The sequence below is a fragment of the Phyllostomus hastatus genome, unplaced genomic scaffold (genome assembly GCF_019186645.2).
Source record: "Phyllostomus hastatus isolate PE091 unplaced genomic scaffold, TTU_PhHast_1.1 phas_contig_159, whole genome shotgun sequence".
NCBI classification, from domain to species: Eukaryota; Metazoa; Chordata; class Mammalia; order Chiroptera; family Phyllostomidae; genus Phyllostomus; species Phyllostomus hastatus.
This window is the reverse complement of record NW_025333640.1, coordinates 39,409,796-39,538,772: the sequence shown is the minus strand read 5'-3', so window position 1 is coordinate 39,538,772 and position 128,977 is coordinate 39,409,796. Positions and strand designations below refer to the sequence as shown.

The 128,977-nt window shown below is 59.4% G+C and overlaps 2 protein-coding genes across 6 annotated transcripts in view; both read right to left on the bottom strand.

Annotated features, from left to right (window-relative positions):
* Positions 1–22,301: 22,301 nt before the first annotated feature.
* Positions 22,302–102,545, bottom strand: TNIP3 (TNFAIP3 interacting protein 3). Of its 5 annotated transcripts, none has more exons than XM_045831297.1 (13): positions 99,644–102,545; positions 76,602–76,687; positions 53,703–53,823; positions 44,722–44,805; positions 41,436–41,516; positions 39,432–39,497; positions 38,109–38,240; positions 36,152–36,280; positions 32,014–32,133; positions 30,680–30,805; positions 29,452–29,502; positions 28,504–28,602; positions 22,302–23,120 (listed from the first exon to the last, which is right to left on the bottom strand). In XM_045831297.1, the coding sequence occupies exons 2-13, from the start codon at positions 76,631–76,633 to the stop codon at positions 22,926–22,928; spliced, it is 1,236 nt and encodes a 411-aa protein (XP_045687253.1). In that variant the 5' UTR covers positions 76,634–76,687; positions 99,644–102,545; the 3' UTR covers positions 22,302–22,925. The 5 variants fall into 5 exon arrangements, with proteins under 5 accessions (XP_045687253.1, XP_045687252.1, XP_045687254.1 ...); XM_045831296.1 differs by lacking the exon at positions 99,644–102,545 and adding an exon at positions 86,171–86,307; XM_045831298.1 differs by lacking the exons at positions 44,722–44,805; positions 99,644–102,545 and adding an exon at positions 86,171–86,307.
* Positions 102,546–115,642: 13,097 nt separating this feature from the next.
* The window catches only part of QRFPR (pyroglutamylated RFamide peptide receptor), a 17,650-nt gene continuing 4,315 nt past the window's right edge, over positions 115,643–128,977 (bottom strand). Inside the window, exons 2-8 of the mRNA XM_045830805.1 lie at positions 126,853–127,011; positions 124,661–124,722; positions 120,229–120,467; positions 118,460–118,557; positions 117,470–117,675; positions 115,988–116,268; positions 115,643–115,757 (exon numbers count right to left, since the gene is read on the bottom strand). Of these exons, the coding sequence (XP_045686761.1) occupies positions 115,643–115,757; positions 115,988–116,268; positions 117,470–117,675; positions 118,460–118,557; positions 120,229–120,467; positions 124,661–124,722; positions 126,853–127,011 (1,160 nt within the window). The remainder of the gene's footprint in view (positions 115,758–115,987; positions 116,269–117,469; positions 117,676–118,459; positions 118,558–120,228; positions 120,468–124,660; positions 124,723–126,852; positions 127,012–128,977) is intronic.

Sequence of the window (128,977 nt, the reverse complement as noted above, 5' to 3'; positions counted from 1 at the left end):
CACGCAGAGCTCTGACAGGTGGGGGGAGGAGGCCGGGCAGACGCGGGCGGGGGGGACAGGGCACTGCACAGGCGGAGAGAAGCGAGGGAGAGGCCAGGGACTCGTCCGGGTGCGCGGTGGGTCCCCGGAACTGGGCGGGGGCGGCGGGAGGAAGCCAGGGCAGGTGACCCCAGGCTCCACAGGCCCAAGAGCCAGAACCTTCTCAAACGTGGTGATCTGTGCTTGGGAACCTGTTAAGGATTTTAAACAAGAACAGATTTTAAGGTTTTCTTTTAAAATTCATCTTTATTATATGTTTCCACTATCATGTATCCCCCTTACATACCACTCCCACTGCTCCCCCCCCCACAATCACCCCTCTGTGGTTCGTGTCCATGAGTCCTTTTTCCTTTCTCCTCGATGCCTCCCCCCCCAACCTCCCCCCAAACCCAGGTGTCACAGTGTTTAAGTGTCACCAGAGAGGAGTTTGATGTCATCAGAAAGCCACGTCTGGGCTCACTGCAGACGACGAAGGGGAGAGAGAGAGCCGTGAGGACACAACTTCCGGAGGAGAAACCCGGGTGTGCACTGGGGCAGTGCCCTTGCGGGCGGGGGGCAGGGGGGCTGTGGCGGCCCTGAGGGAGTTCTGGGGGGAGCACCTGGTGGACGGACGTGGTGGGTAAGGGGGGCGAGAAGCCAGTGAGGCTGACCCCCAGGTTTCCGGCGGGGGCGAGAAGGCAGGTGACGGTGCCCTTGGCCAAGGGAAACAACACAGGAGAATTTTGGGGAGGGATGTAATGGGGTGTGCTTTGAATCTGTTGAATGGGAGGTGGGGGGTGGGGGGGTCTGAGCGCAGCGCTGTGCAGGCGGCAGGAAGGCGGAGAGCCCACTGCAGGCGCCCGTCGCGGTCATCCACACTCGGGCACCGCTCGGGGAGCCACGGGGGAGAACCAAGGATGCTACGGGGGAGGAGCGCCCACCCCTGCCCCGGGCTGGGTGCATGGAGCGAGAGCAGGCCGTGACAGAGGGCAATGGAGACCAGCGAGCGAGGAGGGGACTCAGGGGAGGGTTGGGCTGGTGATGCCAGGGCTGGGGGGGAGGGGTTGAGGGGGCCACCGGGGTACAAGGAGGCAGAGCCAGGGGACCACCAGGCTGGGAAGCCGCTGTTCCTCCACCAGTGTCTCTGCGCCCCTAACCTAAGCAGTTGTGGTCTACGGGGTGTGTGTGTGTGTGTGTGTGTGAGAGAAACCAGATAGTCACGGTGGAGAAGGTGGCGTTGTGGGGACACAGAGCAGAAGCGCGTTCACCCGGCCGCCTGGCCCTGAGGGGCAGGGGAGGCTTGTAAGAGAAGCATTTCTGCAGTGAGCGCTTCTGCCTTTCTTACCCGAGACGCCAGGTCTTCACTGTGCAATGCTGAGGCAAAATTGGGTGGGGAGGGGACAGCAGAGACGTCTGTGAGGGTCTTTCCTGGAGGTCAGCCCCCTCCTGGGCACGGTGGGGGCCACAGATTCTACCCGCCGGACCCCCCAAGGCTGGTGGGGCAGCCGGTGAACCAGGGTTGGGACGGCCCTTCACGTTTCAGTGGGAGGAAGGATCGGGACAGACATCGAGGTGCTGCGTTAGTCCGGCCCATCAAGGACAGGCTAGATCCGGGGGGAGGGGTCCCATCTGGGGGGCAGGGGTCCCGGAAGAACTCTGCAAAGGGAGCTTTTATGAAAGTTCCTAAAAATAGTCCTGAGCATCAGGATTTGCTTATATCAACACACCTGTCTTCCACTCCCCCCCCCCAAAAAAATACACCATTGGCAAAACCAACAGCAGGGAGTGTATGTGTTTATATGCATAGGTGGAAATACCTTCAGTGTGCGTGGAGAGCCTTGGGCAACCTGCCGCATCGGACAGGAATGCATTATTTGCCCAGGCAGACTTGCATCTAACTCCAGACCCTAATTATTTGCCGTGAGACAAATAGGGTAACCTCACCGAGCTGTGGTGCTTTTCGCTGCAGGGTGAAACTGGAAGAGGTTACAGCCGACATACAGGTGTTCTGTGAGGGTTAGGTGGTATACCACATTCAAGTGTTTGGCAGAGATCTGGCTATGTGTGTCTGCATTTACTTTCAAACGAGGAAATGCACAGCGAGGCAACCGGGGAAAGCAGAGAGGTGGTAAAAACCTATTACAGAATTAAGAGTGTGACCCGAGTCTGTCGAGGAGAAGTCGGGTGCACGTCTGGGTCTTGGGGCAGCAGCCCTGGCGTGTGGCCCTAGGTCCCGAGGGTCGGGGAGACCCGCTGGTCGGGGAGGCCCGCACGGCCATCACCGGCCCCCCGTTCACACGGGGGCGGTCACCTGCCTTGTTTACGGTGCTGACACAGGTACTATTAGCGCAAGAGCAATGGCAGGTGCAAGGGCCAGCCCCTGAGCACAGGTCTGGGTGGTGACACCCAGCTGTTCCCACTGGTGTTGTCATCCCCACTGCCACCACAGTCCCTGTCACTCCAGACGGTCTTTGATGAGGCAGTAAAACGTATTCCTTTTGCCCAGGCTGGCGTAGCTCAGTGGATTGAGCGCAGGCTGCAAACCAAAGCATCGCAGGTTCAATTCCCAGCAGGGCATGTGCCTGGCTTGCAGGCCACGGCCCTCAGCAACTGCACATTGATGTTTTTCTCTCTCTCTCTCTTTCTCCCTCCCTTCTCCCTCTGAAAATAAATAAAATCTTTAAAAAAAAAAAGTATTCCTTTTGTGAAATTCCAGCCCTTGGCTCTGCCCTCTCCCTGTTGAGAGCAGTGAAATGGGTTGGGGGGGGGGGGGGACACTGCGGCTCACTGGTCCCTTGCTGCTGGCCTCCGGAGGACCCGGCCTGTCCCCGACGCAGGCTGTCTCGGGACTGAGGTGCCCGCCGAACCAGCTGCGTTGGTCACCAGTGCGGCCTGACGTGGAGAACAGCTGACAGACAGACAGACTCCGGGTATTCCCGCTCGGTGACCCGACAGATATCTTTGTATTCCAAAAAAAGTGGGGACTGTCAGGTCAAGGTGAACCACTGGAAGTATTTATTCTCAATGGAACATCTGAGCTTGCCAGTAACACACATATTGTTTCGGGGCTTGTAGCTGCCACCACGAACCTGGAGCTTCTCAGTACTCAGTCCTTCCTGTTCAGACGGCGACCTTCGCAGGTAACACGGTGCTTCGGCGCCGTGCGCCAGGAGGTGTCGGCCCGGGGAAGGTCTGCCCGATGCGGTGAGCCTGCATTTTGCAAAGGACCGATCAGGTCGGAGGTTATAACCTCACGCTTGAGTGAGAGGCCCATTCCAAGTTCAAGGTCGACCAATGGACTTGAACGTACCAGACTCGATTTCCTGTTCCCCGGTTGCAAGGAGAAGGTTTACGGAGCCAGCACTGGGTCCCAACCAGCTAGGGCTGTTGGAAAAGCCGACGCTCAGAACGCTGCTGAGTTCTCCAGCGAAGACCGCGCGCGTGAACCCAGACACTCCGCGCTCACGCCGAACACGAGGGCAGCGCCGCTGGGGGCTGGGAACAGAGGGACAGGGGGACCCGGCTGCCCTCCCCTGCGGGGCCGGGCGCTGGGGAGACTGGCGGACCGGGACACGGGGACCACAATGCCGCTCCTCTCGCCGGGTGGTTTCTCGGGAGCAGAGATTGTTTCCAGAAAAGGTGCTGTTATTTGTGCTAACATAGAGCAGGGATAGCATGGCTGTTTTTACACGAATGGTTTTTAAACTTCCGTTTTAATTCCTAATATAATGCACGCTGGTGGGAGTCACCCACATGCGTAAAAGCTGCTGGGGATCCTCCCGGATCTCCAGACTGCGGAGGGGTGCCCAGGGGCCCCGTCGCACGGAGCAGGCCCGTCGCACGGAGCAGGCCCGTCGCTCGGAGTAGGCCCAGCCACGGAAACAGACTGTGCTGCCCCCCCCCCGGGGGCCTGGCCCCGCACGCCGCCCAGAGACCGCCCGCCTCCCCGTGAGGTAATGAAGCCTCCTCTCCCACGAGAGCCCGGGTTTGTTTTACTTCCAAGTGCACGCCTGCTCGCTCACTGCATCTGCCATGGATGTTTTCATTCCCTGCCTTATTACGCTTTGTCAGTCACGTGGCGGAGGAACCAGCGCACGTTGGATGCACCCAGAAAACACTGCCTGGGGGCCGCCCAGGCTCTGAGGAAGGAGCCTCAGCCCCAGCGCGGTGCGTGCCGCTCTCCTGCGGTCCGGGCCCGTGGGCACACCGCGTGGCTGCCGTGTGCAGCGCCGGGCTCCGGGCTCCGTGCCAACGGTGGCGCCGGCAGCCATGGTGCACGGAAGTAAACAGGCGAGGGCCACTCTGGGTGGCCGTAGTGTCCCCAAGGGCGGGAAGGCTCTCGGCCGTCACAGGGAGTCTGCGAGTGTGTGACTGACATGCCCCTCCGACTCGGGACCGTCTCAGAGCTGCTCTGTCTTCTGCGCCCTGCGGCTGGTTGGGGCGCGGCCACAAAGCACAGCCTTCCCCTCCAGCCTCTGGCTCCCCAGCCTGGCAATTTCGGGCCAGTGAGGTCATCCCGGCCCGAGGCCGCGTGACTCAGAGCAGCTCACTGCTCAGACGTCCTGAGGCCGCGCGGCATCGGTCTGAGTGGAAAGAGCACGGGCTCCTGAGTCAGGGCTCCTGCGGTGCTGGGCCCTGCGGTGCCGGGTCCTACGTCGCCACTGAACAGCTCGGGGACTCTGCGAACTGGGGAAGCTGCTCACTTCCTCTGAGGCTGTGTCTTCTCGCCTGTGAAATGGGGGTAATGAAAGTCCCCTGGTGGGCGAGGGTCCGAGTTAAACTGTTGGGACATGTGGAGTGCCCGGAGCGTCACACCCGTGCTCCTGCTGGTCAGACAGCCGCTGGTCAGCGGCCGACGGGAAATGAACGGGACCCTTCAGAACCTGCCCGTGAGGACGGCCGGACCACGTGATTTCACCGCGTGTGATGGTCGGACGGCCGGCTGTAGCCGACACTCCCCCCCTTTCACCAGTCCCGTCCGGTTCCCCCCGGACGCCCGGGGTAAAGCCATGAGCTTTCACATTTCCCGGGGGAGGAAACCGAGGTGTGGAGGGGGAGAGGCCAGGCTGGGCCCTGGGCCTCCCCGCGTCCAGCGGGCTCCCGGGCCTCCGCGCCTGGGACTCAGAACCGCTCCACCACGCGTGCTCACGGACCCCCTTTCCCTCGGTGGCGCTGCCGTACCGATGGCAGCTTCCTGCAGGAGGGGTTCCCTGCAGAACGTGTGCGGTCTGGTGGCTCCTGGCTGGGGCACGGACACACGCACCGTCACCACGGACGTGTGCTGACCCAGCCCCTGCGGACACACGCTGCTCAGGCCCCAGCCAGGGGCTCCCGGCCAGTTCAGTGGCTGCCCGGGCCTTTCCCGAAACCCACGCGACCCCGCCTGTGCAGGGCACAGCTGGGGTCCTTCCCTGAGGGCAGCTAACAAACCAGTGAGCCCGTGACCAGCCACGTGGCTAGGAGGGCTAAGGCGATTTCTAAAACCACAGCACGTGCTGCCCAGAAAAAGTAGGGATCAATTGTGTGTATCTTTGATTCAGCCAGTTCCTGTTGCAAGGAGCTCAATTACTATAAAAAAAAAAAGGCCTCCCTCTTAACCTTTCCGAGGTCCAGTCCCTGTTTCTCGGGCAGCGGCTCCTGCAGGCCGGTGCTGCGACCAGCCTCGGGTCCCCCCAGGAGTGGCACCAGCGGGTCTGGTCGGGAATCCCATTTCCCAGGTGCGCCCACTGAGGCCGCCGGAGCTCGACACGCTTCCTGCCGAGAAGCAGCTCGGAGCCGGCCAGTGGTTTCCTTCCCCCGCACCCCCACCACCAGCGCTGCCCCTGCCCGGCTGGGATGGAGTCCGAGCGCCCCTCGCAGGAGTGCAGAGCGCACTGAAGGATTCGGGAACGAGCGGGGTGCAGCCACACCACCTCCATCTTTCACGAGGTCCCACACGCACGAAAACTCCCCTTTGAGGAGCTGACCTTGTCTCCGACAGAACAACATCATTTTTAAATTGTGTCACGCTTCTCCGTGCGTGTTATCAGACTCGGATATATTAAATTCCTGGCGGGAACAGACCGGTTAACGCCCGCTTTGGCCGCATCCCTGCCCTAAGACCACGTCCGGGAGAAATGCGCGCCGATCCTCGCTGCTGCGCTGCGCCAGGTCCGGCTCCACCGCGGGCCTGGGCCCGGGCGCGCCCGCGCGTGCGCGGTGGCGGCGATTAGCGGGGCGGCCCTCGTCCCTGAGCGCGCCTCCTGGGTTCTCACCCTGCTCCGCCCAGGGAGAGAGCTGCGTTATTCCAGGCCGTTTAAGGGGAGTCCAGCCTTCGACTCCCGGCGACAGACTGGAACCGAGTCCCGGGGGGTGTGGGGGGAACCGGCTCAGTCGAAACCCGAGGGCATTCCCGTCGGGGAGCAACCCCAGATTTAAGGGCGGGGCGTTCTTCCGCAAGCAGGAGAGAATGGCACCGTGAAGACTCAAGGAGGCGGGGACTCAGAGGCCCCCAAAACCCCGAACTCCCAAGAGCTCGTCTGCATGTCTGTCACAGCGGAGGGAGACCGTCTGATCTTGGACGAGCGTTTCCCAGACCTCATCTCTGCGGGAAAGGGCGCGCTGGTCTACGAGGAACCTGTGGTTTGAGCTCAGCAGAGAGCCTCATTCAGGAACTGACGATAATCTCGTTCCCGACCGATTCTAGACCAGAAGTTGGGGGGTTTCTTCTGAGCGAGGTTGTTCCTAAGGGAAGAGGTCGCGCGCACAGAGCAGGGCCCCGGGCAGGGGGGAGGACGTCGGAAGTGCCGAGATGCCTGCCTTGCGCCACCTGAACTCCCGCAAGCCCCCTCCCGGCCTCCAGCGCCCTACCTCTGTGTCCCCGGCCAGTGCGGCCACACACGGGTGCGGGGACAGGGCCGAGGGGACAGAGGCGAGAGGCCACGGGGGGGGCAGTGGGTGGCAGGGAGAGGGAGGCGCAGCGGACGGGGACCGAGGTCAAGGACTCACAGCGGAGAGAGAAGGGGACATGCAGGCAGGTGGGCAGTGAGGTGGCTCCAGCCGCAGCCCCGCAGCCCAGCCCAGGGCTTGCAGGCCGAGGGTCGGAGAGGCGAGGAGGAAGGAGAGGCAAACGAGGAGACACAGGCGTATCCCAGGGGCCGAGAAGTCCCAGAGGAGAGGGGGGACTTGGCACCGACTCTGAAGGTGACGGCGTCCCGGAGCCAGTACTCACGCAGCAGGAAAACGGAAGGGAGTGGGGACGACGACAATGACATTGACATTGACAGGGGAGGGGCAGCAGAGTGGCCCGTGTCCCCACGTCACTACCAGTGAGGACAGGGCGCTCCCAAGAGGCGCGTGATCCTCACAGACAATTCCAGGGGAAGGCGGGAGGACGGGAAGCTGACCGGGGAGGATCTGGGGGTCCGAGGGACCCCCTGGTGACGCAGGGAGAGCACCTGGGGGGGGGTGTGGGCGCCGAGCAAGTGGGGTCTGAGCCCGCGTGCCTCCGAGCAGAGTCCCCCCAACGCTCCCCACACTGAAACACCGCCTCCAGGATTCCTCCCTTGATTTGTTTAAACTGCAGGCCTTCTGTCTTAACATAGCACATTTAAAATGGAAGTGGACAGCCTAAACAGTAATCTGTGTTTCATGTGCTGGAGTTTTCTTTTCTCATACACATTAAAATAAGTAAAATACTTGCTCTGGGCCCGCTGAGATACGATTGCACGCCGGTGCTGCTGTCCCCGGGCTGGAGGTGGGAGGCAGGGGGCTCCTGCCTGATCGGAGGGGGCAGAAGCCCCTGTGAGACCCTCAGGAGGCAGGAGAGCAGTGGACACCGAGGCCCAGCAGGGGGAGGGGACAAGGCGTGGGCTGCCCAGGCGTCCAGGCGTCCAGGCCTCCCTCAGCTCAGACGCAGCCGCCCAGGCCTGGGTCTCACCCGCAGAGAAAAAGGCGCAGCTGCACCGCGGCTCTCCCCACGCTGCTCCGAGCCTCAGCGCTCCCTCCGCAGGCCCTCCGACTTCCCCCGGCGCCTGGGGGCCCTGGCTGCTAGTTTAAAGAAGAGACCGGGGTACCCCGGCCCTTCCGATTGGACCCTGACAGACACACGGGGGGGCTTCCTGTTTGAAAAGGAACCCCGAGTTTTACATCGGCCCCATTCTTTCTGAAGAAAATCAGTGATCGAAACGACAGCCTTGCTCACTCTCAGTTCAGGACGCGCCTCCCGCCCCCCCGAAGGCTTTAAAGAAGCACAGTGTTTGTCAGAGGTTCCCGGGCCGGCGACACGCACTCGACACAGTTTCAGCTCAGAGAGACTCCAATACGAGAGCCACACACCACACGTGGTGTGGACGTCCCCCATCCCCCCAGAGGTGCGGGCGAGCTTCCCACGGTTGGCGCCTTTAGCCGGTGTGCCCGCCACACCGGGAACCCTGGGGCTGCGGTCGGTGTGAGTGTTGCACAGGTGCGCTAGCCGGAGACCGACGGAGAGTGGCCCGAGCACACCGTCTCAAACAAACGCAGGCAACACCCAGACCACTCCGTGTGCGTCCCAGCTGGGCACATGGGAGGGAAAGGTAAAACCACTCGTTGCCAGTGAGCACAGCGCTGGCGGGAACTCGCAAGAGCAGGGCTGTTTATTTCCTACGGGTCTGGGCAGAGGTCGCTACGTGGGCCTTGCCCCACCCCTGGGCCCCCCGGGGCCTGCGTGTGTGCGGAGAACCAGGACTCTTTCAGACCTGTGACCGTGACCGAACCTTCCTCGGTGCCCGAGGGCCTCTCAACAGTCACCGCGGTTCACAGGGCGAGTGGCCCGCTGTCGGCGTCGGCCCCAGGTTGGGGGGTGGGGGCTGGCTTTCCGGCTGCTGGGTGGGGCCGTGGGCTGGAGGCGGGCGTGGGGCCCAGCTGCATGAAAGCGGCCTGGTAGACCGCATTTCAGTATCTGAGGACCCCCAGTGGGGGATCTGAGCGCTGGGCAGGCATGGGGGTTGGGGGGGGCCTGCCTGTCACTGCACAGCCTTTTGCATTTTCTGAATTTCATATGGAGTTCGTGTACTTCCCATCCGAAGTGAAAATGAAACCAACGCACAGTGCTTCGTGTCTGCTGCGCCCTTACGGCCTCCGGGGCTGTCACACGGGCGAGGTCCCCCCCCAGGGGGATCTGGGGGGCATAGGGGGCAGGCAGGCCCTTCTGGTTTGTCCACGAACCGCCAAGGGCGGGAATGTCTGCCTCCCTCGGCCTCCAATCCACGGAAGCTCGGGGTGGAAACAAGGTTTCCCTCGTCCAGACTGTTCTCCCCACCACCTCGCGCTGCCTGTGTGAGCTCACGGAGCAGGCCGGGCAGGAGGACACGTCTGTGTTTCCGAGACGGAACTCCCAGGCCGGGCTCTGGGCTGTGGGCCCGCCCCGCAGGAACCTGCCCTGGTGGACACACGGTCTCTGAGCGGCGGGAGCCCCACGCAGCACACAAGCAATGCCCTGGACAGCGACAGTCCTTCCCCACGGTCTGGGCCAGGACCTCCCACACGCTGCCTGCAGTCTCACCCGGAGTGCCCCAGACCAGTATTCTCCCCCGATTCTGCAGGGGCCGAGGGCGAGAGGCCGAAGGGCTCTCGAGCCGACGTAATGGTTTGAAAGAAAGATCCAGCTACGGGTTCTCTGCGCCGCGCCTCGCCCAGAGCCCCTTCTCTCGGGCAGGCGCCGGGCTGCTCGCTGCAGTGGCGTGCGTGCAGGCGGCAACGGCGCGGCTGTCTCACCCGGAGAAGTGTGCGTCGTGGGTGCGGAGAGCCGCGGGTAGCGGGCAGAGACACGCAGGGAGAAAACCGCTGAACTGCTGACCCTGAGCACTCTTTCCCAGACGAGTCTGAGCGCAGCGCGGCAGAGGGGGGTGAAGAGGCGCGGAGGGGGTGCCCGCTCAGCCCCCCCCCCACGCGCCCGGCGAGTGGGCGGGCCTCCCGGAGAAAGCGGGGCGCAGCCGGGCGTCCTGACCCCGACGGGCAGCGCAGCCCAGCAGGCAGAGTGTGTGGACGGGCTCCTGACCCACCGGTGTCTGCCGCGTAAACTGTATCCATTCGAAAACCTCTTCTGGGGCTTCCCCGAGTGCCCTAGCCGAGGTGCCGGTCACCCAAGCCCCTGCGGGGAAGGGGAATGGCACTAACTGCACAGATTAGTTCATTCATTAAACCGGGTTGCACGAATGCACGGGAGGTGACAGGGGAGGAAAGGAAGCGAGAGCGCCCCCCCCCCCCCCCACCGCAGTTTTCCGGCATCTCATCTGGCTGAGGGCTGACTTTGCAGTATCATCTCATCTTATGGCGCTGGCTGCTTGGTACCTGACCGCGGTTAAAGAACACTCGGGCCATCAAGGTCTCGAGGGGACCGTCGAGGGCAGGGCGGGCACCAAACGTCCAGCCGCCGGTCTGGGGCAGCTCCCCAACCCTGCTGGCTGGAGACTTTGGACCTTCGGACGGGACTCGGGGTCCCACAAAGAGCAGAGATTGAAATTGCCCAGAAAACTCATCCATTGATTCTATCTGTTTTTCTTCAACGTTGTCGTCCCAGGAAAGGTCTGATCTCTAAAAACTGTCTCACCGCCCTAGCTAGATGGCGTGAGTCCTCGGAGTGTGCTCTCCGTGTCCCAAGACCCAGAACCCCTGAGCCAGGCTGGGGTGCTCACAGCCCCGGCAGTGACGGACAGGAGGCTGGCCAGCCACGCCGCGGAGTGAGAGAAGGAAACTGGGCAGGGGGCGGGACCGGTGGGTCCCCCGGTGATTCCCGAGATCCTGCCCACGGGTCGGGAGGGCTGCCTCCGGGGGCAGGGAGGCCTGAGCGTGCAGCCGCTGCAGCCGGTCCCGGGTGCCTGCTCCCGCCCCCCACACCGTGGGCTGCAGGAGCCCTCGGGAGAGACGCCCACCTGCTCCCGCTGCGGCCCGTGCGGCACTGGGCACTCGCTGGGACTGGGGCTCACGGCCGTGTGCTGGCTTCGTGCCGCTGGCCACGTGGGCAGTTACGGATGCTACCTACGGTGGACGTGAGTCTCTACACTGAGCTGAAAGATTCCCTCCAACTCGCGGATGGCTGGAGCTGCCCAGCACGAGGTGAAGTGACTTCCCAGTAGTTCAGCATCATCGATGACACATTCCTTCTCCACTGTGCACTCGAGTGTGTAAATACCCACATGGGCTCAGCTTACACTCACGGAATGGGGGGACTCCCCCAGTGCGGCTCCTTAAGTCTGATCCTCTGAAAGGCGGGGCCGACGCCCCGAGGGCTGGGTGTGGCTGCCCGTCCGTGCGGGCGAGCCCCCCTGGGGACTCACCGGGTAACAGAGCCACCCGCTGTTCCCTGGAGTGGCTCACGGGTGTGACCAGGTAACTGCCTGGCGTAGCTGCGATCGTTGTTGCCTTTCATAGTCAGTCACGTGGCAGAACACAAAACAAAACAAACTGCCTGGGCGATGATCACACTCCCTGGGCTCCCTCCCCGTGAGGCAGGTTCCGTCCCTTTTCCAAACTCGTCTGTGTTACACGCGTCTCGAACACCTCTGACCATGTCCCCACAGGGCGGTCGCCGTGCACCGGGCACTGTCGTAGGCGCTGCGGTTACTAGGCCGTGCACAGACCAGACACAGTCCCCGCACACCAGTTCACCAGCATGCAGGCGTGCACACGAGCAGGGCCGGCCAAGCACGATTTATAAAGTGCGGGATGCGACCGGAAGCCCCTGGAACGAGTGACCCCCTGGCCCACGTGTGCGGGTTGGTGAGACCCTGGAGTCAGAAGGTCGCAGCAGACACCAGGTGGGAACTTAGGGTGGGCTTGGCCACGGCCGTGGGCGAGAGGCTGGGGGACAGGCCCCACGCAGAGGCCCCGTGGTGGGGACAAGCCGAGGGACCCCGCACTGGACTGGGTGTCCGGAGTGAGAGACGGGGGTGGTGCAGATGGGAAGCTCTGGTCTCAGACTCGGGAAACTGCATGGACGCCCCGCCCCTCAGTGTGGCAAGGAGCAAACACCAGGGGGCAGAGTTGAGTCGAGGGAGGGCACCTGGCGCGTCCATCAGGGGACACGCCGTGGGAGGGCAGGCGAGCCGCCCAGACGTCCAGCCGGCGGCGGCGTGCGGGTCTGGAGCTGGAGGAGAAGCCCCGTGGCGCCTGCAGCTGTGGGCCGGACGGCCGTCCAGGGAGGGGGCAGGCGTAGAGCGGAAGAAGGCCAGGGGCAGAACTCGGGCCGACGTCCACATTCTCAGAGGCGGAGGGACGCCGGGAGCACGACGAAGTCACAGCCATCCCGGGAAGAGGCGCCGAAGGAAAGAGGAGCGAGTGCTGGGCGGCGCTGGGCGACGTGGGCAGGCCGACGAGGAGAGGCTTCCCAAGTCCGCCTCGGACCCGCAGCCAGGAGGGAGGCCGTTGCGTCCCTCGTGGGAACAGCCCCCCCCCACTGATGGGGGAGGGGAACCAGGTCACGGAGGCTCCGGGTCCGTGGGAGCCGCGGGCTGGGGCGCAGCGTGTGGAGAAATCCCTTTCCCAGCCGCTGGGCTGCTCAGGGGAGACAGCGTATCAGGTGGGAAAGAAGGGGCAGACTTCAGCCCGTCCGCCTGCTGACGGGGAGAAGCTAATGAGAAAGGGGAGGCGAGACGCCAGGGGCAGGGAACCCACGGGTGGGGGGGGTGGGCAGGAGGGCGAGAGAGGCTGTGAGGCCTTCACCAGGGACGGGCGGTCCCTGCAGGTCGCAGGAGGCGGGGACAGGACAGGTCAGTCCCGGGAGACGGTGTGATGACAGCTGTGCGGGCGCAGAGATGACCGCCTCAGGTCCCGGGCCTCTCTCGGCGGGAGGGGGAGGGGACCTGTCAGAGGGTCCCGTCGTGCCGTGGAAAGCACCCGAGACACACGAGACGCTTGGGAATAAAGGGCCGTGAACGGCGGCTCGGAAAGGCCGTTTCCGACCAGGCTGGGAGGACAGCCCCGCAGGGGAGGCGCGCGGCACCGGGAGCAGGGGAACAGGTGGGGCACAGGGCAGACGCCGGCCAGGCGAAGGGCACGTTTAGGGAAGGGTGCGGAGACGCCGCGCTCGGAGTGAAGTCTGAGCTGCGCGGAATCGCGGCGGCGAGCCCCGGGGTGCGCTGCAGGACAGCCACCCGTGGCAGCCCATGGGCTTGCGGTCGGGGCTGCTTTCCGTCGCCGGTGGGGAGTTAGGGCTTTAAAGTAGAGCGTCTGGGAGTCCGGTTGGAGAGCTACGACAGCCCACCAGACGGAAAGGCGTGGAGAGCACTGAATGCTAACAACGGAACACAGGGCGTTTGCTGGGTGCTGATGAGTGACCGCAGGGGTGACTGGGCGGACGGACAAGCGAGGGCGTGCGCGTGCGCGCCGGCGCTGGGATCCTTTGCGACTGGGTCACGTGGGGGATCTACTTCCCCTCCCCCTCCCCCGCCCCCCAACGCCACCGTGTGCGGTCCCTCCCACCGGTAACCCGGCCGGCAGCCGCGGGGCGCACCCAGTGGTCCAGCTGTAGGCCCGCAAAGTGGGCCGGGAGATGTTCCGAAGGACCAAGGTCGTAGAGGTCAAGTTCACAGGGTGTGCACCGCTTTCCTCAGTGTGTGGGCGATGTAGTATTAAATCGAACCCCGAGGTCTGAGACTTCATTTGACTAAAGGCTTCAGGGGAGAATATGAAATTGCTATTTTTAGTTCTTAAGAAACTAATGTATTTGCTCAGTCTTTCTGTGAAGTCGATTATGTAAGGAGGAAAGACTATTTACTCTCAAAGCTTTAAAAAATATTTTTCGACTGAAGGCTTTGAAAAAAATGTAAGAAAGTATTGTGACTATTTCCATTTAAATGTTTAAAACACTCCCCTCAGCTTTTACAGAGAAAAAAAAGGTTACTGCATTTTGAATGACATCATGGTGACTCAGACTGGCTCTGTGGAACACACACTCTTTGATATTTCCAATAAATACGCCCTCAAAGGGTTCGCCGAGGGGATGATTGATTTCTCTTTATCAACTGTTGAAAGCAGACGCTTGCGGGGACCCATGGGGGAGGCTTGTCACTAAGTCGGCGGTTCGCAGCCCCCGAGTTACCTTGTGTCATAACTTTGCTCCTTCAGAACTGCACTTGGCAAAGATAAGCTCATCATTGCTCCCGACGCCTGTTTAATTGTAACACATAATAGCTGTAAGGCATTAAGTTGCTACTTTAAACGTATTAGTCATAGACTCAGAGTAACAACAAAACATTGCATTAGGCCCTGCCTTCAGTATACTAAGGGCAAACCATGACAAATTTTAGCTAATAAAAAGAATTTGTATATTCCTGTCGGCAACCTCGACAGGCCCAGAATGGAATTTGCAACTTCGCTGTGCTGTTTGCATGAGCCCATGGGTAAAGTATGCACTTGAAGCCCAGTCGTGTGTGTGCGGGGCAGGGATGTGTGGACACACAAAGATACTGTTTCTCGGAGAACGCGGCAGACATGACTAACCGACATTCCCGGGCAGCCTCCGTGTGTGTGTGTGTGTGTGTGTGTGTGTGTGTGTGTGTCCATCCATGCTTGTGGTTTCATCTTTGTTAAGCACACTAGCTTTTATTTAGCCTCTGTGAATTGTGGATTTTAAGACACGTTTGATAACTAAGCTGCCTTCATGGGTTGTCATTTAGCCTGTCCAGTATATGGGGGGCGGGGGAAGTTTTAAAAAAAGAACTTGTCCCTGAACACCTCAGTTACCTTGACTCAGAGATGCAAAAGGTCTCGGAATACGGACTGTTTAATGGCATGCACTTTAAATGATGGTGTCATTTATATAAAAAGAAACAACTCAGTTGGGTTTTGTTTTTTTTGAAGTTTTTAACTATGTAACTTCCAGGGAGGAACGTTTTTTTTTTTAGAAACAGCCCCCAAACCAGCGTCTCCTTCTTTTGAAACAATAGCTCCATCTAGCGGAGATTTCTAGATTACTCCGTCTAGTAAGTTGACTAAGACACAACTCTTTGATTCCAAGTGTTAAAGCTTTTTCTTTTAACAGGCTCAGCGCTAAGAGACAATAACAAGGGTAACAGCATGTTTCCGTGTAGACCTAGAAGTGGAAACAAGTGCTGCCCTTGACGGATCAGAAGCGGCCTAGATATTTGAATCAACAAACCTGGTTCTTAGCGTGGGAGGAAGCGGAGCCACCCATCAGGAGGAAACATCATTCCAGGCGCAGGAAGGGAAGGGGCCTTTGAGCTGGGTCTCCAGATTGGCCGGAACCTTATACAAAGAAAACGTCTCACTCGGGCGCTTTCTAGAGGCACCCACGCCCAGCCTGAGGCTGCACCCCTGGGTGCTGGTGCCTCTGGGCTCTGCTGGACACAGAGCGGGAGGAAACGCAGAAAGACCGGCCGCAGTGCCGCGGGTCCGGTTGCGCAGCTTTCGCAGGCAGCGAAGGCGCCTGCGCAGGCCGTGGCTGGGTGCGCCCTCGAGGCACAGCCCCTGCTGTTCGCGGTGAGCCCCGAGGGCCACGTAGGCCCCGGGGAAGGTTGTCGGCCTGCATTCCGTCCTCCCGGGGGGCCCTTGGAAAGACAGGCGCCCTGCCCGGGGTCTGTCCAGAGGGACCGCCCCTCCGGAGGCTGCACGAGCACTGGGCGTGCGGGAGACGCGTGGGGCAGGGCGGGGATGTGGGGGTGGGGCGGAGAGGACGCAGCACGTGGTGTCCGCCCTTCCTTCTCAGCCGGCCTCTCCGCATCGGACAACACGACGAGTCTGTTGAGATGGACGTGGCCGAGCAAGAAAACACGGAAAGGTCAACGTTTCTGTGGTGACGGCCACCGGCTCACGGAGGGCGAGGCAGGGTCTTGGGTCCCGCACTTCGCCCAGACCGTCCGCAGCTGGGGCGCGCTCTGAGGTTCGCGCTAACTCGCCTCGGAGGCGCGCCGTGGGTTGGAAGCAAACACGGGGGCGGGGAGGCAGCCCGGGGGGCATCCCGGTGACGTCTGCAGGCGGGCCTGGGGACCTTAAATGCAAAGGACCTTAAATGCAAAGGACCGCCACCGCGCCTCAGCCAGCCGCAGCGCGCCGGAGCGGTGCTGAAGCCCCGCTGGATTCAGGGGCTCGCTTGGCCGCGAACAAACCGCCGGAATAACTGGGAACAGCAGTAGCCGTTGCTCCGAGGCCGGACACGTCTCTTCCGGAGACCCCGCCCGCACCCAGCGGTCCGGGACTGCGGCGGCGGGCACTCCAGTCGGCGACGCGTCCCCGGGGCCGGGAACGGGCATCCCTGACTTACACCGGCCTGTGAATGGGCGACCTCCGACCTGCACACTAATTTGGGGGAACCTCGGGCGATGGGGTCCTCTTTCAAACGGGCCGAGTTTAAGGCGATGCTGTGACTCTGAAAAGTAGCTCTCAGGGTCCGGAAATGAGGCCGCGCGGCCGCTGCCCAGCAAGAAACACCATGGGCCTGGTCGGGAGGCTGGGGGGCGGGGGGGGGGGGCAGGCGCCCTAAGGGGGGGGGGACTGCTGAGTCACTCTCAGCGCCTCTCATTAAGCGGGACTGCGGTGCAGAGTCCTGGCTGTGCCGGGGCGGCCAGCCCGGCTGGACGGCTGGACCGAGGCAGAGGCTTCTGCTGACCAGGGCGGTGCGGGGTCTCGCACAGACCGTCCACACAGTCCGCGTCCTCTGTCGCTTCTGCGCGGCGTGCTGCCCCAGAGAGGGGACCTGGGGGGCTCGCTAGGGGCGTCCCTCCCGAGGGGCCCCGGAAGGGGAGCCCGGCGGTGACAGGCACCTGGCTGAGGTGGCCGGGTCGCGGCCCCGCAGCACCTGCGGCGACGGCTCCGGCCCGCCGGGAAGAAGCGAGCGGCCCCTGCCGGTGACGGCGCGGGCGGGGCGCGCACACCCTGGATGTGCCCGCGGACACGCCGCGTGCCGAGCCCCCGGCGCAGGGCTGCCTGGCGGAGGCACCTCGCCCCGCGATGTCAGCGCTTTACCGTGGGCCGGCCTGCGCTCCGCGCGTGGGCGGAGCCGGGTACCGCACGTCCCGATGGAGGAAGCGGGAAGAGCCCACTCCCACCCTGGCCGCGTGGCTCACGTTCATTCAAGCCCTCAGCACGGGCTCAGCCCCCTCAGTTCTCTCACGGGTCCGTGAGCGCCCCCCCCCCCGCCCAGGGGGCGGCTGGGTGGTCACAGCTCGCTCCCTCCCTCCGCTCACCGTCGGTGAGCCGAGGGGGAGGTCGGGCTCCAAACGGGGCGGTCGCTCCGGCAGGACGGCCTCGCGGGGAAGTCCGGGGAAATCACTGCTCGTGGGTTTCTCCCCTTTAGACCAAGAGCTGCTTGAAGAGCGGGGGTGGGGCGGGACACGTAAAATCTCAGAGCGGGTCTGAGGCTTTCCTGAAACGCATCTACTGCTAATAACCACGGTTTTTGGAATCCCTACTATGTGCCAGGTGGTTTATATACAATTATTAATCTCCCCCAGACACTGTTAGAAGAGTAAGCCTTGAAATTCAGAGAGAGGGACTCTGTGGCTCAAAACACACACCACGGAAGGCCGAGGCTCAAGACGGCCCCAGCAGCCGTGGGGGCGCTGGGCTCGAACTCGCGCCTGCGCGATTCCGGATCCCCACGTCTCCCACCGCAGCAGGTCGCCGTGATTTTTTTCTTTTTCTTAAAGAAGAGAGAATCGTCTCAGTCTGTTTGGGGACGATCCTGTCTTTTTATTTTAAAGCCTTGCGGAGCCCAGCGGGACGGCGCCCCCGTGACAGCGGGGCCAGGGCCCCAGGCTCCGGGAGGCAGCGTGGTTGTCTCTGCAAAGAGACAGCCAGACCCTCCGCGGCCGCCGCCAAGTGTCGCGGGGACGTTTTTACAGCGTCCGTACAGGATGCAACTTTTTCTGGGTTCCCGGTGGAAAATGTTCCCAGCGTAAATTAGTCTACTTTTTCACGCGTTTTCCACATTTATGACACTCACTTGAACATGAGTTTATGTCGAACTCAGAAATTTTCACTTTCTCCTAAACCGTGTTAAGTGGCGCCACCTACTGACCACGCGTGATGTTGCAGCCTCATATCAGGAACAAATTCTTAAGATTTCAGAATAGGAGGAAACTGCCCTGTCACGTTTTCAGACTGCAGAAGGCGTATTCCCGGAGAGATGAGGCATGTCTGCAGTACGAGCAGTCACGGAATGTGCGTGGCACACCTTTCTGACATCTCAATTTTACTTAGTGTGCATGTATGCAAACAAGCATATACCTGCAAAATGGGCCTGAACTTTTTTTATCTATTTGAGGAAGACAAATACCGTGAGACTTCTCTTTATGTGAAGGGTCTAAGAACAATACAAATGAACAACCGAAACCAAAACGGACTCACAGACACACAGAGCAGACTGGGGGCTGTCAGAGGGGAGGCGGGTTGGGGGGGCGCTGGGGGAGAAGGGGGAAGGGAGGGAGAAGTAGGGACTGGAAGGGACGAAACAGTCACGGGGACAGACAGCACAGCACAGGGAACATGGTCGGCGACACTGGAAGGACTGTGGGTGGCGCCAGGTGGGTCCTGGAAATGCCGGGGGGACCAGTCCGTGCCGTGTGGGGTTGCCTAACCACCATGCTGCGCCCCTGAAACTCATACAAACCAACACTGAGTGCCAACTGTAATTCAAAGGAAAACTAAAACGGAAACAAAACTGGGGGGGACGCGAGCACTTCCCTAGCCCCGGAAACACCAAGGACTGGAAGAAACACTGGAATAACAATCTCCCACATGAGAAACCTTTGCGAGTTCTCAGCTGCCTGGGGACCACAAACACAGTTTCGAGCCTGGCGACCAGTCTCCTGTTGCTAAAAGGGTTTAAATTCAGTTCTGCCTGGAAGGGTGTTGGGTTGGAAGCCTGCCATTAACTGGATCGTGTCAAACGACCACCAAATCGCCCGCACTGGCTTTCTGACGCCCTCGGCCCCCCGGAATGCATCGACCCCCCCCCATGACGAGGGACACGCGAATGCAGGCCGACGTCTTCAGTGTGGCTTCGACGGAAGACTGCCCAGGAGTCTATTTATTGCTCGACTCGCAACTCTGACTCGTGCCCGACACGTGCCTTTGCTTGTCCTCCGTTCCCCGAGAAAGCCAGAGGACACAGGTGTGGCCTCAGGAAAGACAGACCACAGACCACTTCCAGATCGCAAACGATGGCTCGCCGCGCCATCTGAGTGCGGGGCTGCAGACGGGGCAGCTGAGCCCGGTGTGCGGACTCGTCGCCACAGCAAAGCCTCAGACCTGGTTCCACCCGGGCATGGCCCGGGCTGCCCTGTTGCTGAGGGGGCGCGACCTCGGCTTTGCCTCCAGGTGCCCGGCCCAGGAGCGGACTGCATTGTGCCCACGGCCAGTGTGGGAGAGGCAGGGGGGCCCAGGGCTGCTGCTGAATGCCGGAGCCGAGGCCCTTGCTCCCCAGCCCTGCTGTCTCGGAGAGGCCCTCTCCTCTTCGCCAAATGATGCCACCCTCACGTTGCCACGTGCACAGGCAACACCCACGCCCGGGGGCCAGGCGCTGAGCAAACGCTAATGGAAGGGGAGGAAACTCCCAGTCTAGGGAGACCTAATTTCATGTGAACCCTCCACTTCCTTGTATTGAAAAAAGCCATTTTAACTTTGTAAAATTTGTAAATAATTAGTCCCTGTGCGAGGATTAACCTTTAATGTTTTATGGGAAAGACGGATCTCTGTCATTTTATCAGAATCCTGGCGAACCAGCAATGATACTGAAATACAGGGCGCTTTTCCTTTGGGGGGAAATGGTTGCAGATTTTGCTGATTCTCGGGGGGAAAAAAGAGACTAAAACATGTTGCTAGAACACCTGACCGCTGTAACCGTTTGCCCGGTTTAAGCTGCCCGGTTCTGACTGGCTGATTCCCGCGGTTCGGGCAGGAAGCTGACCCCTCACCAGCTCGGGAAGACTGCAGGCCGAGTTGGAGGGGAGAGGCCGTGCCCCTCGCTGGCTCTGGCGCACGAGTCTCCGTCGACAACCAGACGAACGGGAAAGGCCTCCGTCACCTGTGCCTCGCCCACCGCTGCACACGCAGCACCTTCTTACCACACACGAGTAATCTGTTATAAACAGCGCAGACAAATAGTACAGCATCCAAAGTCGGTAACTGATCGAGAGGAGCGTTAGGGCGCGTTCAGAACGGACCAGTTGTGCAGAAAAGTGCTGATTCGCAGCACGCCGTGGCCCCACGGGGATTTTTACCTCGATTTCCCCCCGGGGGGCGCTCTGCATCTGAGTTAGCGTTTTGCTGTCGCAGACTCCCGAGGTTTATGATGCTGGAGCTGAACTTGGCTGGAAAGAGGCACTCACGTCCCCCCGATTGTCACAGAGCCCGCTGGGCAGAGTCCTTACACAAAGGAGTCCTGTGTCCTGTGACTTATTTATGAACGGCCCATTAACATGTAAATTATCAGCCACGGTTGAGCAAGCACTTCAGAAAGAGAAGTGAGGAACTTAGACGTGGGTTTTGGTGGTTTTCCTTCATGGGAACTTCTCCCGAGGTCACTTCCTTAAAATATTTTCTCAAGGGCCTTTGTCAGATTCAGGAGAGACTTCAAATGGAGGCTTGGGGGTTTCATTACGGTGTTTTTCCGCTTTAAAATATAATAAACTAGTCTGCACAGCAGCCCAAGGTGCACTTTTGTAAGGCCGGCGAGTACAACCTTTGAATTGAACTCATCTGATTATAATGGATCCCATTATACAGGTGGGGACGAAGGTAGGTTTACAGTTGTTCGTGTGGAAAACGATACTGTAATTAATACATAATAGTGCAGGAATAAACTCTGTGCTTCACATGCTCACAACTATAATTCTAAAGGACCCTGTCCTCCCCCCAAATACGGACTCAACCCAAACCACGGCTGCTTAGGCATTTTGGAAAATAAGTGGGCGTTTAAATAGTGGTGGTTACATGGAATTACTGAATCAGGAGGCCTCGGCTTTCAGACTCCTGTTCGGGACGGAGCTACATCGGAAAGAAAGTAGCGATCTGCGCACGCACGCAGCCCTTCGGACCGGCTGGGACCGCACCTGCACTCGGACATTCGGTATCCACCTTCCCTTCCCACGTGCGTGCGTGGCAGCCTTCTCTCAGCTCGGGGGTAACCTACAAATTCTCTACAAGGCAGTCTTTTCTGGTAACATTTCTCCTGAGGAGTACGCTCTTGGAATGCAACCTGCGGGAAACCCCAGCGACCCCCCAAACAGGGAGGGCCGGGCCTCCCGGGAAGCAGACTCACAGCACACACAGCACTTGTGGGGTGGGGCGGGGCGGGGCGGGGGGTGGGGGGCGGCTCTGAGCCCTCGCTCTGCCCTTTCCTCGCCCCCAGACTGCAAGGAAGTGCCCGCCCGCGGCTCTCTTCTAGAGGCGGAGTGGTGCTCTGGGCGAGGGGTCCTCTTCTCAGCCACTGGGGGTTCAGATTCAACCGGGTCCCACCTGCACCAGCCCCCCCTCCTGCGGCATGAGCCAGCGTGCATCTCGCCAGTTTTGGGCCGCTTGCTCATTAGGAACAGGGTGACTTCGGTAACAGAAACAGGATGGTTACATCGCTGTGGGCTGCGAGCCCCCCGGGAGGTGATTCTGGTGCACAGTCTCGGCTGTCTCTCTTCTGGGCCCACCTCGGGGGTGGGGGGTGGCAGACACGTAACCCACAGCTGGGCGTGGGCCTCACTATGGCTTTTTCACCAATCTGAGAAGATGGGATTTTTTTTTTTAAATCCCAAACTGTCTCAGGGCGACTGGCCCGTTCAATCCTGCTGCTGCTCTGACCCACTCACACTGCAGCGCTGCCCGAGAGTGGCCCGTCTCTTTCCCAGGCAGCAGCGAGAGCAGCTCTCGGGGCTCCCCGCAGAGAAGGCTGGTCCTCCCTGAAGTCTCACACCGGGAGCCGGAGACCGGGGCGCGGAGGATTCGACTTCCTAAGGCTCTTCCCCTTCCCTTCACCCGGCTCTTCAGGTGTTTGCAGCAACTGGGAATAAGAAGTCTGAGCTGGAACGAGGACGCAGCGCAGTTTCTGGATGTTGACGCCAGTCTGTCTCCAGGCCGCGTCCGGGTTGTTCCAGGCGCCTGGGGCTTCGGCCGACAGCCCTCGCTGTTTCAGGTGCTTCTCGTGGCCCTGCCCCCCACCGCGGGCCCCACACGCCTCACAGAGAGTCTCCGTGGGGTCCTGGCAGCGTCCCTAGTGACGGGCGAACTTCAGGCGTCACAATCCGCCCAACCCTCAGACACCTGCCCTGCCGCCGCGTAATTTCACCGCGAGAAAATTTGGGTACATTTGTTTCTCGTTTTAATCGGTTTGAGAAGTCAGGGATAATGCTCTTTATTAATAGCTACTCAAATCCACGGGGGTGGGGGGGGAGAAAACAAACAAAAAAGAACGCAGATGTCACGGCAAATCCCCAGACGCGGAGCCGCTTCTGTGCGAAGGTGCCGCCACCCGGGACCAGCAGGCGGGACTGTGCCTCCGTCGCCCGTTCCGCCTGACGACGAAGCAGGCGCCCGGCTGTGCGGGGAGCCGTTCCCAGCCTCTCCCTTTGCTCGTGGGGAACCGCCAATGCGGTTTCAGGGGGACACAGGCCTCCTCAGTCCTGCGCGCAGGCTCCCCGACCCCCAGGGACGCACGGGGCATCGAGTCGAGCCCGCCCCCATGAGGGACCTGAGCCCCCGTGAGGACCAGGGAGCAGGGGAGGACACACAACTGCGGCGACAGTGCCCCCCCCCGCCCCGGGGACAGGCACGTGAGTCAGACACGTCGCAGAAACCGCGGAGCCGCCCCCGTGAACCCACCAGCCCTGGGCTCCGGGGTCTCGGGGAGCCCCGTGTCCTCTGCCTGTCAATCTCGTCTCGAGGACACGGGCTGGCCGTGCGGTGGGTCGCAGGTTCCTGGCCCCGCAGACCCGGCCGGGGCCTCAGCTGTCACAAGCCTTTTCCATGCCGGGGGGAGCAGCGGCACACGAGGGTGGGGCGGACGACACGCGGCCGGGCAGAGGACGCGAGCCCCAGGGACCGGGCGGGCGGGGCCCTGGCCCGGCGCCCCCCGTGCCCCCGCACCCCTCTGCTCGCGCACACGGCTTGCTGGGCGACTTCCTTTTCGGAGGAGAAATCTACGAAAACAAACGACAGGGAAATGTGTCAGATTAAAAAGGAAAGACGCACCTCTCTTCTTGGGGCTTCAGGGGAAGCATACACCCCTGGGCTGGTGAGGGAGAGAAACACTTCGTTCACGGGCTGCCTGCGGGTGGGCCCCCGGGCCCCCGGGGCGGGAAGGGGGCCGTTCCCGTCCGAAGCCCTGACACACGCCTGCTGCATTGCGAGGCCCCGAGTGGCCCAGACCCAGTCACGCCGAAGACCCGTCCCATGCACTCCCCACGCAGGCTGGCTCTGGGGCGGCTCAGGCATTTGCTTAGGACAGCGAAGTCGTCTCAGTGACCATGAGGGGTGGCGCGGAACCCGCAGGAACAAAACTTGCCAAATAAACCGCTTTTAAAGCGGGGCACCGGGCGCGGGACCGCCAGAGCCCCAGCGGAGATCTCGGTGCTCCTGGCGCAGCGGCACCGAGACCGTGGGCGTGGGCGAGTCCGGGTGAAGAGTGCGGCACGGCCCTGCAGGCCCCGGTGAGAGGCCGCAAGCAGACGCTGCCGGAAGACACGCCCTCGCGGGGCCCCTCATGGAGACAGGAACAGGACCACGGAAACACGGAGAAACACGGTGTGCTCCTCGTCCGTGATGATGGCGTGGACCGTGTGAGTGTTTCCCCCACGGCCGCCCTGCGTGTGGTGTCTCAGAGACAGGCCGGCCGGACAGCTGAGGGCGGGAACGCCGTGAGAGGCTGTCCCAGGCAGGAGCGTGGCCATCAGGGCACAAAGGCACCTCGCGTGCTGGGGGCCTCGGGGGTCCCAGTGGAACCCCGTGAGGGAAGCGGTCTGACGCTCAGATCTAATCCACCAGCGACGCCGACGTCTAGGCCTCTTACGACGACGCTAAGAAAAATAAGCCCCTTCGTGGCTCCGACAGCGCTCCTGTGAAAAGGCGCACGGAGGCCAGGGCCACGGTCCCCGCGGCTTCGGTGCAGAGACGGTGGCCTCCGGGGTCATCAGGGCGGAGTGGAAACCCAGACAAAGGCAAAGACGGGGCCTCTGGCCCTGGAAGGGAGGGCAGGGCGGGCCCTCCGGCGCAGGAGGGGAGACCTTTCCCCGGGAGCTGCTGCTCCGCGCACAGGGGGGCAAGAGAACCGCCACGGGGAGTCTCGGGGCCTCCGGGCGCAGGTGAGCGGGCTTTGCCTTGCTGGTGGGCGTGAACCCCCCTCCCTCACGGGGCACCCGATCGTCCACTCAGGGTGACAGTCGCGCCCTGCGCTTTGTGGGCGCACGAGTGCGGGTGACGGCACGAGGCTGGCGTGACCTCAGCAGGACCCAGGGGTCTCGGTGGCAGAGGGAAGGGCTTGCCTCTGCCCAGGATCAGCGGCACCGCAAACTCCGCTGGTACGGGGTGGGTGGGGAGGGCCCTCCGCAGAGGGGCCAGAGGACTGAGGGGGCCCTGCCTGTCCCCTCCCCCGGCTAGCTGGCCTCCTCCAGTCGGGCGCCTCGGCCCCACCGGGAGGGAAGCCCAGGCGGGTGGACACCCCTCCCCCGGGGGAGGCCGTGGGGGAGACACGCCCGCCTCACCCCCCCACCCCCGCAGGCCGGGACTTCCACGGAAGAGAACCATGGGTCTCACTGAGACTGGCCTGGGCTCACTGTGGGCACCGTCCCTCCAAAACCGGTCTAGACGGGCCACGTGTAGTACACACACACACACACACGTATGTACAGGCATGTGCGTGTGCATGTGCATGCAGTTGTCAATTACAATGTTTAGCATTTGCTTTGGTATTTAATGAGAATGTTTAGTATTTGCTTATGAATCCGTATTTGAATGGGAGTATATTTACCCCCTGTATTTCCAGATATCCCTGTACATGTAAAATATACTTTCACACTGTATCTAATGTTCGCTCGGCAAAGTCACCAAGTCCACCAGTAAGCTGGCGTTTATACGGTCGTAAGGTGAAGGGCGCTTCTCCCGCAATTTTTTTCTAAAAATGTAGATTCAGGCATAAAATTCTCTGTCTTCTATCATACCCACGGATAAGATTATTCAGAAGGTAATGTATTTTTAAAAAGCAAAATATCCTTAGTATTTCATCATCTGAATTGAAAATCATACTATATATGGTCCCAAGTTCTTTGTTTCTTACGTTTTTAAGTAGCTTTCACTGCTTACAGGGGTCCCTTCCATCGCTCCCTCCGGCCAGGAGCTAAACGCACTCACACCGCGGATCCGGCCGTTCTCGCGCCAGAAAGTCACACGTGACGTGGAGATACAGAGACCGTTGTGAGCAGACGCAGTCTGCAGAGTGAGGATCCTGACTCTCGGGACGGGACTGCTGGAATCTATCTGGATAGGATGCACGCGAACTGTGTGGTATTTTACTTCCCGTGCGGCACGGACTGAGGACGGTCACTCGGCACGGTGCTGGCCGCGTGGACGTGGGGTCTGTCCACCCCGCTGGGCGCGTCTCCCGCCCGGCCCAGCCCTCTCTCCTGTCCCTCAGCACCGCGACCGTCATCTCCCGACCCTCCTAAACCCACCCTGCGGGGGGCCAGCAGGTCCTGCTCTGGGGGGGCGGGTGGGCACATATTCTTTTTTTTCCAGGACAGATGTGTTTGGGGTATCTGCTGAAGCATAAACACTTCTGTGAAACTCACTATAGCCCGTGAATAAAAAGAAAGCCACTTGCTATCAACAAATACTGGAAAGGAAAGAAGAGGAGAGGGGGAGAAAGAAAAGAAAAGAAAAGAAAAGAAAAGAAAAGAAAAGGAAAGGAAAGGAAAGGAAAGAAAGAAAGAAAGGAAAGGAAGAAGGAAGAAAGAAAGAAGGAAGGAAGAAAGAAAGAAAGAAAGAAAGAAAGAAAGAAAGAAAGAAAGAAAGAAAGAAAGAAAGGAAGGAAGGAAGGAAAAGAAGGAAGAAGGAAAGGAAGGAAGAAAGGAAGAAGGAAAGGAAGGAAGAAAGAAAGAAAGAAGGAAAGGAAAGAAAGAAGGAAAGGAAGGAAGGAAGGGAGGGAGGGAGGGAGGGAGGGAGAGAAGGAAAGAAGGAAAGAAGGAAAGAAAGAGAAGACAAGAGAAGAGAAGAGAAAGAAACCCCTCCCACTGGAGGCAACGGGAGACCAGGAAAAACGACCACGAGTTCACCGTTTGCTGGTGGACCGAGGCAGAAACCGGAGCCGAGCAGCGGGGACGTGGCAGGAGCAGGACAACCTGTCCCTTCGTACCTGCCTCTGCAGGACCAGTCCCTGACGCGCTCCGGCAGCCGGGAGATGAGGGGCAGCCTGTGCTTTTCCCCTGGGGTTTGCTCCAAGGTTCACGCCAGCCGAGAACAGCCCGACGCTGGACATCGGGGACCACGGGAGAGGACCGGCACGGCACGGACCAGGGGCGACAGGCCTGACTTCCAAGAGACGGCGTGGAGGCCAGTGTCTCGCACGGAGCCCCTCGGAGGAGAGCAGCCTCGGCCTCCCCTGCACATGAGGTTGCTCCATCTTTCTGCTCCCCCGTGCCCACCCCGCCCCCCCCCACTCCTCTGCCAGGCGGGGCGTGCAGACCGTGTCTTCTCTTGCCCAATCAGGACGGGGGGGGGGTGCTCTCTGACGCCAGCCAGCGGGGAGCATCTGCCGGCCGGCGAGACACGGGAAGTTGGCAGTGAGTGCCGCCTGACCCCACGCTCCCCGCCGGACGCCGCGGCTCCTCGGTGCACGCACGGAGAGCCCACAGAGGAAGTGAGGTCACCTCTGGTTTTTATCTCCTCCTCAAGGTTTCTAGACGTCTCAGGTAGCACGGAGGGTAAGGGGCCTGGCTTCCTGTTCCAGGAGGGCCGCCAAGGGAAGGTGGATACTCTGTCATTTCACAAACACTGTTGTTGCGTGCGCTTTACGCCAGCGCATGCTGGAAACGAGCGTGACAGATTCTTTTAAAGTTAACTCTGGGAGTTTCGGGGACACCGACTGTTATACTGAGGTTTTGTTTCTTTAAATAGTGCTCGAGAATGTCAGCCATGGTACACGGCTTGGGAGCTTCTTTCAAATGCAGGCCTCCGACCGGCGACAGTGTCCGGGGATCCGACGGCCCTAGCTTGTGTAACCGACGGGGAAAGCCTGGCGGGCTCTGAGGGCCGGTGAGTGCCGGCCTCCTTCACCTAAATGCAGGTTGAAAGGAAACTGTCACTTTCACTTCTGCATGAACTTGAAGGGCTGATTGGCTTCACAGCTAAACTCTCCCAAGAATGTTTTTCCAGTCTCCCAACCCCTAGGGACCAACTTCTAAGGAAGTTTCTGTCTCTGTGTATTTCCCACAATGTCGATCCACATCTACGCTCTGTAAAGAACGTTTAAGGAATCTCGGCGGCGTCTGGGGACGCCCAGAAGTGTTCCCGTGGGGACTGCGAGCGAGGGGGCTGGCGAAACAAGCAGGCCTGGGGCAGGAGAGCAGAGGGAGCCCAGGTCCTCAGCGGGCGCGGCGTCCAGTCCAGGGTCACGGACGGTGCTCCTTAAGCCCTGACCTCCCTGCGCCACCCACAGTCTCCCGTCCTTCCCTGGGAAAAGGGCGAGCCACATTCAAGTACAAAAGTGGGGGGCCGGGAGGGCCCGGCCCTCTGCAGGTGCTTTGCTGGGAAAATCCAGGGGCAACCTCAGGTTCTTTGCAGAATCGGAGGCACCGATATAAGCACAAAGGGGGAGGGGAGTGGTCTGACCGAATGAAAACACAGGGAAACACGCATTGTTCTCTCTTCCGGGGTGGGGGTTCTGTCTCTGCAGGCGGATCATTGGGAGGGTCGTCCAGGGGCAGGGGGGCGCGGGGGACACCACTGCTCAGAAGGAAGGAAGGCAGGCAGCTTGGGGCCGACTCGCTCAGGCTGACCGTCCAAGCCAACGCCACTCACAAATAACTGCCCGTGGTCCGTGCCGTCTGGCCTGGGTGGACACAGCTGTGGAGGGCAACCGAAACAGGTCGATTTTTCTGGGATCCTTTAAGAACACCCTTTCAGCTGCAAAGTGTCCAGCGCCGTTTTCCCAGATGCAGCGACGTCCACGGCAGGTCAGTGTGAGTTTGCTCAGGGAAAACAAGGCACCTCTCGGACGGCTTTTGCTCTATTCTCTTTGCTCTTCTCTACACACAACAAACGTCCTCCGGGCAGAGTCAGGTGCGTCGTCAGAAATGACCCGTATATGATGTCTTATGTGTGTTCAAGAAATTAGAGCGCAGTTTGATACCTTGCCATTAGCGGTGACTGCGGTGTGTCCTGTGACCCCAGCATCGCCGCGCGAGCGACAGTAAACGTGGGCCCCGCCGCTGTGCAGATACCGTAGAGACTCTATCGTGCCCCGGGCCCAGAGACGGACACGGTTTCACCGAAACAGGACACTCGTCGGCTGACGCACGAGTCCTTACTCACCGGGTGCCTCTCTGGATCCCGCTCAGCCCCCGGCCTGGCAGGTGCGCTGGGGTCCCGCAGGTGGACGCCGAAGCCACAGCGACAGGTGGGCAGATACACCTGAGGGGAAGAAGGCTCTCGTTCACCGGGAGTGGGTGCCCCACGGACTCGCGCGGACACTCGCCTGGCACAGCCACGTGGCGAGGTGTCAGCCTCAAGGTCGAACCCACCCTGGAAACACCCTAACTCAACGCAGGGGGCACGTCACCGCGGACCCTGGGCTGACTCGGGTGAGCTCACGGGCCAGACTGACCCCTGGCGAGACTAAAATCGTTTTCTGATCTTGGAGAAACGAGAAAGACCGGGAAGTTCTGCAGAGCTAACTTGGCGTTTCCGACCGCCCCCACGGAGGGTCCTCACTCGGGGGGAAGCTGACCCTAAACTGGAGTCGGCGTGCTGACACGGCAGCCGGAGGGAGACCCTCACGGCCTCACAAACGTCCCAAGAGATTGTAGGCGACCATCGCTAGGGTCCGGACAGAACCGATGGGACAGGAGGTGTCGGTGCCGGGGAAGGCACGCCGTTCTCTCCCAAGAGGCCACCGTATCCATTGTGGTTTTCCGCCCTGACTAGGGCAAACAACTGCGAGGGACCCCAAGGCAGCATATTTCCCGGGGGGACAGTGGGTCCAGCAGGGAATCTCCCCTCGTGGGACCGCACGCCAAGCTCATGCTTCCGGCCACACGCCCTGCGGAGCATGTGTTCCTCCGGAACCTTGGGGCTGACAGCCCCGGGCGCGTCTGCCCACTGCCACCGGGCGCCACGGGCAGCGAGACGGCGCCAGGCCGCCCGCCGCGCAGCTGGCACACGCCTCCAGTCGGGGCTTCGGGAAATGCTGCCCCGGGAACATGCACACACGGGACGCCCCGGCCGGCCAGAGGCTGGTGGCTTGGGGGAGGGGCCACGTACCTGTTTTAATTGCCTTTCTAGTGTTTCTTTCTCCATCTGACAAGCTTTTAACTACGGGCAAAACAAAGGCATTGGTTTATCAGAAAGAGTCCAGATGGTCAGTTCCACAGCTACTCGACCCCGCGCTCTCTCAGGGACCCGCTCAGGGGCTGGGGGGCGGGGGAGCCGCTGAGGGCAGGGATGCCAGGAAAACGGTGGCGCTCTGGGTTGCCCAGACACGCCCTGGCCCTCTCCTGGAATTCCCAAAGCAAGTCTGGGAGGCGGGTAGTTTTAAACTGAAATTCCTATTTGTTGGGGCTGAGTCTCAGTTTTAGGTCGCTATATTTAGATATATCTGCATATACATGTAGCACTAGGTGTAGACACAGATGAAGCTGTGGATATAGAAACGGCTTCTGTTAACTAACTCATCGAGTGTAACTGGAACTGGTCAGCCACGCACGCAGAGGCTCCCGCAATGGCGCACTGCACACACGCCACGGCGTGTCCCCGCACAGCTCCCTATCTGTCGGCGAGCACTGCCCGGTTCTGCAAACCAAATATTCTCTAGTCCGTTTCCTCGTCTTAAGCCAGGATTGTGGTGGCTACATTTTCCTCATTCACATCCACACCTACCCACCAGGGTAACTTCCTGAGGCTACTTGTAATACGTTCCATCGGACTTAATTTTAGTGTGCGTACATTTAATGTATTCTACCCCAAGAAGCCGGCTAACACTATCTGGCTCCTTCGAGGGTGCTCCAGTTAACTCTCATCTGGTTTCACTAGATCCATAAGTGTGGCACTTAGAAACAGGTATGTGTTTGGAAGGCAGGGACATTCCAACAGAGCCCTTCAAAGAAAATCACGAGAATTTAGCGAAACTTCCCTGGGAGTTTCGGACTTGGATTGGAGTGCTGGGAAGGTCTACTCCCATTCTATAAAACAAACATTGTGAGAAAAAGATCAAAGGAATTAACTTTATAAAAGACTCTGGGGCCCACCTGCTTGGGGAGCTCCTACCAGCACTTGAGGTACAGAGAAGTCTCCAGCTGTTTTCAATTCCTTACAAGACTGTTGAAAAATGGCCTCATGCCCCCAGGTGCTAACCTCTCCGAGACATCCAATGTCCACTAACCGCAGCCACAGAGTCTTGCATTTTCTCTCCAGTGAGAGAAACCGAAAGTACGAGGCGCACGTGCTGGCTAAGATTATCTTGTTTTGATAATAGACTTAGACTATTAAGTACCTTAGACTTCAGCTTGTGCAGCTGGGCCTGGCAGGCCCGGTTACTCTGCTGCAGCTCCTGCTTCTCCTGACCCAGTCTCTCCCGGTCCGCCCGCTCCCTGCGGAAGTCCTCTTCGTAGATCTGCACCTGGGAAGCATCAACTCGCGGTTACTGGTGGCCGCCTCCGCTCACACGCCCTCTGCCTGACCTCAGAAGAGGTGTTGCCTGGGCCTGTCCAACTGGTGGGGTCTCTGTCCTCTTTCTGTGGCCATTGCTTCGTGGCGGGGCCCCATCCCCACACGCAGAACTATGATTCTACCTTCACTTCATTCGGAAGGGCAGCTCTCAACGCTGCCCTTCGTGAGCATGACACTTGAATTCAGAAGCTAAGTCATAGCGCGGATATTTTGAAAGAGGTTATCCTCATCGGTATTTTGCTGCGTATCGCATTATGTGTGGTGGCCTCTTCCAGCACAGAGGGTCTCTATTTTAGCTCCGGTGACCCACCCCAGCCCGAGGCTCCGATGTACGACCCCCACCCCTTGGGGTTCTCCAAGCCAGGTTGCTGCCCCCAGCTGTTCAGTGATCTGCTGTTTCCAAACGTCAACTCTGCGTTGCACGCAAAATAGAACTGAAAGGCTCGTGCATGTGGAAAAGCAGAGAGCGTGACTGTTCAAAGGTTTTCATGGGGGCTGCCCTGGGAACTTTGGAGGGAAAGCATAAAAAAAAAAAAGAGACACAGTGATGCTTCAGTGGAACACCTCTCCTGAGATACCCCAGACAAGTCAGTAAATCAAAGGAAAAACAGGTTTAGTTACTGTCGGCTTCCACTGGCCCAGTGCTGACTACTGGCCTGTCAACCAGTGTGGGGACCCGTGAGCGTAAATGGGGCTAAGGAACTCTGGGACCGTGAGTTAAGTCACAACTCACGTCGGAACCTGGTGGCTAGAATTCTGCCTGTCAACACGAGTGCACGTGGCAGCGCCACCACCAACAGTGCAACACATTTGAACCAGCGGTTCACCAGCTTTAAGTCGGTAACAACACAACGAGATGTAGGAGGCAGAAGAAGAAATGATACATTTCGTACAGATGTAGGTGCAGAGATGCATATTTCATTTCTAAGGCTTTCTCCGCCAGAATTGCAAGGAAACTACACCCCGCCAAGCTGACATTTATGTTTTCTGCGTTTTTATTTTCTCCGGTAGGAAGCTGAGGTTCTCTCTCCGACACAGTTACACCAACGCTCTGTAAGCAGCGACGGAAGGGCCTGGGCACATTTTGAAAGACAAACCCCCCCCCGGACGCCCCGGGGCCCCCTGGCCCCCACGTGACCACGCCCACAGGCAGCTCACCTGCTGTTTGAGAACCTCCATTTCCGTCCTCATCTCCTCGAGGCCGCACCCCTTCTCAGACTCCCCCAAACAGTTGTCGGGGAAGGACGCACCCTCGATTTTCAAGGCGTCCTGAAGGGCCTGTGTGACGACATGAGCGTGTTGGTGATCTCAGAGTTACACGGCAGGGATTCCTCTATAGTGGTCGCATTGGGCCCAAATGCACCCACAAGGTAGAACCTTTCTCATGATGCTTTGGTGACTGGATGGCCTCCTTCTTTCTGATTTTCTCACATGTGTGTGTATTTTTTTCAGAATCCGTCTTTCCTCTGATGATGCTCATGCTATTCAACTCGCACTGTTATTCCGAAGGGCTTGGCCAATGGAGCCCCTCCACCCACCCAGCTACGAAACTGTGGCACAGCGGTAGCTTTTCTCCCGGTTCTCTCTTCCCCTGGCTTCTCTGCTTCAGCCAGATACCAGTGGGTCCTCTACCAGTAACGACCCGAGTTTAGGGAGCCCAGAGTTCCCCGGAGGGGAGGGGGCAGGCACGCCCCCGGCCCTGGGCTCTGTCTCCAGAGAGCCAGGTCAGAAGACGGGGGTCGGAGACCCCACTTTCCACGGAAGCAGATCCTGCAGGTCCCAGGTGACGTTTTGAGTTATCCCGCCATACAGCCACACCCCCAGCGGGAGAGAGGGGACTGCCCAGGAATGTGAGCCCGGGCGGATTCACCGCCCGTGACCCCGGTGGCATGGCCCCGCTGCCCAGCCCCCTCGGCACAGCACGCGCCGGCCGGCCACAGCCCCGTCACTGCCCACACAGACACCGCGACCTCGTGCAGGGAGGACAACCCGCTCTGCTTTCTCGGCATTCGGGACACCTTGGCGGCGTGTGCGCCCTGGGCAGGGAGGTTGGGATTTGCCAACGAGATCGCCAGGCTTACTCATGAGCACACTGTCAGGTCCTGTAAACGACACCGCCTCCACCCCGGGGCCCTTCAGTCCCTGGTGAGTTTGGGAGAACAGACGCCAGACCCTGGGACGGGAGGTACCTCATCCCGGGGCGGTCTCGGGGCTCACACACTGTGTGAGGACTCGCTTGTGACCGGGGGCCTCTACACAAACCAAGAGCTTTGCTCTCAGAGCCGCGAGAACTCGCGTCCTCTGGGCTGCTCCAGTGGCCTCAACGGTGTCGTTTTGATGGCACCGGGAGCAACTCCCTGCCCTGCGCCCCGTGCAGCGGGGTCGGGAAGGCGGGAGGAGAAAGGCCGTGCGTGTCCTTGGGTGAGTGCGGACGGACGCGGCACACTGACTGAGCGCCTCGGCCTGCAGATACTGCCCAGGCTGGCGTCCCCACCCTTTCTCAGGAGGCCGTGAGAGAAATCAGACTTTTCCGACTCCTCCAAGAAGAATGTAAAGAAACAACAAAGACTGTCTACTAACGTAGGTTTTTGTTCAAGTGTCTCGGTAAGCTACATAGTTCTAGGGACTGTCACGACAGTTGCAATGTTTTTAAGGATGTGCCGGGAAGTAGCAGAGAATCTAGGGCGGGCAGGCGGGCCACGTGAGCGGAGGCAACCCCACGCGCTGGTCCCTGCCCCGCACCTGGAACACGCTATCTCCGTGAGTCACGTTATACTTGAATTTCCTGGGCTACCTTTCACGTTAGTCAGCCTTCTAGAAATCTGGCCAATGAATCACAGACGAAAGGTGAGTCCCACGGAGCGGGGTTTTCCACCTTCCCTGAGCAGCCCGGTCCGGGGGCGCAGACCGGTCTCTGCCCGGCAGCGCGGGGATGCCCAGCAGACCCGCGCATCTCCCAGTAGGAGGGCCGCACGTGGAGGTTGCCCTCGGGTGGCCCCGGCCCACCCAACTCAGGTAACCCCTCTCGCTTCGGTTACACATCTGGCTTTCCTTCCAGAACCTGGCCGGAAACAAAGCCCTCGGCGCTTCCGTCAAAGCCAGCGAACTGAACTGCGTACGCACAGTTGTGCGCGCTTCTGAACGCCACGTGGTAATCGCCAAGCTGACCTGCCGCAAGGGTCTGCTGAGCCCGTGGGTCCCCCCCCCGCCAGCAGCCGGCGTGTGCCGGCAGAGTGGCCCCGAGTCCCACTCCCTGACGGACGGCGTGCACGACTGGCCCCCCACCTCAGCACTTGGAGTAGCTTCTGCTTATCAAAGGAGAAGAGAGGCTGCCGTGTGAATTAGATCACTAGCTCCTGCATTCCGTGCGACGCTACCACCTGTGCTGGCTGAGGACACACCTGTTCCGTACGTCATCGCTGTAGGCCTGGGGTTTCTAAGTGACCGTTTAAGGTGGAGACGGGTGGGGTGACACACTTTCTGGCTCAAAGCCCCCTTTTCCTGCTCCTCACTGCTCGGAAGTCAGAGTCGCGCCCGTTCACACGGGAGCCTCCTGCTGTCACGGACTCAGCCAGGACTCAGCAGCAAACAACCTCAGCGCCACTTACCGCACTGCCTTCTACCCCACTGCCTTCGGAGTCCGTTCCCCTGCAGACACATGTGTTAAAACTACAGCGCGTGACCACCCCCTTGGACGCTGAGTATACAAATACGAAGGTGGAAACATTTTTTCAACCTAAAGGTTCATGTTTTCCCTCCAATTGTAAGAAAAACTAACGTCTTCCTGGCCCCCTGAAAGTACCGTGTGCCCTGGCGCTGTGCCCGTTCTGCCCAGTACAGGAGTCGGCGGCCTTGCAAACCTGCGAACATCCACCCTCGGTCTCGGGCTCACAAGCAAGCCTGGGAGTCCAGAGACCCGGAAGGCGATACACATGGGATGTTCAACGTGAATTAGACAGCGGTGACTTCCACGGAAAAATCAAAGCAGGAAATGCTAGTGGTGCACCGTAACTTCAATGAGGGTAGTCAGCCAGAAGAATTCTCTTCGGGAACCTTTCTAGGAAGCCCTGAATTTCACTCAGATTAACTCTTCTCACTAAGATTTTACAGTTATAATCGCAGGACTTAGAAAACTAGTGTTTGGCTAACTCTTTGAAAGTTTTGGATGGCTGGAAGTAAAGACGCCCAGAAGAAAAGGGGGCACGTGGGCGTGGGCTGCAGACGGAGCCCCTGGCTGATCCCATTCTGCAGGCTGTCTGTGTGCCCGCACCTCCATTTACAGAAACGAACCAGAGCAAAGAAGAAAACGCATCACGCAATACGTCAGCAGTGGGAGGGGCTTCAAATGTGCTCTCAACGCCAGGCTTCCAGTCTGCCTGCGGGGGAGTCCCAGCAGAGGAGGAAGGGGGGACGAGTGCCTGTCCGCCCTAAGTTTGTGCCTCTGGCCACTGCTTCTCTCTGGGGGAGGACAGAGAAGTGCCCAGTTTATGAAGTCCCCCCCCCCACCGGCCTCCACCGGCCCTGCTCTCCCCTGGAGGGTACGGAGGCCTGCGGACAGATCAGACGCCGTGCTGCGTCTGCAAAGCACTCTGTCGGCGACACAGGCAGGCACCCGGCACTGGGGGGACCCTCGGACACCCGCTAACGACGACAGAGCGCACAGTCCACATTGCAGGCGTTTCCAAGGCCAAGTGCCTGCTCGCGTTCTGGAAGACAATCTCGCGTGTTTGGGTCAAGAAAGCGCTAGTTTGGGAGATGCGAGTTTCAACCTAACCACGTACTGTTGTGTCAGCTTCCTGTGGCCGGCGGACAGAATGGCCCTCGGGAAAGTCAACAGCGAAGGATCTCGCGCTGGCCTTGACCCTTTCCCAGAAAATCAAGCTGTTGCCCCACAACGCACACACCGCACACATGTCCTGTCTGGTCGGCATCACAGCCCTGCCCCGGGTGAGGGTTTTAAACAGCAGCCTGTTTCCTCGGGAAACCCCTGTGGTCGACCAAGAAATACGCTATTTGTCACAAACACCTGCTTGCTTTATGGAACTCTTCAAACTAAAAAAAAAGTTCTTACTCTCTTCTATGATCTCTCCTCCTTTCTTTTTCATGACAAGATTTTGCAGGGACGTGAATTCCCACAAGCCTCCTTAGGCAGGTCTGGCGGAACCGCACAGGCCGGAGAGACGTGCAGAACCACGCACCAGCCAGCCGGGCCCCGCGGCCGCAGGGCCACCCGCACCCTCAGCCAGGAGCGCACGGTTCATTCGGGGCCTCCCCGGCGCAGCCCGCCCGCCCGTACCTGGTTCAGGCGCCTGATTTCACACTCGTAATGTTCCTTCTTCCTGTTCACGGTGGCGTTCTTTTCCCTTAACAGCTTATTTTCTCTCTTCAATTCATGTAGCTCTTCGTCGGGGCTCTCTGTTTCCTTCTGGAGTAGAGAGCAAGAAAACAACACACACCAGTTCAGAGCACGCACTGCGGGGGGCGCGCTGCGGGGGGGCCGTAGGAAGGGGCCCCCCGGGCGTTCACGGAGCTCCATGTCTCTGGGGGAGGCCGGGGGTAGCCCGGGGGACCTCCTTCTCTCCTTCCTCTTCGACGCTCTGAAGTCGTGCGACCTCAGAAAAAGATGTGCACATCCCCAACCTCACTCTCAAGTGGGTCCGCAGAGTAACGCAGCGCCGTGTCCCCGTGCGAGGTGATGGGCAAGTGACTCAGTCAAGGTAATCAAAAATCCTACAGAGGGCAAAGGGCCGTGGCAGTGCAAAACGCTCTCTCTGAGCCCAGCCCCGCACCCTTCCGGATCAGACAGAGGACCAGACAGAGGACCAGACAGAGGACCAGACAGAGGACCCGATTGCTCCGAGTGCCGTGCTGGTGCGGCTGTCCCTTCTGGGCGGGGGGGAGAGGCCAGCCTCCCCATCGCCACCGCTGCCACCACGCCTCCAGGTGGCAGGCCCCTGCGAGGGCTCCGGGGCCGGAGATACATGGGGCGGCCTTGGTCCCTAGACACCGACGGGCTCCGGCACCGGACAACATCTGCCTCCCCAGTTTCACCTTCCGGAGGGGGAACTTTGCGTGCAGTAACTGGAGTCTTAACGAGACTGAGATGTTGACCCAGTGCGCCCCATATGCCAGGAGTTAGGTCCATCGGGGCGAGAAGATGGCTCCTGCATGTGCTAAGGCGTTCGTCTGCTGGCTCAGCAGCATCTCGGACGAAGCGGCCCCCACTGGACCGCGGCCCGGGCGTCGCGGCCGAGAGAGGGAGAGCTGCACCTGCCCCCCCTGGACTCCCTGTGACAAGGTGGCCTCAGCAAGGACAGAAACTTGGGCTGGCGCCACCCGGCCGACCCGAGAGCTGGCCGGAGGGTCGTGCAGGCCCTGGGAGAGGACCAGTGCCCAGACACGCCTGCTCGGAGACTCCGCCTGAGCACGTGTGCACTTCCCGTGTTTCTTCACATGGCCTACAAAAAGGGAGGCCGTGTCGGGCTTAGGGTGTCCCTCCCGTGTTTTCCCACGACACCCCTGAGGTCCAAGGACGGACGGCCACCTCGGCGGCCCCGTGCGGTCCTCGGCCGGCGCGGGCGAGCCTCGGCGCCCAGCGGAGGGGCTCACGCCGCGTCTTCCACGAGCCGCATCTCAGCAGCTCCCGTCACCCACCCTCTTGCACCTCAGCTTCCTCCCGTGAAAATGGCAGAAATAATATGTTCTTCTCGGTGGGCTGGGAATGTTACGTGAGACAAGGAGGGTGAGGTACTTTTAAAAATGTATTTTTCAGATTACAAACATAATACCTATTTGTAAAGCATGCTGTCAGATGAGACATAGCTGTGCCAGTGCAGTGCATTGTCGTGCTGTTGTTAAATGTGAGTTGGAGAAGAAGAAGAAGGAAGAAGGAGGAAGAGGAGGAAGAAGGAAGAAAGGGAAGGAAGAAAGAAAGGAAAAAAGGAAGGGAGGAAGAGATGGTAGGAAAGGAAAAGAAAGGAAAGGAAAGGAAAAGAAAGGAAAGGAAAAGAAAAGAAAAGAAAAGAAAAGAAAAAAGAAAAGAAAGGAGGGAGGAAGGAAGGAGGAAAGAAGGAAGGAAGGAAGGCTGAATTTTCTCCCAGGCTGGAATGCCCTAGAAGGGTATCACCAAATCCACGGCTCTGGGTCCAGCTGGCGGACCACAACCTGCGTGCTGTCCCACGGAGGAGGAAGTGTGGGCATCCGCTGCCCGGCCCCCTCCTTGGCCCCTCCCACTGGGCCCCAGCCGCACCCACCTGTGCTCTGTGCTGCAGCTCCTGGGCCAGGTCCCGGGGCCCGCCGCTGTCCCTCTGGCCCGGTGGCCGTTCCTTCTCCAGGGTGCTGAGGGGTCTCTCCGTGGCCTCCAGTTTCATTTTCAGCTCTGCTACCTGAGGTGGTCGGCACAGACAGCTGCAGCCCCCTGGACAGGCCCACCGCCCACTGCCCTAGCAGAGGAGTGCCCTCCAGGGTGGGGGGCAGGGAACAGATACTGCACAGCCTCGGGCCCGTCCTTCCACCCTCCCAACCACACCACCTCCCAGGGAACGAGGCTCTGGAGCTCAGACAGGGACACTTCTGGGCCTGGCGCCATCCTCCCAGCTCTCGGGGCCTGGTGGCAGTGAGGGGCAGCGGCGGGGGGAGGGGGGGGGTGTCCACGCCTGAGAAAAGCCCAGGTGGGCCTTCAGCTCACCTAACCCGCAGCTCGACCTGCGACTAAGGGCCACAGCGGTCCTCAGAGTGGGGACAGTCCCGTGAGAGAGCTTTAGGGCCGGTGGGTGCCCTCCACTCCTTACCCCAGGGCTCCACACGCCTGCGGGCGGTCAGAACCGCCGCTGAAACGCTTTCCAGGGACCCTGTCCTTTACCCCTGGGCGGCCAGACTCCGTGAGAGGAGGCAGCCGACCCGGCCTGGAGCCGGGGGGAGGGGCCTCCTGCCGTTTCCAAACCTCATGCTTCTGGGCACCGCGGGCCGGGAAGCGAGAGCAATGCCCTGCATTACTCACTTGTGGTCAGATTTCTCAACGGTGAATCAGTTGGGGGAATCCACTTTCCCTTTTCTCTCTGTTTGAGTGTGGAATGACCTTGAATTCTAAACTGATTTTGACTTATTCAAAGGCGTGTTCTCCCCAAGCCGGCTTTCTCACCAGAGCCAAGGCGGCTTGAGAGAGACCGTCCTTTAGAGAAAAGAGGGGACCCCCCCACTTCCTGTCACTCTGTCTCTGCTGTCACCGTGGGTGTTGCTCTCTGGGGAGGGTCGCTCTTGCCGCCTAGCCTAGTCCAGGGGCAAGAGAGAGTGAGCTTTGCTCAAAGCGGGATGGACTGGAAGCCGTGCCTCCCCTCACGTGGACCTGGTGTGTCCGTGGCTGCGGGTCACACAGCCGAGGCCTGGCAGGCACCACGTGGGCTCCGGTGCACGTGTGTGAGCCCTCCAGCGCCGGCTCTGGTGGGGGGCCTTCCGTGCCATTTCCACGTGTGACTCTCCAGGAGCCCCCACCGTGAAGGAGCCCTCCCAGGCTCCGCCCCCCACTCTGATTGGCTCCAGGCCGGCCGGGGTGGAGACAGGTGGACAGGTGCGCTCACCTTTCTCTCGTACAGCCCCCTCATGCTTCGGAACTGCTGGTCCCACTGCTGGTTCACGTCCAGGAGCTGCATGATCAAAACGTGGTAAGTCAGCCGAGGCCTTTTGCCCGTTCGGAACTTCGGACAAAACGAGGTCACTCTTTGAGGTTACTCATACTTCGGAAGCCCTGGGTGAAGACGGTGGTCCCAAAAAGCCGTCACCTTTGGTATGTCTTGGCTAGTCTGCGGAGTAGTTTATCAGCTACTTTAAGTTTGCTCAGTTATGTGAATTTTTATCTTCTTTGTTTAATCCAGCCGGAATCTGGTAAAAATGTGTCAGTATTGACGGTTTTCTCTAAGATTCATCAAAATGTAAAAGGTCTTTTTTCAAACGTTTCCATATTTTTATATGTGCTTAGTTGATTATAATGAAATATTTCTTCCAGCTTCTTAAAAGCAGAATTTATATTCACAAATTCCAAACCCCATTAACTAATTATCACTCACTCACAATAATCAACTCTTTAAAATCCATACATGATGTGTAATATGGACCAACAAATGGATAATATCAACTTTTTGAAAGCATAGAAAGAATAATTGTTTTGTCCTGAGACAATATTTAGAAATAATTTACAAGCAGCGTGAAAGCTTTGAAACTATGTACGAAAAGAAAAGAAACAACAGGTGACCTGCATTTTTTTTTTCTCATCAGGGGACTCTGCAACTTTCTGCATTGAGAGAAATTCCAACACCTACCAACAGACATCAAGAAGACAGTCGCAGTGACCAAAATGTAGCAAGACTGTCTCCCAATTACCAAACAAGACATCCCATCCAGAGTGGCAGTCCCTAGGTGAGGCTTAGGCCGGAAATAGCTATGGGGACTCATGATAAGACTGTCCAATATTACTACATAAATACGCCTGGCCGGCTGGCATTTTAGGGACCGACAACGCTGTGCTGTGGCGACATTCCTGTGCTATATTCAGTCATTTGCCAGAGGGGCACAGCGTTTCCTGTCCTGTCAAGGCGGAGGGAAGGCCCCAGGGGAGACGACAATAAGGAAGACCCAGGGAAGACAGCAACAGGGAAGGAGGCAATAGACAGGCCAGCCTAGGGGAGCAGGCACAGAACTGAGCGCGGGCAAGGCTCTGGACTCATTACACTTTCCACCCCTCCCTCTGCCAGGAAGAATACGGAGGCTCTAACGTTCATTAAACTCAGAAGAGAAAAGCTATGGGGGAGGGGAAGGAAAGACTGGGGGGAAAGGTACAGGGAATAAGAAGCATGAATGGTGGGTACCAAGTGGACGGGGGGAGGTTAAGAATGGAACTGGAAACGGAGAAGCCGAATCGTTTATATGCACGACCCATGGACACGAACTGAGGGTGGGGGGCTGCTGCTGGGAGGAAGTGCAGGGCGGTGGGGAACGAATGAGAGAGAAACAATGGGACAACAATGTCATAGCATAATCAATAAAATATATTTTTTTGCAAAGAAACCATCTAAAAAAATTTTTTTTAAACTCAGAAAAGCACAACTCGAAAGAAAAAAAAGGTAACCATCACATTCCCCAGGACATCTTAGAAACCAGGGTTTTTATGGTGATGCTCCCACCCCCATCAGCCAGACACCAGACTCACGACCTCAGGACTCCTGAGTCAACTGCACTCAAAGCCACTGACAGTCTGACTGACTCTCAGGGTGTGTCACGTTTGCAGGGCGTGCGGGGGACAGGTGATAGGCTCACCTGGTCCCTGCGGAGGAGAGCGCAAGAAGATTAAGATGACCTTTACAGGGTGTATGACTGTCTCCGGTGTGCGCACAAGCACTGAGAGCCCACGGAGGGGACGGCAGGGCACTGAGACACAGCATTCACCCCCAAAGCAACGAAGCCCAGGCCCGCGAGACCGGTGCTGCGGCCCAGCGACAGGAAGGAAAGGTTCTGGGTGACACCCCCCCTGCGCTAGTCTCAGCCTCGCTCCACAGCACATGCTGATTCAACTAACATTTCAGAATTACCTCTTTTCTCTGTTTCTCCAAGCACCTTATCTTGCGTTCCAGGGAGTTGGTCGAGTTCTTTCCTCTGGGTGAGTTTGCACGCTTGAAAACAAAAAGCAGAACAAAACAGACTGGAAAATAAGCAGGAAAAATACTGTGTCCCACGAACTCCATGCATCGGGCAAACTGTCACATTGTCATGTATAAAATAGTGACTTATTCTAGCCGTTACAATCCTCACTCCGTGGTCCTCCTTAGAGACCTGTTGATGAATAGCGTTATATTGCATCGTAGACTCTTTTATATAAATCAACTACCAAAACGATTCTCTAGGAAATCATACATGTATTGATGTAATAGGCAAGCAAGAAATTTGGATCTCACACATTTCTTTTGAAAATAAACATTCAGGGCATAACGCATCCAGAAACCCGGGGGGGTTCATGGGTGCGTGCCAGGCATCTGCGGAGTCACGTTTCTAAAAGACCGTCCTGCAGGCGTGTCGTGTCCGAGACCTGAGGGGTGGCCGCGGCCAAAGCCAGAGGCGTGACGGAGCCAGCAAGCAAGAAAGACCAGCACGTGCGGTGACAAGACAGAGAATTGCTTCTCAAGCCGCAGCAAGTCCGCCCCCCGACCCCGACCCCCGAGGGGCCATCAGACACTTAGATGGGGCGCGGGGGAGCGGGGTGCAGAATGACGGATCCTAATTGTAACTGTAACCAGACCTTTGAATAAAGCTGCTGGGCTACACATGCAGATTAGTCATAAGTCATAGACACAGTGAAAAAGTTAGCCACCTTTTCTTTCTTTCTTTCTTTCTTTTTTTTTTTGGTCAAGATGGGCATTCTCATTTAAAGAAAGCACACGGGCTCCAGAGACCACCTGCCTGCCGTCTGGCTGCCCAGACCACTGACAAAGCTGGCTGACGCGCGGTGTCCCAACCCGACAGCCTTGTCACCGCTCCCCTCTGGGCCACGTGCAGCGACCTGGGTGAGGAGGGTCGTCCCTCGGTCCGCTGCTGGGAGGCTCACTTGGTTGCAGGCTCAGTGGTTATCGTGGACCACAGAATTGCTTAAAGATACTCACAGACGATTAAGAAATGTGCCCAAAACATGTGTCTTGGCCAAGAAGTGCTCTTTTGCAATCATCATAAGATTCCCAGGGCTTTTTTCATCAGAAATGATTTATAAAGCTGTTCTCCTATTTTTTTCTCTATTTACCTACGTTTCCCTCAGCGTTTTAGCGTTTGGTGGTATTTTTTGTCTCTGTGGATGCTATTGTCCACTCCCTTGGCATCTTCCTACTCAGACCCACGTACAGTTGAAGGCACCTTTTCACAGCGACCTTCTAACGTGGGTCCACAGATTCGGAACGACTTTACTTGCTTCTGTCCTCAGGCTGCTTTGGCTGAGTGACATCAAAACCCAGACGGCAAATGTGTTAGGTCCCGTACCCAGGCTCTCTCCTTCTAGGAAGACTCTCAGGAGACGGGGCTCACTCTGGACCGGAGCACACTAAATATTAGGCGTCTCTGACCCAGAAGGTGCTGTGAGCTGGCCCACCCCGGGCCTCCCGTGAGACGGGCCCCCAGACCAGTGGTTCTCAAGGCAGGGATGCCCCAAGGTCACCGTGGGAGCTGGCCGACCCCAGGTGGCCCCAACACGAGCCAGAGCGTCTTCAAAGGGGGCCAGAGCATCTCCACTGTCCTTCTAATAGACTTTATTTTTCAGAGCAGTGTTAAGTGCGTAGCGAAATGGAGTGGAAGGCGCAGGGACGTCCCACATTCCTGCTGCCCCCACCCACGCGCGGCCCCCCCACCATGTACACCGCCCACCAGAGGGGTGCACTGGTCGTAACGGATGAGCCCACAAGGACTCATCATTGCGGCCCAGTCCGCAGTCTACATGAGGCCCCCTCCTGGTGCAGCAGCGCACCCCATGGGTCTGGACACGGAGAGTGACAGGTGTCCGTCATTATGGAGTCACCAGGGGTAGTTTCCCTGCCCTCACTTTCTGCTGTGCTCCGCCCGTGCGCCCCACCTCTACCTTTACTGAATCCCACAGGCCACCGTGATGCGGCGCACAGCTCTCGGCTCTCCCGTGACACACGGCGCTGGGAACCGGGACTGAGGGTCCTGCGGGAGCCCCCCGCTCTGTTTGTGCTGCAGGACAGAACAGGCTGGGTGAGCAGACTCCTGTCTGCCCGGCCTGCTGAGAGCTCAGACTAGGAGCCAGAGGGTGGCGTGCATTCCTTTTTTGCTTTTGCCGTATTTAATTTTCTCTGAAAAAATATGACCTGTCTTCATCCTTAATATTTATTTTATACATAAGAGTTATTGAAAAGCTAGATACAATTCTGGGAGGGAGAGGGAGGAGAGAGAGACCAGTAACAGGAATGGCTTGTAAACTGTAAATGTATCACCAGAGGTTTCTCTGGAGATTGATCAACATTTTCACCACGGGTCTTATATCTCAGGTATAGGTTAAAATGAAGCAAAATCTATTAAACACAAAGTCTTGTATTTGCTTTGAATTCTAGTTGCTAATGAAGGCCTCTGATGATCCAAGAAATACACAGATTTTTAGGCATTAGTCCTACCAAGGGCCCAGTCAAATACTAATTCTTCCCTGTGAAATGTAACCTGTGTTCCGAGTAGCTGGGTACTTCTGTCTCATTCGCCGTCATACCAAGACCAGCTTCTCAGGTGGTCAAGTTCTGACACCGCTGAATTAAGTGCCCACGTGAACAAAGGAGTCTCACTTGGTTTCCTATTACGACTCGGTTGTCTCTGTGAAAAACTTCAAGAAAGCCCATTTACGCATTCGCTCATGCCTGCATTCATTCATTCACTCACTCATCCAATTAGTGCCTGTTGTAGTAACGCGCAGTCAAACAGTGGCGGTGCTCCTAATTCCAAATACATCCTTACTACGGCGGCTGCGTTGCTATTCTTACTTCTGCCCACATTCACAGAACATCCTTTCTGAACGTTACCTAGAATTGACTTCCCCTAACTCGGGAGGACAGTACGAAACCCCTGGACCTGGAAGCGGGAAGGACAGGATCTCGTCCCTCCCGGGTGCAAGGAGGAACGCGACCCCGAGGTGTCCGAGGACGCGCCGGGTCCCCCGATGCCGTTTCGGTGGTGAACGACAAGGCCTGCACACCCAGGTCGTCTCTGCCACGTGCAGAAGGCGGACTCGCCGCCTCCGCTTGGATTCTCCCCGGCGGCGGCGTGAGCCATCAGAAACAGCGCCACCTCCGCCGCGGCCGGCCCCCCGCCCCGACAGTGCGCATGCGCTCTCACCTCGGCGGGCCCCGTGGACCCTTCCGCCGCTCCCAGCGCCGCCGCGCCCTGTGCATGGGCCATGGAAGCTCTTTCTCCCGGTGACTTGGAAAGCAGCAAGAAAAAAAAGAAAGAAGAAGAAAGAAAATGTCTCTTAGGGCATCTTTTCCAGAAACACCAAGCACACAAAGCTCCAGAAAGACCACAGAAACAACGAGCTCGCCGCAGAAGAGGATGGTGGCGCTCTCTTTGTGAACGGCGGGCCCCGTGCCTGGGAGCGGGAGTCGTGCAGAATAAGGTCCTCGGCCGCGCAGCCGGGATTTTAACGTGTCTCTGCTCCTCCGAACAGGGGTTTCCCAGGATGTGCCAAGCAGCCCGGCGTGACTCAGAGCTCGGCAGGCAGACCAGCCCGTGCGGTATGTAAATGGCCCGGCCGGCTTTCCGGGCAGGGCCGGCGTCCCCGGGGCGCAGGGGAAGTTCCTGCAGAGGGCCTGGGCTGGCCGTCTTCCTCTGCAGCGCCGCCGCGGCGGCCGCGTTGCGCTCAACTTCCCGGGGCAATTAGGTAACTGTTGGCTTTTCCACAACTCAGTTACTTGCTTCCCTAAAGGCACGGTTTTCTGGCCATGCCCCATAAATGTGAGCTGGGCTGCGTGGCACCTAATGAGTCACCCATCACCCTGTAAGTGCTACTAATTATATGGAACCAAACAGGAACACCATTCGCTGCAGGGGAGAGGGTTATCGCTGGCAGAACTTATCTCCGATGTGGGCAGAGAGTTTAAGCGGGGCTCTCAAGCGTAAGGCTGCCTTTTCCGTAGGCGAGGTCCAGGGTCTCTCCAGGACCCACTGGAAGGAAACCAATTCTGGCAGCAACGCTTTAGCCTTGATCAGTGGGCTCTGGTCTCATCCAGGGCGTTGGGTAATGAATGGGGCACTAGGTGGGTAGGACAGGTGCACTGGAGGGGTGGGTGTTGGGAGCTACGCATACGACCCGTAGTGGAGCCCAAGGCCTCGCTGGGGCTTGGAGAAGGGAGAGCAAAAGATAAGGCAGGAAGATGAAAGGAAGGGGGTGTTGCTGCAAGGAGAAGAGGAAGAATTTACAGTCAGTCCCCTAATTCCCCCTTTTCTGCAGACCGCCCATTGAGACAGCCGCGTATGCGCAGCATCAATCCTGAAACTCCTGAGATTCAGACTCTTTCGAAGGGGGTGGATGGGGTCCCAGAGCAGGCCCTTCCTTGTCTTTGTCGCATCTTCCCACTCTCCAGCTCTTCCTGAGCTCCAGCCACACTGAATTCCTTCCTTTTCCTAAACATGATTTTTTAAAGATTTTATTTCTTTATTTTTAGACAGAAGGGAAGGGAGGGAGAAGGAGAGGGAGGGAAACATCAATGTGTGGTTGTCTCTCGCACGCCCCCTACTGGGGATCGGGCTCACAACCCAGGCCTGTGCCCTTACTGGGAATTGAACCAGCAACCCCTTGGTTCACAGGCCAGCACTCAATCCACTGAGCCACGCCAGCCGGGGCAGAATCCCTTCCTTTTCTCGACAGGAGTCCTGTGTCCTCATGCATGCTGCTCTCTCCGCCTGCAACATCCCCCTCTTTGGCCCCCTCCGTCCTGGTGGCTGCTGACCTTGTGTGACCTTCTCTGACCAGCCAGGCAGAGCGCCCCACCTGGCACTCACGACAGCGTATTCCCAGGTCAGGGCATCCACCTCTGTGCCCACGGTGCAGGGCACAGAGCTGGTGGCCAACACATTTTGCTGAATGAATAAGCCTCTCCTCCAAGCAGCCGAACCACCGATTTTCTGCTGGTCCACAGAGCCGTGGGAACCGTGACCCCCGGGAAGCCCGAGTCGCGGGGGTGAGACGAAAGGAGCTCAACCCAGGAGCCTGGGCATTTTCCGGGAGAGGCGCCCTCCTCCCCTCCCCCGCCCACCCCCTCAGGCGGGCTGCAGACTCCGGCCGGCCTCCAGTCCAGCCTTGCCTCCTGCCATAGCGTACCGGCTTCGGTGCCTTTCAGAGAAACGGACACGTCCCTCCAGGTTTCCCAGGTGATTCGGGAGAGTCCTCACCTCTCAAGTGACTCCTCGAGACTCGAGAGGAAAGTAACTGACGAGGAGAAGCTCGGTAAAGCCTGACCTCAGGCAGGACGCTCAGCATCTCCGGACTGTCCCGGGTCTCTCCCCCGGACGCCGGCGACAACCTGGCGCCTCCCGGCTTCCGCTCTCACCCCCCTGCCCCCCGCCCATCTGCGGTCAGTCCAGAGCCACTGAGAGTCTGCAAAATGCGTCACTTCATGTCACTCCTGCGCTCGGACCATCCAGTGACTTCCACCTCCCTCGGAGTGAGAGCAGAGCTCCTTAGAGTGGCCCTCGAGGCCCCAGTCACAGCACGACACCCCCCCCCCCCACAGGAGGCCCTCCCGCCTCTGCCTCAGCACGGTCGCCTGTCCCTCTGCTGCACGGCCCAGCCACGCTGCCATGGTGCGGCCCTGTCCCACACGCTCCCCGTTCTCCCTGCCAACAGCTCTCTCTCCCCTTCAGATGCTCACGGGGCTCAGGCCCTCACCTTCGGAGGGTGATTGCCTAAACGGCCTCTCTGTAGGGGACCGCACCCGGCCTCCCTCTTGGAAAGTGCCCTCCATCCCCGCACGTCCTGCCTCTGCGGAGGTCTTCCCCACGGCGCTGCGTGTGACACACGGACTTTCCTCCTCGTTCCTTGACCCCCGCCGCCACCAGGGGAACTCCGCGGCAGCGATCTCCACCTGTTGGGTTCCCTCCATGTTTCTCGAGCCCAAAACAGCGTCTCAGCCGATACACATGGTTAGTGCTCTGCACCCAGGAAGCCCCGAACGGCCCCTGTTCTTGTGGCTGAGTCAGATGCCCCCCCAGGGGCTCACAGGAGATCGAACGGTCAGAAGACCCCAAGACCTTGTGGACTCGGCCTCTGTGTGCCTGAGGCACCAGTGACGTGCCTCTTACACGACGGAGTTCGAGGCGGGCACACACAGCAAGACCGCCCTGTCCGGACGTGTACCTGAGAGTCGTCGCAGCAGAAGCCTTCGGAACCTTACTGTGAATGGAGGGGGGCGGGGTGGACAAGTCCCAGATCAGTGGGGTCACCTGAACTCTGCAGGGGTGTTTTGGGAGACACAGCCTGGCCTCTCCACTAAACAGGAGCTAATCTGTTTAGATTGGATAGTGGACTCTACTCCTACAAGTAGCCCAAAAACAAGTAGCCAAACTGGTAGATGAGAGAAAGGCCGCCATGAGATGTCACCTCCCACCGGTGTGAGTGGCTGTCACCAGCAAATCCACAGACAGAGGTCGGTGAGGGTGTGGAGAAAGGGGACCCGCACGCACAGATGGCGGTCGCCGCCGCGGGAACGAGTGTGGAGTGCTCTCGACACACGAAAATGGGGCTGCCCCATGACCCAGCGACCCCACTCCTGGGACTCCATCCGAAGAAACCAAAAACAGTGGTGTGAAAGCACATGACCGCCCCTGTGTTCGCGGCAGCGCTATTTACAGTCGCCAGTTTACAGAAGCAGCCCGAGCGGCCACCAGTAGAGGAGTGGATGAACAACCAGATTCCGGGGCATCTGCACGACGGAATGCTACTCGGCCACAGGAAAGAAGGAAGCCTTACCCCTTGCTGCAGCATGGGTGGGCCTGGAGAACATTGTGCGAACTGAAGTAAGCCGGTCAGAGAAACACAAGTACCATAAGACCTCACTCACACGGGGCATCTGATGAGCCAACTGAGCGAACAAGGAAAATGGGGACAGGCTCACAGGTGGGGAGCAGATGACAGCTGGTGGGGGGGGGGTGGGGGGTGGAGGGACGGAGCAGAAAGGAAAAAGGACTCACAGACACGGACCACAGAGTGGGGATTGTGGGGGTGGGGGGCATACGGGGACTGAATGGTGATGGGAAAAGTACAACAAAAATTTTAAAAACTTAAAAAAAGAAATAGGAAGGAGAACATCAAAAACTACAGAGCCCGTTGAAATGACCTCATCCGGGCTGCATGCATGATGTGGGCCTCAGACTCCGCGAGGGCAGCGGCGGGTGGAGCGGGCGGGCTCCTCGCCCCCCCCCAAACTCCACGCGGCCGTTTTCCTGCCTGGGACCGAGACGTCCCCGTGGAAAGCAAACAGGCCGTCGCACAGCAACGCAGCGCAGAGAAAACACGCCACAGCGCCTGGCACCGAAACTTGATAATGGGACTCAAAGAGGAAGCCGGTAATTTCAGGAGGAAAACCGAGAAAACGCGGAGGCCTCAGCTAACCCTGCAGTGCGGCTGGCGATGATAACTGCAGTGCTGTGTTTCTTTAGCTCTTCGTGCCTACACGGAGCGTTCGCACTGTCGCGCACTTGACCTTCTTGTCGGATCCCACTTTACAGACGAGAAAACAAGATTTTGATCGTCCAAATTTCACTTTGGGTCAAGAAGCGCTCGTTCAACTTTCAAAAAAGGGAAATAAAAATATGGAAACTGGATTTTTTTTTTCCACCAGTGTGGTTGCAGAAAACATGTGTCATCTTACTGTAGCTGGCCAGGAATTTTTCCTCAGGAGGTTCGAGAGGGCCGCGAGTTCACGTCGCTCCCCGACCCCCGAGGTATTTTCTCAAGGCCTTTCCCCGCCAGAATGAGGCCCGGATCCAAGTTACGAGACGCCAGTTCGTGGTGCTGTTTCTTCGTTAAAATCAGAAAGACAGACTGGAGTCCAAGGGCAGGACAGCGCCCGGGAGCGGGTTGGTTCCGGGGAAGTTCTTAGGGTTTGGACACTTTCCCCGCCCGCTCCCTGCGCGTCCCTGTTTCCGAGCGTTACCGGGTCTGTCTGTCCACAGAGCACACCCCGAGCCCGCCAGCGCTGCCCTTTGCATTTGAAGACGTACATCACGGGTCGTAAACTCATGCCCACACATTAATTTTCTCGTAGCACCTTGGGACCCTGCCTCGGTTTAGCGTAACGTCCACTAGCCCTCCCTCTGCCATCTGGACGTTATTCGCGCTGCGGCAAGCACTTCTCCTTTGCCTACGAGACGGACGGGGGGTTGGCCAACCTCCTCAGGCATCCCAGACGGTGAGAACGGGCCGGCGGTTCCTCTGGGCATCCGTCCTGGCCCTCCGCTTCCTGGGAGCGGCCCGTCGGTCTCCCGCTTTGCGAGTTCTCAGCAAAGGCGCTCCAGCGAGACGGAAACCTGACGTGTGTCTGAGGCCCCTTCACCGAATCGTGTCTCCTTCATGAGGGCACGCCCTTCCCGTCTCACGAGGTCGGGCAGACATCCGTCTCCTGCCCCCGGAAAGGGGGTCTTCCTCCTGCTGTGCTTGCTGCACGCACACGTGCAGGGCACCTGGGCTGCCCCCCACCGTCCCTCAGTCAGTGGCTCACCCTCGTCTCACCCGGAAACAAAGTCCCTTCCTTTCCATTCCCGTTGACTTTAGGGGGAGAGATAAATCCCACTTTGTCGTCCCACTGATTGATGCATTCGATCGCTGAGTCTTGCATGTGCCCCGACTGGGGATCGAACCTGCAACCTTGGCATACTGGCACGATGCTCTGACCAATGGAGGTGCCTGGCCAGGGCCTGGAAAGAACTTCGGAGTTTCCCATTTTGTCAGGATCTCAGGGCGGATGCAAAGGTCGTCGTCCTGTGTTGGACACAGGACCACCTTCGGCTGAGTGCTGCTGTGTGAACAGCAGCTGGGCGTCTGTTTACGGAGTCAGCCGTGGGGAGGCCGTGCCAGACTCTGTCGGGATGAGAGAGGCTCACAGGGACCACTGCGGGACCACCCTAGTGACAGAGAGAGGTGGAGGTGCAGAGGCTCCAGCCACGGGCGGCTGGGAGCCCAGAGAGGGGCGCTGCCCCCACGACGGCGCCATTCCTGACCCCGGCGTGACCCCAGGGAGGCGAGGGTTTCCGCCGAGACCAGACAGCCTGTGGACACGCAGAGAACACGAAACTGCGCGGTCTGCAGGGTGACGGCGTGTCGGGGACACAGGTGCATTTGGGGGAGGGCCGAACAGGCGGGGGACAGCGTGACACTGGGAGGAAAACGCACGATGCTTTGCTTCCCGCCCCGAGACCGAGACCGGACTGCTCTGTGAGTGCGGACACCCTTTTCAGGTCTCCGGGAGCCTTGGCGTCCTCAGCCGGGAATGAGGACAACCGCAGCCATATTCGCGTTGTTGCTGTGCATACGAAACAAAATACAAACATTGACCCTCACCTGTCACGGCAGCTGCCCAGCACTATCAGGTCCTCCCCTAACGAGCCGTTCCCCACACAGCCGGGGGCTCGGTCACAGAGGACTGCACAGATCAGGCCAAGGCACTCGGGCGCGCGTGCAGGTAAAGGAACCTGCATCGAAGTTCCGCGCCCTGGCCTGTCAGCGGGCTCTGTGCATGACCGGCAACACTGGGCCTGGGTGGCCGGGCTGGCATCCCCCGGGGTCGCGGGGGCAGCGGGTCTTCTGGGTCTGCGTGCCCGCACGGTGGTAAGAACGCAGGAGAAGGGGCAAAGCCCACACATGACACGAAGGTGGATTGGGCCGGACCCTGGGCGTCCGGGCTGAAGGCGAGATGGCGTCCGTCTGTGGATCGCGCCCCTGGGGCAGGGGACCCTGAGGAACCCGGGATCTTGCCCGAGTCGGGATGACTCAGTGGGCGATGGCCCGCTGACCAGTGTGGGGAGGGGCGGAGGGAACGCACGCCGTTTCAGCAGGAAAGATGCCGGACTCCCTCCGGGAAATGCTCCGTGACATCGGTGGGCGTGTGAAAAGAACTCCGTGCTCAGCAGGGACGCGAGTCTGGAGCCGTCAGCGTGTGTCTGTCTTGCAGTTTAAGGCACCGAGGATGATGAGGCGCAGACCCTGGGCTGCACAGATGGAGCGCAGGTGGGCCGAGTGAGAGCAGCCGGGTGAGGAGGGAGGTCAGTGGGAAGGGCCTTGAGGGGCCCCTACCCCAGCTGTCGGGGGCAGGGCGTGGGAATGAGTGCGTTGTGTCCACTGCAGGTGAGGGTGCGAGTGGGGGGTCAGGTGAGGAGGGGCCACTGGACCCCTCGAGGCAGAGCGTGTGCGTGGCGCCGGGGCCCGGCCCCTGGCAGAGGTGTGCAGGCGTCACGACACCACCCGTGAAGTCGGCGGGCCTCGCAGGCGTCCCGAGCACGACCTTTCAGGCTGGGGGAGGTGACAGAGAGGAGGACACGGGAGCCCCGGCAGGGCTCAGCGGCCGGCACCCCGCCGCTCAGTCCGACGCAGCTCCTTTCCCTCTCCCTCCCGTCCCCCTCCCGGTCTCCGAGGGGCCGTGCCGCACCCGCCCCGATTTCTGCCAACGCCGGACACCCTCTCGCGCTCCGTAGGCGTCTCCGCCTCGCCCTCGACAGGGAGACGGGCAGCGGCAAGACGCTCACTCCCCCTGGCTCTCGCGTGTGTGTGCGGCCCAGGAGAACGAGCGAAGGTCGTCGAGGAAGTGAAAGGGGGACGGGATCCAAAGCAGCGACACAAGTCTCAGTGCAGCCCGCACACACAGAGGGAGTGGTGATCACCGAGAGGACGGGAGTGAGGGTGCAGACGAGGTTGTCCCCTCGTGCACAGGAGTCCGGGGACAAAAGGAGCGGTGAGCCGATGAGTCACCCACTGGGTGGAGGAGCCGGGAATGGGAGGGTCGGGGTTCCGGGGGTTGGGGGGGGACCCGCACTCTCACCTGTAAACGTCTGTCCGGCATCAGACCGGAGAGAGCACCCGTCCTCACGGCGGAAGGAAGCCCTCGCCGGGAGCGAGAGGCATGGGCGGGAGGGGGGGCCGGAGGGAGGGCGGGAGGGAGGGAAAGGGGAGGGGGCCTTCCTCGGCTCCAACCGTGAGCAGAGCCGCTCCCCGCTTTGGAGAGAAAGGGGACTTTCTCGGGAGCAAGGTGTGTTTCGAAGCGGGAGGAAGTGCACAGGTACAGAACACAATGCCCTCGGCTCGTTAACCGAGTGAAAGGAGGAGGTTCCGGTTAGCCCACCGTGTTACTAAGTGAAGGGCCATGTTAACAAGCACAGTGTGTGTGTGTGTGTGTGTGTGTGCATGCGAGAGCACGTGTGTGGAGGAGAACCGCAGAGAGGTCGGACGCCCGGCCCTCACGGGAGGCTCCGGGAGCGGTGGCCGGGGAAGACCCCAGGAGCACGTCTGTGTTTCGGGAGGCCCCAGGCTTGTCCCATTCCAAGGCCTCCTTTAAGGGAGAAAAATTTGCATTCGTGCATGCTGATTAGGTGCAAAAGCAAAACCCTGTTTCAGGGGGGTCGTTCGCTCCTCAGTAACCTGTTCGTGCAGGACTTCGACAGTGTTCTCTGTGCGCAGTGCGACTTTCTCACCAGGAGTGTGAATTGTTTCAGAAGCAGGAACTAAAGGAGAAGTCAGGCAGAATCTGTGACGTCACCCGCACTCTGGAATTTGCTGACATCAGACTTTTCCGAAGCGGCCGTCAGAGCCCGCTGTCCGAGGGCCGCGGGGCTGAAGCACTCCTGCCGCCCGTCGGGGCTTTCCTAGAAAGCCGAGCACGGAGCTGCCCGCGCCCCCGGCCGCCGGTCTGCAGTGAGCGCCCCAGACGCACGCCCTGACGCAAGAGGAAACTGAAGGTCCAGCAGCACGTTTGCTCGGGAGAGCTGGAAAGCAGGCCTGAGCCCCGGCGACTTGAGCGCCCCGTGGACGGGGGTTTGCACGGGCTCCTCCCTCCCCCAACACGAGGGGTCGCTGTGAGCGACACGCCCCCTCCCTGCCGGCCTCCCCTCCCCCCAGAGCCGCAGCCGGCGCCGCCCCCCAGGCTGGAAAGCACTCTGCGTGCGGAAGGGCTCCTGTGGCAACAGGACGTGACTGGGTGAAACAACCGTGTCATCACAGTCATCAAGGAAGTAAGTTACCGTAAGGGATCTGGGGACTGTCCCCGTCCAGCCTTCTCGGGGAACACCGGCGCACAGGTGTGCTGGGGCAGGGCAGAAAGGGGGCGTTCCCTTACCTTTGGAGAGCAGGAGCTCCTGGGACTCGGGGTGGCCCCCGGGGCGGCCCCCTCGGGGGCAGGAGAGGCGCCCCTCTCAATCAGGACACGGATCCTGTCGTCCAGCTCCACGCTGTCGCACCTGCCCGGGGACACGGCAAAGTCCTGTTTTACTTGGGTAATTAGACATCATTCACGGCTACGGTGACTGTGGGAAGGACACGGAGGAGCTGGTCGGCACGGGACCCCTCTAGAACCCCCCAACCCCTGACCCCATGTGTGCTCATTACTCCGGGCCCCAAGAGCATCCGAGAAGATACTGGGGTTTCATGTTCACTTATTTGCACACTTGCACAAAGTGGTGACGTAAGCCACCGGCAAGCATAGGGACTTTCAGTCTGACAACACGGGCCAGAACTGAGCACGGCAGCCAGCCAGGCATTTTTCGGGAGCCTTCTTACGCAGGCGCAGTGCCCCCACTGAAGTGTCAGCACTTCCTAGACCTCAGCCCCGAGCACACCCGGCTGAGGATGTTCCCAGCTCTCTGACCTACGTCCTGCGTTGGAGTCCAACCGACCCCAACCCCTGTGACCCCTGTGGGCCTGGTGTGTGAAAGGAGGAAGCTGTTACAGCGTGCGGCTGAGGGCAGGACTGGCGACAACCAATGCACATTGCTTAGCTGAGGACCATAACAACCACCGTTGTTATTCTGGGGTTTTGGCGTAGTTACCAAACATTCCACCAAATGGATTTGGGAAATGGGAACCCTTCATGTAGTGTACTGCTGAAAACAAACACACAAAAAATCAAAAAGCACAAAAACATTTCCGTTGTGTTCCAAAGGTAACCGGAAAGTACAGTGATACCTCGGGTAAAAACGGTCGTGCCTTCGACGTGGGTTTTATGACAGTCCTAGCGAGTCTTTTAAATTATTCTTCAGTATGAGGATTTAGTGGGTGAGAATAGTTATGCATTCATTCTGTTTTAAGTGGGTGAAATTCACTATATTTCATGAATGTTGATTGGCCTTAGACTTACTTTGCAGAAGGAAATGTTGACCAAGCTTATTTCTTTCTCATAAAGCTGGAAATCCTGACCCTTGAGAAGCAGCGTTAAGTGGGTAAACTCTACCTTTCCCTTTAGAGCACTAAGTAACTGCATGCAGTGCAGTTATAGCCGTCACCTCCCAATGTGGCCTGAGTTTTGGAGCCGAGGAAAACAAGACAACACTCTACGAAACTTGTGCACACACGTAGAACACCACCGCACCGCCCCCCGCCCCCCGGCCCCGGTTTTCCCCGCGCCTGCCACCCTCCACCCCCACCTCACCGTCTGCTTCCTGTTCTGCGCGGCGGACCCAGTGGGGGTCGTGGCACCAGGGGGCTGTGCTCTGGTCCCACACCTGAGTCACCCTTATTTTTTAGACGACATCCTTGAGCCTCCGTGAGGTTAACTACCTTTTCTGGAGGTCACCTGGCTTGCAAGGGGCAGTGCAAGGATGCCCTTGGGCCCTGACGACTTTGCACCCCGGACCCCGAGTGGTTTAGGGGGCTGTCAGTTCGGCGGGCCCGTGGAGGGCTGAGTCACCCAGATAACTGGGTTTAGCTTTCCCGTTTCAATGGGCATTTCTGCTTCAGGTCCACCCGGTGAGCCACCACTGGTGCCGACGGGCACAGTCGGAGGCTCGGACGGGCGCTGGGGACAGGCTGTGAGTACGAGGCTGTCACTCGTGGCCTGGCCTGCGTGGCTCCTCATTTTTCTGAGTGGTGAGTTCTTGAGCTGCATCCGTGGATGGGGTCAGGGGTCCGTGAATCACCCAAATCAATCAAATACACAATGATGTGTGCCATCTATGCTCCCTGGCTTTTCCTAAAGAAAGGGTGTTCAGTTTTTATCAAGTTCTTGACCTGCCCCCACAGCTAAAGTCACTAACTAAGGCTATTGTCACGAGTGGATTCTTTAAACCCACTTCTCATCACAGCTTACTTTGTCTAAGAGTACACTTCTTTTTTTTTTTTTTTTCCCCATGGACTATGATAATCCAGAAACGGCCCTTTGAACCCAACACTACTACTAGAATCTCACGTCTGGGGGCCCCCTTACTAAAGTGTGCATGGACAGAGAATCACAGGGGCAGCTCTGGTAGGCTAAGCATGCTCCGCGGTGAGGCCGGCAGCCACCTCGGGAGTCCGACAGACCCCCGCCACCGGGCCCTCGGCTGATTCGCTGCTCACTCTGACTCCCGCGGACATAACCCTCCTCTGCGACCATCCGTCCTTCCTGCCCTCCACTCGCCAGAACAGATCAGCACAGAGAGGCAACGGAGACGAGGTTAACATGAGGTGGATATTGCAAATGGGAGCGTTGGTTACGCCAACGTGACAAAAATTGTTCCCCTAAGTTGCATGCGATGTGCGTCCTGGTTTTCCTTAGACTTCCATCTGGAAATCAAGGTCTGCCCAGTGACCCCAGGGGTCCCGAGAGACCAGGAGGAGAGGGGGGTGGGGGGCAGGATGATCTGAGTCCCTCAGACTCTTATTACATGTTCAGGAGTCTCCCACGTAGAAGCCTCTGAAATATTACCCGACGAAGCAAAGGATTCAGCTTGTCCGGGAAGGTCATGGTTTAATAGCTCACCCAAGGATTATCGAAATGCTAGTATTTGATTGGAGCCTAGAGATTGCTAATCTGTAGATGCTTCTCTGGTTAAAAAAAAATTCTCAACGGTTATTGTCTGCCGCCTTGCGGGGTATCAACAACCTCTGTGTACGCTCTGACGCCCCATTCTGCCGTTCCTCAGTCAGTCGCCTGCAAGTGCCCAGCTCGGCAGGTGCCCTTCAAACCAGCCTTCTCATCTCTCTGGATGCCTCGCTGAAAAATGAGCTGAGTTAACGCTGTGGACACAGGTTCACTTCCTATTTGTCTGAAGGTCACATGCATCATACGCTGACCCCACAGGATGTCTGCACTTGAAGACCGTTGGGTTTTCCGCTGCTGGGAATGGCTCACGCTGCGAGAGCAGCCCAGCCCCCCAGACTCGGTTTTTGTGGTTACCTGCTCTGGCTGCCTCATTAGCGTTGGCAAGCTGTACACATTCCTGGAGAAGCAATTACGCTCGAAAGACAAAATGCAGAACCACAACGCTGGAAGCAACTGAAGATGATCCACTCCGTCTGCTGCGTTTGGAAGACAGAAATGAGGCCCAGAGGGGACTGTGAGAGGGCAGAGCCGGGGCGAGAACCTGGGACACTGGTGGTCTTCCACCTCTGCGGCCCGGCCCACCTCGGACGTCCACAGTTCCTCCCCACCGAGGCCAGGGTCCCACACACGGCTTTGATCTTACGCCCTGAGCCAAGACGCATTAGGGGAGAGTCTGGAGAACAAAGCACATGTTCAAGTAGAAGACCAGGAGAAAGCGATCGCAGGTTCCTTGAGAAGGGAACTGTTTCCAGACGTCCCCAGGCCAGGAACTGGAACCTGCGGTCACTGTGAGTGACAGTGTGCTCGAAAGGACTTCCACCGAGCAGGGACGGGCGGGCGTTACTTCTCATTGCTGTGGTTGGTGCTCTGAGCACGCTCCGGGCTATTCGGGGTAGAAGTGAAGTCCCCGGCGGAGAAATCACTCTGCATGCACGTGTTTTAGAGGAACAAGCCACGGTGTCTTGATTCTTTTAATAAACAGAAAATTTAATGGTGCAGCGGCCCAACACAGTAGGACAGGGAGTGCTGGCTCAGAGAGTTCGGGGGCCCTGGGCAAGAACGCATACTTTCAGAGTTTAACCCAAGGCTATGCGGTTTGATAACTTGTGTCTAAATTGGCCTTCGCATGTCTGGAACCAAAGCCCGGAGGAAGGGGGACACGTCTCATCCCTACGGACCTGCTGCTGCCCTCAGTTGCATCCGCAGCCGGACCTCTGCTGGTTCCCACTCGGCGTCTGTGACAGGGCAGGTCCCGGAACTGACACCCCGTGGTCCCACCAGACCTCCGTGACAGTGCCCGGGAGAACCCCAAGACCAGAGCAGCCCTGCGAGAGCAGCGAGAGAAGCTTCCGGGAGCCGCTCCCGGCCCAGCTGTCCCGCTGAGCCCGGCCAGCCTCCGCGTTGGAACCGCTCTGCAGGGCACAGCGCTCACTCTGGGTCCCAGAGGCAGAGCGACACATGGAGGGAGACAGGACACCACGTCCGTGAACACGCCTTGTGTGGGCAGAAGCTATTCTGAGACGTGCACACCTGGGCCTTCTGCCCAGCTAAACGTTAACCGGCCCACAGCCCCGCCTGCACTGTGGGGGGGAAACTGACCCCCACGCTGCACAGATGTTCCCATGCACATTTCCATAGCAACCTGCGTGCTCCTGTGCATGCGTCCCCCATGTGCCGAAAGCGGCGGGCACAGGGCTAGCTCGCTTGTCCTCGCCAACCCAGAGCCTCCCAGGTGGGGGGAGGCATTAAAGGCTGGACAAGAGCACAGAGTCGAGGACAAGCAGATCGGAGGGAACAGGGCAGCAGGCGGTGCTGGCACGGGGGAAGCATTAGTTAGGGAGTCAGGCGGAGGCGGCTCCTGTCCGCTCCCATGGGGACTCCGCTCTGGGGCACCTGCATCATTCTTCCCTCCTCCTCTCAGCACACCTGCCTCAGGGAAGAGGCGCTGGCAGGGGTGCACAGCCCAGCCGTGAGCATTGTCACCAGGGGACACACCTCTCTGCCACCAGCCACCGAGGCTCAGGCAGCAGCTGCAGGGTGAGGAGGTGTTTCAGAGCCGAGTCCTGTCCGGTGCCCGCAATCACACCCACAGTCAGGGCAACGTGCCCAGGAACTTAATAAGGCTAAAACCTCACCCCGAGGCAAGTATCGAGCACCGTTGTGCAGAGAGAGCGAACCAGCTCTCTTTGCATCCAGAGAAAAAGGACATCCTGTTGGATCTCACACGTGGGCTGGTCCTGCAAGTTCAAGGAGACGCTGGTAAAGAGAAACGAAGTCCTGCAGACACTGCTCCCCACCCCCGCCCCGCCCCTCATCGCAGAGTGGAAGGGACACCAGCGCACCTCTGACGGGACACAGGAGGAACCTGCAGGACAGCTTTATGGGCCAAGCGGGCGTTTTTGTTATTTTATTTTTAAGTCAAGGAAACCTCGACATGTACACTAATGTGTGTATCACCGACCCGGTCGATACTTTTGCACCATCACTCTCGGCGTCAGTATTCCCTTACTGATTTCCTGAGGGTCGTCTGGAGGAGAGTGAAGTTAGACTAGTGCCACGAGCACGGGGAATTATGTGTTTTGCTGTCACTGTTGATGGGTGGCAGAACACGCCTCCTGCAAATATGCCGCTTCCGCATAGGGACGATTTTGAGCTAAAGGCACTTGCAAAACAGCAGACACAAGAAAAGGGCTCTAAACCCCTGCCCTTTCTCCTCCCGAAAGATGAAACCCCCGTGCAAACGACGCCCCTTCAGTACGAGGAGAAACGGGACGTTCTCGTCATTCAGGGCGAGAAGTTACCACCGAGGGAACTCTGCGCGCCCAGCCCTCGTTACAAAAGTCTTTGTCTTCCGTCAGCCTCCCACACGTTTTACTTTCCCCACAAAAGCTCTCTTTGCTCAACCTAGTTTCGGCAGCTGGGGAGGTCTTCCCTTCCGTAGGAAGGTCCCCGTGTCCCAGGACACTTGAGTCCATATGCGTTTCTCCTGCGAGCCTCAGCCAGCCGCTGGGACGGGTGGAGAAAAGGATACACTCCTCAGAGAGAAGGCTGCAGTGTGGGGCATGCAGACCTGGTGAGCCGTGAATACACCGCCCGGGAAAAGAATTTCTCCCCCCGGTAGTGTTCTTGGACATAAGCATTTCAACAGGGACATTCGTGGTTATGTTCATAGATGAGTTTGTGTCAAGGAAGCGAAGAGGTAAGCCAGGCCTGGTATACTCCTGTGACAGAACCACAATCCCGCGGCACCTTCGGTAGCTTCCTTTAATTGACCAAATGAAAGCGACTAACCCTGCGTGTTTAATGGAAACTGTTTCTCAAGACCTGTAGCAATTGAGTGAGGTCGTTTCCCCGCTGGAAATACTGCAGGATGGCAGGACGCCTCTAGAGGGCGCTGTCCACCCAGTTCGGGCAGAAACCGCTCTGCCAAGTTGACGGTCTGGGCAAAGGTTTTCATTTTGAATTCGGAGTTCCGGGGAGAGACACAAAGGCGTGATGTACCCATGTGTATTCATTGTCGCTCGTTTTCTGTTTTCTTTACTTTAAAACTTTTAATAAAAGCTGCGTTTTCATGGGTTTTTTTTACTTTGTAATTATTTAACATTTCTGTGCATGCTAGACTCACACCGCACGGCTGTCTTTCTGCAGGGCGAGCTGAGTTTGCTCGAGAGTGCGACGGCTCATACTCATTCTCTTTCTGTGTGTGTGTGGGGGTGGGGGGGTCACATGGGTCTGACACGGATGAGCCTAGCAAATCTTTTTGTCCCAGAAATTAGGGAGCACTCAAAGAACTTGTTAAACTGGGACATGTTCAGCATCGAAACAAGTAGTGATAAAAGAAATGTACTCCACCTCATTAAACAAAACAAGAACTCATTCATGTGTACTTATCAAACATTTTGAAATAAATGAAAACAGGAACAGGAGACATCTTTTCTTCACACGGGAATGCCCAACAACAAATAAAGAAGAAATGATGGGTATGACACGTCACTGTCTTGCTGCCATCACTGTAATAATTTAAATAAGAAATGTCAATGGGTGCTCAAACTAGTGGCTGAAATTTGATGAGGAAGAGACATTTACATAATCTCCCCAATAGTTACTGAATACCAAAGGAAATGCTAAAGAACGACTTCACATTGGAGAATCTTGCCAGACACCACCTTAACGAAATGATACAACGAAAGTCGCCTGCAGTGAGAAAGATCCAAACTGGCCATCTAATAAGATGTGTATTGAGAAAACAGACCAAAAAAAACATAGCTTCGCACCTGCGGCACTTCTGCCAAAAACAAAACGCATCGTCTGAATCCAATTACGAGGAAACATTCTACAAAAGCAAGTTGAGAGACATTCTGCTGACTCTCCGGCCACGTGCGTCAGGCCCAGACCAGAGAGCTGCTCCGGACGGACAGAGGCCAGCACCACGGAGACGGAAGGCACGCTGTGCCCCTGAACGGGACCCTGTTCCTCCAGGATGGACGAAGGAGGACCCCGGGGGAGGGCCCTGAGTGGGTCTGAGGGTCAGGTGGTGGGTGACACGGTGCTCACATGCACCGGCCGGTTTTGATCTGAGGGGAACCAGGTACGCCACCCCCAGGCATGCCACACGGACATGAGAATTAAGAATCATCTCTGAGCTGAAGGCAATCAAGAATCGACAAATACAGGAAGAAGCCGTCCTCTGCCCTCCTCTGACACCCGTACAAGCGTGACATCCGTTTCCCTTTGAGGAAGGAAGTGGCATCCGCTCCGCCCCACCCCACGCCCCCCACCCGGTGCCAGGATGAGCGGAGAGACTCTCGCCACCGAGACGAGTCTGCTCACAGGACCCGCGCTAGGTGTCCCCTCCCCCGTCACCTTGCCCCCGTGCTTCCCGGCCACTTCTGGGCACTTGCCCACCTCTCGAGGCCCACGCCGTCTCTCTTTCGTGAGGGAGGGTGGATAACTGCTCCTCTGAGTTTCATTTCTTCTCTGTGAACTCCCGTGCACGTGAACATATTAATAACTGCGTATTCCCTTCCTCCGGTGAACCAGTCTTGGCCAGTTAAACTAGCAAGCCCCCGACACGGAACCCAAGCGAGTAAAAGAAAAGACTTTTCCCCCAGTAGATGGTTATCTTGTGGTTACACGGGAGAGTGCTTTTGGTCGTAGAAAGTGCACACTAACTACCTCAGCCGGGGCTGGCTTATTTCTGAATGGCTCAGGAAAAAAACATATCTTTGTATACTTCTCAGACATTTGGGGGAAGTTTGAAATTATTTTAAAATTTTAAAAGGACTTACATACACGTTAAGTCCTAAAAATAAAATCGGATCTAACACTTAAACTGCCCTATGCTCAATGCAGCCATTGTGTCATAAAAATGAAATCCGCACTTGATGGGGTTGCAGAAACGGAGGCGCGAGACCATAAATCTTCTCTGAGAGGCATGGGGTTCGGGCGGGTCCGAAGGAAGCGTGGATGACGAAGCGTTTCGTCCTGCTTCCCTAGAAGACCGTGGGGGAAGAGCGTTTGTGTGGATCAGATTACTCCGAGGGTCCGTTCCAGGCCGAGGATCCCAGAGAACAGGAGGAACTGTTCCCTGAATAAGATTTAAAGCCCACATGGGGGGAAAAGAAGTCCCACAAACTAAACAAAATCCCTGCACCTCGGTGCCTCACTTCTGCTCTGTGGCAGCTGGCCCTTCGCCTCCCGGTGGACTTCGTGGGGTGAACACGCGGCCCCTGTGGAAATTCTCAGGTTATGGAGCCTGCCTTCGGGAGTGCGGGTGACTGCCGGGAGTCATGTACAACGGAAGAAAATATAAAACCCAGAAAGACTTTTTTCCTCATTTAATTCAATGAATATTTCTTTAAAACATTTTTGTGGTTGGCCCACTGACTTTCAGAATCAACCAAGCCTGTGTCCTCATGATTTTGGATAAGATTCCAGAAGAAAGAAATGTGCATAAAATAGGATTTTTTTTCATTCATTACTTTTTTTTTTTACACAATGCAATGACCTTGGACATCAGAAAACATCGAAGGGATTCACAACGGATTGTATCACGGTGTTATTTTTATTTACCGAAGTTATGAGATAAAACCTGTATAGATATTGTCTGTTTCTGACCCTGGAGGATGGATCGTTTATCCCTCAGTGGAAAGGAAAACAACACCGACTGCTTTTGTTCCTTTTAAAATGCCAGCCATTAAAAAGGAAATTAGGCCCTAGCTGGCGTAGCTCAGTGGATTGAGCGCGGGCTGCGAACCAGGCATCGCAGTTTCGATTCCCAGTCAGGGCACATGCCTGGGTTGCAGGCCAGGTCCCTAGCAACTGCACATTGATGTTTCTCTCTCTCTCTCTTTCTCTCTCCCTTCCCTCTCTAAAAATAAATACATAAAATCTTTAAAAAAAATAAAATAAAATGCCAACCGTTGAATGCAGGTGGGAAGAAGCAAGGGTCCTGATTACGTGGGAAACTGGAAAAGCGGAAGTTATTTCCTGCAGAATTGTTTCTATTCTCCCCCCGTCTTCACGGGATTGACAAGAAAACAGCTCTGGAATTTGCATGCATGAAACTGTACAACGACCAGAAGAGGAATTCCTGAAGTCGAGTACATTAGAGTCTTGGCACCAGAAGCTGACCTCCCCTAGAATCGGCATTTCTGAGACCAAACCGAGAAAGAAGGATCTCCATCGGGCGGGGGGGGGGGGGGGGGAGCCTCCTGGAGTGGGGAGGGGCTGGCGGGTGGGTGAGGTGACGCTGCTCTTACCGGTGCTGGCAGGGCGACGGGCAACCGTGGCATCTACCGACCAGACGACACCCCCCGACGCTCAGCGGGCGCTGGCTGAGACCTGCACACTCCCGTCCCCCTGGCCGCAGAGAGGGCCGCGCCCTGCACGCTGCCTGTGCCTCGTCCCCTTCAGTCCCCGGGGGCCCTCTCGGGGCAGGAGCCGGGAAACAGGCTCACGGAGACGCAGCCACCTACCCCCCGTGGGCCTCCGCCATCGCCCTCCGTGGAGCGGGGGTCGGTCCAGTGCAGATTGCCAGAGGGGAAGAGTTAGAAGAGGTCAACCGGTGATTCCGGCAGCGGTAGATGTGAGTAACAAACAGCTCTTCACTCCATAAGGAGCGCGGTGCCAAAAAAACAGTAAGGAGAGCAAAGGCCGTGCACTCTGCCGGGTCCCCGGGAGCTAAAACCAGGCCTCGTGCAGGACGCCACGAGTGTGGTCGGCTGCCACGGAGACCGTGGTGCAGCTCAACTCAGCGCGCCGGTGAGCATGGGAAAACCACAGAATCGCCCAGACTTATTTTTAGAGAAATGGAGTTATAAAATACCCAGGGGAAAGTCATGCGTTTTGAAGAAGAAAAAAAAAGGTGAATAACTGCTTTAAAAGACATGCACTCAAATCAAATCTCGTGACATCACCCTGTTCTCCGGTGAAGTCCCTGACTTCCTTCCACGATTCTTCCTATTCGTTAAAATAACGTTAGTCGCCCCTCTGTCTCTTTCCTGGTAGCTGACTGACCTCGAGGACGATTCCTGAAGTCTCTCCCCACTCCCTTCAGAATTCCTGGAGGAACCCCGTTCTCTCTTGGCTTCTCTTCCCGGCGAGGCTTGGCACCTGCCCTACGCACACAAACCTCAACAACTGCTGAATCAGCCAGCAGGGATAACGAGTATTTTAATCCTCCAAAACAAAGATTTTTACAGTGACGTTTATAACAATACTGCTTTACAGAAGAAAACGCAGAATGAAGTCATAGTAGATTTATCCCATTTCCCTTGTAGACACGTTTGTATTTCTGTCAACTGGGATTAAGGGCGCACACCCAAAGTTGTGTATTTCGCTCTTTCTGATGAATGTGCCGTCAGAGCATTAAAAGCCTCCCTTCGGCGCAGAGAGCAGCCGTGCAGAGGAGAGGAGTCATTCAGAAGCATTCACGCGCAGGCACGAACAGCCCGGGCTCAAGCAGGAGGCTGCGTGAACTTCAACGAAACACTGCGTGTCTGAGTCCCCCGAAGACAGGCCGGAATGTGGGGGGGGTCCCGGGCAGCGTTAAAAAGGGGGGCTCACAAGGACAAGCAGCGGCTGTTCACAAGCAAGGCACTCGGTTTTCAGCTTCACTGTTAAAGATCTTGGGTCTTCCTTAGCCCCGAAGTCCAAGCTCAAGGGCACACAGGGCAGGTGCTAAGCCTCGCCGGGAAGATAAGCCAAGAGAACGGGGTTCCTCCAGGAATTCTGAAGGGACTGGGGAGAGACTTCAGGAATCGTCCTCGAGGTCAGCCAGCTACCACGAAAGACAAAGAGCGGCTGCTAACGTTATTTTAACGCATAGGAAGAGCCGTGCAAGAAAGTCAGGGACCTTGTCAGTGAGCACGGTGACGTCATGGTACTGAGTCACCACGTGGAAGCGACTGGCACTGTGGAAGGAGGTGTTTCTCCGGGACAACCCCGGCTCCGACGCACCTGTGCGCCCACAACACCCTCCCCACGGCTGCAGGCAACGGCAATCATAAATGACGAGTAAACATGAAAACGTTTTGTTATGTTTCTAACAACAGATCCCAGAAAAGAACGAAGGTGTGTGGACAATAGACCTAGTGCCAGGTGAGTGTAATGATGTGGTTTCTCTCGGAGGTCTGGTCTAGGGAAGATTGCATTTTGGCTTTCTTATGAATTTGCAGGAAAGAAAAAGGGAACCATGACAAGAACATTCAAAAAGCCCTTTTAAACCAAAAGGCCAAACCCAAAGGAGTGAACGGTAAAGAAAACACACCAGCTTATAGGAATAGGCTGACAAGTAACCTTCGCTGGAAGGAACTGTGTGTGCAGGAAACAGAACCCAAAACGCACCCCCCTGGTACGGCGGCTAACCCTTCCGCTAGGACAAGGCTTCCCAGGCTGGGTTTGAACCCACCCTCCCAGCGCCGCGGAGGTGGAAAGGCCAAACAAAGAGTGACCAGACTGTACCTAACACTCAGCAGGCGCTTCTCGAAGACCGAGCCTGTGTCAGAGGCCGCGGGCGTGGGTGCACGGTGTCAGCGAACGAGAGAGAAAACAGAGGTCCCTGCGCTGACACTCGGGGTTCATACGAACACCTGGGACTCCAGCCGGCCTCCCAGCAAACCAAGCGTGAACCTGCTGTCAAGTTCATTAACACACAGGGCTCAGGAGGGCCGGCGAGGGGCCCCCACCCTGACCGAGGAGACTGCCTGTCTCGGAGTAAGTGAACGTTGAGCGTGTTTGCGTGGAAAACCCGAGCAGGGGCAGAGGCCGCGCCCACACAGCCGTGGACTGCGACACGAGAACAGCCCCTCCCCTCGCACGTGACTCTGGTCTGCCCTGGGACCCCCGCGCTTTACCTGTCGTAAATGGCAGGGATGGCTCTGAGGTGCTTAAGTTTTAAAAATGAAGCATGACGGCGGGGCCAGCGGGGAGCCCCGGCGAGGGTGGGGAGCAGACACGGGCAGTCTGACCGGGAGAAGTGGGCCCGGGAAGAGAAAACCCGGAGAAAAGGCGGCCGGGACGCGCTGGTGGCCCGAGGCCGGGAAGGCCCGAGGAGAGTGTCTGCGCGTCTGTCTGCGCGGCATGGAATGGAAAGACGCATCAGGAGGGCGCCCTGTGACTGGGCAGCAACTTCCCTCTGAAAGGGGCGCAGCCGGCGGGGCTGTAACCAGAGCGTCTGGCCAGTCCCGTCGCTGGGGAGTGGGCGGAGGAGCAAGGACTCCCGCCCGCCCGCCTGCGGGTGGCGCCAGGACCGGAGGAGGGAGAGGTTCCCAGGAGCCACTGGTTAAAGACTTCAGCCCAGGACAGGCTGGGAGCAGGAGGTGACCGTGTGACTGAACCGGCTCTCACCTCCCAGGTGGCCCCGGACCTGGCCGTGCCCCATCGGCCGGACAGGAAAGTCCCACAGAAGAGATCGCGTCGGCCCCAACCACCGTGTCCCCGAGGGGACGCGTCCCTGGGACACCCTCAGATGAGGAAGGACGCTGAGGAAGCCTCACCTTGCGGAGGTGACCGCAGAGCAGGGACTTGTCCGGGCGGCCGCCTGAGCTGCCTGCCGGGGGCCGCCTGAGCGGACCCAGGACGCCGGGGGAGGCTGGGCGACGGCATTCTCCAGCCGCCGAGCCAGCAGCTGTCCCGTGGGCCAGACACACCCAGGAGCCCCTTTCGCAATGGCACAGGGGCACTGCAGGGGCCAGGGGAGCCCGGGCGACCGTGTCCTGTCTCAGAAACCATCACAGGCGAACTCTTACCTGCCAACACTTGGGTGGCCCGGGGCATTGCTGCTGTCACGACGTTGAGAGCTTGGGGCCACTTGGAACGGTCACACCTGCTAAAGGGGACTTCCTGGTGCTCTGGTCTCCCCCAACACGTGGCACCAGCCGCGCCCGAGGGGGCCCCAGAAGCGGGCCCTGGGCTTGAGTCCAAGATTTCTCAAAACCTTCGAGCAGGGCCGCCAGCCGTCTTTGTTTAGACCCGGTTTCTCAAAACTGTACTCGGGTGGAACGCGTCGGGCTGCGGGGTTTTCCGCCCGCCAGGGGGGCGCTGTTTCGTCTTCCCCCGGAGCTCTGGCTGGGGGCCTCGCGGGGGCCCCCTGGCGTCTCCGGCGCAGGGAGCCGTGGGCTCACCCGGGCCTGACACCCACTGCGTGGCCCGGGCACCGGCGGCGGGGCGGCCCTCTCCTGCGCAGACTCTGCTGTCTCTCCCGTTCCCTCAGAGAGCTCTGCCCTGCTCCTCGGCCAGCAGGTGTGTGCACCCCCGCCCAGCTGGCCCCTCCAAGGCCTGGGTCAGGCTCTCCAAAAACCGGGCCGGGGCACGAGGGATCTGAGGTGGGACTCGGCCCGGCAGGGACGTGTCGGGATGTGAGGCTGCGTCTTCGGATCAGCCAGGTGGGACCGAGAGCAAAGGCCACTTTTTGGTAAGAGGCTCCGGCTGTCAGCCACAGTGGAAATGCGTGCTGGGGTGTGGGAGCGGAAGGTCAAGGGGGAGTCCGGCGGCTGCAGGAGCGCTGTGGTTTGTGGACGGACCCAAAGCCGCATCAATGGGTGCTGCTGACCAGCCTGGGGGGGCGGGGGCAGAGAGGGAGTTTCGGGGTGTGGGGAAAGTCCAGAAAACGTGCTCATCAAACGTCCCACGAGAGGGAGCAACCGGGGGGCTGCTCTGTCCAGAGAGCTGGGAGGGACCGCAGGCGGGCTCACCGCGGGAACTGCAGGCCCGCCCCACACGGGGTCGCCCGCCAGCCCCGGGCAGCAGCGGCTCCAGGGGGCACAGCTGGCTGCTGGGCATTGTTCTGAGTCTCGTGTGTTTGAGATTAGTTTCTGAGCGTTACTTTGTACGCTTCAGAAAACAAAACACAAAAGCAAAAGAACACAAAACAAAACAAAAATAATAATAGGCTTTTTAAGAGGAAGCAATCATGGCTCTTCCCTGTGAGCTGAGGATTTTTGCCTCAGGTACATTGAGAGCCGCTGGGTGGTTTGCGGAACTTTTCCAGATGCTCCTATCCTGGCTTCGGGGGATGCATCTGTCCCCACGCCACTCCCCCCACCCTGTGTCCTCAGGGGAACCGCCCGGGACCAGCACCGGGAGGTCTGGGTTCTGCACGAGCCCCCGCCGCTAACCAGCTGTGATCTGCGCTAGCACTTAGCTCACTCTAGGCCCAGGGACGAGCGCCGCCGTGCGTCTGGGTGGTGGCCGAGCGCCGGACACCAGGCGCCGAGACCCTGCCACCCGGCCGTGCGCGCAAGGACCTCCTTTCCCCACGTGTACCTTGACCTTGAAGGCCGACCCTAGATCAGCTCAGTGTCGAAATCGCAGTTCACTGTAAATGCTCCCACTTCTTCTGAGAATTGATCTAAAAATCTACCTCCCCTGACGTGACGTATAAACTTATTATGTATTTATCAAAGCACTGGGCTATGTATTTTTTCCAGTCAATAGACTACATTATTGTTTTCTTTATTGGGTATTTTTATACCGCGGAAGTATGCCCGTGTTAGCAAGCAGACATCAGGGAAGATAAAAGAAAAAGCTAAGGATATTTTCGTTCTTTCCTTAATTCTCCCTTGCTGTGATAATTAGTATTAACACCAGTATTTCATAATTTTCTCTATGCTCATACAAATGTAAGTATAGATGTTATATATGTTTCTTTTCTTCCTTTTTTAAAAAATAAAAATATAGTATATATTGCTCTGCTGTTGTTTAATTTGTACTTCTCTAAACATTCTTCTAGGCTCAGACACACAGCTCTGGCCAATGATTTTTAATGGCCAAATAATATTTGAAAATTGTGGGTGGACTAAATTCATTTAATCATTTTCCTATGATGGAATATCAAGTTTTTTTCTAATTATTTTTTATTTTTAAGGTCACTCTAATCAATAATAATGTAGAAATATTTGTCTAGATGTATTCTCACATGCTGGCACTTTATTTACGGAGAACAGATGTACCAAAATTAGACTGTGAAGTCAAAAGATGTGACTGTCTCGACTCTCAATAATGCTTCTAGATTGTTTTCCAAGTAGGTGACAGCGATTCCCATCTCTAGTAGCCACGTGTAAGAATTCTTAATTTCCTACAACTCACGTCAGCTCTGGATGTATCAACATCACTGCTGACAATGAGCGTTCCATTGTTGCTCTAGTCTGAGGTTTCCTCGTCACCAGGGACGGTCCTGGTTCAATGGTTTGTCCTCGTCTTTCACTGCTGGCTCTGATCTTGACTGAGTTTCCCTATGGGTGTCTTTTCCCTCCCCCGCTGGGCTAGCTATTGGAGCAGGTATAGGCCTTGCAGCAAAAGCACAAAGCACGGCAGGTGGGGTCGGACGACAGGGCACAGCCTGCAGCCAAACTCCACTCACCTTGACGTGGCGAGGGGGTGTGGCCGTGGCCCGATTCACAGGTAAGTTCCACATGGTGACAATCGACTCAGTTCTTAAAGACACGCTACACATTACCCATGAAGGTCAGAGGCATTTCCTCACTGACTCCTTCTTAACGCGCTGACTTTAAAACACGCATTTACTTAGAGATGCTGAAATGTGAGACTCGGCGTACCCTGGGCTTTGTCTTGTGCTAAGCCCCCGAGAGCACAGAGCCGTCTAATTTTGTGTTGATGGGGGTTGCCCCTGGACGTTGTGACCCAAAATAGACATAAACAGAAGTGCTGACTCTGAAGGGCAGAGCACTCGGGCCGGCGGAGGTGGTCGGGGGCGGGGGACAGTGGGCACCCTGGAAACGCGCGTGTGTGGGGTGCGCGGGCCCCCCAAGTGTGGTCTGGGGTTTTCTGTTCTGTCTGGTCGTCCGCTGCGCCTCTGTCATGTGGCTGACTCCTAACCACTGGGGAGAACAGGGGAAGGGACCCCACGTGTTCAGAAATTATTCACCAGTGCAGAGAGAAACAGGCTCAAGATCGGTGGGGGGAAAAAAGCAATGATCGATGATGTACTGGAACGGAGAAGCAACTCAGACGTGGAAAGCCGGCAAGGACTTCTAGATCCCACAGAGAAGCCAGCCAGTCCGCGGAAAACCAAAGAAAATTCCGTTACAGCCTCATCTGCCCCAGTCTGGTAGGAGCCAGGATGCACCCACACATGGTTTATCATGGTTCAAAGTCAGAACATCGAGCAGCAGACCCTAGGTGGGTGCGCTGTTTCTGTAACTCTCACTCCACAAGACTCCGTGAATCCGGTGGCGTCGTGTGCTCAGACAGCGAAGGCGTCCGTCAGGGGAAACCTCCCAACGAGCCGGCGGATTTGGGGCCCAGCGGGCCACCCAGAGGGGTGGGCAGAGCGGGCCGGGGCCACAGCCTGACTGTGGAGTAACAGTAACAGGCTCTCCCCTGGGTCCCTTGGTCTTGGCAGAGCTTCTGAGCCCTCCCGGGGTCCCCCGAGCGGTGGGAGCGTCTGGTTATGCCCCAGGGGTATCTATGACCACGCCTATGTGTATGCTAATGAGGTGGCCTAGGGTGGGACCCTGGACAGCTGCAGGCTGCCGTGCCCAGCCCCTGTCCACGCCATCCCTTATCCTGTACATGGCTTCCATCCGGCTGTTCCTGAGTTCTGTCCTTCCCATCAATAATAAACGCACAATGTGGGTAAACTGTTTGGGGGTTCTGTTGAGTTACTCCAGCAAAAGAGCAAACCCACGGAGGGTTTATGAGGCCCTCGAATTTATAACTGGTCGGTCAGAGGTGCAGGTGGCCCCTGGTTCCGGGGGGCAGCCTCGTGGGACTGAGCCCCTCACCCGTGGGCTCTGTGCGGACTGCAGGCAGCTGGTGCAGACACTGTGCACTGAACGGCCAGGGAGCCAGCCTGCTGGTGCTGGAGGGTTGGTGTAGAAGAGCCACTCACGACGTGGCGTCGGAGGACAGACGTCACCGTGAGTGTAAGTGACGGTCACATGAGCCCACGCAGCACTGCGCCCGGAAGGAACAGAGAGCCTGGAGCGGACGGCCCTTGTGAACTCCACTCCGGAAGGTGACGGAAAGCCGCCGCCGCACACGGTGAGTCCTCACCCACAGCCGTCGCTGGGTCGGCCGCTGCAGGCCGAGCGGCGAACAACGGAACCCGCTTCTCCACAGGCCAACAGGGGTCAACGAGGGTTAAGTTCTGCCCTGCCCCTCGGGGGTCGGAGCCAAACCACAGCGATCGGAGAGGCGCTGCTCGCAGCACTGGAGCAGAGCCGCCGCCTCGCAGGCCGGACCGGCCTCCGCTCACCCTCCCCTGGTGGACACGGCGGAGAGCGGCCAGCCCCCCAGCCGAGGGGACAGGAGCGACTGGGAATCACCAAGGACGCCCTTGGCTCTTCCCTGTAGCCTGGAGCCGACTCCCGGCTGAGAGGCCTGTCTGGAAAAGACTTTGCACGCTGGATAACATAGCAAACAACTGTCAGTCTGACGAGTACCAGCACCCCACGTGTCAGGTTCGGTCTTCGTCACACTGACAGCCCAGAGGGTCTAAGTTCCGTTGCCATGATTCACACACCCCTTCCCGCTTGTGTTCCAAAATAAAGCGCAGCATGGTACGGAATACAGCGAAAACATAATCTAAAGGGAAATCACCCCAACGCGTTGAATTTTAAAACAATTTTTAGTTTAACGTGCTGGTATTTTCTGCAACGACCGAGAGCCCCGATCTGGTGCCGGGAAGAGAATGCCAGAAACCACGTGATGAGAACCAGGAACAGACCGGGTTTGCAGAGCAGACGTCCCCACAGGGAAGCAGTTCCTAGGTGTGGCCCAGAGAGAGCGGCCCTGCAGCCCAGGTGCCGTGGAAAGGGGGTTCCTGGGTAAACGCAGTAATCACGCCCCTACCCAACAGAGCGGTGCATTCAGACTATGACGTGTCGGCCAGAACGCTGCATCGATATAGAAATGAGCAAGCGAGATGAGGGGGGAAATGAGGACCACAAATGCATTTCCAACAAGTTCTGAACGTGGCCTGCCCCCGTTCCGGAGTGACCCTACCTTGCAACAGAAACAGACATGGCATTCGAAGCAGAAGCTACCAGACATGGAAGAAATCAATTTGCTGAGGGGATTAAATTTAAATGTTCGGTTTATACGAATACATAAAAGAGAAAGACCCAATCCCAAACCGAAATGAATTTCCCAAACCAGACCCCCTTCCTTTTCCCCCATTTCTTCGCCTACGGTATGCACGTGACCGCCGGTCCAAGCGGCAGGAAGGGAGGTGTGGGTTTCTTTCCACGCTGCCCTGGAAACCGAACTTTGCGAATGCAGCACCTGCCCTCACTTGCACGGGCTCCGAACCGTGGCCAGGTCCAGCCCCGGGTGTGGACTGCACGGCCGCGGAGGAGGGCTCCGGGTGTTTAGTCACCGCGTCGGAGGACCGGCCTTGCGCTGAGCCTCGGAAGCCTTCCGCAGAGCCAGGCTGGGTGCCGCCTGCAGGCCCCGCGGCAGTGCTGCCTCTGCCGGGACCGCCATCAAAGACATTGCCATGGAGACGGAGGCTCCCGGTCTGGGCTCCAGATCCGTAAGATTTCATCCCGGGAGGCAGGGCCAGCCGGCCCTTGAGTATTCTCTCCAACGGCATCTCTCCTAACACTGTCCGGCACATAGTAGGAGCTTTGTACGTGATTGCTGCAAGGGTCCTGCAGATGCCTTCTGGGGTGCTCTGTGCAGGACGGGCCTCAGAAGACAGGAAGTCCGTGCGTCCGTCTCCGGGGCCTTGTCCTCGGGGAGGGGCCTTTTCCCAAGGTGGGTGATAGATAGAGCCTGGCTGGAAACCCCAGTTTCCCCAAGGCCCCCGTCGTAAACCTCTGAGTGCGCCCCTCCGTAAGCGTTAACGTTATCCGACACGGAGCACGCAGGCACAGGGAGGAGTCGCTCGCTCCTTATTTCAGGAAGAGAACAGACTTCATCAGATTGTTGCAGAAACCAAGACGACTTGGATGTGTCTTAGTTTGAAGAACTGTAATTTCTGGAAAACTGACAAATGTGTCTCATGAACTTTAATATGGAAACTAATTGAAAGCCTGGCTAAAGGTTAATACGATGCGTGAGGGGAAAACTGGGATCTCCACTATGCTGGAAATCATTACGAGTCCTTACTCATCACTTCAAAATCCGTTTTTCTCCCGCCCGACAGGCCAGTACGAGTGGACGGAAATCCTCCTGTTTCTACGGAAGCGAACACCACCGTGAGCTGCTCTGCGGCGTGGACAGCAACCTCCGTAAGCGCCCTTCTTTCTGCCTTTCCGGCAGAGCTTAATGTAGGGTCAGGCGAGAAGGCGGTGAAACGTGAAGAGGCCAAAAGAACCGTAAAAATGCTGATGATATCACGAAAGAGGTCATCTTTTCATGATCTCAGCTTTCGCCGGCCACCTCCACAGTCTTTTCCAGCAAAAACATCTGCCGGGCACCCCGTAAACAGCCCCCCCTTCTCTTCCCTTTATGAGCCAAAAACGGAGCTTTAAGGGGCGTTTAATGGCCAGCAGGTGTTTGGCTGCTAAACAGCACATCTGGAGCAGCTGTGCTATTCACATGGGGGGGAAAAAAGCTATTGTTTAATTTTCCTGAAGAACACCAGTGTTTGGCATGAAGACAGCAGAGTGCTTTGAGTGCGGGAAGACGAGGCGCTCCTTGCGTGCACGGGAGACCAGGGGGCGGCTCCCACATGGCAGCGCAGAGCTGAGGCTGTGTCTGTTCACGCTCGGTGCCTCGGGTTAGCCTGGGCGAGCTTGGTGCCAGGTCAGAGGCGCGTTCACGAGAATTCCACGCTCATTCTATTCTTCCGGGACTGCCTCCACTTCGGGCTGCAATACATCATCACGGTTTTCCTTGTGAGGTTATCATTACGGCTTTCTGAACACATCATTCATGGAACAGTACATTTCTTAAGAGACGTGTTAGCACAGGAAGACGTCTGCTTTGGACGCCTGGAAATGCGAGCCGGCGATAGAAGAGTGTCCCAGCACGGGGGACCCCGGGGTCGTAATGTGTTGAGTGGGGCTGCTTTTAAAACAACAGGCTTTGAGAGTCTCGTAACGGGGACTGGAGAGCCCGTAAAACACCGTGTTTACTTTGGTAATCCCCCTCTGGGGTCAGCGTGGCTTCCTCTGCTCCTTTACTTTTACTTTGAAAAGGAGCTTGGTGCGACGACCCTGACAGCACTAGGTGAACACAACAGGCCTCATCCCTGCAGAACCTAGAGCGGCTTTGCCTTCCTGCCTCCCTTCCCTGCCCTCCCTTTCTTCCCTTCCCTTCTCTTCCTTCTTTTCTCATCCGGTAACACTTGCCCGGGACAGACCTCTGCCACTGAAGGAAAACGGGATACAGTGTTTCCTAGACACCGTTCCACACGGTGTGTTGTCCCCGCTGCTTCCACCGCCTTCAGGCTGCTCCTGTGCGAGGTGTTTACATCTCGTCACGTTTTCTAGAATCTTAGAGGAAACAGGTCGGAGCTTGCTGCAGACCCATTATCGCCCACTGTTGAGGCGGCCTCACAGCGGCGTGCCGAATGCTCTCCCTGGGGAGGTAAAGTCTTGTCGAGGAGGCCAGGCTCACTCAGCACAGCCGCAGGACGGGGCAGACCGGTGCGTGGTGAACACCGCGTGCCTACATTGAAGGCCAAGTTGCTTGCTGCCGGTACGGAGCATGGCTGGTCCGGAGGCACGGGGGCCAGCGTCGGGTCTTCCCACACGCCGGTTTTAAACCCTCTCTGTCCGGACCTCTGAATGCTGAATCGTGCACGGTCACGGTTCTCACATTGGGAAGTACCTAGGGGCGCTTTTAGCAAAGAGACTTTTCGCAGACCAAGAGCCCTGACTGAGAGCATGTCCCCAGACCCACAGGTGATGAGAACCCTAGCTTGACAAGTACTGGCCGAACAACCTTATTTCTCTGACCTGTCTCTCACGTGAAAGAGGTGTCGTCCTCACGGACAGAGAGACACTGGCCCACAGAGAGAGGTCGCGGCTCTGCCGCCTCCCCCTCCAGGGGCGCTCGCATCACGTGCCCGACGCGGGGGCCCAGCGGAGCCGCGCTCAGCTCCCCGCTCGAACCCCACCTTCCCTTCACGCCCCGCCTCAGCCTGGAGTGCTCTTCCCTCCTCTTTCTCCGTCCGTCCCCCCATTTTCTGTGTGCCAGCCATGAGGCCACACAGCCCCTCCTTCTTGCACCTCCTTCTGCTCACGCCAGGAACCTCGCTGTCCCTGACCTCCCGGCGCGGTGTATCGGTGCCTCTCGGATGAGGCCGAACACGCAGCAACACGGCACTCGCTCCGGGCAGGCGCCCCAGCGGCAAGCGGCTAGGACACGGGTGCACGCCCGAGTCACCCCTGCCGGCAGCCAGGACCAAGTCTCCCACATAAGAGGTGACGAAGAAGAAGTCGATGAGATAGCTCAGGGGGTCAGCGAAAGAGGAGTGTTGGGGGCCGCCCTGCCTGGCCTCAGGAAGCTGTAACCCCCCGTGACTTAGGCTGAGTGAGAGACCTCCGGACCAGGAGCCACTGAAGGAGAAAAACTTATTTCCCTGGTGTGAACGCTGCCTGTTCTGTGCCGAAACCTCCTAAGCTCGATCAGTTAGCCAATGACGGGTAAGATTTCCCATGGACGGAATTGCCTAAGACAGGCAGGATCACATGGAGGCTTCTGGGAAGAGACTCGGGGCTGTGGAAATGAAGGGGTGATGGACATCGACCCCTGCCCCCTCGGCTTTGTCAAAGCCTGAGTCCTTGTTCTTGGATGTGAGAAATCCAAGTCTCCTGGCTGCCTCTGTCTCCTGCCCTTCTCAGGCATGCGGGGACAGCCCAGACCAGAAACGTCGTACCCCCGGGGTGATCAGGCCTGGGACATAGAATATGCAAGATCCTGTGAGATCTGTTTGCTAGAGGGTGTTATTAACTTGGAATTTAAAAGCACAGACAGGAAACCAAAACTAGCCCTTGGAGCCATATGTTAAAGCCCCAGCCCTTGCCCAGAATCACAGCGGGAGTTCTGTCTGCACCTTTGTAAGTCACCTACTGCTTTTGATCTTTTCTGCCAGACTGTGAATCCACAAACTAAGTCTGTTTTCTCAATAAACATCTGCTTGGGGATGGACACAGCGTGCTCCCCACGTGAGGAGTGGCCCTTCTGTCCCTGTTCCCCCACAGGACCTGGTTGTCTCTGTGCGTGTTTTTCTCGTGTTTCAACGAGCATCCGCAGCTGAGACGGGTACGCTGGCCGGTATCCGCCACAGAGGAGGGCTTGAGAAAAGCCACAGAACACTGACAGGATGTGGAAGGTGCCGGAGGAAGGGTTTTTTTTTATGAAGGACTCAGTGCATCTCTCCCTGTGCACCTGAGTAGATGAGTCAGGGGAGAAGACAGCCACCTCATCACTGTATGAGAGCGACACAGAGCTGCTCCCTGGGAGGGAGCTGTGCTGTTCAAGGTAAGTGACCTGGAGGGCCGAACTCATGCAGGGAAATCAGCGAGCACCTTGAAACCCCATAACCCCCGTGGCCCGCCCTGACCCCTGCCCCCTGCCCCGCGGACAGCAGCGGCAGCCACGACAGAGCGTGCTCCCGGGGTCCCAACAGGCCTGGGGTCCCAAAAGGCGCCCCCAGCTCTCTCCTCTTCTCCCTGCGGCCCTGTCTGTCGGGGTTGTCCTCCTCCACCCTACAGACGCACCGCCTCGGTTGGAGAACGGGGTACCCCCATGAGGACATGGCTGTCGGGGCGCACGCGGGCCCGCAAGGGGGTGTCGCATTACCTTTCAGGGTCGTCGGGCTGGCTGGGCAGCATTGCCGGCGTCTCTTCGCGTCTCTCGCTTTCGTTCTCGGGTCGTCCCCGTGGGACCTAAGAGAGAAACACGGAGAAGACCTGAGGCCTGGGCACGTCTCCAGGGGAGGCCGCTCATGCGCCGCTGGAGGGTACACCACCTGCTCCGCGCCCGTGCCCCGAGGGCCGCGTGGTTCTCGTCTCGCCTCCTTCTCGGCCCCGCCAGCTCCGCGCGGACCGGCCGCCGGCCCGCCTGCCGCCCGGCTTCCATCAAAGCTGAGACGCCGAGTGTGAACTCGGACACTTGGCCTTTGGATTCAGGGCGGGTCTCGGGACAGGGAGAAACCGTGCAGGAGCCCGGGAAGGGGGCGGGACGTTCCAACACAGGAGTCGCAGACCGCTGACGCCGTCACACTGACGGGCGCGTGGCGGGGGGGGGGGGGGGGGGTGTTGGCGAGCTCTGCAGGGGTGCCTGAGACCCACGCCGCGCCAGCTCTGCTCTGGGCGCCCCTCCTCCCGGCCGTGTCTCCAGGAGGAGTTAGTGGCTATTGCCCAGACTGTCGGGGTGCAAAGGGGGCCGGTGACGTGACCGTTCAACGAGGAGGGGGTTTCAGAAACTGTTGAAGACAGAGTCTGCGCACTTGTCATTCTTGCCCAGCCGGTATCCGTTGCAGTTGAAAACCCAAACGCTGCTCGAACGTGACGCCGACACCCCCGTTCTTCGGGGGGCTGAGAGTGGACGGGGGCCTTGGAAGACGGCGTGTGTTTTAAAGACGCCCCTTCCCACCAGCACTCGGCACCTTTTCCGCCCACCTGGAGACCACGAATCGTCACGGTCCCCGGGAAACGGAGGCACGTCCGTGCTGTGGGGGCCACGAGGCTGGCTCGTCCTGAGTGTTACGAGTTTCTCTTTCCTTCTTGCAACCACCCCCCAAAGTGTGCTTATTGAAAGGCCCGGAGGAGGATTCGTTTCAACTACTGGCAAGCTCTCTGCACGTAGCGTGGGAGGGCGGCTTTTCAGCTGCTTTGTTTTCCGCGTGGGACAGCTGTGTCAGAGGCCTCTGCCAGCCGCCGCCGCGCGAGCCAGTGGCGAGATGAAAGCAAACGCCCTCCCAGGGCGGCGGGAGGAGCCGGGCCACCCACGGTGGCGGTCACCTTTCAACTCTGCGAACCACGGGCGTGCCGGCTCTGCCTGGGGCCCGGGGGACGCGACCCCGCTCTGCATGCGTGCCCAAGAAGCAGGCTGGCCAGGTGCGGCGTGGCCCAGAGCGGCTTGCAGGAAGTGCCCAACTGTGATTTCTCAGAAGATGAGGCTTTTGAATTTTAATTAACTAATTAAGCAAATTAAAGGGGTAGCATGGTTTTAAAAGTGTCTTCCATGGCCTCATTATTCCTAAAATCGCTTTTTAAGTAACGCTGGTGTCCCGGCAGACCCGCAAGGACCAGGCAGTGCCGGGGCTTGGGGGACACTCCGAGAGTTAGGACTCCTTCGTTTTGCGAGGAAGGAGGGACACAGGGCCCACAGGGGGCACACGGTTCGGCTAGTTTGTGGCTGACCTTGGACTGGGTGTCGAGGCACTTGACACCTGGCCCAGGAACGGGACAGGAGCGCAGGCTGAGGGCCACCTGCTCCTCGGACCTGGAGCCGGTCAGCCACAGCAGTGACCCCAGATGGCGGGTCACTAATTCCTTGTTAAACCGAATTCAAACATTGTCACCTTGCTAAGCGTTTTAAGTCGTGGAGACAGATCCTACACGGGGCGGCTGGGCAGCCGAAGCCCAGCGTGGACTCCCCGGAAAGCAAGGTGCACGGAGTGCGGATCAGCGGGGAGCCAAGGTGGCTGGAGCCCGCACGGCCTGGGCCCACGCCGGCTGCGCCCCGAGGCGCCCGCCCTGTGCCCCCCCCCGCCCCGAGAGTGTCACCGCCCCGAGAGCGCGCCCACCTGCTCCGCTCCCACTGCCGTCGGCTCTGGGGCTGCAGTCAGCAGCTGCCCGCTCTCCCGCATCTGTGGCCCTTGTCGGCGGGGTTGCCTTGGGAACAGCCTCCTGTCTCCCAGAAACATCCATGGTCGCGGCCAAGGGGACACAGAGCGGTGCCCTGCCGTCAGCACGGACACGGGAGGTGCCCAGAACCCCACGGCCCTCGGCCCGTGAGGCGACCGTGAACCACACGCTGAGCTCCCTCCCCTGGAGCTGATTCTGGGTTCCGTGGCCCGTGTTGGGAAAACATTGGGAAAGACCTAAATTTTCACATCGTCGGCGGGTTAAGGGAGGCAAAGAAAGTAAAGCGAGGGCATAGCAGCGGCTTAAACCGGTCACGGGGTGAGAAATCACCGAGCCGGCGTCCTCGCCCTGTCCCCCGACGTTTAAACCCCTTCCTCTGCGCCCACAGCCGCAGAGCGGGACAGCGATGGAGAGGGGCCGGAAGCCCCCCTGTCTGCTTCCCTGCTGACCCCTGACCTTTCCACGCCTCTGGTTCCTCTTCGGTGAGATGGGGGTAGCAACCCCACCTGCCCCGTGGGGGCTGAACTGTGACTTGAACGGGGCCCGCAGGTCAAACGGGCCCGGAAAGTTCCGGCAGCAGAGCTTGGCGAGAGGCGTACGCAGGCCAGTGCTCTGCAGTGGGCCGTGGGAGGGAGAGGGCGGGCTGGTGTGGGCATGGCTTCCGAGGCCCCTCTGACTCTAAAGCTCTGTGCTTCTACGGTTCCGAGTGGAGAACTAGGTGGGCGCCCTCAAAGAACGCACCGTCCCGTCGGGAAAGCCGGAGGCCCCGGAGGCCCCCCCGACCCGGGAGACTCGTATTTCCGTGTCCCCGGCACGCAGCGCGGTGCCGGCTCGCAGGGGGCACCTGGTGTGTTAAGAGGGGATGGGGGGAGGAGGGATGCCTGACCGCGCTGAGGAAAGATGCGAACGCTAACACTAAGTGGTATGGACGCTCGAGTTTGAGGATAACGAGCCGTGAGGACGGCCGACGGCTGGAAGGCACCCACCCCCCTGGCTTTCTCACTGGAAGCTTGGAGTCAGAGCGTCTGAGGGTCCGAGGGAGGCCTAGAGCCACACCCACCCCCTCCGCCACCCGCCGCAGCCAGTGCTCAGACACTTTCAGCACACGGGTTATTTACATTATGTTGTTTTTGCCTTTTTTTATATCAAAAAAAAAATCTGAAATCAGGAGAACTGGACATTTTACTTAGAGCTGTTTCATACTCTGGTTCTCCTGGGGGGGATGAGTGTAAACCACATGGACTTTCTGGGAGCCAAAGGCTGCAGAAGGGAGCACCCCACTGGCCAGAGGCCTCCTCCTCGCAGCTGGAAGGAAACCGTCTCTTTGTTTCCCTGGCTTCCTCGCTCTCTCCCCGCCCCCACCCCTGTCTCCGCCCTCCTTCCTGCCGCAGAAGCAGCTGGTGCTCTGTCTGACTTCACCGGGAGGTGTCCCAGAGTCTCGGAGGGCTCCGGCACGTCGGTGAAGCTCATCTGCTGTTTGATGGTTTGAGCAGAAATGTACACAATCCACAGCTCCAGAGTCACCCAGCTTTAAAGGGCAAACCTGCTTTTGGAAGCAAACCAAGTTTTCGGAGCTTTTCTCCATCCACGGTGACAGCTCTTAATGCACTTGGATTTCCAACGTCAGGTTCAAGGGCTGGGGTGCATTAGCGAGCACAAATAATTGGACAGGCCTTGAGAATGTCACATTAAAAGCTGCCACGGAATCTGTCTGCCCTTGGGCGGGTTTGTCCCGGGGGCCGAGGCTGCGCGGCAGCATCGGAATGCGTCAAAACAAGCGAGCAAACGAGCAACCGAAGGCCCAGGCCAGTGAGGCTTCACTCAGGCAGAGGGAGCCTGAGGCCGGCAAGAGCCCGTGTTGGACAGAGAATGCCCTCCCCCGGCGCGTGCAGACCTAGAACGCAGTGCTTCTCCAGACGCTGAGGGACAGAGGGTCCTTCTGCTTCATCCCAGGGTCCAACGTGACTAAATTCAAACCCCAGTGTCCACCGGGCTTGACCCCCCGAGGACGAAGCCTGGTGGGTAAGTGGGAAACCACGGTGGAAGTTATCGCCCTCTGTCTGCATGTAACACGTGGTAAAGACCTTGGCAGGTGCTCAGATGAGACACACACATACGCTCACGCGTGTATAAAGGCACTTGCACAGCTGCCCCACCTCCCCTTGCACGGTCTGTCACAACTGCAAGTTCACTCTTCTGGTGTGTGTGCTGTTCTTCTTCACTAGACTGGAAGTTCTGTGATGTTACATGGGTTTTTTTTTTTCTAATTCTGACTCGAGGATTTTTTTTTTATTGATTTTAGAGACAGGAATTGGGGGGAGAGACGGGGGGGAGGGAGGGCGAGAGAGAGAGAGAGAGGGAGGGAGGGTGAGAGAGAGAGAGGGAGGGAGGGTGAGAGAGAGAGTCAGAGAGAGACAGGGGGAGGGAGGGCGAGAGGGGGGGGGGACGGTCAGCCGCCTCCCCTCACACGGCCTGCCCGGCCAGGCACCAGGCCCACACCTCCTGGAGAACGGGATGAGGCTCCGACCCACTGAGCTCCCGGCCAGGGTGACTTCACACACGTTTCGTTCACAACTGACTGCCTGGTCCCCAGGCCGCGCCCGCGTTACGCCGAATGCCCCACAAGCATCGAAGGAGTGGGCTGAGGAGTATGAATCACGCCAGCACTTACTTGTACCCGGAACAGTAACGCTCTTACTACAGAATCTTAGGTGTGGGTTTCTATCACACCTTGGTTTAGTCTAGATCTCCAGACCGGTGTGCAGGTTCGAGAAGCTTTGCTCCTAGAGCTCCCCACTAAAGTGTTTGTGTCTCCAAAAAAAAACTTTTTAAAATAAAAGAAAAAGGAATCCTCTTAAGTCTAGAAACAGGGACTGAAAGCCTATTAGGTAAAAGCAACCAACATTTACAAGCACAAAGCTAAGACTCCATGAAAATATTTCAGATAATTCCTACGTAATATTAGGCAAATGCTCAAGGATTTTTAGAAGACAATGGCATGAAGAAACGAATCGTATGTTCTAAGTTGTGATTCGTTAATGTCCTCCAGCAAATAAGGCCCCGGATCCAAGCTGCAGGCCCTTGCGGCCCTTGAATCGCCTGTGGACAGAGCTGAAGGGGAAGGAAGTCACACACCTTCCTCGTTCACGGCCCCGGCTCTCGGGCAATGGAGGAGAACAAGGAAGAGACTTTGCCTACAGCTTGTTTGGCTAAAACCAAAAGAAAGAAATACCCCCCAAGAACGGCTGTTGGTTTCTAATTTTTTTCCATCTCACATTTCTGAGAAAGGTGTCAACTCAGGGGAATTTATCACCTATTTCCTTCTAAGAAATCAGTTTGTTTTACAGCAGCGAAGTGTCCCCACTGCTCACTCGCCCCACGGCCCCTGCCAGACTCCGGTGTGAAACACCACACCGGGGACCGAGGTCGGAAAAGTGCCCCAGCCAGGGCTCAGCAGGCCACGGCTCCGCCACTGAACTTGCCTGTCCCTGGCTGTCGCCACCGTCGGTGAAGCGAAGAGACTGGGCAGCCCACCGGCTGAGGGCCTGTCCCCCAGGTCGGCGCTGGGAGGCCGGTCACCCCAGGACTGTAGACTCGGCACTGCAGCACGCCATGCGTGTGTCTTAGCCACCGAAACGTGACCAGGGGCCGACTGGTCCCCTGTAGAGGGTCTTGTCCACAGAAGGGTCCCTCATTCTGCTGCGAAAGACACATGTGCCCCCCCGGTCTTTGTGGGGCTCTCTTTGAGGAGCTGTTCTTGCACAGTGGGGGTCTACAGCAGAACCTCCTCGAGGTCCCCCAAACTGTCAAGTTGCCTTTCTGAGCGAGGGCGTCGGAAAGGTAATGGAGTGAAGAGTGAAAATGTGGGTCCCCGTCTGTCTCTGACTGTCAACGAGCTCTGTGACTTTCACCAAATTATTTACACGGCCTGAGCCCCACGGCCCTCACCTGTGGCGTCGGGACCACACCCCTTGCCTTCAGAGGGAGGATGTGAGGGGGACTGAGGCTGCGTCTGAAAACACTCCCAAGTCCCCGGCGCTGCAGGGAGAGTTGCCCGCTCAGGACTAAGCTCTACACAAACGCGACGGGATCTAGATCTTCCACAGTGAACACTGAGTGGGGAGCCGGTCGAGAAACGGGTGCTTGTGGGACAGGAATGGTGTCGTGTGTGTGCCGTTGTTACGCTGATCGCTTTGCTGATGAGCGTGAAAACAGGAGATTCGGGACGTGCTGCCCGTTTGAGGGGAACAGGCCTTTCAGGGGAGCCTGTGCTGGCTCGCACCAAACTGCCGGCGACAGAAGCCAGGTCAGAGACTGTGCTTCTAAAATAGTGATGATGATGATCATAAATGCACTAACGTTAGTAACATGCATAACCATGTAGTCCTATCAAAACCTAGGGATGGTGGAACTCCGAATACCCTCGGCTGCATAGACATCACCCTGGAGCTGGAACACCCGGCTGGCACCCCCGGGTCACCCAGCTGGCGCCCCCAGACCAACACGCATACACACATAAGGAACTCTGCTGTCGCAGTGTGACTCAACGCAGACAAGTGAGAGACGTTTAATTGTAGGGACGGTTGACGATGCGCGAACTCAGCCCTGGGGTTTAAACAGATGCCTTCCGCCAGCAGTGAAAAGGCGAGGGGAGCCTGGACCCCCAGACGCTGGGTCTCAGGCACCAAACCTGCCCTTCGGTTTTTTCGTGCGAAGTTCAAGGTCCCCTTAAACTGATTTTAAAGTCTGTGCCACAGTCTTATCTTAATGTTTATGGTAACAAGCAGTGGAACAACCTCTAATTACACCTGCATCTCCTTTTCTGACGCACACTTAGGTGGGGTCGAACCTGCTTACACCGACCCCTTGAACGTCAAGACTCCTCCTGCTCTGCTTTTCCATTGTAAATCGAATTCGGCCCAGTGGTGCTGCCCCCATATTTTATCTCCCTCTCTACAAGAAAAACTCGGAAAGGATGCACTGTGTCCTGTTGTTTCAGTGGAACCATTTTTGCTTGTTTTAATGGTTCCAGTTGTTTCACTGTTTGTAATTCAAGAACTGTAAGCTGTCTTCCCAGAAGACTTTCAAGTAGCTTCCCCCAGGGAAGAGTTCGTGGAAATGACCGTTTGTTCTCTGAAACTGGAGGGACACAGGAACACGGCGGCCCACTGAAGAGCTCGCTGAGGGTGGGTGTTGGAGGTCACAGCCCGCCTGGGCACAGCGTGTTCTAGTTACCAGTATTTACCCACCTCAGGAGGAAACCGTTCACCATATCTGCATGGGAGATGTTCTTTAAAACTGCAAGAATTGGGCTGGTGAATACGTCTCATCTTGCAGAAGTTGCACATGTCCGATCAGCAAAAGAACAGAGTCCCTGAGCTTTGATTACTTATCACCATTGTCTGTGAACCGTGTCCTAACTGCCCCCGGGTGGCTGTTTCTCTGTCCCCCAAGGTCATTTCCTTCCCTGGGTCCATCAAGGGGCCGTCTGTCAGGCCGCGCCTGGCGGCCACTGGACTGATCTCCCCCCGCGAGTTGTTTTTATTTGAAAACCCCAGGATTAGTTCATCTTGGCTGGGTCTTCAAATGAAACTAATGTCTTTTGCTTATGCTGTGTGCAATTTCAGTAGAAAGATTTTTTTTTACCCTTGGCTCTTTCTTAAAGACTTGAGGACATACGTATGGGAAGGATGTTCCTCCTGGCTGGCGTAGCTCAGTGGATGGAGCACGGGCTGCGAACCAAAGTGTCGCAGGTTCGATTCCCAGTCAGGGCACATGCCTGGGTTGCAGGTCATGACCCCCAGCAACCGCACATTGATATCTCTCTCTCTCTTTCTCCCTCCCTTCCCTCTCTAAAAATAAATAAATAAGATCTTTAAAAAAATAAAGGATGTTCTTTGTATTCTAAGCCCCTCATCCTTCAGGGAAACTGTCATCGGCGGGTCCAGACCGCCCAGCGCCCACGGACCAGCCCCCCACAGACGGGCACACACCTGCAAGGGGGCTTCGCTCAGTGTCTCCCCCGGGAAGCGGAGCTCAGAGGCCGGGAGGGGGAGCTCTGAGGAGGGACCGTTCCGGAGCCAGTTGGGAAGAGAACAGTGGACAGGGGCCCGGGCTTTCTCCCTGAGCGGGACACATGCAGTTGACCCGAGCCCGGTAAGCCTGTCTGACCTCTGGCGCCCCTCCGAGCACCCCCCGAGGGCGGGGGCGGCAGGAGTCGGGGTGTTGCCCGTCCGCTCAGCTGCTGCTGCCGCCACCACATGGGCCCCTCTGGCACCTGTGGGTTCCAGGTCCCCTTTGCAGGAGGGGTTCCGTGTAAAACTCAGTGTTGCGCAGGTTTAAACAGCATCATGTCTCCCTTAGTCACACCTCACTTATTCCAGAACTGGGCGGCGGCACGGCGGATCTCGGTGGGAGCCGGCGACACGCCAGTGAGGAAGCGGACTCGGTAGGGGGAGGGAGCCGCAGCCCCGGAGGGCAGGGGCGCGGGGGCGGGGGGGGGGGCAGGGAGGAGAAAATAAGGAGCGGGCTTCTTTTTCTGCTCTGGACTTCAGACATACGTTATAACTCTGGGGTTTGGTTTGGTTTTTAAAGTCTCAAAAATTTGAGAAGAGCGTGTCACCTGAAAACAGGTGGCTGTCGCTGACCTGCCCCACAGAGGCTTGCTTCTGGCCACCCCATCGAGGCCCCGGGCCTCCTTCCACCGTGGGGACCGGGCCGTGGGGGCAGGGCCGTGGGGGCAGGGCCGTGGGGGCAGGGCCGTGGGGACCGGGCCTGGGTGCCAGGGCAATGCCCCAGACCCGGGAGACCGGGTCCCTCGGCACCTCTCGGCAGGAGGCTGTGGCCACGGGGACGAAGCCCCACCCTGTCCCCGGAGGCGTCTGCCCGCCCGGCCACCACGGCCCTTCCCAGCGCCCTCCCGCGGGCAGCGGCACCGCGCACACTGCAGTGACACCCGGGGGCGTCCGTGGTCCGAGCCTCCCCGGAAAACATGGCCGTGCACTAAGTCCGGGGACTTCATATCTAGAAACACACTCCTTTGGGCGTTGGGTGCTGTCCCGTGGACTGGGCACCACTGTCCCAGGGGCCCAGGAGGAGGCAGACACACACCTGCCGTGCCCCCCCCGCTGCCCCCAGCACTCAGACGGAGCCCGGCGACCGCCGAGACGGCAGGATAGCCGTCCCTGTGACTCACACGCCGCCAGCAGTGACAGAACCGCCCAAAACCGCCCAGTCAGGAGGCCCTCGTGTTCACACACTCGAACCTGCCCTCTCCCAGGCTCCCTTACCTGGCGGCGCCCCGGGGCTGCGCGGGAAGAGCCACAAACACGTCCAGGGAGAGCAGGACACGTGGCCACCGTTTACAAGGCGAGTCCTGCCTCCTTTTGCCCCCGGGACCCATGAAACCATCTCTCAGCTGCTGATGGGACCCAGCTCCCGGCCAGCCACACAGGCCTCTCTACCCCGAGACCTGGAAGCCCCTGGAGACGCAACGCGCCGACGCTCCAGCCCACCCCGGGGACGAGGGGACGGGGGCCCGGTGGTGGGGCCACTCACCATGCTGCTCCGGGAGGCCCCTGGCGGACGGAGGGGCGCGTCCTACGAGTCCTGAGAGGGCCCCGCCGAGGGCGCCCGGGTCTCTCTCAATCAAACCGAGACTCCGTGGTTTAAGTAGAAACCCATTCTGAAAGGTTAATCCACCCATGCACAGGGGAACCCCGCGCGGCTGCCCATGCTCCCCTCCGAGCTCCCCAGGCAGCCCGCAGATGAAAGACTCGCGCCCCACCTGGGGAGACCCCCCCAGGAGGAGGATTCCCTCCGTGGAGCTGCTGTAATGGAAACATGAGACAGCAGCGGGGCCCTTCAGGCGGCGGGGCGGGGGGGGGGCGGGCGGGGGGGGGGCCAGGAAAGCCGCCTGCCCACTGAGTGGAAAAGCCTTACCAGCCAATAGGGCCCCGGCACCCAGCCGCCGGGGCAGGGGAGACACGATTTACTGTAAGGGCCCCGGGGGCCGCGCGCTCACTTCTAGGAATGCTCCTCCGTGTCAGCTTCCTATGCCCTTTCCTGAGAGAATTCGCACCCGGGCCGACATGGAAACGGGTGTCCTTCAAAGCGATCTAGAAATGAGCCCACCACCTCTGAGGAGGGGGGTGGGGGGGCTGAGCGTTTTCTTACTAAGACGGGAAATGATGGTGACAGTCTCCGTCGCTGCTCTGACAGTACGGGTCAGGGACTGTGCATGCGTCTCTCGTCGCCCAAGAAAGCAGTCTGCACAGTTATTGTTAGCGGGGGGAGGCGGGGCGGGGGTGGGGGGGGCACCTCCCCGAAGTGGTAAAGGCGTGAGTGCCCGCTCAGGACCGAAACCGTCACCGATGACGCGCCCAGCAGCAAGCGTCCATGGCTGCCTCTGCCGCTGGTTTACATTGAAGGGGCCAGTTTTCCGCAGGCCGGGGAGGTCAGGTTCACAGCCAGTGGCACCTTGGCGACACCGGGAGAGGAGGGGGGGTGTCCGAGGGTGGTCCCCTTCAACGCGGCGGCGGCGGCGGTCCTTCAGGAGGACAGACTGCTGGGCCCGAGAACCACGGTCCGTCCGCTCCCACAGGTCCGCTCCTGCAGACGCGCCCGGGGAAGCCGGGGAATCACAGAGGGAATGCCCACATTAACTCCACTGTGGCAGAATGTTACCCGTGTCAGTCCTGGACGGGCCGGCGTGCGCGTTTGCTACAGTCTCGTCATTGTCAAAAATGTTTCAGAAGAAGGAAAGCCCTAGTGCAGTGTGGGGTGCGCGGGCGGTCACCCTAAAAACTCTGACACCTCCACGGACACCAGCAGGGGGCAGTCTCCGGAGCCGGATACCGAAGCAGACACACTCCGTGCGGAGACACCAACCAGCCTTTCAGGTCTGCTGGCGTCCGCTGATCGTGTGTTTCAAAGAGTCCTCTGAGTTGAGGAAGGTCGCATTTACTCTCCCGGTTTCTCTCCGTGGGGGAAGCAGCGTGGGCCGCAGAGGGCGCCATTTGGGTGATAAAGGAGGGGAGAGCGGCCCGCCAGCCCACGGCAGCGAGGTGGGACGCAGGCCGGTCGCAGAGGCGGGACCTGTGCGTCCAGCTCCTGCCGTCCTGCTCTCAAATTCCTCCCACGAGCACCCAGTGCTGCACAGACGCCGGTGCACTTGCTGTCAGTGAAACGTGGACGCATTCCCAGGCTGGGCCTAAGGACCAGTCTTATCTCCAGCCGCTTCCTCTTGACTGGACCACCCGTAGGTTAAAGGGTGTGGGGACCGCGGGGGGCTGTGTGTCGGGGCCTGGTGACAGGTAAGTGGGGGGACCGTTCCCGTTATAACTCCGACCAGGGCAGACGGCGTGGATGGCGACGCCAGCCCACAGGAGACGGGATGAGACACCTGAGGACCCTGCGGAGGGCCGAGCCGCTGGAACACGAGGACGGGCTGTGCTCACCCCGCCGCCCGCCAGGCTGAGCTCCAGAGACGCCCTCGTGGAATCAAGGCCTCGCCAGGCCACAGGCCCCCACTCACCGCCCCCAGCGCGCGTGCACGCCAGGTGCCACCAGCCCCAGGCCAACGCTGGCAGTCTGCCCGCCGCGTGATTTTCACAATTCACGAAAGGGTATTTTGTTTAGTGATTTACCTGCAGGGAAAAATACAGAAGGGAATTGAAAAAAATCCAGTAGGGCTCGAAGACTGCTGCCTAAAGCGACTGACCCAGAGATAATCTCACGTGGCTTGGGGGGGGCAGGGCGGTGCACGTGTGCGAGGGGGAGGGGAAAACGAGGCCGGCCCACGTCCCTTGTTCTGTCCGGAAGGAGTGTGGAGCAGGCCCGGGAGGCCCCCGGGCCTCAGGGCCGGGAAAGGGGGGGTCCAGCCCGTCCCCCAGAGGAGCGGCTGTGTCCCTCAGCGAGGAGGCCCCGCCGCGGGGCTCAGGCCCTGGCCGTGGGTCTCACCGGCGCCCTGGGGAGACGGGCCCGCGCTGGCACGTCGGTCCCTGCGGCCCCTCCCTCTCCGCCACAGACTTGGCCCCTCTGCCCGCCGACACCCCAGAGCCAGACCGGGGCAGAACGGGGCTCAGTGGGGGCAGGAGTCCCGACACCACAGGTGGGGTGGGGGGGGCCTGGAAGAGCTTCATGCTCGTCGGGTTTCCTCCTCCAGAACGCAGGGCAGCCCACCCGGCAACATTCCCGTGCGGTTTGCTCTGGGGCTGTCCCGGGGACGGTCTGCCTGCAGGGTGAGGGCTCTCTGAGGCCCGGGGACACCGGCGGCCCTCCAGAGGCATTCGAGAGGGAGGCCCTGGCCTCCAGCCACACTGTGGTCCTCACTGTTCCCAACACCCGCGATGGCACTTCGAGGACCCAGGAGGCTGTGCAGGAGCCCCAGCCGGGCGGCACGGAGCTCGAAGGGCGCCATTACCCTCTCCCCGCCGCCCCGCCGGCCCCTTTCACGAGCAGTGGGACCGAGTGTGAAGGCTGGCTTTCTCTTTCCTCCCGAAAGCAGCTTTTTTTCCCATCCCAGACTCGAACTCGCATACTAACCAGGGGCGTAGCTGACTCCACTGCTTGATGAAATTCCGTCTGGGTGAAAACTGGCAGAGCCGGGGCGACGGGCCGTCACCCTGCAGAATCGAGCAGCCCCCCCCCCCAAAACTCTGGAAACAGTCACCCTCGCGCTGCCGTGGTCCTGTTTGATCCTGTGTCCGTTCTCCCCTGATAGGGGTGTCATTTTAAGGACGCGAGCACCTCTCGGCACTTTGGCCGAGTTCTCCCTCGTGTCTGCGTGACGAGCCCACGTGGTGCTTTTTAAACCCCCGCCGCCGGGATCACCAAGGGCTCGACAGCACCGGGTTCGAGCCGTTCCAACCCCACGGCGCTGCTTTTTCCGGAGGACCGGAGAGGACTTTAGTTCCGAGACTTCTGCCAAAAGGGGGCTTTATCGGGCCCACAGTGGGGAGAGAAGGAGAGCGTAAATCTCCTTTCTAAGGAGGATGAAAGCAGGGATTGGCCTCCCAGGCGGAGACAAGTCGGAAATGCAGCTGGTGGGGACCGACATCCGGTTATCGCCGCGCGCCAGGCCCCAGGACGCAGTGGCCTTCCCAGCACAGTGCAGGTGCCGGCAGCAGTGTCCCAAGGGACGCGTCACCCTCCGCCCTCCGCCCTCGCCACACCTGAGTCCTCTCCCATTCTCAGCGTGCAAGAGTCCACCCCCTCGTCCAACCCCGGGAGCGGCACCTGGCTCCCACGTTAGGTTCGCTTTGATGGTTTCCGTCCGGCAGGAGTCACCGCCCACAGAGCGGTCACTTGGAAGCCGGGCATCGCGGGCCAAATCCCGCAAGACCAATGCTGAGTGGGATGCATGGTCCCCACCCGTGAGAGAGAGGGCTGCGGGCACGGGGAGGCCCACACGTCCTTTGTGAAGGGCCCTGTTTCTTTCTTTCTTTCTTTCTTTTTAAGATTTTATTTATTTATTTTTTAGAGAGGGAAGGGAGGGAGAAAGAGAAAGAGAGAGAAACATCAATGTGCGGTTGCTGGGGGTCATGGCCTGCAACCCAGGCACGTGCCCTGACTGGGAATCGAACCTGCGATGCTTTGGTTCGCAGCCCGAGCTCCATCCACTGAGCTACGCCAGCCAGGAGGGCCCTATTTCTTATAGCAGTTTCTTTTGTTCAAGATCTAAAGCAGAAGAATAACATCTGATCCTACGCTGTGGCTCCCACCCTCCCAGACCCTGCTTACCGCCGCTGGCCTGCACGGGGTCTTCCAACCTCCGCCCCCGACCGCAGCACCGTGGGGTCCGGGCGCCGGGGGATGGGCAGGAACCCATAAGCCACAACAGTAGTGACTGAAATGATTCGCTTACAGGTATTTTAAGGAAAAGGCAACCCCGGTGCTGAGGTTGGGGAGGGGACCTCACCTTTCCATCCCGGGGGACTCAGAAGATCACATCACCACGGTCCGACTTCACCTCCAGCGCTCTGGAGCTCACACGAGTGAGGCTGAGGCTGCGCTGGGAACCACGGGATGCCCGGCGGAGGAACACTGCCGAGGTCCGCGCGCGGGGGCTGGATCTCAGACCGACGGGCTCCCTGTCCAGCTCCGCTCCTCCTGACCCCACCGCAAACCCGGGCCCCCGGGCTGCCCACTGCTCCACCCCAAAGTGAGATCGGGACAGGTGGGGCCGCACATGCCCCCCAGGTCAAAGGTTCTAGATTTGGTGTCACCCCCAAATAGCAAACAGCATGTTTCCGTTTCCACTTTGATCGGTTGTGTGGTTTTTAAGACCCCTCGTATAGTGGAGAAAAAAATATCTCAAAAATAAGACATTGTTCCATGCTGTGTCTCCTCCCGGGGTGAACTTTCTCAGCTCTTCCGCCAAAAGATCAAAGACCTGACGGAATCCAGCTGCCGCCACAATTAAATAGTCAACACTCCTGAGGCCTGATCCGCCACCTGGGACGAAGGGGGGCTTGGAGAACCTGCTCTCTCCACCTCCCCGCTCCCTGCGCCCCCAAATTCTGAGAACACAGAATGCAACAGGACGTTTTTCACTCCCGAGAAAATTACCTGTTTCCCAAAGAGACTGAGGTGCCAGGAAGTCAACAGTCGCCAAAGGACCCAAAATAATCCTTATTCACTGATTTTTAAATTGCAAACATCAAATGTAGGCATCATGTAAAACGTGATAGTGTAAAACTAAATCACAGGGGAAGGAGAAAATGGACAGGTACGTTCTGATATTATAGGCTGTGATTTCCAAAGACAGCCCCAGGTTCGGATAAGGCGGTCTAGGGCCCTACGGTTTTCTTTCTCTGCCACACGATAATTGTGTTCCTGCGCCTGAAGCTATTGGGTGTTAGTATTAGCAACAATGTCTCTGACTGGGTGAAGCTAAGAATACTCCCTGCCGTCCAATAAGCTACAGTATCTTCTGTGTCTACCGAAAGGGAGCGAGATCATAAAAAAATAACGTCAACAATTCAAGAGACTTTGTGGTCGTTCCCTCTGGTTTTTAAAGTTGTGAGTAAACGAGCCGTGAACCGTAAAGAGTGAGCACACGTGGACTGAGCCCGTCGCTGAAGTTCAGCCAGCTTCATAGCACAGACAGATCAGCCTGGATAGTGTGGTAATAACATCATTGCTGTTCCGGAGCCTGCCCACCAGCCACACGCACGGGGACACCTGGCATCGGTGAGCTTGGTGGGCGTGACGACTGGGAGGAGAGACCAGCCGTCGCTCCTGACCCTCTGTGGGCACCAGAAACCACAAACGTTGTCTCCTTGTCGCTTCAGGTGGGGTGTTCGGGCCGGTGGGAAACCCGTTGGAAAGGCAGGACCCCAGGCCCACCGGGACCGAGGGAAGGAAAACCTGCATTTTCCCCAGGTCTCCAGGATGAGGGGGACCCCCGTTCATGAGCCTGAAGTTTAGAAAGCATCATGTGACCTCGAGTCTCCTCTGCAGTCCCTAGCAACGCGGGGCCCCGCCCCCACTCCCTGCGAGGGAGTGACCCTCCGAGAGGCATGGGGGGGTCTCCAACTCATCCGACCACCAGCCCCACACCGGCACCAGCCGGCAGGAGCGGGCACCACGCACAGGCGGCCCTGCCCACAGGCCCCAGCCTCCGCCCTGGGGTCCCACCGGCGGTCGAATTCTGAAGTCGCTCCTCGAAATCCTGCCGGAGGTCACGCTGCCCCCCCAGGCTCCTCATGCCCGTCCCTGAAAAGCCATGCCTGGCTGTGCCCAGGGAGTGGTTCAGGCCGGTCCCTGTCGCCAGCGCAGCCAGAGGGTCCGGCAGCAGCCCACCCCCGCCCCGGCTGCCCTCTAAGGCGGCTGTGGCCCTGGGCTCCTGGAGAGCTGGGCTCTTCCCTCACTGGGTTGCTTCTCTCCCTTGTTCACAAGGGACCCTCTAGAAACAGCCTCCCAAAGCAAGGCCCTCCGGGCACCAGGGGTGGACGTGGAGAGGCCTCCCGGCGGGAGAACCGCTCAGTCCCCCGCACGGCGGCCGGTCTGCACTCTGCCCCTGGCCAGCGGCCCGAGTCCTCCCTGAAGATGCTGCTAGAGCCAGTCTGGGTGGAGGGGCGTGGTGAGGCGAGCTTTGTGCAAACAGAGCTGACCGCAGAGGGTAACTTCTAGCAAACAGGCACACCTTTCTCGGGCCTGCTTCGGGAAGGGCCAGAAGAGCGGTCTTCCCCAAGGCCACCGAGGCGCCCAGCTCAGCCCCCCCCCCGGGGAGGCCGCGAGGGTCAGCTCAGCCGCAGCAGCGGAGCCTCGGCAGGACCAGTCTGCTGGGGTCTGGCCCCCGGAGGCCTCTGTCCTGGGGAGCCTGCGGTCCCCCCGGGCCCTCGGCAAGAACCGGGGTGATCGTCGGAGGGGAGCCATTTCTGGAGCCGAGGCCACAGCTGTGGGCGAAGAGGACGTCCCCCCGATGTTGGGGAGACCGGGAAGTGCACCTCGCCCGCAGTCCGGCTGCCCGAACCCTCGAGCAGCAGGGGCCCCGGCGTGGCCAGGAGCTCGGTGGGGAAGCCAGGAGCCGCCAGGGCCCTGTCAGCGCCGGCCCCAGGCACTTGCCGGGGCGGCGGGACCCCGAGACCAGCAGAAAGCTCGAGAACACGCCGAGGGCTGCTGCGCCTTCTGCGCGTGTCCAAACCCACACACGGGGCTTATAAAGACACGGATGCACACGGAAGGACGTGTCCAGAAAACACGGAGAGTACGGACTGGTCTTTCGTAGCGTGCAGACGAGTTTAGGCTCCTTAACAAGGACGTGAGAGCTGACTCATTCCGGTTTAAGAGAGAGAGAGAAATTCGGACATCGGGGCCTGGGTGGGAAGTGCTTCTGCGGGCAAGCGCGTTTTCCGCTGAGGGGGCTTGGAGCTGCCCTCCAGAGCCCCGCGGTGCAAAGAAGAAGTCATTCCTTGGAAGGAAACAGCGGCCAGCGCGACCCAGGGCCTTGGAGAAGGCCAGGGGAAACGCTGAGGGTAACGCACGGAGCGACACGGCGTCTCCAGTGTTCGGGGTGGCACACCTCGGCGAGGTGTTTACAGGAACACACGGCCCGAATAACAAGACGTGTGCGAATACGGTCTTAATAATTTATTCCATTTGCTGATGCAAACTGATACAAGCGCGTGTTGCCTCAGCGAGAAGTACGGGCCGAGTTTTGAATGTGCGTGTTGGATTGGAGGGGGAGAGGGAGGGGGAGGGGAAAGGCCGGTGAGCAGTTCCGAGGCAGCTGGTGGGGGCCGCAGCTGCAGGCGTGGGCGCCCCAGCCCGGAGGGGGAGCTTCCCCAGAGGCCTGCAGCCTCCCACGCCGTTGGGAACCTCCCCCGCGCGGCCCCGCTGCTGCCCTCGCGTGGGAGTGCCTCTTTTCTAGCTCCCGCTCTGGGCCGGGTGAAAACTGCTTTTGTGAAAATGAACCCCCTCGTGGTTCCTGCAAGCTGAGAAGGGACAACACCTCACCGGCCGCGGGCCCTGACTCACCCTTGAAAGACTGACCTAGCAAGCATCTGTCAGAGGGCCCCGGGGCTCGGGGCTTCTCACCGTGCAAAGCCGCTCTCGCCCCGTTCCAGCCGCCTCAGAGCAGCCCGTCCCGGGTGCGTGCGCATCTCAGGGGGTGCGCACGGCCCCTGCAGGGGCCTGGGGGGCTCCCGGGGCCGTCTCAGCCCCGAAAAAGGGTGCTTAGAGGGAGAAAGCTCCTTCAACGTCACCTGCAGCGTGCACAGCACTCCGCGGAGTTTATGAAGTTTGTCCAGGTCGCAGAAGCCGTTCCCGGCTGCAAAGAACACGCAACTTCCACCTCAGCTACCCACGGACAGGGTGACACGTCGAGGACGGTTCCGGAACTTGGGGGACCCGCCCAGGGTAGGCCCCCCGAGACCAGGCAGGGAAAGATCACCGCCAGGTGCCGGCTCCGGGGAAACCTTCCAGTGTGACCACTCTTCTAGCCCTTCCCCCAGGCGGGAGGGAGGCTCGCGGAGAGACGGGCCTCTGGTTACACGGGAGGACACGGGAGGACACGGGAGGACACGGGCGAGGACGCTGGCGCGGGGCCGACCGGAGGGCAGGCTGGGCTGAGCCCCCAGAACACCCCCTGCGGGACCCCCCCCCCGCCCTCACCAACTACAGGCTGAGAGGTGCCTGATACACACGCAGTGAAGTGTGCACAACATTCACTGCCACAGTTTCCAGGAGGTGGGGGACACAGCCCAAGGAGCTATAGAAAAAAATCCCAGAAACCCAATTAAGAAGAGAAAAGGAAATGGAAACTCACCAGAAAAAAATATTTTCAACAAATGACATGCTCAAACAGATCACGGTCTATCGCTTATTTTTATGTCTCAGCACGTAGTGTCATTGCTCCAATGATCTGGCAACGAGTTTCGTGTGATTTAAAGATCCTGCCTGGATGGACTGATTTTTCAATCTGAAAAATATGCATTTTGTTTATCCAGCTTTGTTGTGGTATAGCTGACCAATAAAATTGTAATGTGTTAATTGAACATTTCATTGTCAGCCTTTGCCAGCGTTGATCTTAGGGTCTAAAAGCCAGTTTGCTGGTACTGATTCTTGCAGAAGCACCATATGCAAATACAGCATGAACTGTGTATCAGTGGCTCTCCCCCACCCAACTTACAGGCCCACCCACGCTGCGGTCCCATGAGAATGGCTGGTCTCGGCTCTTAAATCCTATCAAAGCAGCAGCTGGCTTTGGTGAGCCCTAACAGCAGCCAGATTAGAGTCACAGATTGGCTTCACCTGGGAGTGTCCCAGCCCAGCACAAGCAGCAGCCATCTCAGGTTGCTTCACAGCTCAGGCAGGGTGCCCTGGGCAAACACAGAGTGGGGCTGACCGTGGGCTGCACCACCTGGGAAGCTGCAGGACCAGTGCACCCAGTGGACAGCTACAGACCACCCCAGAGCACCACCACCCTGCCCCTGCACAGAGGGCGGAGGTGGGTGGTCGGTGGTCACAGCCAGTCCTTGCAGCTGACTGGCCTGGGTGAATCCCTCCCATCGATCTGCCAACAGCAACCAAGGCTCAATCACAAGAGGAGGGTGTGCTCAGCCCACATGAAGGGTGAACCTTGAGTACCCAGCTTGGGTGACAGGGGAGGCTGTGCCACTGGGCCCTACAGGGCACCTGCTGCATTAGGCCACACGACCAAGACACGGAGACAAAGCAGCTCTACCTAATGCACAGAAACAAACACAGGGAGGCTGCCAAAACAAGAGGACAAAGAAACATGGTCCAAATGAAAGAACAGATCAAAACTCCAGAAATAGGGCTAAACAAAATGGAGGTAAGCAATCTGTCAGATGCCAAATTCAAAACCCTGGTTATAAGGGTGCTCAGGGAACTCAGTGAGGGCCTCGGCAGCATGAAAAAGACCCAGTCTGAAATGAAGGATACACCAATTGAAACAAAGAACAATTTACAGGGAAACGACAGTAGAGTGGATGGAGCCAAGAATCAGATCAATGATTTGGAACATAAGGAACCAAAAACCAACCACGCAGAATAACAAGAAGAAAAAAGAATCCCCCAAAATGAAGACAGTATAATCAGGCTCTACAATTTTATGAGGTCCAACATTTGCCTCGTAGGGGTGCCAGAGGAAAAGAGGAAGAGCAAGAAACTGGAAATCTGCCTGAAAAAACAGTGAACGAAAACTTCCCTAATTTGGTGAAGGAAACAGACATGCAAGTCCAGGAAGCACAGAGTCCCAATTACGATGGGTGCAGAGAGGCCCACCCGAAGATGCATCATGATTAAAAGGCCCAAGGTTAAAGATAAAGAGAGAGTCTTAACAGCAGCAAGAGAAAAGAAGTCAGTTACAAGAAGGATGTCAGATGGGAGGGGGCGGGGAGAGTGGGTGGAGAGGCGAGGGGATGGGGGAGTACAGGCAGGTGGTCACAGAACGGCCGTGGGGATGTGCAGTGCAGCCTAGGAAATGGAGCAGCCGAAGAACTTCTGCACCTGGGCCTTGGACATGACCATGGTGGGGGGGTTGCCTGAGGGGGCGGGGGCTGCTGGGTGGAGGGGGGCAAAGGGGGAAAGTCAGGGCGACTGTAACAGCACAATCAATAAACTATTATTTTTAAAAAAGAAAAGAAAATCTCTAATTGGTTTACTTTGTTTATAGATAAATTATTGATGCCCTGTATTTCCTAAGCTAATTTTAATATAACAAAGTAAATAAATGTTCACGTCTCCCGGGATTAAAATGACCCCTCACAGGCACCGCCCCTCTGAGGCCGAACGCCCCCGCCCCCAAGCTCAGCACCGTGACTTACGCAGCATCACCCTGCCATCAGGAACCCGGGGGGGGGGGGCATCTCTGACGGGGGACCCCACTCTGCTCCTGTCAGCCAGAGGCCTGTTCTTACAATTAGGAGAGACGTTTATTTTCTGAGATTTGTTTTTACTCTTCAGGGAAGAAAACAATAAAACGATTTTGGAAAGTATCGTAGGCTTTTTGGTCTCTCTCTTCCCCTCCTTGAAGGGGACTCAGGTGCAGTAACCAGTCAGTATAAATTCTTCGCCGGTTGTCACAGAGGCCGGCATTATCAACAGGTCGTCTGGGCGGGAGGAGAGATCTTTAGTATGATGGTAAAGCCTTGCTGTGACTGGGTGGGTGGGCTGTTAAAACGTCAGGATGGACACGGGGTGCTGCATCGTGCGAGACCGGTGAAGCAACTGACTGCCGTTGCCTTTTGGACCCACGCATCCAGGGGGCAAGGGTTTCGGGGACTTAATCCAAATCCATGCAGGTCCCAACCCCAGTTTTGCGCCCCCTGGTGGCAGCTGTCAGTAACAGCAGAACGGCGGGGTGATGGGAGACACCCCATGATTCCAGGAGCCTTCTGGTTCTGGGCTGGACCTGGGGAGACTGGCTTTGGGCGGGGGGGACACCGAAGATGCAAAGGGACACTCTTCACCCACCCCCTGCCTTGCCTGTCACTTCCAAGGTTGGAAACATCTACCTGTTTTTTTTTATTGTTGTTCAAGGACAGTTGTCTCTGTTTCCCCCATCACTCCCCCCTGCCCCACCCACCCCCCCACCCCCGATCCTACCCCCCTTGGACTGTGTCCATGTGTCCTCTACACTTGTTCCTCAATGGCCCTTCCCCTCTCCCCCCATTCTTTAAGAAAATAATAGGAAGCCATCGCCAATGGCTTTGCACAGGAATTTGCACCGCCTTGGTCTCATGCTGTTCAAAGACTTGACGTTCGTGGGAACCCCGCGGAAAGGAGCAGAGGACCAGAGCGAGACTCAGGGCACGGCTCCAGAGGATGCTTGCACGGGGCCTCGGTCTCGTCGTCCGTCAGGTTCAAGACCGGCCAGCGCACGAGGACCGGAGTGCGCTGGGTCCCTCCCACCAGGGGGTGTGGCCGCCATTCTCTCTGTGTGGAATGTCCGTGTGAACTCACGCTCGCTGCCACGCCGGGGGGTCGGGGGCCCCGCACCGGCTCCTGTGCCGCTGGAGGTAAGCCTTCCCGTCACCGTCTCCTGCAGCTCCCGAGAGAAACGGGTGCCCTGACCGTGAGCCCGGAAAAGCACTACTCTCCTTCTAATACACGAAACCACAGGGACATTAAACAGTGCCCACAATCTCGCCAGTGCCCCCAAATCACGATTTTTTTAAAAGAGATACATCGATGTTTTCACAACCGGAGCAGTATTAGGAATGCTCAAATGAAAATTAATGAGCCTTCCTCCCCCAACCCCAAACAACCACTATTAACTCCTAAGTTTCGTTTACATTCTTTCCGTCGTCTGCGTCTACCCCAGCAGGTCTGCGTTCTGCGCCTGGCCCCTGATTCCGTGGGGAAATCTTTCGGAATTAACCCAAGCCCACAGAGGTCCGTCTCACTGAAAAATCGCAGCGCGAAAGTCACCAGTTGTCCCCGCCTCGTTTCCACCCGAGCGCAGCAGCACCCGCAGTGAGGACGGTCTGTTTGATGGAAGCGGCCGCAGGGACCCTGAGTGAGGGCGCAGGGAGCTGGCACCTGCCTCCCGGGCGGCCCAGCGAGCGTCCCCACCCCTGGGCCTTCACACTCTGTGCCGTCTCCACGTGGCCCAGGGCCAGACTGCGGCGCTGCCGAGAGCTTCCAGAGCCAGTGGTGCGACAGTGACGCCTCGGCTTCCTGCCTGCGCTGTCTGCCCCGGGCCAGCCCGCTGTCTGGATCGCCGCCCCCACCCGGGGCTCGCCGGTGGCCAGGAGGGCAGCCGAGTGTCCAGCCCCCACCCAGCCCTGTCGGTGGCCACGGCCCCACTGATGCTCGGGCGGTGTCCGGGGGAGAGGCCCCGAGCCCCGACCTGCCGGCGAAGCTGCGTCTGCTGCGTCGGCCGAGGAAACCGCGAGGGCGAACCCGTGTTGTGTGAGGCCCCCCCAGCTTGAGGGAGCTGGTCGCACGGCACGGTTCCCTCACACGGCAGCCAGTCCGAGCGGCAGGAGGGCCGACCCAACAAGCTCCCGCTGGGGGACCCGGCGCCCTGCACTCGGCCGGGCCTGCTGAACCGAGCGAGCGCGGGAGGGTGGCCCGGCGGTCTCGGAGCCAGGCCCAGACCAAGCACTGCAGTGGCACAGGGGCTGGCCCAGGGGCGAGAGGTCCCCGAGGTGGCCATCTGTGTCCATCCCGCACCCCTCCTTCTCCCAGATCTATGCTACGTGTGTGTGTTTACCACAGCCATGCTCTTGGGGTGGGGGGGGTAAATACTGACACTGAATACACTCACCACAATCAACTGCTTATGTGACAAAGTCAAGGTTTGTTTCACCATTAATGTATGTGTTGCTTCAGTCTCTATGAATGTATGAATTATTTCAGCTAAGAAAATCCTCTTTCTTTTCGATTGGCAACCGGCTGCATTAACCAGGGGCCCTGTGTTCTCACTGACCGGACCAGGGGGGTCGAGGCTACGGCCCGAGGCCGCACGGACAGTCCACGCTCCCCAGGCCCCGCAGTCTGGCCGGACGGGAGGGGGCGGCGCAGCGAGGGCCCGCGGGAGCCCGGGTGACTCACCACTTCCTTCCGCACGCCGGCGAGCAAGTGCCGCCGAGTTCAGCTGGGAGCGCTGTCGCGAGGTCGGTGTCTTGCTCTGAGTTTGAATTCGGCTCTTCTCTTTGATTCCCTGGCTTATCAGGACGACCTTTCTGTGTTCTGAGGTCGACCTCCCACCCCCACACGGCCCCACACCTGCACCAGGGAAAACCAGGCTCCGCGCAGGCGGGCGGCGGGCCTGGCTGCGTCTCTTCTGAAACTGGAGGCAGACACAGCCTTTGACCCGAAGGCCGTGAGTCAACTTCTGAAGAAGAGCCGGGTTCCCAGCGGCGGGGGGGGGGCGGGGGGCCGGGGGGCGGGGGGCAGGGGCAGAGAGAACTCGTCCCTCTGGGGAGAGCACAGGAAGTCGCTGGGCGCTGCTTTTGAGTCAGAAGGGAGGAGCCTGGGTTAGGGTTGAACTCGTGTCTCCTTGCCCCTCTCTGCAGAGACTTCGTGTGTGTGTGTGTGTGTGTGTGTGTGTAAATCGTGCACGCGTGTGTTTTCACTAGCCCATGTTCTGTTTGCTGTCACTGGAACCCCCACCCCCATTCGGCCGGCCCCCGAGTGCCCAGCGCTGATTCACTGCTGCCCACTGTCTCGGGAGTAAGGCCGTGCCGGGTTGGGGATTTTGTGAAAATGTATCTCGCTAGACACCCCGTCGGAGGCGGGGGGCCGTCTCCAAGTGCACATGCGGCTCGGACAGCGCTCGTCGGGGAAGGGAAGGGCGGCCTCTGTCCCCGACGCCGGTGCTGCCCGCCGGCACCGTGCGCGCTGCCCCAGGTCCCCCACGTCCCCCACGCAGGGGCGCCCGCGCCGCCCCGGGGAGTGTGAACGCGGTAACGGGGTCAGTTCTGTGGAGAGACTCCTCCAGCCTCGCCTTGCCAGCGGCCCGCCGGCCCGGAGCCCGGCCCGTCTGCCCCCCTAACCATGACGTCCCCCCCACCACATGGGACCCTGCCCTCCTCACCTTCCCCCCGGCCCCTTCTTCGGGTCCCACCTCGGCCCTCCCTGCAGCAGCTTCTCTTCCGGAGAATGAGGTGCTCACAGAACCCTCAGGGACGGTCCAGTCCCCACATCATGTGACTCCGCTCTCGTGGACATCGGGCTGTCCGGTCACCAAGATGCTGCGCGATCGGCCGCCCCCAGCGGGGACCGCCACACCCGCACCGACTCGGACGCGGGCCCTGGCCCCGTTTTCAGAGACTCATCCGTCCGTTCGGGTGTGCAGAGATATTTTCCCACAGACAGAGAGGCCTCCAGTAACCCCCGCCGGGGCAGAGGGCGGGGGGTCAGTCTAGGCTCCCTATCGGACTGCGGGCCCGCCTGCGCCGGCCGCCCGGAACGAATGTCCTGGGGAAAGGCTAGCAGAGTCTGCTACATAAACCTCTTCCCGCAGGAGAACGGAGAAGGGTGTGCGGCCTCTCGCCGCCCCCCCACCCCCGCACCCCCGGTTCCATCTTTGGGAGGAGAGGAGGTGACGCAGCGGGGGGCGGGGTCTCCGCCGACACTGACAGGCACCGCCGCGTCGTGACCGGGCCCCCTCGGGCCGGCAGGGCCGGGACCAGGGGAGAAAGGACGTTTCCGGCAGCGTGGGGGCGGCCTGTGCTGCTGGCCTGGGTCCCCGCTGTCCTGTGGGGAGACAGCACGTGCACACCTGCTGACCCCTGGAACAGAACCTGGACAACCCCGCTTCGTTTCCCGGAGGAGAAAGGGCCCGGCTCCCAGGGGCACCGGGCGGCAGAGACCTTCTGGCGGAGCCGTCTCGACGAGAAATGACACAGAGGGTCGTTTCTGGATGATACTACGGTGACCCGCTCCATCCCTTCTGGCCTGTTAGTGAGCCTGCGACGTGCTTGTTTGGAACACCGGAGCAGTGGAAAGTGGTCGCCGCCCGTTTCGCCCCCCGAGGAGCCGGGGGGGAGCGTGAACAGGACCCCGGGGGGCAGTGGGTTGGGGGGGCGGAGTTCATCGGCACGGCTGCACGCGGAGATTCCTTCTTCGGGTCCCACCTCGACCCTCCCGCCTCGTTTGGAGTCCGCGTGACTAAGTGTCCCGGGAGGAGAGGGGCCACGCGGGGGCCCCTGAGAGGCTGGTGACCAGCGTCCGGGCGAGACCAGAGAAGACGTGGCTGCTGAGAAAGCATGGCGGCCTTGGGCGGAGGGACACAGCCAGCGAGACCGCACAGGCACGGCGCCGGGGCCGCAGCTCCCAGCCCACACATGCTCACTTCCCGGCCCCTCGGTCCTCGGAGGCGACACGGAGGCTGGGCACGACTCCCACTCAGGCCAGACTTGGGCCGAGTGCAGGACCCTGCTCCGCCGTGGGCCCTGGGTCTCCTCGGCGGCCCGTGCGGCCCCTGGCGGGTCCTCGCCGGTCTGGGCTGGAGCCCAGAGGCCACCCCGTCTGCACGACCCACGGGTGGCAGCAGACGTCCTTTAGCTCGCGTCCCCCATCCGGTGCCGGTGCGCAGGGCCGCCACCCCAGCCCCCTGCAGGCTCCACCCCTCACCTTCGTCTGTGCCCGGGAGCAGGTGCGCCCGCCTGGCTGACCCTGTCCAAGACCCACGCGCTGCAGTGCCCGGGGCCCTCCCGGTCCGCGCCGAACCCTGTCCTTGCTCGGTGCTGCTCTGCCCCCAGGCCACTGCCCTGCCCCCGGGCACCGCCTGCCTCCCACCGTGACCGATGAGGGTGCGCAGAGCCCGCACGGCGGACCACCCTCCTCGTCCCACTCACCGGCCCCCTGTCCACCTTCTCGCGGTGACGGTGGGGGAGGCGGGGCGGCAAGAGCACCGGCTGGCAATGCCATGACTTTGGCCAAGACTCGGCATGCGTGCTGGGCTTCGTGTGAGTACGTGACAGAGGCTCAGGCGCGGTTTAGCGCGGACACGGGCAGGCGTGGGGGGTGGGGCGGGGCGGGGCGGGGCGGGGCGCCCTCTGAGGGGCTGTGAGGAGGAGGAAACCTCAAATGAAAAACAGCCGGAGGCCGACCTTGTGACAACATTCTGTGAAGTCCTCTAAATGGGGAAGTAGCTACTTTTTACACAGAATTCAACCTGCTGGAAAAAAAAAAATGGACACCAGTGATGTTTCTGCAGACAATGCAATACACAAAAACATCTCTGAATGGTTGTGTAGTGTTCATTTATAAGATTGCACAAGTTTGTGAAACTTCATTTCAACAGAAGTTGATGTTTTCCGCAGTCCATACTAATAGTTCATTTAAATGCCATGACCAGTGTGGACTCAAACTTTTTGGGGTAAATACTGGCTATGATTTCTGCTTTTTCTTACCGAGTCATTAGCGACTATGCTTCCTTCAGCTAAAATGGATTCGCGCAAGATGGGGAAAGATGACTGAATCACAAAGGAAGTAAAAACTGGGGTGTCCAATGCCTCTAAGTTCTTGGTTCTTTGTGGGGCGCACTTCTCACCGCCGCCCGGGGCCAGCAAAAGTGGGGGGGATTGGGGAGAACCCGTGGCCTGTGACCCTTTGGGTGGGGGTTTCAGTGTTCTTCCCGCCATCCCTAAGCCTGAACAATCCTCTCCCTAGAGTTAGGTCCAGACGCCAAAGGAGACCTCAGCATGAAAGTCGGGGTTACCTGACAAAGCCCCATCCCCTGTGGGGTTCAGTTTTTGTCTTTCTTCTGAACAAAAGAAAAAGCTGCCACAACCTCCTTGGACCCCCCCAGATTGCGAGGCGGGGTCTGCGTGCCGCCTGCTCGAGTCTTTTCTTCCTGACCCACCGTCCCCCACCCCCAGCCTGGGGGGACAAACTTCCCACCGCCTCCCTGTCCCTGCATCTGCCTCCACCGGAACCGCCCGACCTGCCTGGCGCCCTCGGGTCGGGTTCCTCAGCCCCTGGCCCAGATCTCCCCCTGCACACTCTCGTCCCCGTGACTCATCTCACCCAGCCGCCATGGCTCCTGCGCCTCCCCTTTGCTGGCGATTCCCAGACTCACCGTGGCAACTGAGCCTCCCCCACCCCGGTCCCCCCGCCCCCGCTCAGGGTGGTCCCGTGGCTGAGCGAGCAGACGCAGCCACTCGGCGCTCCACAGGCTCGGGGGCGGGACTGCGGACCTCGGCCTGGCCTCCTCCTCCGGGGACTGGGGTGTGACCTTGGAAAGGCTGCTTAAACCCTCTGTGCTCAGGGTCCCCGACGGTGAAGTGACGACGGTAGGACGGCTGTGAGGCTCCGGTGACTGTCACCGCGCCCTCTGTCACGAGCCAGCACCGTGAGCACTGTGCATGCGTCGTCGCCGTGTGTTGTGCACAGTCAACGCCTTCCGCACCGGCCGCCTGCTCTGTGAGACTCGGCGGCGACCCCGTGGCACCGGTACCGACCGGGGCCTAAGCTGCTCTGCGCCCCGAAGCGCCTGGACCAGACGAGGCGCATGGCCGTTCCCTGGGGCCAGAGGGTGGCCTCGTCCGGGGCCTGGGGGACAGACCTGCTCACTCACGCCTCCAGGTTCCCCTCACTCTGCCCGCACACCCCGGGCTCCTGGGACCCTGTGCGCCCAGGGGCTGCCACCGCCGCTGGGACGCAGGATGGCCCTGCGGCCCCAGGCCCCCATCCACACCTCCTGGGGCCCGCGCTGGGGCCCCCGGGTCGCATCCACAAACAGCCCTTGTTCTCGGGCACGAAACGCGGCCGAGTGCAGAGGGGCCTCCCGCCCCGAACAAACTTTGTGCAAGAGTCCGCCGGGCTGTGACCTCGGGTGACCTGCTGACATCACTCCTCTTCCCCTAAGGACACAAGAAGTCCTTGTGTGCCCTCGGCTTCCAGCCAGGGCCGCCGCCGTCCACCACGGCCCGTTTCCCTAATCCCAGACTGCAAGGAGCAGGGTGGGGCGGGGGCTTTCTCGGTCCTTTCCTTCCCAGAAGGTTTCTGGGCTCCTTATGCAAATGGACCCACCCCTTCCTTCAGCTCTGCACACCCGAGGGCAGGGCCACATGCAAAAAAACAAACAAAAAACCCCAGAATCTGAAACACACCGTCCAAGGGCAAGCTGTGTCCTCGTCCACTCTGAGCTCTCTCCCTCCCCCTCCCACAGCCTCCACCAGAGGCCGCTGTTCGCGGTGACCTGGCGGGTCTGCACCGGGGAGGGGAGCTGTTTCCTGGGGGACAGCCAGACCTTCCCGGGTTATTTTTAACAGCCGCCTTTCAGAGTACACGATGGTTCTGAGTCTCTCGCTGTTCCTCACCTACTCTCCGCTGCGTCCCAGAAGCACAAGGGTTAGAAGACTATAAAATGCTAAGAAGCAACCAATAAAATCCTATTAGGACAAGCTAGACCTGGCAGGGCCTGTTCCAGCTTTCGCTGTGGGCTGGGTGACGTTCGCGGGTCATTCGTGCCTCTGTCCTGGGGTTTAAATGAGCCGGGATGTGCCCAGGTGAGAGCCGTGGGGGAGGGTGCCAAGCCAGGACCCCGACTGGACGGCTCTCAGGACCCCAACATCGGCGGGCAGTGGGGGCTCCTTCACCGAGAAGGGACCCTGAAGCGCCCTCTGGCCCCTCGGGAGAATTATCGTAGTTTCTACGCCACTGGCCTCTGTCACACGGCACAGACACGAGAGGCTCCCTGGGACCCCCGCAGGCTTTGCTCTGCCGGCAAACCCGTCGTGCTTTCACCGCCACACCTCCCCGGCCAGGTGGCCTGCCCGGGCTGCTAGCCCACCACCGCCACGCCCACGGGAGACCCTCAACAGCAGGGGCTGCGGTTCCTCCAGGGGCTTGCCGGGGCGGGGCGGGGGTTTCCCCAGGGTTTCGGGGTGACATGGCCGGGGTGGCTGACCTTCAGATTTCTGTCTGAGATTTCGTCCTCTTAACACTCCACCCTCCAGGCAGCGTTCATGGGAGTGTTGTAGGCTGGGGCGGGCACAGAGGCTGAGCACAGGCCCATGCGCCCTTCATTTCTGGGTTTGGTGTTTGCGCGGCGGAGAGGGGTTGAGTCCGGAGACGCTCCCGTTCGGAAAGGCGTCTCTCTGGGTGGAGGGCAGGCCCCGGGAGCCGCCGGCGACCGCCCTCCATCGGGGCCCCGCTGCGTGTGGAGGCGTGCTGCGTGTGGAGGCGTGTGTATGAGCTTTCACGCGCCCCTCCCTGCTTCCTCCTGTCCTGACAGATAACACGCCCTCCTCTGCCCCCATGGGGGTCAGCTCCTCCCCGCCGGGTGCCCATCCAGAGCGCACGGTTCACTCGCCCACCCCTCGGGGACCCCAGAGCCCGCAGGGTCTCATCAGCCCCCTCCGCCAAGGCTGGGGACGCACGCCCCTGACTCCAGGCTCTTTTCTGCGTCTACGGTCCCACGTTTCCCTGAGCCGAGCAAAGTGCGGGAGCTGCTGTCCCTGTTTCTACAGTCACGCTTCGCAGGCCCTGAGCGGTCCCCGTCCGGCTCCTCCGGTCAGACTTACACACGGAACCGCCCGCCCTTCTGGGGTCCCCTCTGGTGGGTGGGAGAGACCCCAGGTCACGTGGGAGAGCCCAGGGCCGACGCTCAGCCCTTCCCACTCTCTCCCCACTGCCGTGCCCCGCGGTGGTCTCGTCCTCCCCGACCCCTAGGCCCTATCGCAGGCTGGGACCCCCACGGCTGCCCCCCTCATGGTGCCTGGGAATTCAACTGCACAGACTTCCCGAGAGTCCCTTCCACCGGAGACGCCCCCTCCCTCTCCCCCTCCCTCCCCCTGCTCCACCTGCCTCCGGGCTGCAGCCCTCCTGGGTGCCGGGGGGAGTGGGGGACAGATGACAGGTGTCCGCCCCAGAGGCAGGAGAAGCCATAAAGGCCCTTGTTCTGGCAGACCCCAGCGCAGACAGCGGAGAGGCGGCCGCTGACGATTTCATGAAGCCCAACCCGACGACTAAAGCATCAGCCGGGGGAAAAGTGTGTGGGGCGAGGGGGGACGTGTAGCCACGGCGGGGGGCCAGGGTGTGCGGAGGTGGGTGGGCACAGGCGGAGAAACCCTCCGGAACCCCCACCCCCCCGCAGGACCTGAGGCCTCCTGTCCTGTCCTGGCCGGTCCCGGCCGGCCGGGGCTGGGCTTTTCGTCCTCGAGCAGCAGGTGGGGCCGACAGGCTGCGGCTTCTCTCTGCTGGTGAAGAAGGCACCTCCAAGGGGTCCGAGTTGTCTTCCAAGAGAAAGACACAGAGAAACACGTCTTCTCCTGCCCGAAGAAGATGAGCAGACCCCTTCCCGGGGAGCCCGGGCGGGGGGGGCGGGGGGCAGAGCCAGCCCTGAGCCGGCCGCCCAGAGCATCCCCGCTGAACGCCCTCGCTGCACCGTCCCTCTCGAGCAACAGGTCCACCACGGACGGCGACCCCGAGCGCGTTCCCCCCTTTGCCTTCCAGGCGGGGCAGACGGCCGGCCCACCCCTAACCGCTCAGCCCTGGCCCAGCCCCCCACCGGCACCGGCACCGGCACCGGCACCGGCATCGGAGACGCCCCAAGACCCCATTCTTCCGCAGCCGCCCGGCCACAGCGCCGCAATGGCGCCACCTACAGGGCGCTGTGCGAAAAGCGCCCCGTGCCTGGGAGGCGGAACCGGCCGATTCCAGGGACAGAGCGGGGCCTCGGGTCCCTGTTTTGAGGCGGAGCTCGCTGTGCCTTCTGCGTGCAGTTGGTAGGACAGGCCACCTTCGCGTGTCAAGGGCGCCTCTGTGTGTCTCGCTACCCGCAGTGTATTTTATTTGAACATGTGGAAAGGAATGCCTGCAAGAGCGGAGGAAGGAGTATGGTTTGGAGGGAGCAAACCCGGTCCAGCACGGCCCGGATCGGGACGCAGCAGGTGGAGCTCCGGCACCTCACGAGAGTGACTCCAGCAGACCCCGAGTGGAGCCCGCCCCTCCGGCCCTCGCCGGAATGTGGGGCCCCCCAGAACTGCTGGCTGGCCTCTCACTGACCAGAGCGTGTCCCGCTGCCCGCGGCCCGGCCCGCGCCCCCGCCCCCCCCCCCCGTGCCGTCCATGGCGCAGCCATGACGCGGACTGCAGTTGGGGGTGGGTGGCAGTCGGTGCCTCCGGCCAGGCCGGGGCTCCCTGCAGGGGCCACACGAGCAGAGGCAGGGCCGCCTCCTCCTGAGGCCCAGTCACGCTCCCAAGTGATCACCGCCTGACGGTCCCCAGGGCAGCCGGCCAGGGTGGTCCCAGTGTCTCTCAGACGCCAGGCAGACGCAGGGTCAGGAGCGGCCCGAGGCCGAGGGCGTCTGGGAGGCGTAGCCCTCGGCCTCCAGATGGCAGGGGACAGCGAGGTCACTGCAGGGCAGGGGCCGGGCGGGCAGCGAGCGGTCGGTCACCAGGGCTGGAGTCCAGGACTTCCGCCCAGAACTCTTTTCCTGACTCACCACGCTGCTCTTGGCCCTCCCCTCAGGAGGGGGTTCTGTTTCCCGGGGGGCAACCGGCAGTGCGTGCGCCACGGGGACCCCAACCCTCAGGCACGCCTACCCCGCAGCCAGGCCGAATGCTTCTTTAACAGTTTGTAGGATCTGCTGAATATTTTAACTTAAGCATGTTTCTAAGCAAGTGCATCTGAGAAACCATAAGGACACAACCACTAGGTTTTTTCTAATAGGACATATTCAGATAAATACACGATATCTTAGTTTTAAAATGTTTGATTGACAGCATCCCGCCCCAAAGGTCATCCTGTGTGGGCCCCTGGGCACCCGGCCTCGAGTTCCGGACACCCTGCTCCGCCCAGGAGCCTCCTGGCCATGGATGTCCCCGGGCGGGTGAACGCTGCCCCCCGCAGAGAAGCCTGTAGCAGCAGCGCCCTCCGGCCACAGAGGACGGGAGCACGGCACGGGTGGCGGGGAGGGCGGCGACACGGCACAGGACTCGGTGTTCAGAGCAAACCCAGCGAAGCCCCACGGTGACACGGGTGGACCTCGGAACAGGACCGCGAGGCCCCTCCTGAGGACCGGCTCCCGCGGTCGGCCACACGCATCCGTCTATTTATGGCTATTCACATTCTGGGCTCCGCGTGCCCCACGCAGGTGCCCTCGCTTGTACAGAAATCTGTGCGTGTCACACGCGTGTCACACACGAGCACAGAGACCAACGGGAGCCGAGGCCGCAGAGTGCAGGGCGGCCCTCGTTGCCAGGGAAGCGCCGCCGCCGACGGGGATGAGCCCGAAGACTTGAGAAGAGAAGAGAGACCCCCCCGGGCCGCGCTCTCGGGGCAAAGGCAGACAATCACCCGTTGCCTCCGCCTCCGAAGATGAGCAGGGGCCACTCCGCTGGGCGCTTCCCCTCGCTCTCCTCCCCCGCCCAGTAAGTCCGCGCATCTCAGAAGTGATTCGGCCGAATATCATTCTTTCCGTGGTCCAGGCACGTACCGACCAAGACCCGCGCAAGGTAAGGCTGTTACGTGTAACCATGGAAACACAAAGCCTGCATCAGTTCCTGGACCGTCTTAGGGGCTGGCGTTTCCCCTGCTGAAGCGGAAGCCTCACTGAGATTCCAGGCTGGGGGAGAGTTCTCACCACCGGCAAGGCCAGCGCCCCCCCCCGCCCCCCGGGCCGGGCAACACCCGCCCCTCCTCCCTGCAGCGGGAGCCCAGGGGCAGGTGGCTGCAGAGGCTCAGCCGTCACTCTGTCCCCTGGAACCACGACACTCAGACGGCCCTCAGTCCCCACCGAGTCACGAAAGACTACCCGGCCCGCGTGGTGTCCTGGGCCAACACTCCCACTCGCAACCTGCTCCCGAACCCAGCCCCGCGCCCCGTGCCGGACGATGGAGCGGCGGCGGCCTTCGTGTCCACCCCCCCCACCCCGCCGCCCAAACCCGCCCTCCTCCCGCCCCCCGCCTGCTTCCTCCTGCATGCTCACCGTCTCTGCGTGGTTGAAAATACAGCTGCGGCGGCATTTGCAGGAAAGCGCCTCTGATTTCAGGGTTCTTGGTGGGTGCGCTCACCTCCCCGGCCGATCTGCTCCGAGTCTCCCAGACCACCCCGCTCACTCTCGGGCGTTGCTAGAACGTGTTACGAGACCACGCTGCCCAGGCTGACCCCGGCCTTGCGCTGGCCCACCCGCCCGCTCTGCAACCCTTTCAGTCCTCCCCCGGCGGTGCACTCCCCGCAGCTGCCTGATCCGGCCGCTCCCCACACGGTCGGCCCCCCCCCCAACACCAGCCCCGCTCGCTGTGACGGTCTCTGCTTTAAACCCGTCTCCCCCTCACCACCCCCCCCCGGGGGCTTCGCTGTACCACTTTCCCACCAGAACGGTTCCCTCCTCCCCAGACCAGCTCAACCCCGCGACGGGTCGAAACCCTCCACCTCTCAGCCGCCGTTTCCCCACTTCTCCTTGGTCCTCCAGGGCCGTCTCGAGACTTCCACGGGGACATCCGTGTCTCCCGCCGGACGCGCCCTTCGCGGTTCCGTGTTAACTGTGTTTTTACAGGGACGGTCCGCCTGCTCGAGAAACAGGGATGTCAGGGGCAGACGTCGTAAGGCAGTTCCTACCGCAGCCCCTTGGGCTTTGCACTTGATAAGGCTGCGTTTTGAAGGGCAACGCATTTTACAGGCATTCGTATTTCAGGTTTTGCCCGTTTCATGAGTTCCAGCTTTGTCGCGTGCCTGGAGCCTGAGAAAAAGGACCACTAGCGCAGTTGCGGCCTTTGTTGTGCGGCGGCGTGCTCCTTCTGTGCCCCGCCTGGGGCGCGCTTCTTCTGGAAATGGGTGCTGAGTCCTGCCCGGTGCTGCTTCTTGACCTGCCGAGGGGGTCCCGTGGTTTTGACCTTTCATTTTGTTAACGGGCTGCACCAGGCGGCTGACCCGCAGGTGCCCAACCAGCCCTGCACCCCCGGAGCGAACCCCCCTCGATCAGGCGCACGGTCCTTTCAATGCATCGTCGACGTCGGTCTGCTAACCTTCCACTGGGGACTTGGGCCTCCGTGACCTCGGGGATAGTTGGCCTATAATTTTATTTTTTTTTTATTTTTGGTGTTCCTATCTGGGTTTTGTACCCAGGGAATGCTGGCCCCATAAAATAAGTTTGGACGTATTCCCTTCTTTTCAATCTTGGGGGAGATTTGAGAAGGATAAGCATTAAATCTCTGAAAGTTTGGTAGAATTCACCCGTGACTCCGTCTGGTCCTGGACTTTGGTCTGTTGGGAGCCTTTTGATTCCTGATTCGACGTCCTTACGAGCAACCAGTCTGCTCATGTTTTTTATTTCATCGTGACTCGGTCTTGGAACACTATGTTTTTAGGAACTTACCCATCTCTTCTAGGTGGTCCAGTGTGTTGACATGTAATTGCTCGTACTAGTCCTTTATAATCCTTTGAGTTTCTTTGGTATCAGTCGTAACTCTTCCTCTTCCATTCCTGATTTTACTTATCTGGGTCCCTTTTTCCTCAGTCTAGCTGAAGTCTTGCCGATTTTGTCCCCATTCGCAGAGCGCCAGCCCCCAGCTCCAGTGACCCTTCCTGCTGTCCTCTTGTCTGGGTTTCCGGTCTTTGAGCTTGACTCTCTGTCATTTCCCTCCGCTGATCCTGGGCTTCGTTCTTGTCCTCGTTCCCTCGGGTGTCAAGGCAACCTGTTTGTCTGACGGTCTTCTCTTTTCCCCAGGGGGGCGCAGGCCCCTGCACGCGGCCCTGTTCGAGCTGCTCCGGCAGCCCCCCGCAGATCGCGGGGTGCTGTGTTTCCCTCGCGGTGCAGGCGAGGACCGGCGTGGGAGGGCGGCGCACGCCCTTCGAGGGGGCCGCGCAGGTACACGGCGCTGGGCGAGCTCCGGCAGCCCCGCCCCCGCCCCCGCCCGCAGACGCTGCAAGCGGAGCAAACGAGTCTCCTTCTCCTGCAGCCTGCGCCCCTGCCGGCCCGCTCGCTGCTCTCGGGCTGGGTCCCCGCCAGCGGGTCCCTGTTCCCTGCGTCCCTGTGGCTCTCCCCCGGCCCTGCTGACGCTCAAAGCCAAGTGCCGGGGGCTCACCGCCCAGCGTAGGTCCCCGGGTTTGGGAGCCTCATGTGGGGCACAGGCCCCTCGCCCTCAGGGGGCAGCAGCTTCGTGTTGGGGAGCTTCCTCCCGCCTGGGGGCGTCTCGCCAGGAGTGGGGTTTGCCAGACGCTGCTTCTAGGCCTCCCTCCTCTCGGCCCCGACGGGGCCCTTGGCCTCCCCTGTGGCCGGGGGAGCTGCTGGGCTCCTTCGCCAGCTCCTTCCCAGGGAGTCTCCCCACAGGCCGCTGCAGGCTCCGCGTGTCCGGGGGAGGCGGCGAGTGCGGGACCTTCCCACGCGGCCATCTGGCGCCATCCCTCAGCCCCGGAGCTGTGTGTGAGCCCACGCACGCCGGTGGAGGTCCGAGAATAGTTGTCGCTCCTGAAACGCCTGCAGTGCAACTGTAGGTTTCTCCAAGGGTGCTTTTTCCCCCCTTGAAAGTCCCCTCTGTTGAAATTGGCTTGGCCAGCTTGTTAAAAATTGATTTGAGAAAGTTTCTTTCTACCTACAGTTCATTAAAAACTGATTTTAGAGAGTTTCTTTCTACCTACGGTTCATTAAAAACTAATTTTAGAGAGGTTTTTTTTCTGCTTAGGCTCCCCTGAGCTCACACAATTTGCTAAATGGAGCAGCTGCCGAAGACCCAGCCTGGCCGGCCGGGGCTGAACACGATGGAACAAAGTTCAGAGTTCACGGCCCCCCGCCCATCCCCCAATCTAGTGAGGCAGCTGGGAGCGTCTTCACGTCATTTTACCTCCTTTCTAGGTTGTTTTTTTTTCTTCTGCGATAGCTAAGTCACAGCCACAGCTCTGAGAACAAAAGCCTCACTGAGCACGAGTCCCAAAGGCCTGTGATCTCTGCCAGACGTGGTGTGTTTCTTAAAGTTGCTGGATTTGCCTGGTTTCGGCGACGTTCTTTCCCCTATCCTCGCTCGCTCGCCAACCAGCCCCGTTCAGCCTCAGCCGGTTCCCAGTACAAGGAACTTCTCGATCGTGAAAGGGGAGGAGGTGCCGCGCTGGGTCTGGCGCAGAGAGAGGGTACTCGGAGACAGCGGCCCAGCCCGTGACAGGGAGCCACGCAGCGCCAGCACCCCCCCCAGCCCCCCGTCCCCAAGCACCGGCGTGGACAGGCCTGCTTTCGTCCCGCGCTCCCAGGACCCCCTCGGGCCTCCGGGACCTGCAGCCCCTCCTCCGTCTGAGAGGCGGCCAACCTGCTCCTTCCTGGGGACTCTGACCGGTAGCTCCTCCCCATCGTACTCAAAGAGCCCGCCGGCTGGTCCCGCAGACGAGGGAATTTACTCAGCGGCTCCAGGGGGAATCTGCAGGCAGCACAGCAGGACACCGCGCTGAGGCCCCTCCCCCAAGCTGCGAGCGTGGAGGGGACCCCGGGCGGAGTGGCAGGGAAGAGCTTCTGTGCTGCGGTCTCCTGGCAGGGCGGGAGGGGCCAGGCCGGGCGGCTCTGCGGGCATCTTTGTGCAGCACAGATGCTCCAGGGCGGCGGGGTACGGGCCACGCGACCCAGGGAACAGGGTCTCCACGCCGCAGCCGACAGCATCGGACCCCCCGGGTCGGGGCGGAGCCGCTCAAGCGAGGACCCACTCGGACGAGATGCTGGCCGCTCACCGCAGAGGGGCAAAGGGCTCCAACCCCTCCCAGACCCGAGGAGCCTACGGAGGCCTGGGCTTCCTCGTTAGTGACGGGGGTGGGTGGGTCAAGGCACAAACCTGGGGTTCCCCACCAAAGCCATGCCCTGGCACTCCCCAGGAGGCTCCTCCAAACCTCGCCAGCGGGCCGGCCTCTGCATCGTGCTGGGTTTTGTCTCTGTCACCTCCCACCCGTGGGGCCCGCAGGGTCATGAGAGCAGAGTCCTTACCCTTTTATTTCTTTTCGGCTTAGCGGATCTAAGTGCTACTATAATGCCACGAATGTAATGCACCAGGTCCCGACCGGTGTGGCCCCAACAGTTGGTTGGATGTCCTTCTGCAAACTGAAAGGTCACCCGTTCGACTCCCGGTCAGGGCACATGCCTGGGTTGTGGGCTCTCGTCCCAGCCGAGGGACCAATAACGGGATTTGGCATTTTTTTTCACTGGAAAATGAAAATGTACCTCATGTACTTTTGAAAATCAAAGTATAATTTTCACACAGCAGATGCATGCTTTTATAGTACACGATTCAACAGATTTTAACAGCTGCGTGGAGTACGACGAGCACATAACCAGAACTAAGAGGGGGGCCACTGCTGCCCCCCCAGAAAAGTCTCTCATGCCCTTCAGGTTCCGGCTCCTGCCCGCGGCCGGCCCCTGAAAACCACGTGGCCGCTTGCTGTCCTGGCGCTGGTGCCTCTTCCAGAATTCCGTGTGACCGGAACCACAGGGTGCACGGTCTTTCCGGCCTGGCTCCATTCACTGAGCACGGCACCCCCCCCTGGAAAGGAATCCTTCTCGCCGCCATCATCCACTCTTTTTGCTGCTGAGCTACTACCGAATGCCTCTTCAGCCGAAAGGCTTGAACCAATGTGTGTTCATTCACTAGCCGGTAGACGTGTGGGGTCCCCGGTGTTTGGTTACTTTGGATTGACCTGCTATGAACTTTCACACACAGGTTCTGTTGTTGTTGTTGTTGTTGTTGTTGTTGTTGTTTGCTATTGGGGGGGGCGGATTTTGATGGAGTTCATTTGATCGATTCTTTCTTTCCGGCTTCTGGTTTCTCGTGCCCTGCTGTGACACCCTGGCCTCACCCAATTCCAGGGCACAAAACTCCCCTGCCCATTTCATTTTGCAGGTTCACATGTTTAGCTCTTCTGCTGCAGTCTGGGGGACATTGTGAGCTTTGTGTCTGCAGCATACGGGTCAGGGGCCTGTTCTTTGCGCTTGGACGTCCAGTTGCTCCCAGAGCCGTTCAGTTGGAAACCTCTCCCTTCCCCGCTGAACTCTCTTGCCACTTTGGTGCAAACAAGTTGACACATACTTATTATGTGTCTCTCCCTCTGGCATCTCTGTTCTTTTGCATTTACATCTCTCCTTAGGCCACACGCTCTTCATTGCTGCAATTTATAAAGAGTCTTCAGCCCTGGCTGGCGTAGATCAGTGGATTGAGCGCGGGCTGAGAACCAGGCATTGCAGGTTCGATTCCCAGTCAGGGCACATGCCTGGGTTGCAGGCCACGGCCCCCAGCAACCACACATTGATGTTTCTCTCTCCCTCTCTCTCTCTCTCTCTCTCTCTCTCTCCCCTCTCTAAAAATAAATAAATAAAATCTTTAAAAAAAAAAAAAGAGTCTTCAAATAAGATGAACAAGCCCCGCAACCTGGTCCTTCCTTCAAGATTGTCTTGCACCTAGCCACCAGTCTCAGTCGAGCGGCGCGCCGGGGGCTGGCGTCCGGGTCCACGAGAACTCTGAGGAGGGGAGGGTGTGCTCTGGTCGGCCGGGAGGACAGACCCGGCGCTCTTTCTGGCAGAACGACCCACGACGAAATAGAGGGCTTCGCAGTCGGAGCAGCGATCTTTCTCTTTTCACTGATTCCACAGTCCTTTCACCCACACGCTGGGGAGCAGGAGACCTGCCTCCTGTACCCCCTCCTCAACCCACCTCCTGGACCCAAGGGGACATTTTCAGCGCACCCCAAGCTCCAGACAAGGGAAAGACAGGTGGAATAAAATGAGAGAGGAAAAGGGGGGAGAGCAGATGCCTGGGTGGAGGACCAAGGGGTCTGAAGGACGCCGGGGAGGGGACTGTGGTGTCGTCGGGAAGAAGAGGGAGAGACCCCGCACGCAGGCGCTCAGAACCCCCGGTGGCCCGGGAGCTGCGTGCCACCCGCCGCCGGGGACTCGGCCGCTGTGGCCTGTTCGGCAGGGGTTCCCGTCAGGGGCTGCACCGGCTTCCGCTTCCAAACCTTCAGACAACGGAGCCAAGAGACCCGCCCAATGGGAAACAAATGCGCGGTAACTGCTTTCGTCTCTGAAGCGTCGTCACACGATGTGACGGAACCAGGAGAGGGGAGGAGGCAGAGAGCTTCCCCTGGCGCCCTGCCACTCTGCGGAGAACGCCGAAGTCGTCGCCGACTCTCTCAAGGTCCCGGGCCGGGCCGCGCCGCGCCGCGCCGGGGCTGCAACCCGTGGTCAGCGGCGGCGCAGGCCCCTGCGGTTTCCACCACGTCGTACGGGAGCTCGCGCACGTCGCATCTAGCGAGAGAGTCGCGTGGACGTGTGCCGCTCAGACAGGAGCCCCCGGAGGTCAGGCGTCGGCCTCGTCTTGAACGGTGTCCGGGGGAGGGGTCCTCGCCGCGCAGCTGCAGGGCACCCGGCGATCCGGGGGGACGGCGTGTCCGTCTCCGCGCACGCCGGGGCACGGCTCTCCTCTCGACGGCGTCCACAGCACACGCGCCGCTGTATCTGCGCTTTCCTCCACTCACGCTGACGGCGACGCGCGTGAGATAAAGGGTCCGTCTCCTGCAAGATCCCCGCGGCCTGAGCTCTCCGGCCCCCACGCCTTGAAGCTGAGCAAGCGGGCGTCCCCGGGGGTCCTCGAGCTTCCCCGCCCCCTCTGTCTCCTGGCCAGAGGGAGGGTCAGCGTGGGAGAGCGAGGCAGGACAGGCGCCGCGGCCACGAGGCTGCCGCCGGCGTGGGAGTCTCGGATGTTGACGAGGGCACCGGGTCCACGACGTTTGGGAGGCGGTGTAGGAGGCAGAGGAGGCTGAGAAGGGAGGGGAAGGGGGGCTGGGGGGCTGGGGTGCGCTGTGGGAGTGGGGAGCACTACTGGTCTGCCTGCGCCCGCTCGTGGGGGCCGGTCGGGGGTGCAGTGAAGGTCGTGGGCGTGGAGCTGACTGTCTCTCTCTCTCTCGTGCTGACTGCACCAACAGCCCCCTCACGCAGCCAGAAGTCTCATCCCACTGGTGGGAGTGAAGGGCCTAAACACACGAATATCTGAGATGCAGTGGTGCGAAGTCTCGCACTCCGCAGAGAAGCTGTCTCCTTCTGAGCAGAGAAGCCATCACAAGGCAGGCACGCGGGGGGGGCGGGGCTGGGAGGGGCTGAGGACGAGGGGCAGAGGGGACAGGGGACAGGGGACAGGGGGATCCTGGGCCCCGAGGAGCTGTGGCAAGGCCAGAACCCGGGCGCGTTCCATCCCACAGGGGCGCCCCGCGGCAGGACTGGAGCCACAGGGCTGCAGGGACCCCCAGGGGGCCCAGCAGGGGTGGCCGGCAGGACCGTGAGAAGCTGGAACCCGGTGTCTGCCTCTAAGTCTCCTGCACCATCACCTGCCGCGTCCCCACCTCCTTGGACACTGTGATTACTGGCCGGGCTTTAGCTTCGAAACTATGTGTCACCGAGCTTAAAGTTTCCACTGGCCTTAGAAGTTACATTCACAGCGTGCAACTCTTCTTCTTAAGGGGTGAAGATATTGTTTTTATCTTCTCGTCCAGTTTTAACGACACGGAAAGAGCCCCATCACACTGACCGGGTGGGGGAAACTGCCAGCCAAGTGCGTCCAAGACTTTTTAAAATCCACTCATCTAACTGCGCCACGAGGACAGCTCAGTGATGTTTCAGAATTGTGTCTTCATGCGCAATGTCCTACTTTTTATGGGAAAAAGCGACTTAAAGTTCCTTCTTCTCAGCATTCAAAGATGAAACTAACATCTTTGACCTTTGCTCAAAATACTCTTCCCCTTCGGTGAAGCCGAGACTGGCGTTAATTACGGAGACGGAGTTGTAACTTGTAACCAGTGCCCGCAGCCTGAGGCAGAACCCTCGGCCGCTCAGACGGGCGGGGGCAGCTGGGGCTGGCCGCACAGCCTGGCTTCCAGGTTGCCCCCGCCGAACGCCTCTCCCTCGGCACCCCCGACGGAGTGCTCCCGGGGGCAGCACCTGGCTCTCCCCCGCGCCCTCCCCACCCCCGGGGCCCCGGGCCGCCTGCGTGCAGGGGAGTGGGGTGCTCTCGCGAGGCAGCAGCAAACCACAGACAGGAAGTTCTTCCTGAAGTTCTCGTTCATGAACGCGTACACGATGGGGTTGCAGATGGAGTTGGAGAACCCGATGACCTGCACGACGGCCAAGGTCATCTTGACGGTGACCTCGTCGTGGGCCTTCTCGAAGTCGCCTGGAACGGAGAGACAGGCTTGAGGGGGTGCGCCTGTGTGGACGGCCCTGGAGTAAACTGTCTGTGTGCCCCCCCCACCCCCGTCTGCACCCACCACAGGGACGCCTGGGGAACGCGGTGAGAAATCCCCCAGCCCGCTCCGGGGGCCGGGGGTGGGGGGCGGTGACGGCGTCTGGAGAACACCCACCTCCGTGGGACGGCCTTATTCATTCCCCGGGCCTCGGCCTGACAGGCGGCCGGGGGCCCGGTAGGCACTGTTAGGGTGTCCCCGAGTTTCAACGGGGCTCCCAGCCGCAGGAAACCCGGGAGCAATGGCTGCTCTCCGATGCTCACTGGCATTTAGAGACACGGTCACCTGGGAAGCAGCTGAGACTGTCTGGGAGACCTCTCCCCCGAGAACCACCGGACGCCCGAGACTATGTGGGAGACCTCACCGAGGGGTGGGCGGAGGCCCCACGTGGGACGGAACCCCCGTGCCTCACAGTGGGACCCTGGGTAAGGGACTCGCGGCCTGCCCCTCTGCCCCGAGGGGAGCGACTCGGGGAGAACAGGAGGTGCGGCGTGCAGGGAGAGCCCCAGGGTCTTCCCGCGCTCTTCTGTGACTGTGAGGGTGTGGCCCCCGTCGCACAGAATGGTCTACCGCGCGATGGTCTGGTGGTCTTGGAACCAGGAAATATTCGATACTCGACTCCCCGAGGCAAAGGCAACAAGCACCAGCGACTCGCCGTGCGTGCCAGCAGGAGACAAAGCAGCGCCCCCTCACGGGAGCGCGGCGAGCACTCACCGTATTCGAGCGCCATGTGGACGGCGTGGAAGGGCGCCCAGCACACGGCGAAGAGGGTCACCACAGTCACCATCATGAGGACCGCCCGCTTCTTCCTCCTGCACCCACAAGGACACACCGTATCGGCCGGCCTCCCCCGGACACGCGTGTGCGCCCCGTCGCAGAGCCACGGGACACGGTCTGAGCCCAGGCCTCGCAGCCCTGAGCTCACCCACGTTGACAGAGTCCACGACAGGGCACGTGGGGGCAGCGCATCATCCTCCCCGTCGCCGCTCTCCCGCACCCCAACTCTCTCCCGCCGTCAGCATCCTGTGGGTGTGCCCCTCGTGCGCCTGGCCCCTGCCGGATGCCTGGCCTGGACCGTGCCGCTCACCTTCCCGGCGAGCCATCGCCAGGCGCCGGAGCTGAGGCACGGAAAAGGCTAAGCAACCGGCAGAGCCGGGCTGGCAAGGAAGGGACGCAGGCGCACCGGGGCTCCCGGGGATTTAAACACGGGCGGCCTGACTTCGGTGCCTGAGCTCCGCTCCATTTCATATCGAAGAGCACCCGTCCCTGTGACAGACAATACCAACATCTACGAACTCGGGCAAGCCCTGAGGATATACGTGAGAGGCAGGCTTTTACCGTATCTCTAGAGGAACACGGTTCACCAGGATTCCAACCCGTCTTCTCTGTTACTCCCGGGAAGGGGACAAGCACGTGCAAGGGGCCTGCACGTCTGCATGGCGCTTTACATTTATAAAAAGGCACCGTCGTTACTTCTTATTTCAACGTGGGGGCCCCTTCTTCCAGGAAGCCTGAGAGCTGAACCAGCAGGCAGTTCCGAGGTGCGGACTGAGCACCCCAGACCCGGGGAAGGGAGGAGCTCTTCACACAGACTGGGTACTAGAGGGCGCTGCACACTTGAAGAAATGCTGACATCTCATCAAACCCGGAGACACCCAGCCAGGCTTTGTTTCTCTTCCTTTTTTTTTTTAAATAAGCTGGGCTCTTTATATATATTTTATTTATTTATTTATTTTTAGAGAGGGAAGGGAAGAAGAGAGAGAGAGAGAGAGAGAGAGAGAAACATCAATGTGCGGTTGCTGGGGGTCATGGCCTGCAACCCAGGCATGTGCCCTGACTGGGAATCGAACCTGCGACACTTTGGTTCGCAGCCCGCGCTCCATCCACTGAGCTACGCCAGCCAGGGCTGTTTCTCTTCATTTTGAATCTCCGTTGTGATCTTTGTAGATTATGAAACGAACCGTATGAACTACAGGTGCCACAGCAGTAAGTTGTGTCGTACATTTTCTGTTAACGAATGCACTCAGAAAGCAATGCCCTTAGGTGACAATGAACTAGATCAGTAATGGAGTAGTGTGCCCTGGTTTCCAAAGGCTCTCCCTACCTGTCATCTGCGTGTTTTAGGGTCCTGCGGGGCCCCCCGGGGCGCAAGAGGGGGGCGGGGGCGGGGCCGGGGAGGGAGGAGACTTACCTGCACTGTGGGGCTGGCGGGCAGCAGAGAGGCAAGCGCCCACAGCCCTTCCTACCGCGTCGCGCTGACGTGTAGATGAAGACAGAACAATGACTAACGTCCCAGAAAGTTTCTAGCGGTCACCGTGGATTGGGAGCTGGTGAGCTTGCCCTTTTTCCCCGGCCATACATAGAATCTCAAAAGCCTAGACCACGCCTCCCACCGTCCCGGCCACGTGGCTCCGCCCAAACGACCCAGGAATCCCGGACCCCTGCGTTTCGGGCGGAGAGGGACACCCCGCGGCGACACCGACCTGGCCATCTTGGACACCTCGCCCCCGGGCATGGTCCGGAGCGCCGAGCCGTCGTCGCCCACTCTCTTCCTGACCCAGAGCTCGTAGCCGAGTTTCCCGTACAGGCCCAGCATTGCCCCCAGGGGCAGGAGGAAGAGGATGACGAGGATGAAGGTGCTGTAGGCTTTCTGGTGCTCGGGGCCGGCCCACTCCTCCAGGCAGCACACGTGCTGCTTCTCGTACAGGAAGTCGTACTTCACCTTCGGGACGAGAACGGCGCCGTTGGAGGCGTCTCGGGGCAGGGGCCGCCCCCGCCCCCCGGGGTGCACCGTGACGGCTGCAGTCCCCGCGGTGCTTCGTCCGGGAGTGTGGCTTTCCCCATGTCACCACTCATGCCCCTCGGAGTTTGATCCTCCCCTCTGCTGCCAACGGGACTGAGGCCCCACACCGATCCCCTTCTCGTCCGTCTCCACTGTCTACGCCCCAGGCACACGCGGGCTCAGCGAGGCGCGGGAGCAGCTCGCCCACCGGAGTGGCCGTGAAACTAGTGTGCCGTGCGGCCAGCCGGCCAGCTTAGTGCCGCCTGAGCTGGCTCCCCACGTGGTTGAGGAGACGGATCCTGACCAGGCAGCCACCGGCTCACGGTCGCTCAGAACCAGTGTCTGGAAGTCGGGCCGGTTCAGGCCACTCTGCCCCGGCTGCTCGCACGGGGGTTAGGAAGGCAGCCGGTAGCTTTTAGGGTGTAAGGTCAATGAGAAATGGGGATTCGCCCCATTGCTAATCTATAAATATTCAGGCTCAAGCGTGAGCCTTTGAGGCGTTTAATTTATGGAAGGTCAATGTCTGTTCGTTAATACCATTTCTGACAGACACATCTTATCAGTTCAAATGTCTTGTGACAGTATTCATAGAGACAGCAAATGCCAGTAAGGGACAAACACACACTTAATGTATATTCAAAAGTCGTTTCTCTGGATACTAGGAATACAAGTTAGAGAATTTATCAAAGCTGGTGCTGTTTTTCTCACTCGAGAGCTTTCCAGATGAGATGTTTATCTCTCAGACGTATTTCTGCCTCCATTCCCGGCAAACCGTATCACCAGTCAAGTGGGGGGAAAGCTTGTTTGTATACTCACCAGGGATGAGCTTCAGGTTCTGACCTATGTGCTATTCACAAATACAGCTCATTCGGAATGAAAACACCCAGTGAATAATTATCCCGAGATCCCGACTCCCCGGAACCAGGGTACAGAAGGGAAATGCATTCTGACTCCCGGAGACAGAGCCGCCAGGGCCCGCAGCCCTGGGGTCCGCAGACGGGGAGCCACCTCGACCAGGGCCCCCTCGGCCCCCACTAGCCGGGCTGCGTGCTTCCCCTGGGTCAGTGTGCCCCTGCCCCCGAGGGTGCAGCTCCACGTCTGAACGGAAGGCGGTGTGGGCGGGCGCTGAGATGCTGGGCATTCACAGCCGCACACCGTGAGGGGCAGCAGGGGTGGCCATTGCGGTCAGGTGGCCTGGCTGCTTCCCCCCGACACCCGTCACCCATCCCAGGCCCCCGAGAGCGAGCCCCGGGGCAGCAGAGCGGAGGGGCCGCTGGTGCGTTCCCTCACGCGGGCGGGAACCCAGGCCTTGGCCCCCCCCCCCGAGCACGCACACACCGTCCCTAGCAGGATTTGGGGGCGAGCAGGAGGCTGCGGGTGCCGGTGAGCCCGTGTGTTTGACTTGGAAAACGAAGTCACACTTTTCCCGACAGAAAGCAAGTCCGGCTTGGCGGATCTGACCGAAGGGACTGGCTCTGCCGATGCTGTCAGATGCATTTTCCTATAAGCTAAATGAATTACATCTACTTAAGTTACATTTAGAGCTGAAATAATTTTATTTAAAAAAGTGGAGAAATCTCCTGGCGTTCCTGGACGTGCAGCGGACCCCCAGAGGGGGCCGGGTGGGGCTGATTCTGAAGGGCCTGTCCGTGCGGGTTCCTGCTGGGGCGGAGGCTGGACAGGGACAGCACACCCGCCCCACCCTCTCCCCACCGTCCTGGGCAGCCCCCGGGGCCGGGCGGCCGGCTGGCTGAGGGGGAGGCAGAGGAACAGGTGGGAAAGCAGAGACGAAGGGGGCGCATCCCCCGTGCATGGCGCCGGGGGAAGGGGATGGCCTGACCTCTCTGAGAATGCAGACGATTTGACCGTGACACTGAACTGGACATTTCAACAACCACACTGACCCTGCTCTCGTGACTGGCAGCGGCCGGAGGAGCGCTGTTATCTGAGCGACCACAGGACTGACAGGGCTGCTGTCCCCGCCCTCCCCCCCCACCCACCCACCGCATGTTTGCAGGTAGCGAGCGGGGGGGGGGCAGAACGACCTCGCTCTCCGTGCCCGCCCACGGAGCCCGCCTCATTTGGCGCACCGCCCGCATCACAAGCCGCACCGCGATTTCCTGGGCAGAGACGCCCGCCCGCAAGGAAGAAGAAACCGGACCTCTCCCTGACGCCACACGCACAAAGGCAACCTCAAAACAGACTAAAGAATTCAAGGCCTGAAGCCGTAAATGCCCTAAAAGAAAACCCAGGGAGTGAATGACCCGACATCAGTCTCAGTGACGGTTTTCGGACACATCCCTTCCGGCAAGGGAAGCAGAATCTTTAAAAAATCAGATGGAACCACATCAAACAAAAAGGCTTTTTGCCCAGCAAAGGAAACCACCAACACAATGAGAAGAACCCCACTGGCGGGGAGAATGTATCCAAATGGTCTCTCGGATGAGGAGCCGGTATCAAAAACACTAAAGAAACTCATGTAACTCAATAACAAGAACAATGAGCAATCTGATCGGAAAATGGGCAGAGGAAGTGAAAAGACGTTTCCCCAAAGCAGACAGGCGGATGGCCAGCAGGCGCAGGAAAGGACACCTATCGCCAGTGACCACCAGGGAGGCGGGAGTCAGAGCCTCGAGGAGGTACCCCCTCACACACACGGGGCAGGACCGGCCACTGTCAGGAAGTCCACAAACGACTGTGCCGTCCAGGACGTGGCGACGAGGGACCCCCGGGGAACTGTTGCTGGGGGGCATGCAGACCGGTGCCGCCCCTGTGGAGAGCGGCATGGGGGGCCCTCAGAATACTAAGCACAGAATTACCATGTAACCCAGCAATCCCACTGCTGGCTGTTTACTCGAAGAACGTGAGAACGCGACTTTGAAAAGAACATAAGCGCCCCGGGGTGCACTGCAGCGTTATTCACAATGGCCAGGCGTGGGAGGGACCTAGGTGCCCCTCAGCGGATGAGCGGACACAGACGGTGTGGCGTGTGTGCGCGGCGGAATATCGCACAGCAGGGGGGGCAGAAGGAAATCTTGCCGTTGGCGACAGCATGCCTGGGCCCAGTCTCAGTCGTGCTGGGTGAAATCATGCCAGGCAGAGGAAGACAAGCACCGTGCTGTTCCACTCACACTTGGAACCAAAGTCAAAACAGAGCCAAAACAACGAAACACAAACAGGCTCCTAGATGCAGGGGCCGACCAGGGGACGGTTCCCAGCCGGCGGGGCGGGGCGGGGCGGGGGCGGGCGGGAGAGGCGAAGGGGAGGTAGTGGAGTGGACGATGCTGAGATAAGTCTGCGAGCTGGCAGCCAGGGGCCCAGGGTGGGTGGGGTGACCGCACTGGGAGGTGTGAGAAGACCGAGCCGCTCTTGTACCCCTGAAACTAGTGCGGCCAGCATCAGGCTGTACGCCAGCCACACTTTAAAAACAAATTTTAAAAAATATAAATAGGGCCCTGGCTGGCGTAGCTCAGTGGCTTGAGCGCGGGCTGCGAACCAAAGCGTCGCAGGTTCGATTCCCAGTCAGGGCACATGCCTGGGTTGCAGGACATGACCCCCAGCAACCGCACATGGATGTTTCTCTCTCTCTCTCTTTCTCCCTCGCTTCCCTCTCTAAAAATAAATAAATAAAATCTTTAAAATATATATATATATATAAATAAACAAACAAGTAGCGCCACATTTTAAGTTTCCCAATCCTGAAGGCATATCCGATATCCTTGCAGGTGGGCACAGCCTGCCTGGGCTGACTTCAAAAGGCATAAAAGGGTACACAGTTCAAAAACTTTTTATGTGACTTAAAATACATTTGGGAGTGGCCCCTGGACCCTCGCAACGTGAGCGGACGCTGCGGGACGCTGGGAAGCCAGGTGCAGCCGGCAGGAGCGTGCGGAAGGGGACCCTGGTGTAGTGTGCTGTGGGCACCGAAGTCTCACCGGTAACAGCTCGAGGAAGAGCTAGACAAAGCCGGGGGCGGGGGGTCTTAAAACACGCTGAGGCCACTTGAAACCCCCCGCGGCACTGCCCGAGACCGTGCGTGTCGGCTGCGAGCCGGCTGCACGGCGGGCAGTGGCTGTCACGGAGTGGGAGGGGAACGTTTCCCACGGGTGTGACGGGCCCAGCCCTGAACCTACCTCCAGCCGCTGCACGTGCCACATGGGGGCGCCCACGACGACCGCCACCAGCCACACCACACCTGCGGAAACGACCCCCGCGTCAGAGTGCGCCTCATCCGCGCCGCGTGCGTGGCGCTGCAGTCTCGAACCCGGGAGGGCGCTCTGCCCGGGTCCCCACTGCTGCCCCCCGGCCTGGCCCCTGCCCCCACTCTCCACCCGTGCGCTCCCTTTCCAGGGTGTGGCTCAAGTCACCTTCTCCAGGAAAGCCCTGGAGGTCCACCCCCGCCCCCCCCCGCCAGGTAGCGCTGACCACCTGGCTTTCCCCGGAGAAGCACCCTCGTAGGCACTCGGTCAGCAGACATGCGTCGGTTGAATGAATGAAAATCTTAAACACGATCTAGATCGCCCTCTAAAACTTCCGCTTAAAACCGAAAGGGCCTTCACCTTAACCGTCCTAACGCGGGCATTATATCCTCACTTACGTAACACACACACAACCTCGGAAACCAGAGAGTCTGTAGAGAGACCTGCTTTCGCGAGGGTCCTTACAACAGACAAGGGACACCCTCAACAGCCTCGGACGGGGCCAGACCCCAGAGCCCCGACGCCCCGACGCCAGTCCTGGGGAAAACCTCCCAGCTGGAGCTCTGCTCGCGCTTTCCGGACGGAGCGGGGGGCTCTGGGAGACTGACGACCTGTGACCCTGGGTTTCAAGGAGCCAAGACTCGTCACCAAGGCCCCGCTGGTGCTCACCCTGAGGACACGCACGGACCAGCACGGTCCCAGACGGCCCCGCGGCTCCCGCAGGTCTCCCCTCACTCCCCTCTCTCCCTCCGCCCCCGCCCTGGACCCCTGCGCTGTCCTGTCCTCACTTGACGGTGTCACCAGGTGCCCAGCCACTTCTCTAGTCTTCAGTGGGATTTGGGGAGGAGTCGACTCTAATGGGCTCAGTTCGGGGCCAGCCCCTCCCCCACCCCGCCCCCGGGGCCCATGCCTGCTCGGGGACACGGCCCCAGCCCAGGGGCCATACCAGCCGCTTCACAGTGTCCCAGAGCTGGGGGGGTGGGGGGAGCATCAGGCAGCCCTACAGGGAAGCCCCATGGAAGAGGAGCCCCCTTGACCTGGAACCCTCCCCGTCCGGTGACGTTTTTGAGTGGAAGCGGCCGGACGGCCTTTTTCCCACTGTGCCTCCGGGTGCTGAGACGTCCTCCCCTCTTCCTCCTTTCCAGTAACCCCCTTCCACCCAGTGTGTCTCTCCTCGCCCTCTCCCCACGCCCGCCCGCCGCTTCTAAACATCCTGACGGCGGCGGAAGGCAGTCAGCTATTGAAAGCCAGGAGGTCTGCGAGTTCCTGGCAGGAAGGGGGCCGCACCAAACTAACGACCGGAACCGTTTTTCCCCACCGGGTTGTCTGTCATTTCAAACCACTTCGGACGAGCTTGGCGTTGCAAAGCCCCCAGGAGTCCCCCCCCCCCCCCCGCCCCGCGAGCCCGCGCTGGCTGCAAACGCCGACTGGCTGTTCTCAAGAGTGAGACGCTGGGGAAAATTGTTCTCTCCGCTGATTGCTCTCGCCGCGCCCCCAAGCTCTGATTATCGGGCCGCCGCACGCTCAGACCGCTTGAAGCCCATCAGGGCGCAAGCAGCCGAGCGGGGATTTTCAGACAGAGTTCTTCTGCGAGACTGTGCGCAGCTCTCAGACGGACGCGTCTCACGGGGGCCCTGCACCCCAGCCCCGCTGACTCGGGGACGCCGCAGGCAACCGGGAAGTGGCCGGGTCCCGTTTCTGTCGGGCGTCGCCGCACCCAGCACCCAACGCTCCCCTGGGCCCACCTCCTTCCGGGCAGCACCCCGCCCTCTGCCCTTCTGAAAGCGCCTTCCCTGGCTCCCGTGAAAAGCTGCCTGCCTCGACAAAGGCGTCTCAGCGGCCCCTCGGGGCAGGACAGCAGTTGCCTGACCTGACCCACATTACTGCGGCAACGCCACTGAGGGGCTGGCCACGGTCCATGGAGACCGGGCTCCCCCGGTTGAGCCTGAAACCAAGGAAGGACATCGGAAATGAGAGATAGAGCACCCCGGGGAGAGATGGGGTGGGGGTAGGGGTGAGGTGGGCGGGGAGCGAACCGAAGCCCCCCCAGGTAACCCCCCCACGCCCACCAGCTGGGAGAGAAGCTGCCCCCCAGTCCACTCGGGGCTGGGGCAGGCCCTCCTCACCTAGCATGGCGAAAGCCCGCCGGTGGGTGTAGCTCCACTTCATCCGGAAAGGGTGCGCCAGCCCGTGGTGCCTCTCCACGGCGATGCAGGTCATGGTCAGGGTCTCGGTGACGACGGCCGTGCACTGGACGAAGGGCACCATCTTGCAGACGAAGGCACCTGCGGCGGCACACGGGGCAGACACAGAAAGGAGGGGCGCTCCCTCTGTCTCTCGGCAGCCCTCTCGGCTGCTCCCTGGGAGCCCCCGCCCAGAAGTTTTCTGTCTGCGATTGACGGCAGATGCCCGAGGACGGACAGGGGAGACAGGGGACAGGGCGCGCCGGCTGACAGCCCCTCCCCCTGCGAGGGGTCCGAGTCCCTGAAGGGTAGGTAGATACGGGCGATGGAGCGACCACAGGGCAAGGGGTCTCGGCCTTTGAGAATGGGTCAGCAAAATCCCATGCGACCTTTGCTCGGGCCACGGCTCTCCGGGTCCCAAGATACAGGGGAGCCTCTGACTCCTGGTCCCTGGTCCCCAGTCCCAGCCACATCACCACAAAGGACGGGTCCTCCAGGGGCAGGCCCGCACTCCCTCTTTGACTTGTCACTCACCTTTGACTTCCTGCCCGGGACTTTCCATGAGATTTGGTGTGCAGACATGGCTGATGCAATAGTTTTTTAAAATATTCGAGTTCACTGCCCATATTTTGTCTGACTGGCATCTCCGCCATCAGTATTTATGAGCCCAGGCCTGACATCCCTGCTGTTGAATCCGTCGCACTCATTGTTTCCAAATTAATTATTCTGAACCGGCAGCACGAGTGCCGGCTCGGGAGCAGAAACGCGGCCAAGACCACGGAGGTCGTGTGGTCCCAGCTGTCACCAGGCAGGACTCCTCTCGCCCCGTCCCCCGCGGGCGCCCTTCCCAGCCCTGCTGCGCTGGCCCCTCCCTCGCACACTGCACGGGGCCGGGGGTGGGGGGGGGCTCCACCCACGTGTCCCTTCTCCCATCAGGCCCTCCCGCTGGACACCCCTCTGGGCGATGGCAGCCCATCCCCTCCCCCTCACCCCTCCTCCCTCCTATGCTCCTCTTGCCCCTGAGTCCTTCCCCTGCCAGCCCCCTGTCTCCTTGGCCCCCAGGCCTACTCGACGGTCAGCACTCCCGGAGTGTGGCGGACTCCGGCCGGCAGAGTCCGCCTGTTGTGGCTGGAGACCAGAATAAATGCACAGGCGACAGCAACCCTGTGGAGAGAAAGGGGAACGGCACGACTACTCTCTCACGGGGAGAGTGTCTGTGAGTGCCTCGGCCACTCTCTCAAGAGCAGAGCACCCTTATGGCTTTTAAATGCTCGGCCCGTGCCCACGGGGTGGGGGGGGGTGGGGGGCAGTGATTGCTGGAGAGAGAGAGCAAGGCTTCTGCTTACTGAAAAGAGTGCAGTCGCAAGAGAGGGCGACCTTGGAAAAATATCCCTTTTTCCCTAAAATACAACACACCCCACGACCTTGCCGAAAAGCACTCGGGGTCGTTGGCCCTTGGGACCTGGGCTGTACCGGGGTCCGCCACACCGGAGCAAGGACGTTTGTCCAGGACCTCCACAGAAGCGCCCGGGGCGTTCATGATGGCCCACAGCAGGCGTCCCGCAGACACGCGGTTCACTGAAGACGCGTGAGTGGTCGAGAGGCGCTCAGCCACTCCACTTTGGAGAGAGCTTCAGAACTCACCGGCCACCTTTTGCAACAGCGGCTCTCCCCAGCGCTGACAGACACCGCCGTGTCACCGCCCAGTCTGTCCCAGTGGCCCCAGCTGTTCCTCCACGGCCCAGCAGGAAGACACCCCGAAACCCTGGGCTCAGGGCACGGTCTGGCTCAGGCAGAAGTGACAGGACCACCCTGACTCCCTGGTCTGCACGCCCTGTGCTGGGACTTGAGCAGACATTTACAGTAGTGCCTGTTACGCTGGCGTTTTCAAACGGCCGGTTTCCGCTGAACTTGAAATCAACTTGAAATGCACGGGGTCCATCCAACAGACCATTTCTGTTCATCCCAGAGTCCTGTGACTCAGGGGGAAGAGCCCATAGATGCTTCTGTTCCAGCTCTTACTTCCCAGACCTTCTCGGGGGGTCCAGCTGGCGACCCAAGAGCCAGC

Coding starts and splice junctions, on each gene's coding strand:
- TNIP3 (XM_045831296.1), bottom strand. Junction 41,517..44,721: donor GGTCCACGGGGCCCGCCGAG/GTGAGAGCGCAT, acceptor TTTGTTTTCAAG/CGTGCAAACTCACCCAGAGG. Junction 32,134..36,151: donor AAATCAGGCGCCTGAACCAG/GTACGGGCGGGC, acceptor GTCGTCACACAG/GCCCTTCAGGACGCCTTGAA.